The 144179-nt window shown below is 43.1% G+C and overlaps 3 protein-coding genes across 4 annotated transcripts; 2 read left to right on the top strand and 1 right to left on the bottom strand.

Annotated features, from left to right (window-relative positions):
* Nucleotides 1-54964: 54964 nt before the first annotated feature.
* MFAP3 (microfibril associated protein 3) lies at nt 54965-75051 on the bottom strand. The gene is made up of 3 exons (XM_081233308.1): nt 75011-75051; nt 64634-65098; nt 54965-61527 (listed from the first exon to the last, which is right to left on the bottom strand). Exons 2-3 carry the CDS (start codon nt 64932-64934, stop codon nt 60734-60736), a joined length of 1095 nt encoding a protein of 364 aa, XP_081089434.1. The 5' UTR covers nt 64935-65098; nt 75011-75051; the 3' UTR covers nt 54965-60733.
* On the top strand, nt 67718-68374 carry LOC308615913 (large ribosomal subunit protein uL30-like). The gene has a single exon (XM_081231786.1). It carries the CDS (start codon nt 67757-67759, stop codon nt 68357-68359), a length of 603 nt encoding a protein of 200 aa, XP_081087912.1. The 5' UTR covers nt 67718-67756; the 3' UTR covers nt 68360-68374.
* Nucleotides 75052-75097: 46 nt separating the features above from the next.
* On the top strand, nt 75098-118448 carry FAM114A2 (family with sequence similarity 114 member A2). 2 transcript variants are annotated; one of them, XM_081230934.1, is made up of 14 exons: nt 75098-75166; nt 78383-78627; nt 78972-79071; nt 79482-79574; nt 82391-82482; nt 83657-83791; nt 84504-84662; nt 85494-85617; nt 96793-96872; nt 102283-102405; nt 102890-103029; nt 105485-105557; nt 114573-114626; nt 117114-118448. In XM_081230934.1, the coding sequence occupies exons 2-14, from the start codon at nt 78397-78399 to the stop codon at nt 117213-117215; spliced, it is 1506 nt and encodes a 501-aa protein (XP_081087060.1). In that variant the 5' UTR covers nt 75098-75166; nt 78383-78396; the 3' UTR covers nt 117216-118448. The 2 variants fall into 2 exon arrangements, with proteins under 2 accessions (XP_081087060.1, XP_081087061.1); XM_081230935.1 differs by lacking the exon at nt 75098-75166 and adding an exon at nt 75409-75488.
* Nucleotides 118449-144179: the final 25731 nt, after the last annotated feature.

Here is a 144179-nt window from a genome sequence, read left to right as displayed (position 1 = left end):
CTAACGTGTCCTGGTTTGCCTAGGACTCTCCTGGTGTTAGCACTGAAAGTTCCATGTGTCCCAAACCAGGTTGGTTGGTTGCCCTGTCTTTGTATGAGTGTACTGTAATTTATTTAATCAGTCTTCCTTGGATGGATATTTGGGTTGTTTCCAATCTTTCACTGCTACCAGCAGTTCTCAGTGAATAGCCTTGTGTATATATCTTTTCATATTTTGCCAGTGTATATTTGAGTTATATTTTTAGAAATGGGATTGCTGGTTCAAAGGTAAATGTGTAAGTTTTCCAGATATTGTCAAATTCTCCTCCATAGGGATTGTACAATATGCATTTCCACCAGCAAAGCTTGAGATTCTGTTTCTCTAGAGATGCACCAACAGAGAATGTCAAACTTTAATTTTTTCCAGTTGAATATCAGGTGAGAAATTATACCTCAGTATAGTTTTAATTTACATTTCTCTTATGAGCAAATTTGAGCATCTTTCAAAATAAGAGTCACTTGCACTTCTTTCTCTGTGGACCATTGGTACAATTCTCTAGCCTATTTTTCTATAGGCTTATAGGTTTTTTCTTCTCTAATTTTAGAAGTTCTTTTATATATTAGATACATGAACTCTTTGCAATGTAAGTTGCAAATATTATTCCCAGTTTGTTGTTTATCTTTTCACTTTGCATATAACAACTTTTGCCGTGCCCAAAATTTTTTGGAATGTAATCAATTTAGCTATATTTTCCCTATTAAGTCATAGGAATGATTTCCCCATTCCCAGACTACAGAAGAATTCAACAATGTTTTCTTCTAGTGCTTGTATGGTTTGCTTTATTACCTTTACATTTCTGATCCATTTGGGATTTATCCTGATGTGTGACAGGAACGGATGCAATTTTATCTTTTTCTATATGGCTCTCCAATGATCTGAATATAATTTAAAAGTCCATCATTTTTCCTCTGATTTGAGCTGTTGTCTTTATCACATATTAAATTTGCATATGAATGGGTCTTTCTCTGACTTTCCTGTTCTGTTTCATTTTAATTATAGAGGCTTCATAGCATGTTTTAGTATTTAGTAGGGTTAAGCCCCCGCTCTTTGTTCTTCTTTTTCAGGATTTTTCTCACTATTATTTGTGGTTCTTCCAAATGAACTTTATAATCAACTTGCTTAGCTACAGGAAAAATCTGAAGATATTTTTATTGGGACTACCAAGTTTTTATACATTAACTTTAGGGAGAATTGTCATCTTTATGACACAGTCTTCCCAGTCAAAAACACAGTATCAAGTGACATTTCTGATTACATTTCAGATTAGGGAATTGATGAAATTCTCTGTATGATCATGTGGCTGGGGACCACTGGGTTTCACAAGTCTTCCTGAGCCCAGCCCATGTCACCTCTTCCAGGAAGCCTGTCTTCTTTTCTAGGGAAATGATCTCTCCATTCTCTACAGATATCTTGTGATTCACATGAACATTTTCGACTATAGCTCCTACCTTTACATATGTTTACCCCATTTCCCCTTCTGGGCTAAGAGCTCTCTGGGAACTGGGTATGTATTATATATTTAATTATTTATTTGGCTGTGTTGGGTCTTCGTTTCTGTGCGAGGGCTTTCTCTAGTTGCGGCAAGCGGGGGCCACTCTTCATCATGGTGTGTGGGCCTCTCACTATCGCGGCCTCTCTTGTTGCAGAGCACAGGCTCCAGACGCGCAGGCTCAGTAGTTGTGGCTCACGGGCCTAGTTGCTCCATGGCATGTGGGATCTTCCCAGACCAGGGCTTGAACCTGTGTCCCCTGCATCGGCAGGCAGATTCTCAACACTGCACCACCAGGGAAGCCCTGGGTATGTATTATAAATCACAGGTATACTGATAAAAGCTAAGCTAAGCTAATGCAAGAGACTCTGAGCTGGGTGCATCGCATCAGTTACTTCAGAGCCTTTCCCGGGGGTCACCAGCTAGCATCCGGCAAGCCAAATCTAGCCCATGTGTTTGACCTGCATGGAAATTTTTAATATTTTGAATTAGTTGCCAACATTGAAAAATTATAAGATTTCACATAAAAATACAGGTTTTCAGATTTTCTAAAAGTAATGGAAGTTCCTGGCAACAACCAGCTGGAGCTGAGTATCTGCTGTCCCTTTAGACCAGGCAGGCACACCACAGTTTTCCCCCTACCTCTTCATTTCCATTATCTGTCGAGGCCCTGGGAGCATTTGAGTCAATAGTTCGTCTCCTTAAAACCACTGGAAAATGGAAAGAGTGAAATCTCTGTCTGGCCCTGGCACACAGTGGGTGCTCAGCAGATATTTGTGGAATGAATGAATTCCTGTTTGCTGATCAGGTTCTGAGAGTCTCCCTGACTTAGCAAAGGTCACATGACCAGAGGGTGGCCAAGGAAGGGATTTAAAAGGAGGATCTACTTTGCTGCACAGCCCAGCGGTGTCTAATAGCTGTCCAAGTGCTGGCCCACGCGTTCTTTCTCACCTATTAGCTGGTTAATGGCCGCAGACTTGGTCCCAAGCCCTTAACCAACTTGGTTGTTCTCAGATGGAACGTTAGTAACTGCCTCATTAACACAGACAGGAGGGAGGGAGGCCTGAAACCTTAGGGGAGAAATGGGTCCTGGTGACCTTATAGAGTTAGGCTTGAGTCTCTTTCTTTTTCTTTCTCTTTCCACATAACTCCCCTAGGCCTCATCAAATGTGCTGACAGCGAGCACCCTGGGGGAGAGTTGCAGAAAGGCAGGGCGAGGGGGAGCCTGTGTCCTTTGCTCAGGGGTTTCCTTGCTTCTTTAAAGGGAAGAGCAGAGGGCTTCAAGCTGTCCAGGCCTTAGGCCTCCCAACCCCCCAGGACATGAGAGCTTTACCAGTAAATTGCCTTAAAAAAGAACAGCTAATTATTTTTTTTTCCATTCAACAAACAGGTATTGAGCAGTTTTCTGTACCAGCCACTGTGCTAGCAGTAAAGACCTTGGAGAACTCAATAGACATGTTGCTCATTCTAGGAGCAGAAACTGAAAAATAAGCCTTGAGAAAAATGCTTTTTTAAAAAAAAAAACTTTTTATCTTGGGCTTCCCTGGTGGCGCAGTGGTTGGGAGTTCGCCTGCCGATGCAGGGGACACGGGTTCGTGCCCCGGTCCGGGAAGATCCCACGTGCCGCGGAGCGGCTGGGTCCGTGAGCCATGGCCGCTGAGCCCGCGCGTCCGGAGACTGTGCTCCGCGGCGGGAGAAGCCGCGGCAGTGAGAGGCCCGCGTACCGCAAAAAAAAAAAAAAAAAAAAAAATTTATCTTATACTGGAGTATAGTTGATGAACAATGTTGTGATAGTTTCAGGTGTACCACAAAGTATTTCAGTTACACATATACACGTATCTATTCTTTTTCAGATTCTTTTCCCATTTAGGTTGTCACATAATATTGAGCAGAGTTCCCTGTGCTATACGGTAGGTCCTTGTTGGTTATCCATTTTAAATATAGCAGTGTGTACATGTCAATCCCACACTCTCTAACTATCCCTTCTCCCCATCCTTCCCCCTGCGCCCCACCCCCCAACCATAAATTCGTTCTCCGAGTCTGTGAGTCTGTAGTCTGTTTCTGTTCTGTAAGTAAGTTCGTTTGTATCTTTTTAGATTCCTCATATAAGCTCTCTTTCTCTGGAAAAATGCATTCTAACAGGACAGGATGGGTATGGGAATACCTAGTGGGAGGGCCTCATGCAGGGATGGTCAGGAAGGGCTTCCCTGAGGGTGCTACCCTCCAGCTGAGTCCTAAATGACCAGAAGGAGTGAGCTAGGGGAGGAGGGAGAGGGGATGGAATGTGGGAGGACCCAGAGGCAGGTTTGAGGAGCGGGAGGAAGCTCGGTAGACTGGGGCATGTGGACAAGGGGCCCAGGAGAAGGCAGTCAGAGGAGGGTTGAGCGGCTAACACTGGAATTGAGGTGAGCACTTGCTATTTGCTGCAGTAAACACTTCTCCGCCTAACAGGATGATGAGGGAACTTGTCCTTTCCCCTTGAACTGACGCCTAGGGTTCAGAGCAGAGAACCCAGAAGTGCTGCTTTCTCCCTGTTCTGATGAGGACTGCCAGTAGCAGTGTCCAGACTCCTGCCCCCCAGGGCCCACTGGAAGGCAGCAGATTAGTCCAGCCACCCCCCGCCAGCCCCATATTCCCCTTCTGGTTTGTAATTGAAAACCAAGGAGAGAGGCAGAATTGCGGCCTCGTGGGGAGCAGTACTACCCTGAGAGCTCCCCCGGCTCCTCCTCCCTTGTACCACACACCCCAGAGGCCAGTCAAAGGGTGGAGTGTGGGAGGACTCCCAGGGAATCCCTCCTGCAGTATGGGGGCGGTCCTGCAAGAAGGCGAGACTGACAGGTCACTCTGGTGGACAGTTTCACAGGTGGACATTTGCTGAGCGGCAGAGTCTATGCCACCGTGAACATGGTGAGCCAGTGTGGGTGCACTCAGCCTGGGTCCCCGGATTCCGGGGGCGGTCGTGAACGTGGAGACTGGTGCTGAGGAAGGCAGGGAGGACAGCTGGAGTGGCCTGGCCCAACTGAGTGATGAGGGGGGTTCAGGACACCTACCCCCATAGAGAGCACCTTGGCATGCTGAACATTTTAGGCCGAAGGAGTTTGAGAAGACAGCAGAAGCAGGAAGGTCACTCTGACCCCATCCTCCCTCCCCTGAGATGGGTCATAAGGCACTCATATGCGAGCCCTTCTCCTCTCAAGGCGCCCCGAGTCCCTCATCTGCTGGCTGCAGCCCCTCACGGAAGTGCTGCTACAGTTTACAATGGACAAGGTGCTGAATGCTCGTGGCAATTTAGCTGTCTGCCACTGACCTGGCTTCTGCCTGCCTGCACCCTGCGGAAAGGGGCATCCTCATCTCTGAAGACAAAGGATCATGGAGAAGAATCCAAACGCACTGGCCTTGCTAAGTTTCCTCCAGTTTCCTACACTGGCTTCGTACCCCTCCACCTGCCATATTCCTCCACGATGCCCACACTTTATCAAACCTAGCATGAAAAGATGTGGGTTTAATCATTTCCTCAGGCCTTCATTTCCTTTGGAAGGCTTGCGTGTCATGTAAAACTTACTTAAATACATGTGTATGCTTTTCTCCTGTTAATTTGGCTGTCAGTTTAATTTTCAGACCCAGTCAGGGACCCTAAAAGGGTTGAGGAAAATTTTTCCCTCCCCTACAGTGAGTAGGGAGCTGGTGTGTAGTAGATGCCTAAGGACCCAAAGGCCTGGGTCCTGCAGCTCCATGTGAAGGAGCCTGGAGGCTTCCTTCACATGGCAGGGCCTGAAGCTGGCAAGAGAGGAGAAGGGTCATCATGGACTCCTGGCAGCGCTGAGGAAGAGTAGGCTGCTGCTCTCTGGGGGGTCCGCAGAGCTGCCGTTAAGTGAAGTTAAATACCACCCTAAGAAAAGAAGACGCACCACCAAAACAGGGACCACCACATCCGCAGAGACCACCAGCACCTCGTGGAAAGTCGCTGACCCTCTGGGAGGCCAGGGTCACTTCCCCCCACCCCCAGGAGGTCAGATGGGTGACACATCAGCTACCCACCTTGGACACTAGATGTCAGAGGAGGAAGGAAAGACCCAGACTCAGAGAGGGAGGGAGGTGCAGGGAGGAGGGGGCATGAATGAGCAGGCCAAGCCCCTGCCCACTTCTGGTCCTGTTTCTTGAGCCATCGGTCCAACCCACACTAGGAAGAGGGAAGAAATGGGCTTTAAATGACCAGAATGTTTGGCATCTGCTGAAGTGATCATCATCAAGTGGGTAAGATGATGGATCTGACTGGGTACAACTAGAGGCAGAAATAGAAGGAAAAAAAGCCATTTTGTGCTAATGGCCCAATATGTCAGTTACTTGTCCGTTGTATCAAGGAATTTTCCAAACAATTATATAAGGCAGTTACTGTTATTATTGCAGTTTTTGAGGAGAGGGAACCAAGGATCCGGGAGAGGAAGGAACTTAAAACCACACAGCTAACAGGTAGCTGGGCTGGCATTTGAACTCTCACTGTTGGGCTCTGAGCCAATTCTCTAAATAGCACTGTCCCCAGAGGGGAGCCTCAGTCGGCACTCCATGCCAGCGTCTCCACTCCCAGCTGCTCCCGGAGTGAACCCAGTGAGGGGACCTCAGCACCTGCCCAGACATCTTATCGTATTTTCAGATGGCTGTTGAAATAACAACTTAGATTTTTAAAGGTTTTTACGGTTAACACACACTATAGTCATTCCATAAGCATTTATGAGGCTGCTACCACTGTGCTGAGCACCCCCTAACTTCTCTGAGAGGAGGGCTCAGCAGGCAATTCTTTTCAACTGTCTTCTGCATACGAGGGAAGGGGAACACAGAAAGACTATGACTTGCCTAAGGTCACAGAGACCTGGGACCACCACCGCCACCAAGCATTTCCTGAGTGCTCAGTACGTGTCAGGCACTGTGCAAAGTGCTCGACATGGTCCTATGGGGCTTGAGAAGTCCTCCTGTCCAGTACTCTTTTCACTGCCCCAGCTGGCTTCCCCCACTCCCACTCCTGATCCCCGCTTTCCTGCATGGAGCCAATGCTTCTCTGGCCAAAGGACTGATTTCCTGGCTTGGGTAAGGCCCTGTAGCAGGGAGTCTGCGAGTCTTAGAGAAAAGCAGAGAATTTGGCTTCCTTCTTCCCCGGTGCCAGCTCATCACACCAACTGACCTGCTGCTGTAGGAGAAGAGAAGGTGCTGGTAGTTCAAAGCATGGGCCCTTGATTAATTTCTTATCCTCTATAAATAAGTGAATAAAGGCACATTCTGCACGCACTGCTTCGACGCCTCCTATGGGCCTTTTATTGATCTCTACACCTTGTTACTCACTGGCCTTGGGACGGCAGACTTACTTCCAGCCAGACTGTCAAATTCCTTAGCTTGGCAGTTGTGCCCCTTACTCACCCCCTAACCCACCCTAGGTTCCTGCTCACCTGTCTTCTCTCTGGACTCACCAGTTGCCTACACTGCCCTGCTGTTCTGGCAGTCCATCATGACAGAGCAGCTAAGCACGTCGGCTTGTATGGGTTCAAATCCCAACTCTGTCACTTCTTGGCTTTGTGACCATATGGGTAAATTATTTAACTTCTGCAGTCCTCAGTTTCTTGATATATAGAAAAGGGATGATGAAAATAGTGTGTATCCTGGAATTAATGTCCTAGTTGGGAATCAGACACTAAATAGGCAGGCAGTCACACATACAAGAATTTCAGTCAGTGATGAGTAGCGTGATGGAGAGTGAGGCCAAGGAGGGCTTCTCTGAAGAGGTGACCTTTGAGCTAAGACATTACAGATGAGAAAGAGCTGATTCAAAGAGGATCTGAGGGCAGTTGGTTCCAGGCAGAGGAGGAACAGGAAATGTGACTCTGGGCAAGTTCTCTGAGGGCTGGGGAGGGGTTGGCTGGAGGGGTCCCTGGTGCTAGGGGATGGGTGGGAAGGTGGGCCAGGCCTCTCACATGGCACATATTAAGGGGAGATGGGGTCTGAAAGGCTGGGCTAAGTGGCTAAAGCCCAGGGGTGAGAGAAGAGAAAAGAGACATTGGCGGGGGACTCTGATGCCATCACGAGGCCCATACTCAAGTCTCTAGAGGCTGGCTCTTTGAGCGCCTTCCAGCCTCCTGGGCCAATGAGGAGTGGAGAGGAGGTGGCAGGTCCTGCTTTCGTCACCACAGGTCCCCCATCTTCTCTTCCCCTTTCCTAAAGTGAAATACTGTCCATCCAGAGAGGGTCTGGTGTCAGCCATGTACACAGCGGTATGTGGGCTCTCCAAACAAGGCAACACAAAAGGCACTGACTTGTCACTTTGGCCAGTTAGTGGGGGTGTAAATACTCCCACCACGGCTGATTTTTTTTGTGCTTCCAGCATAATGTGTGATTGTGGAGTTGGGAGGTGAGGCACAGGATCGGCTCCCATGTGCAGGTGGGCACTGGCTCCAGCTCACCATTTCATTCACACCCAAGAAACAATGAGCAGAGTTTAGGAAGCACTTATCATGTGTCAGACCCAGTGGTAAGCACTTTATATATACTAACCCACAACAACTCTATGGGGCAGGAGCTGTTAATATTCCCATTACACAGATGAGAAATGCAGTCACAGATGAGCTTGGTAACCTGCCCAAAGTCACACAGGCAACAACGGAGCTGAGATTAAACTGCAGTATAACTTATAGGAAAGTGAGCGAATCCTAAGCACAATGCTCAGTGGATTTTTAGGTATGTATACCATATGTAAGCAGATCATGATAGGGAACATTTCCAGTCCCAGCTGGCTCTTTTTTATCACTCTTGTCTTTGATACTCTCCCTCCAGGGTAACCACCACTTTTTTTTTTTTCCAGTATGCTGGCCTCTCACTGTTGTGGCCTCTCCCGTTGCGGAGCACAGGCTCCAGACGCGCAGGCTCAGCGGCCATGGCTCACGGGCCCAGCCACTCCGCGGCATGTGGGATCTTCCTGGACCGGGGCACGAACCCGTGTCCCCTGCATCGGCAGGCGGACTCTCAACCACTGCGCCTCCAGGGTAACCACCATTTTTGATTTTTAGCGCCTCCAGGGTAACCACCATTTTTGATTTTTATCACCATAGATTTGCTTTGTCTGTGCTTGAATTTTTTTTTTTTTTTGGCTGCGCCATGCAGCATGTGGGATCTTAGTACCCCAATCAGGGACTGAACCCGCACCACCCTGCAGCGGAAGAGCAGGATCCTAACCACTGGACCGTCAGGGAAGTCCCCAGTCTGTGCTTGAATTTTATGCAACTAGAATCATTCAGTACATAATCTTTTTGTGTCTTGGCTTCTTTCTCTCCAATGTCATTGCTTCATCCATGTCGTTGAGTGTTTCAGAAATTTGTTCTTTTGAGCTGTCGTATGCTTTTCTGCAGTGTGTGAGTATGTACGATGTATCTATCCATTCTCCTGAGGATGGTCTTTGGGCTTGTTTCTGCAGAGTGTGCTCATAATCGCTATGACATACAGCCACTCAAGTATGGATGCACTCCCTGACTCTTCCTGTCTCTGGGGGATTTGCAGGATTAGCATGTGGGTTGAGTGGTATCACAGGATGTATTATTTTCTGATTGCAGCTATAACAAATTACCACAAACTTAGTGTCTTAATGCAACACAGAGTTATTACTTTACAGTTCTGAAGGTCAGGAGTCTAAAATAGGCTGGCAGCTATGGTTCTTCTGGAGGCTGTAGGGGGACAATCCCTTTCTTTGCCTTTTCCAACCTCTGGAGGCTGCCTGGGTCCATCTCTGCTTCTGTCATCACATCTCCTCTTACTCTGACCCTCCTGCCTCCCTCTCATAAGGACCCTTGTGATTACATTGGACCTATCCAGATAACCCAGGATAATCTCCCCATCTCAAGATCCTAACTTAATCACATCTGCAAAGTCTTGCCATGTCAGGTAGCATATTCACAGGTTCTGGGGTGAGGACATGGATGTATTTGGGGGGCCATTATTGTGCGTAACACATTGGACTCTCCTGATGTAACGGTAAGACCCTGGTGTGGGAATCAGGAGCCCAGGGTCCTGGTCTGGCCCCTGGGTTGACTTACTGTGGGAAGTAAGTCTGACTTACTGGGCTTTTGGCAGATATATTGAATAAAACGAAGGGCTAGGGCTTCCTTGGTGGCGCAGTGGTTGAGAGTCCGCCTGCCGATGCAGGGGACGCGGGTTCATGCCCCGGTCCGGGAAGATCCCACATGCCGCGGAGCGGCTGGTCCCGTGAGCCATGGCCGCTGAGCCTGCGTGTCTGGAGCCTGTGCTCTGCAACGGGAGAGGCCACGACAATGAGAAACCCATGCACTGCAACGAAGAGTAGCCCCCGCTCGCTGCAACTAGAGAAAGCCTGCATGCAGCAACGAAGACCCAATGCAGCCAAAAATTTAAAAATATAAATAAATAAATAAATTTTAAAAAATAAAAATAAAAAAATAAAACGAAGGGCTAGGATGTGGTCCAGTTCACAGGCGCCTCCCAGCCTCCACGTTCTAGGACTCAATACATAAGCTTTAGGCTTGGGGCTCTATCCAGCCACCCCTTTCATCTGTGTGTGCCGATTTCTTCCCACCCCCAGGGCCAAGGGAGCACACCTTCCGAGAAGACCTGGGAGGCCTGCAGCGGATCCCCCTCTGTCCCTCCCTTCCCCTTCCTTTCTATCATGTGACCCCTGGGCCTTCCATCCAGAATGACTTTGAAAGCCTGCGATTGATTTTGCTGTCACTTCAGGTCATACACTCCCACCCGTCATCTTCATTTAAGTGAAAGTTTGAAAACCCAATTTGGAAAAAAAAAAAAAAAAAAAAAAGATCACCCACGTGATTTCAGGGGCTGGGCTGATGCAGCAGCCCCTCCAGGAGGCTGGGTGTGAAGTGCTTGGAGGAAGTAATAGAGACGCCCTTAAAGACTCCGTTCTGGCATGAGCTGAGCTGTTCCTTCATTTGCAGTTGATGGCTGTTCTAGCCGTGGGCTCCCAGCAGTTACTGAAAAGAGAGAGTGGGAGAGCAAATCATTTTCATGATTGCCAAACAGGAAGCCTACTTTGTTGAAAGTGAACCAGCCGCCTGTTGGGTCTTCATATTTTCTACTAGCCAAGTACTTGATCTTTCCTAGCTGGCACCTTGTGGCTGATCATCTCCTCCACCTCTTCTCTCATTGATACAGTCATTAGTGGGCATCTACATTTTCTACTTTGCATGGTAATTAGGGCATATGCTTTAAAGTCAGATGGTCATTCTTTCAATAAATGTTTACTGGGCGCCTACTTTATGCTGGGCACTTAACCAGGCACTGGGGACAAAATGACAAGCAAAACAGATATGGGGCCTGTCCCCAAGGAGCTTATACTGATGGAGGAGACAGAAGGGAACTGCATAATCCCACAATATATTGGATTATAAAATATGGTAACTGCCATGAACCCAAAGTCAGGGAAGCTATCAGAGCTAATTCCAAGAGGGCATGAACTAGTTTAAGGGTTAGGAGAGGCTGCACTGGGTGGAAAATGGGGGCATAATGGAGACAAAGGAATCTGCTCAGATGAAGCCCTGAGGCAGAAGGAAGCTGGGTAAGTCTAAGGACTTTGGAGGAGTGTAGAGGGCGAAGGGAGAGGGAAGGAGAGCAACACATAATTGGGGAGTTTTGAATTTATTAATGCTGTAATCAAGTCTGTGAACTGGTTGACTTTCAGTGTCCTAATCCATAAACTGTGTATAGAAATACCTTCCTTGCAGAGTGGCTTTGAGGATTCACTGAGATAAAATATGCCATTTTAAGATAAAGTGCTTAGCCCAGAACTTGGTCTATTGCAATCCTGGAATAAATGGCAGCAACTAGTTTTATGACTGGGCAAGGTGCACTGTTGCTGGGAGCTGGGGACAGAAATGAATCAGCTTTGGTCCTTGCCTTCAAGCAGCTTCTAACATCGCTGAGGGGATCAGCAATATCTAGTCTGCAAGTGTACCATAGCTTCTCCGCCGACAGGGCTCAGAGGAGGGAAGGCTGACTCCAGTGGGGAGTAAGGGAAGGCTGCTCGAGGGGGAGGCATCTAGATGCCCAACACATAATTCTGGTCAGGCGGGAAAGCAAAGGAAAGCGAGGACCATCTTCACCTCCCTGGGAGCATCTGGAATGCGGAGAGGGAAACTGCTGTGTTTCCTTCCCTCCTGCCGAAGTGAAGGAATTCAGAGGTGCTGCTTCTCTTATTAATCCAGCTGTGAGCATTTTTTAGACCATCGTGAGCCCCTGAGGAATGAGGTACAGAGCCTCTGAACAACATCATTAAAATGCTTCCCAAGAAGAAACTCAAGCCGAGTAGGTGAGAATCTAACGGCAGAACCAGCACCAAGCGATGTGGCTCGGAATGCGAGGCAGGGAATGGGTCCTGTCTAGCTCTGTGCCAACAGTCTTGGACAAGTCCCCTCACCTATGGGTCTTGGTTTTCTCACCTGTAAAACGAAATGATTGTTGTAGACGATGACATTTGTTCTTCTGACATTCTATGTCTCCAAAAGGCTACATTATTGCTTTGGTAAGATTCTGGGGACGATTTCTATCAAGAGCAAAGGGGGAAATGGAGGCAACTCCCCAGTAATTCTCACTGCCTCTCAACACATTTGTACTGGAAAATCCACACATTTGCAACCTAAGTGAGTTTGGGAGCCTAAAATATATCTGGCAAGCTAAATAATTTCCTCACTTCATTTTCCTAATCTAGTCCTAGCATTGATATTTCTAAGCAATATGTGACCACAAGCAAGTCACTTAACCTTTCCAAGTGTCTGTTTCCCCTTCTTAAAATGCAGACCTCTGACTGAATCATCTCCTTAGGCCCCTTCAGCTCTCATTTTCTCTGTCTTTTTCATTCATGGCTCTGATCCTTGTGCAGGTCAATTATCTCTAGCAACAACTGAGATGTGGAAAAAGCAGCTCAGGTGGGCTACCACCTCCCTGAACCTCAGTGTTGTGATCTGAATAAAGTTAACATGTTTAAGGGTGTCTTTTCTAGACCAGCAGGGTAGCAAAGTAGTTATAAGCATGGGCTTTCAGGCAGGCAGTTTGGAATCAAATCTGGTCTCTATCACTTACTACCTGTGTGGCCTTGAGCAAGTGCCAATCAACATGAAGCATGGATAGTTCTATTTAGGCAGAAAAGCAAGAAGTCTCAGTTTCCTTATCTGTAAAATGGGAGTGAAGATAATGCCTGCTGCTTAGAGTAATTGTGAGGATTAAATACAGTGCGTTCCAAATTTCTATCATACAGTAAGATAAAACATAGTTTCTCTGATAAATGGGCAAATGACGCTTGGTCCTAGGATTAGGGACACATGGAGTAGTGGGGATTGAGGCCAAATAGGTCAGTTTACTGCAGCTGACTGTAACACTGTAGGTCTCAGTGTTGCCAGATCTGATTGTTTTCTTTTTCAAGAGAAACCAGAAATCTGGATTTTTATGTGAGATTGCCTAATCTTAAAATACTGGCTCACATTTATTTTTTTAAACATGCAAATAAGACATGGCTGCTGCCAGGATGTGGCCCACAGTTTTTCAGTCGGTAACCTCAGTTTGTAACCATTAAGTGCTCAGTGAATGATGGGGAAAACCCTGGTCATCTAATTTAGCACTCTCAAGCACTCTCAACCACCCAATTTTACAGATATGAAAACTGAGGCCAAGGCTAAGAAAAGTGAAATGACTTGCCCAATGTTGCATGGCTTGATTATATTAAAGATGGGACTCTAACTCAGGTCTTTTGACACTTAGTTTGGTGCCCTTTTGCCAAGTCACAGGAATCCTTCTAGAAACTCATAGCCTGGATGGTGAGCTGCCCTGGAGCCACAATCCTTGCTTTTCTCACATGTTTTTTCCTGCAGTGCTTACAGATAACTGTGTTTTGAGATGATGCACAGAACCTCTACTTATGTGCCTGCATAACACCCACAGTCCAACAGTGGCTCAAATCGGTGCAGGGGTGATTCCGAGTGGTCACAGCTGTTCCCCTCACTCTATGCCTCCCGTCTCTGCCCACTTTCCCTGAAATCAGCTACAAAATGAGTTTTAGTTGGAATGTATCTTTTTAAAAGGTTACAGGACAAAATAATCCTTGATGCAATATAATTATAAAATATAATCTCATTTGTGGTTAAATCCTTGAGCTTCAGCACATTTTAAGCTAAAAATGGATAGTTTTATTTTTAATAAAAACAAGATTAGCAGATGAAAATCTACTATAATTCTTATTAGAAAGCTCTAAAGCATTGCTGCCTCTGATTGAGCTTCCAGATGCCCTCCCCACCATCCACATCCCCGATGCATCCTCCTCTCTGGGGAGCCTGATAGATGTACCCACATTGCCTTCTGAAACCTCCCTGTTGGGCCCCCGTTCTCAACCTTCATTTTCTTCACTTTAAATTCTAGTGCAAACCAGCTCAGCCCTCCATCAGCATCCCTTGGCTCTGACAGGCTCTCTGCCCATCGGGAAGTCCACTCTGCTCCATTCTAAGAGTCTTGTTAGGGGTGACTGGGATGTGTACCATTGGCAAATCGCTTCTGGAAACGAGTTTCCCACTTTGACAGGAGATGGAGCAGGGACAATCCCGCTGGGGGACTGGCATGGTTTATCAGCCTTCCTCCCAACTCTGTGTTCTTAACTGGGGTTTTCATAATCTCCTTTCCCTCAGTTGCTTCCTCTCAAAGGTATTTGCATTTAAACAAGAGTTTGCTCCCCTGCTGATTATTTTCCTCATCTTTGATTCCATTGCAAAAGCAGCCAGAGTTGCCTGGGGTACTGGTGTCTGGATGGGCTGCATGGTAACAGCTGGGGGTCAAAAGGTGTAAACTTCACCTCTTCCTTTTGCAGGTACCGTTGGTAGAGTAGGCACATTTAGGAGAAATTTCCAGGAAGTGAAAAGGGAACTATTTGTCACCTCTGAGTCTCCTGGGCCTGCTTCAGAAGCCTCTGGTAACACTTCTCAGAGAGAAGGGACCCCTCTACGTAATATTGTAAAGCCAAGAGCACATGATTCTACCCAGGGAGAATGGTGCAAAGAGCAGGAAAAAAGGGTTCCAGGGTCTCCTTGACACTGACCCATGGCATGACCTTGAGCAGACAGGTGATCTCTGGTTAACTTGGGAGCTCTTACACTGTGCTGGGTGGAGGAGAAGCCTCTGAGGCTGAACTCCAGGACCCTCTTCCCTGTGGGGCTTAGCTCACCTTGCATTTAGCAGAGTTCAGCATATTAAACACACAAGCTTTGGTGTCAGACAAAGCTGGGTCCAAAACCCAGATGCATTCCACACATACCTGTGACTTTAGACAAATAGCTTAACTGTTTGAAGCCTCGGCTTCACCATGGGGTAAAGTTGGGCTGTAGTAGATGGGATTGTTGTTCTTGATTCTTCACACCCTGTCTTCCATGTGACCTTGCAGGGCACACATGTGCACAGGAATATATTTTCTTACCTTATGGATGTTGGACTTCGCCATATAACTTGCTTGGGCCAATGGAATGATAAGGATTTGGTGTGAGCAGAGGCCATAAATGTGCTTCCAAGATCTGGCTTGGTTCTTGCATCTATGACCTACCATGGAAAGAACATGAACATTATAGTGTCTTGTCTAAGGAAAATGAGGATACAGGTGGAACAGACTAGAGACCATCATCAGCCTGGAGACTACCTATGGCTTGAAGCTGAGACCCTCCCAAACTGGCCTGTAGACTCAGAAACTAGAACATGAAATGCTCTTTAAAATAAGCCGTTGGGTTTCGAGGGGTAGTTTGTTATGCACAAACTACCATGGGTGTGGCCATAGCTGACTGATACAGAGAAGTTACAACACTGAGGATTAACTGAGAATATGCACGTGTTACCTGGCTGTTGGCATCTCCGTATACGACTGCTTTGTTCAGTCCGCACTACTCCCAAGGGACTCAACTTCAAAGACATGTGTAAGTGTGTACAAATGTATAGATGATATAAAGAGCAAGTCAATATTTTTTCTTACCATCATAGTTTTTCCTCCTCTTAATGCAGTGCCAAGTAGACAGCGAGGTTTCAATAAATGGTGACCATGATGAAAATGATGATAACTCTGGCAAGGGCAATCTCTGTGCACTTTAGTTGGGGTGCACTTGGCATTGTACCCCAGGAATCTTCTTGGTAGACTCTTCTAGCTTGTTTCTTAAACACCCAAACTCATGGATATCTGTTTCATTTGCAGCTCTTGGTCCGACCTTAATAGTAATAATAATCCATAACTTCTAAGGAGCATTTTAGAGCTTATGAAATGAGTTACAATTCATTCATTCAGAATTCATTTATTGAAATTTTATTTTTAAAATGCCCACTATATGCCAGGCATTGCCTAAAGTGCTGGGAAAATAGCAGTGACCAAGACTGGGAAAGCTTGTACCCTCATGGGACTTGTGTTCCAGGCAGGAAGGACCACACAACTTAACAATTAATTAACTTAATCTTCTAAACAAATACTTAAAAGTACATATTTTACAAGCAAATAATTAAATAAGAGCTTAATTAAACAGACTGTGGTAAGTGCAACAGAGAAAATAGAACAGGATTGAGTGACAGGGAAGGATTGGGGGCACTTTTTAGACGGGTTATCAGGGCTAGTGACTGCAAAGAGAATAGGTACCCAGGAGTTCAGGTGTTTAGCTAGAGTATGGAGGTGACATATTTTATCTTGGAATCTGATAACAACCTTGCCAGGTACCTATTCTTATTTCTCTCACCCCTCCTCTCCTTTTTTCCAGTGAGGAACCCATGGCTCAGAGAAATCAGATACCATGCCCCACGTAGCAGGGGAAGGAACTGGGACTTAAAATCAGTTGTTTGGAGGTTACCCAGAAGGCACCGGGCAGCAGAAGACCTCAGATGAGGATGTCAGGAATCCAGGTGACTGCCTCGCCCACCCTAACCCCCAGCTCCCATGTTGGGGATATGACCATCTTTAAGGCAGTGTCATTGATGACCCCCGACCCACCTGCCCAGTGTTACCAGCCAATACACCCAGCAGGAGGAAGGCAATCCCCACCAGTCCTTCCCTAAGAGAGACAGCTGGGTGCCTGGAGCAGCACACACTGCCTGGTCCACTGTGGCAGCCAAAGATGCCAGCTGTCACCTGGCAGCCTTTGGATGATGCAGTGATTCAGGGGAGCGCCATTGCTAACTCAATCACACCTCCCTGCCGCAGGTGGCAGACACAGACCCACAGCATGAGCACTGAGGGAGGGTCTTCACTTCCAGACGCAGAACCAGTGATGCGCGGGGGCACCAGGCAGTCTTGTTCCCACGTGCAGCCTAGCACACATGCTTTTCTCAGTCTTTGGCTTCTGAGCTCAGGATTCCATAGATATAATGTCTCTGAGTTTACCACCACTCGAAATTAATCAGTAGTACCTGCTGTCTAAAATTTTCCTTATGGAAAAATGGAGGCACAGACCAGGCAATGACTTACTCATAGTCATTTGCAATTATGAGTTCTGGCTAGAACCTAGGGACCCTTCTAAGTCTTGGTCTTCAACCAAGTGTTGAGTATCTGCTATGTGCTGGGTGCTGTACTAAATGCTGATGAGCTCACGTCTTCTGAAAAAGAAAGAAAAAGAAACATGAACCGTTATGAGTGTTACCTTAGAAGTGATGTAATAGGAATAGGTGTGGGTGACCTCTGGGGGTCCCCAAAGTAGGGAATCTACACTTCTGCAGTGGTAGAGAGGGGAGGCCGGTGGGTGGGGTCTTGAAGGTCTAATGCAAAGGTCATGCCTGAGCTTTCTCTTGCTCTTTCCAGTAAAAGTTATTCGAATTTTCCATTTGCAAAAACTAATTTTATTAAAAGTAAAAAAATTCACTTATTTATTTTTAGCTTCAGTTTTGTTTAAGTTTGAATATGTAGTTATGAAGAAAGCGTTATCATCAAAGCTGTGTGAATTTTAGCAGATCCTCAAGCCTCTCTGTGCCTCAGCTTCTTCAAAGGGGGCTTGGGAAGACTGAATGAGCTAAAATATACACAATGGTTAGAACAAGGCCCTACACTATATGCTGTGATTCTTGCCTTCCTTCCCAGAGGACACCATTAGGTGGAAATTGGGTATGAATGAGCCACGGCAGCAATCCAGACGCCTGCAGTTTCCGAATCCTGCCCCTGAAAGCTGCAGGAGCCACGTCCAGCCTCAGTGAGCTGGGGTCTGTGGACGCAGCCCATACCATGGTTAATCTGCAGCGCTGCTGTGAGGATTGCTGTGGGATATCGTTTGGGTATAGGAACGTGAGGCTTATTATTTCTCAAAAGACAACCACATGGCCTGTGGATTTGTTTTTGTTGGCCACAGGCCAACATTTATTTCGTTTGCTAAAACACACAAACAAACAAAAAGTCCACACTGCAAAGCACTGAGAGGCGAGACGCATATTTAGGCAAAACAGGAGATAGTAACTATCCATCACAGCCAGTTTCAAAGCCTGCTGCGCTTGTGACTGGGCTTGGGGAGGTTCTGCACAGAAACTCCATGTTTAATTGGGTCTCAGGTCTTTGGTATTTGCTGGCATCACATGGGAGGGGCTGGCAAAGACAGGAACAAGTTAGCTGTGATTGGAAGTTTGGATTTCAGAACGGAGCAGAAGCTGGGAACTTAGAGCTGCAATCTCACTCCCAAGGAGGCTCTAGTGCACTAAAAACCCACTAAGAAACATCTGGGGTGGGAGGATCAACAGCCAGTTGATCCCAAGTATTGGGGGTGGCTGCATACAAGGTGATATGGGAAGCAAGCAGTGTTTGTCTGGCACTCAGGATACAGAGCATCTCCAAGTTCTCACAGCCTGAGGGAGGCAGGAGGAAGCTCACTATCTGGGATATACCAAGGTGAAATGAGCTCAAAACTCGGTTGTGGTGCCCGCTGGAGCACAGTAGACGCTGCAGCTGCTCTGTCTCTGTGCCTTCAAGGATGTCACTGTTCCTCCCCCTTCCCCAGGATTTTGTCTGCCAGAGGAGTCCCCCACCTACAGCTACCCTTCAAAACCCTGCTTTGGACTTGCTAGATGAATCATGTCACTGCTCAAACACCTTCAACAACGGCCCCAAACATACAGAATAGAGTCCAAACCCTAAACTCAGCACCCAAGGCGGCTTACCCTGATATGGCCCATAAGTCCCACTGCTTCTTCTATTCCATGTTTTAACCACAGCATACATGCTCACTGCAAATGAACCCCTATTTTCTATCTCTAGGCCTTTGCTGATGTTATTTCCTCTGCCTGAAGGCCTTCCTTGCTCTTTCCTCATCCTAATCACATCACTTATTAGGCAGGATGGAATTCCTGAAACAATAATGTTCTTTTTCCAGCAGGGTGGCTAAGCCAGGAGAAGGTCAGCCTCGAGGGCTCACACAGCTCCCACAGAAAAGAGAAGGACCAAGAGACGGAGAGTGAGTCCTGCCGACACGGGTCCCTGGATCAGCCTGTGCCTGCAGTTCCATCTCTCCCTGGTTTTTTTTTTTTGTTGTTGTTGTTTTTTTTGGTTACATAAGACAGAAAAAAAAAATCCTCTACTTATGTTTAAGCCAGTATGAGTGGGATCTCTGTCATTTATAGCCCCAAATTTCTGACTGATGCATTCCTCAAATGCTACCTTCTCCAAAAAAACTTTACTTCATCTCCTGGCAAGAACGGAGGTTCCTAAAGATTTTTGCACATAGTCAAGAACACTAACTTCAAGTCGGAGAGACTTGACCTACAGTGACCACAGGGCTTGCATTAGAGACGGGCACGTGACCCATGACAGACCAGTGGGTGTCATTTCTGGGACTTTTACTAGAACTGTTAAGGAAGAGAAGTTCTTTCTCTATTGACATTGCCAGACTAGAAGAATGAAGCCAGGAGTCTGTAGCCTCCATCTTGCAACAAAGAGGAAAATCCTGTCTGGGGTGACGGCAACACAGAGGGAAAGGAAAAGCCAAGGCAGGAGATGGACAGTGTCAACTTTGAGCCCCTCTATCCAGCTGAACTTGAAGACCAACTTACCCATAGACCTTTTAGTTACTTGAGCCAATATCTTCCCTTTTTTATTTAAGCCGGTCACAGTTGGGTTTCTGTCACCGAAGGAGTCCTAAAGAACCTCTCTCAGCCTCAGGTTTGTCCTCGGCTAAATGAGGTTTAACAGTACCTCTCCCACACATGTAAGATGTCTAGCACAGCTCTGGCCCAGAGTGGGAGCTCCACACTGGTAAGGGTCCCCCTTCCTCTGAGCTCTGGGAGTGAGGGTAGTATCCCCCTCTCTCTGCAGGCAGCGGCTTCTCCTCTGTTGGCCAGCTACTGGAAATTGCCCAGAAGGCCAACAGCCTTCTTTCTTTGTTGCAAATGGTATCATTTCATCTGGGTGGATGCAGGAGCTCAGTGGAGTGTATATTTGTCCCTGATCTCTGGTTTCTGATTGCCACCCGGGATGTGCCCAGCAGGCAGCCTGCTGTGTTCTATGTACCACAGCCATATGATAAATCTTTGATTTTTGCTCTTCTCTGCTTCTTGGGAATAATGGGTCCATAATGAATTGCATCCACAAGAATAGCTATAATTGTAACAGTGCCGCAGAGATGGAGCTGGCAAATCAGCCTGTCCCACGAAATGTGCCTACTTTGTTCCAATCACTTTCTTTGAAATGGCTACCAACTTTGTTTTTCCATCTCAAACTTTTAATAAGCAGTGGGCTTTCTGTGGAAAGAGGAGAATGAAAGCTATATATCTGGGACTTTTTATTCTTGGTTTGTTTGTTTTATTCCCCTGTCTGTACAATTTCCCTTAGACTTTGGTCTCCGGGGGGGAAAAAAAACCTTTGGCTCCCAAATATCTTAGCCACGCTGGCATCGTGTCAAAAAATTGACACCTCCCTGATATCTAGAGATGCGGAATCACTTGTACACTATCCGAGGTGTTGATAACTGGTATTATGGAAATCTCAGAGGAGATCTCAAAGATTGCAATGTGCACAGATCTCAATCTCAAAGAGATGGGTGGTTGGGGGGTGGGGTGCAGGCCTGCAAAGACTGGTAAAGAGGGGACGCCCCTGGCTATCCTGGGCTGTTTCCTGACAGCATGTCTTCTTGGAAGTTCACAGCCATCTTGACTCTCTGAGATGCTGGGGTCCAAATGGAACCAAATGATGAGCAGTAAAGAGTCAGGATGGTAAATATGACTTCCTAACGTTCAACTGGAATTGTAGGTAAACATAAGAAGAATCAGTATTAATTACAGTTAGCAGCTATTAGTACTGTATACTTGCTATATGCCAGGCCAAGTAGTCAGTATCAATTTTCTCATTTAATCCTTACAACAACCCAGTAATTTAGGTACTATTATTGCCCCGAGTTTTTAGTCAAGAAATCTGGAACTTGAAAAGAAAAATGACTTGACCCAGGGCAGAGGCTGAGTTTTGACCTCATAACCCACCTTTTAGCTACCATGTTAGGCCTAGTGAACGTGCTCAAGACTGCATTCTAGGGGACTTCCCTGGTGGTCCAGCGGTTAAGACGCGGCACTTCCACTGTAGGGGGCACGGGTTCGATCCCTGGTCACGGGGGAAAAATGACTGCATTCTAGAAGACCCAGGAAGGTCAGCCTCCAGCTCACTGGGTGACTTAGGGCAAGCAAAATTTTTCATCTGGGTTTTGAATTCTCCAGCTAAATTAGTGGATCGGCTCTAAATCCTCCAATGGGCCAGGTAGCCTTGGTTCAGTGGTCAGCCCCCTATCATTGGATGTAAGCTTGAGTCATAGCGAGGGAAGTCCATGGCAACAAAGTCACAGAGGGGATTCAATCACCGGACGGCGAGATGGGTCGCCATGACCTTTACGGTTCTCTCTCCTATGAGAGTCTGATGCCAATATGTTTTTTCATCTATTTTTAAATCTAAGGGGCCAGCATTTGCGTTCCCTGAAGCTCGGTTGTGCCGATTGCAAGGCAGTTCTATTTGCCTGCTGTATTTTGCTCTGGTGGCTCAGCAGGAGGCGGGGAGGAGGTGCCCATCCACTCAGCCATCCTCCTGAAGCCTTTGCTTGGCTGAGCATGGGAGACTGGGTGGGAGGGCACCAAGATAACTGCTCAGAATACGTTTGCTGATGGTGCTCCCGTTGTCTCTGCAGGCACCACATTTCCCCATCCCTAGCAGGGTTCTCACTGGGTTGAACGCTGAATGCCCATTAGGGAAGCTTGTCACTTTCTTATTTGTGGGAAATGTCTGACACAGAAGGGCAGGTACCACTTAAAATGTCAAGGCAGCAGTGCAACTGGCAGGTAAATTTCTGCGTAAAAATCCTCTTTCTGCTTTAGAGCAAGGAGATTATGTAAGATTCTTTGACAGCCGTCAGACAGGAGGAATGCTTTCAGCCAGAGAGGAAGAGGTAAACAATCTCAGGAATCCAGCCAGTTCTTTCACCAGTCGAAGATTCCAGTGAGGGCTGCCTCCATACTCACACTTCCAGTCTTCGTACAAGGCACCCTGTTCCCCTCCCAAAGCTCCTTTCCATGTCCACCATTGATCAACACCTCCACTATCATCACCTCTCTTCCACCTCCACTGCCACGTCCTTTTGGAATAATGTCCTAACTTATCTTCCTCTCTCTAACTTCTCTGTATGACAATCCATTCTGTAGGGAGCTACCATTTGAAGACTACTGAAGGGGAATTCTGAGCAGCATATAAAATTTCCAAGGCTTCTTGAGTGTTTACAGAAAACAAACAACACCTCTACTGCCCAATCTCCAAGCTTAACCCTTTTTGGGTGCTTACTACATGATGCCAGGAACTATACTAGGCACTTCATGCATTAATTGGTCTTTCACAACAGCCCTGTGAGGTGGGTATTAACAGCCTCATATTACAGCTGAGTAAACTGAGGCTGAGAATTAAACAACCTGCCTAAGATTTCCCAGTTTTTAAGTGCCTAACCCAGATCTAAACCGAAGTGGTCTGCATTTCCCCCATCTTTTATTACTACTTTTAATAGACTTTACTTTTTCGAGTAGTTTTAGGCTTATAGAAAAATGGGAGTGCAAAGTATAGAGAGTTCCCATATGCCCCATTATCTTTGTCCCTCCCCCAACAGTTTCACCTATTATTAGCATCTTGCATTGGTGTGGTACATTTGATGAGCCAATATTGATACATGGTTACTAACTATAGTCCATAGTTTACCTCAGGGTTTACTCTTGGTGTTGTACATTCTATGGGTTTTGACAAACATATAATGACATGTATCCACTATTACAGCATCAAAAGGATAGTTTCACTGCCCTAAGAATCCCCTGCACTCCACCCATTTATTCCTCCCCCCCAACTCTTGGCAATTACTGATATTTTTACTGTCTCCAACTGCAGACCCAGCTGCCCAGAGGCCCTCGGTAGTTTCTAGCTTCTTTCACTCCCTGGAATAATAATGCAGGGCGGCATTCAACAAAGCCAGACCCCACCATAGCCACCATTGGTGGGAAGGGCTTCTTCCTCTGATTAGGCCTGGTTCTTATTGGCCTTGTGGGTAAAAACTCAGGATCTGTTTGCCTGTCTCCACAGACTCGGCAGGTGGCTGGGGGTGGAGAGATGGGACTGAGAGTTTCATTAGCGGAGTCAGAGAATTCAGCACGTGGGGCAGGTGATGGAATGTGGCAGCAAAGGGCTGTTGGCTCATGGGCTCACTCATGCTGTGATGGGGTAGCTAATGCTTATTGTACCTGCCTGTGGCAAACATACCTGTAGCCTGTCCTTCAGAAAAGTGCCCCCCCCAACCAATTATGTAGTGCAGCTTTTCTGAATCTTTAGTATGCATGTGGATTTCCTGGGCATCTTGTTAAAATGCAGATTCTAATTCAATAGGTCTGAGGAGAGGCCTGATAGTCTGCATTTCTAGAAAGTTCCCAGGTGATTCTGAGAGTAGCAAGGATGTAGGAAACAGAAAATGAATTTATATTGGGCTCATTGCCTGTTTTGTCATGGGGTTTGATGCCTAATTTCCTAAAAACTCTGATTATTTCTTATGCTTCAGAGAAACACTTGTACCTGGCCGAGTTCGATCCTAAGTTCCACCATTAAATAGGGACATTTTCAACCACAGTGTGCTCAGATGAAGGCACCTGGGATGGATAATGAGGCCAATTATTCAATAACCAATTTAGTCTTTCAGTAAATATCTGTCAAGCTCCTAGAATGTGCTAGACACTGTCCTCTTGGGACTTTGGGCTAGCAGCCAAAGGCACCAAAACTAAGCAAACAATCAAAGTAATTTCAAGTTGTGATAAATTCATGGAAGGACACTAACAAAGGCCTAAGTTGGAAACTAATGAGGGGGAAGGGAGTATTTTAGAATAAGTGGTTGTACAGGTTTCCTATTGCTGATATAACAAATCAACGCAAACTTAGTGGCTGAAAACAACACAAATGTATTCTGTTACAGTTATGGATGTAAAGTTCTAAATCAGTCTCACAGAGCTAAGGTCAAGGTGTCTGGGGGCTGCTTTCCCTCTGGAGGTGCTAGGGGAGAATGTTTCCTTGCCTTACCAGCTTCTAGAGGTTATCCACATTCCTTGGCTCAGGACCCTTTCCTGGAACCAGGCCAACCTCTGTGTGGGCCCACCAAAATAATCCAGGATAATCTCCCCATCTCAAGATCCTTAATCAGGGAATTCCCTGGTGGTCCACTGGTTAGGACCCTGAGCTTTCACTGCCGAGGGCCCAGGTTCAATCCCTGGTTGGGGAACTAAGACCCTGCAAGCCACTCAGCGTGGCCAAAAAAAAAAAAAAAAAAGATCCTTAATCACACCTGCAAAGTCCCTTTTGCCGTGTAAAGTAATGTGTTGACGGGTTCCAGGGATTGAGATGTGGACATCTTGTGTGGGGTGGGGGGAGTAGGCATTATTCTGCCTACCATGGGGTCAAGAAAGCCTCCCTGGGGAAATAACATTCAAGCTAAGGACTCAGCACAAGTCAGAAATGAGAAGAGTAGAAGGAACAGCTTTCTGGATGGAGCAAACATCGAGGGCAAAGACCCTGAGGAGAGAGCTTTTTAAGCCCAAGCACTGGAGAGAGCCCGGCGTGTGGGAGCACAGTGAGTAGACGGGATGAGGGTGTAGCAGACGGCAGGGGCTGGGCCCGTGGGCCTCGCGGGCTATTATGAGGACTTTGGATTTTACTCCAAGTGTGGTCAGGAGCCACTGGAAAGTCGAAGCCTGCTGCTAACGTGATCTGATTCGTGTCCGAAGGGGCGATGGTTTCTCAGCTGCAGCCCACACTTGCCTTGTAGAAATGTGCCACACAGCCCAGCATGTCCAGCTCTTCTGACTTCTCAGGCAAAGCTGGAAATCTGGATACTTTTAATGTCAAACTCCCTATTTTATATTACTGACAATATATTGGAAAATTAAAAAAACACACATACAAGTAAGGTTTGGCTGAGACCTGCCAGGCCACCATCTCTGAAGAAGTTCTGCTACCTACTCACTGCATGACCTGGAGTGAAATATGGAAACTTCGGGGCTTTAGGTTCCCAGTCTGTACAGTGGAGAGAATACTGGTGGCTACTACAGAGGGTTGAATGGATTCAAAGTCTATTAATGAGAGAATCCATATAAAATACTTAGTACCGTGCCTGGAAGCATTCAGTATATACGTACCCACGTATGTATGTTTTTTAATTTGAGGGGATTAGATGAAGGTTTGAAATAGATGACCTTTAAAATTGCTTCTGGCTCTGAGATTCTAGGATGATAAAAGAGTCCTCATTGGGCTTCCCTGGTGCTGCAGTGGTTAAGAATCTGCCTGCCAACGCAGGGGACACGGGTTCGAGCCCTGGTCTGGGAAGATCCCACATGCTGCAGATCAACTAAGCCCGAGCGCTACAACTACTAAGCCTGTGCTCTAGGGCCCGCAAGCCACAGCTACTGAGCCCATGCACCACAACTACTGAAGCCTGCGCACCTAGAGCCTGTGCTCCACAACAAGAGAAGCCCCCGCAATGAGAAACCCGTCGACACAACTAGAGAAAGCCCGCGCGCAGCAACGAAGACCCAACGCAGCCAAAAATAAATAAATTAAATAAATTAAATTAAAAAAAAAAGAGTCCTCATTAATCAGACCATATATTTAATAGCAGGAGACCTGAGTTGCCTTCCTTCACCTGGATTTAATTTCCTTACCCAGTATGCTTCACACAGAATGCATGGTTGATAAGATGACAGCAGGCTCCAGGACAACTATGTTTGATGGCAAAAACCACTGTGGTCAGGAAAAAGGCCCCTGTTGCTGATTATGCACAATACCAAGGAGTAAGAGCCCCAGCAATCAAGTCCCAGTATTAGCTCAATTTTCTCAAGAGTTTTGGAATTAACACTTCCTGAGCTTCTGAAACTCCAAATGTGGTTCCTTTTTTCTTTTTTTAAAAATTGAAGTATAGTTGACTTACACTATTGTGTTAGTTTTAGGTGTACAACATACTGATTCAGTATTTTTCAAATTATAGTCCATTAAAATTTATTACAAGATAATGGGTGTAATTCCCTGTGCTATATAGTGTATCTCTGTTGCTTATCTATTTTATATACAGTAGTTTGTGCCTGTTAATCCCATTCCCTTAATTTGTCCCTTCCTCCTTCTCTCTCCCCTTTGGTAACCACAAGTTTGTTTTCTATATAGGTGAGTCTGTTTCTGTTTTGCATATACATTCATTTGTATTATTTTTTAGATTCCACATGGAAGTGATATCATACAGTATTTGTCTTTGTCTGACTTATTTCACTAAGCATAATATTCTCTAGGTCCATCCATGTGGCTGTAAATGGCAGTATTTCCTTTTCTATGGCTAAGTAACATTCTATTTATATATATATATATATATATATATATATATATATATATATATATATATATATATATATGCCATATCGTCTTAATCCAATTGTCTGTTGATGGGGACCTGGGATGCTGGGTTGCTTCCTTCCTTCTTTCTACTCAGGGGAGTAAAATCTGGGGAGGGTATAGGCGAGTATAGGTCACTGTCTCTAGGCAGGTGAACCTGAAGATTGAAAGCTTTTGCTCAGGAGGGCCTTCTCCCAGGACCACATCAAATATCTCCCCACCCTCAGGACCATACCCAGAAAGGCACAGAGCAGAGTCAGGGTAGAGCTCCAGGGAGGAGCACTGGTCACCAGAGGATGTGGCAGGTTTGAATTTTATCAGTAAGAACGTTTGTAAATGGCAATGACAAATAAATTGCACAGCTTCTTGGAATACTATCCAAGGACACTTCAGCATACATTTACACACTCACACAGAACTTTAATTTCTTTATCAAGTTTCACCAGCAGCATGGAGTTGGGAAGATAAAGAGCCATGCCTGGTCACCAACACATCTCTCTCTAATTGAACTTCCTCAACAGGAGGCTGCGGTCACAGCAGTAGGCTGGGAGGTCTACCTGAATCTCTGAATCACAACTTTTAGTGTCTCTAGGGTGGGTACAATGCTCCAACTGTGCCACTTTAGGGGGACCATGTGAGGGAACTGCCCAGCACTGTACAGATGGAGGGCACGGATTCTGACACTACTCGGGTCCTGGGCTGGAGTTCTTTTGCCTCAGCCTGGTGTTCAAGGCTGTTTGTTAAGGCTCTTCGTTTGCAAGCCCAGACTGACTCAGGCTAACGGCTAACTCAGGCCCAAAGGGGGCCTAATGGAAGACTGTGGGGCTGACAGAATAAAAAACAAAACAAAACAAAACAAAAAAGGGCTGAGACCTTGGACAGGGCCGGCAAAGGCAGCTCTGAGATCCAGGGCAGAAATGAACATGAACTCACTCCCTGGGGACACCATCTGGTGAGTTGGTGCAATGGTTTTCAGCCTCTGTGTCATTCTGCTCATGGATTTAAATCCCTGAGAGATTCTTATGGTGTAGGTCAGCTCTCTCCTGCCCAGTGTGTGTCGGGACTGACAGGCCCACCAGTCTGCATGCTATGGGGAAGCAGGTTTCCCCAAAGAAATATTGATGTACTGCTACCAGAAAAAAAAGGACGAAGGCAGGCAGAGACAGCAGCTGTCTGCACAAAGGCCCTGCATGAAGAGGTTCCAGCCACCCTACTGGCCTACTTCCCAAGACTCCCAGCACATGCTGTCCCCTCTTCTTTACCATATTCCCCATTTCTTCTGGTTTGTGTCCTGCTCACTCTGGGATGCCCTTCCTGCCTACCTCTGTATGTTCCCCAAGCCCATATCCTGGAAAGGGAACCTCTTCCTGGTCTCTGCCTATTGTGCGTTAGGGTTTGGGTTCAACTGGCTGTGGGTTAAGAAATAGGCTTTACTGGGGAAATGGAAAACTTACATAGCTAGTGCTTCCATACCCCACAGAGAGAAGCCATTGAGGGGCCCACAGCTAAGGTGTGATTTCCAGCAGGGAAAAATTGGCCCCTGCTCTTCTCCCATTTACAGGGCAAAAGTGAGAAAACAGCCCTGGTAAAGAAACACACAGGCTACGTTGTGCCATTAGTCCAAACGTGGGGTGCCAACCACTTATAGGAATAGTCTGGGATACTAGCTACCCTGCACTTGACCTTGGGGTCCATAGAAAGTTAGAGTTCTCCTTACCAGATGAAGGAAACCATCAGTTCTGTGGGGAGCTGAGTTTGGGTGCAACCCCTTTGGTTGTGTGAATGGGGAGTGATCCTGGTCCTAATTAGCTTGTTTCTAGGCAACACACATACCCAACTCCAAAGCCGCTCCTTTTATAGTTCTTTCACAGGTCCACACTCTTAACTTCCAAACCCCACAAACTAGACATCTCTCATTCTTCTAAACCCTTTGATGAGGTTGCCTTGAGGATTTGTCCTCTTTTTCCTGTTTCCATCTTTACTCATCCCTGCCCAGGCTCCTTCCCTTGATTTTAAATGTCCATATCCCTGTCTCCTCTACCAAACAGTCATCTCTTCAAGGGCCTCTCCCATATGTCTCTTATCTTTGCATTCCTGTCACTAATTGGAAGCTTGATCCAAATAATCCCTCCATACAAATATAGGGTTGACAAACAAATGGTTTCAACTGCAAGATAGAAAACTACTCAGATAGGAGATGAAGATGGATCATTCAGAGCAGCTCCCTAGAAACACAAGGCAGTGGCATGAGTGACAACACCACCAGGAATGGACTAATGGGGAGAAAGCATTGGGGGGGGCAGGTGGTCGAGCTGGTGTTGGTAAAAACGTTGATTCCTTCAACAACTATTTTTTGAGCATCTACCACACCTCAGGCACCAGGAAAATCTGTGGAATACACCAGTGAATAAGGCATTTAGGGTCCCCACCCTGATAGAGGTAAACGGATATTCTTCAACTTCCTCTAAACCCTGGGAGTGAATGTTCTTTGCTTCGCTAAATTCTTAATACTCCAAGATAAACTGGGCTCTACTTAGATCCAGATTTACTGGTGCATGGCACTGAATCAGAGGGAAAACTGGACCAAAAAGTTCCCTGTATTTGTTAAGAATTTAAAAAAGGAAGAAAAGAAAAGAAAGAAGAACTCCCTCCCCTTCTCTCCCTCTCTCTCTCTCCTTTTATCCCCATATGTTCAAATGGTCACAGGCAAGCTGAGTCAAGATTTGGCCTGCTCAGGCCTATTATTACGCCAGACACAGAGCAGGGGGTGGCATTGTTTTGACAAACTTAAATGGCTTCAAAACACAAATGGCTTCAATGTAAAATGCTGTGTCTGTGAGCTGTCACTCAGAAATTGCTCCAAGCATTGATCTGGGGAGAGTGAGGATGAATCAATGGTTGGGTAGGGAGAGGTCTGCCTTTCAAGCCCATGCTTCTCCTTCTTGCTATCTCTGGCCTTGGAGAGGGATGGGGGAGAGAAGGCACTGGGTTATTTTGAAAACCTTGCCTTAATCACAAGGAATAAACCTTAGAGATTTAAAAGTACAGGACCCTCATTCTACAGACACTATGAGTGGGGAGCCTTATTACTGACTTTCCTGGTCAGTTCCCCACTCACCTCACCTTTTACACTCACTGGGATTAAGGAGCCCAGAACGAGGGGAAGCTCCTTTTCTTCCTGGGTCACTGACATATAGAGGGAAAAACTGAGGGTTATACAAATGTCTGAAACAACTCAATTGGTTAGTTTAGGAATATGGTTCCTATGTGACAGACAAATGCACATCTCAGGGCCTTCCCTGGTGGCGCAGTGGTTGAGAGTCCGCCTGCCGATGCAGGGGACGCGGGTTCGTGCCCCGGTCTGGGAAAATCCCATATGCCGCGGAGCGGCTGGGCCCGTGAGCCATGGCTGCTGAGCCTGTGCGTCTGGAGCCTGTGCTCCGCAACAGGAGAGGCCACAACAGTGAGAGGCCCACATACCACACACAAAAAAATGCACATCTCAGTCACAGCTGTTTGAATGAAGACTAAGAACTGCAGTTGATTGAATGATTATACTGTTTAAAAGCCTAGACTTAGGGACCTCCCTGGTGGTCCAGTTGTTAAGACTTCGCCGGGGGGTGTGGGTTCGATCCCGGGTTGGGGAGCTAAGGTTCCACATGGCTCGGGGCCAAAACACCAAAACATAAAACAGAAGTAATGTTGTAACAAATTCAATAAAGACTTCAAAAATGGACCACATCAAAAAATCTTAAAAAAAAAAAAAAAAGCCTAGACTTAGTCTTCATGTCTCAGGCTCAGGACCAGCTCCTCTAGAATAGCTTTCTGTGCCCCACTCAGCCAGAATTTGGCACTTCGTATATACACCCACCCCACTTATACTTCTGAAAAAGCACTTGCGGAAGCAACTGAGGTTGTTTGGAAGCACTGTCCATTGTTTGTTAGTCTATCTCCTTGTGGACAAAGAGACCATCTTATTCTTTTCTATATCCTTAGCACTTAGTAAGTATTCAGTAAATGTCTCAAAAGTGAAGGAACAAACACCTGATTACACGCACCCCATATTATGGTAGTTATAAGAGAAAGAGATGGAAGGTGGTTGCCTAGTTCTGAGAGTTAGAAGGGAACAGGAAGATTGAAAACAGGAAAAAGAAAAAGGAGAAGATAATAAAAGAGAGGGACAGAAGGTAAGGTTCCAGGAGGGAGACACAAACTTAGAAGGCAGGAGCTCAGTGGCTTTGAGTCAGATTCCAGGAAAACATTGTTCAGATCCTGCTGTTCCCTGGGGCTTATGGCTGAGAGTGGATTCCTGTTATCACTTCTCTCTGAAGTGCTAATTAGAAGATTAGCCATTGTTCAGAGCTCTTTCGCCACTCTTTTTCCCCAGTTGCACTCTGAAGAGGACAGCTTCAGGGGAACTAATTTTCTGTACTGCAGCCTAAAAGCCAGAATACTATGGGAGCTGGATGAAACCAGATTTGAGCTGGCTCACGGGTGGGGGTCTTCTTTGTCTCTCTGGTTGAAAGCAATGTTTTTTGCATCTACTCTGATCATCCACAGAACTGGATTTCATAATCCCTACCCAACCACATCTGTCACACACACACACACACACACACACACACACACACACACACACACACAAAAGAACTGCAGAGAAAGGCAGAGGATGAGAAAGGGAGTTTTGAGGTCCCTATCTCCCATTTATTGAACACTGACTGTGTGCCAGGCACCAGCCTCAGCAAGTTACATGTATCGTCTCACTTAATCCTCACCTTTGGGGTAGGGAATTTTATTATTCCCATTTACAGATGAGGGAATTGAAGCTGAGAATAAATAACTTGCCCAAGATCAGATATCTGGTCCCCATTTAGAGCCCAGATTTGAGACTAGGATGGTCTGACTCCAGAACCCACTCCTTTCACCATGATGTTGCTGAACTCCACCCACCAGGAGGCACACAATCACTGGTGGGTATGGCATGATGGTGGTGGTGGTGGTGATGATGGTGATGACACATGGAAGCTAAGCTGTTATTACTGAGGGTTTATTTTGTGCCCATCATTGTTACTAAGTGATTGTACATACATTGTCCTATTGAAACTTCCTGACAACCCAGTGAGGTAGGTTTTATGATTTATTTGTAGATGAGAAACTTGAAGCCCACAGAGATTTAGACTCACCCACGGTTGCCCAGTGAATTGTGCAGCAGCAGAGCTCAGAATTGAGACCAAGTCTACCTGGCTCTAACGATGATGCTAAGGCTTGGAAGGATTAAACCAGAGGATTTCTTCACTGACTGGACTTCACTCTGACTCACAGAATCTTCCTGGAGAAAGGGATCTTTTAATTCGCCCCTCTGCCTTTGGGTAGATAAACCACTATTTTCTGCTTCTGATAGTTGCAATGGGGTCAGAGACTTTTAAGGGGCTCGTTCAAGGTCACAGCTTGTTTGACATCATCTCAAGTCCCCCACCTCCACCCCACCAAGACCGTTAGGTGATTAAGGATTGTCTGCACCATCTCCCTACATTCTCTTGGCCTCTCTATTTCATTCCCCCACCTGGTGGGGGACAAAAACAGTTTATTTCTTGCATATGCTACATGTCCATTTTGGGTTGGCAGGGGGCTCTGCTATCAGAGAGCCTGTAATCTTGCAGGTACCCAGAATGATGGAGGAGCCACCATCTCACCTTGAAGCTTCAGGGTTCACCTTAGTGACAGAAGAGGGCATGGAGAACGGCACACAAGCTCTTAAATACACTGCTCACATTTCATTGATCCAATGTCCATTTGATGTTCCTGGGGTCCTGGGCACCTTATTACTCCTCTTGCCTTTGCTGCCTTTTTTGAATCCTTTTCTCTCACTAGAATTTATCTCGCTGTGTCCCTCCTGACCCTGCCAGGTGGCTAAAGTCAATTTGATCAAACTCATTTGCACTAAAGCATTAATGGCTTATTATAGCAATCCTTCCGGGTAAGTGCTGCATTTTAAAACACCTCATTTAAATCTTGGACCAATGCTGTACACTGCAGCATAGTGGCAGGCATCTGAGAGATGTTTGGGTAAGGTTTTCTTTCTGGTTAGGCAAATCACTTGACCTGCACACAAAGGCAAGCCTCCCCAGCATTTACCACTTCAGACAGGTCTTTCCTGGCAGAGCTTCAGTTGCCAAAATGGGGATGGGGATTTTTTGCCTGCAAGGAGGCAGTTGGGCCTGTCGCAGCATGAAGATCAGCCTAATTTCAGAAATCTAATCCGGGGAGGCAGAGGCTGTCGGGCAGCCAGCAAAATGAATGAGAAAATTGGAGTAAACACGATGTGTGTCTCGTCGACTTGGGTTAGGAGAAGGTGACTTGGTGCCAGTCTGCAGAGTCAGGCTCTCTGGGGTGTGTATATGTGGTCTACGTGCCTCTTTGGAAGTGCTGTGTTCTCCGAGCTAATGAATTCAAAGGCACGGATAAGGGCTTAGAAAAGAATGCCTATACCTGGATAGCTTCTGGAGAACCTTTCATTTACTTGAATCACAGCTTAGATCTGTCCTCTGTGATCAAATTAATGAGGAGTAGCACACACACAAAGCCTCTCAGTGTCGGATAAAAAAGACATCATGCTCAATAGCAATGGCAAGAGGGAAAAAGCAATAAGTGATTGAAGAGCTTCTGTGATTCTCTGCCTGAGTATAAGCTTCACAAAGTGGGGTTTCTTCTTTTCTCTTCACTGGGAGATGCGAACATCAGGAATGAGAAAAAGTTGCCATTTGATTGAATCCCTTGTAATGGGGTGATTCTTTTATAAAGGACGTACACAGAAAGAGCTGCCATCACCTGACAAACTGTATGCTTTAATCGATCAAATATTTTTATTCCTGGCTCATTCCTTTGAGGGGAAATTTGCTTGGCAGAAAACAGGTACAAGACAGGTAATGGGGACCTAGTCCATGGGTCTGTGCTCATGGGAGGAGAGAGTCAGGGACAGGGGAGCTTAGGGTGAGAGTGGTTCAGATTGTCTTAATGACTCTAGGGTTTTTGGTGACCTGGAAGGTCATGTGTTACACTTTTAATCTTTATTTTAGAGGAACTGTAGCATAGTGCAAGGTTGCAAAAGCAATGCCCACAGGGAGAAAACAGGTAACATAAACAAATAAATTGATTCATGTAGGAAACTCAACAGGCCAAGCCCAAGACAAACAGTACTGACCCTCAATGTCTGGGATATAACAGGTACTGTGTTAAGCTGCAAAGCACTTGGAGACTAGTTGAAAGTACACTCTATTGAATCAGAAAAACCTGTATTAGAATTCCAGTTTTCCCTCTTATTGGTTTTGTGACCTTGGGAAAATTATTTAACCTCATAAATTGAAAATAGGAAGTTAAAAAGCAGCATGAGGGACTTCCCTGGTGGCACAGAGGTTAAGAATCCACCGGCCAGTGCAGGGGACGCTGGTTTGATCCCTGGTCCGGGAAGATCCCACATGCCACGGAGCAACTAAGCCCGTACACCACAAGTACTGAAGCCCGTGCTCTGCAACAAGAGAAGCCACCGCAATGAAAAGCCTGCGCACCGCAACGAAGAGTAGCCTCCGCAACTAGAGAAAACCCGCGTGCAGCAACGAAGACCCAACGCAGCCAAAAAAAAAAAAAAAAAAAAAAAAAGCACGAGAAGGATGAGCTCTATATTGGTCAGTTTAGGCTAAGATACACTGTTGTAACATACATCCACTGTTATGGGTTGAATTGTGTCTCCCTAAAAATCATATGTTAAAGTCCTACCCCTTAGTACTCAGAATGTAACCTTATTAGAAAGCAGGGTCATTACATATATAATTAGTTAAGAAGAGGTCATTATGGTGGGCCCTAATCAAATATAACTGGTATCCTTATTAAAAGGAAGAAATTTGGACACAGATATGTACACTTGCAGGACGCCAGGTGAAGATGAAGGCAGTAATCAGGGAGATGTTTCTATAAGCCAAGGAATGCCCAAGATCAGTAGTAAACCACCAGAATCTAGCAGAGAGGCATGAAACAGATTCTCCTTCACAGCTCTCAGAAGGGACCAGGCCACATCAACAATTTGAACTTGAACCTCTAACCTCCAGAACTATGAGACAGTAAATTCTGGTTTGTGGTACTTTGTTATAGCAGCACTAGCAAACTAATATATCCACTGAGTTCCAATGACCTGAAACAACCGTTTATTTCTTACATATGCTACATGCCCATTTTGGCTTGGCAGGGGGCTTTGCTATCAGAGAGCCTGTAATCTTGCAGGTACCCAGAATGATGGAGGAGCCACCATCTCAACTTGAAGCTTCAGGGTTCACCTAAGTGATGGAAGAGGGCATGGAGAACGGCACACAAGCTCTTGAATACACTGCTCACATTTCATGGACCAAACCAAGTCATATGACCATGCCTAATATCAAGGGGGAAAGGAAGTATAATTGTCCCATGTATTTAGAAGGAGAAGAGAACCAGGTGATGGGCATGAGTAATGTCTATCACAATTATTTAAGAATATCTGCATAGAAAAAAACAATTGGGTAGAAATTTACCAAAAAGCACTGATTGATGTTAGCATGCTTGAATTATAATATTTTTCTAAATTTAAAAATTTTTTTCACAAAGGATATATCTATATTACCTTAATAATCAGGAGAAAAAAACCTTTTACTTTTTAAAATAAAATAAAGGTCATACCACTTACCAATGGTTAATAAATGAATGGACAAGTTAATAAGTGGAGGGATCAAAAAAAACCCCAACTCTAAATTTCTCACTTTTACACCTGAAACTAACACAACATTGTAAATCAACTATACTCCAATAAAATTTTTTTAAAAAAGAATATTTAACTTTAAAAAAAGGAAAGTAAATTTCTCACTTTTCTTTTCTATAAAAGGAATGGGGGGCTTCCCTGGTGGCGCAGTGGTTAAGAGTCCGCCTGCCAATGCAGGACACACGGGTTCGAGCCCTGGCCTGGGAAGATCCCACATGCCACGGAGCAGCTGGCCCTGTGAGCCACAATTACTGAGCCTGAGCGTCTGGAGCCTGTGCTCCGCAACAAGAGAGGCCGCGATAGTGAGAGGCCCGCGCACCGCGATGAGGAGTGGCCCCCACTTGCCACAACTAGAGAAAGCCCTCGCACAGAAACGAAGACCCAACACAGCCATAAATAAAAATAAATAAAAAATTTTTTAAAAAGCAAAAAAAAAAAAAAAAGGAATGGGATGAGGTCACCATTATATGTAGTAAAATGTCCTTATGGAAAAGGCTTTATATATAAGATGGACATGAACAACACCAAGTTGAGTTTATTGTTGCCTAGAAATCTGCTGATAGAGTAGATAACTTTGAACAGTGACATTCCCATTTACCATGTTTACATTCATGAGGCACATTTCCATAAGGGAGACTGATGCAGATGATCATGGGGAGGGAATATTTATTCAAGGGAATATAGTCTGTGGGCCTGGAGGAAAAGAAGGTAGATGAGGGATGAGAGATGGTGTCTTAGGGCAGATGACAGTGTGCTTGCATGTGATTTATTAAGGGAGTGCTCCAAGGAGAAACTGGTGAGGGAGTGTGGGCAGTAAAACATGATGAGGAAGAGGCCAGGCAAAGGTGTGATTTGAGGCTCAATCCGAGCCTGATCCCAGGGGGATCTCTGGAATGTAATTGACACCTTAGAGTTGGCCCTGACTTGCGGCAAGAGAGCTGGGTTTTTAGACTCCTGCCCTAGTTGATCACTGGCTCTCAGGCACTTCTGGCTCTCTGAAAGTGAGGGCAGAGCAAATCCGACAGCCTGAGGCAGGCCTCGGCAGAGAGTAGCAGGTGTGATTCATCAGAAGCAGAGCACACAGAAGCTGGCCGAGGGATCACAGAAATGGTGAAGGGGATCTGAGGACTCCGGGTGGAACACTGACAGTGCCCACTACGGATGGAGACTCCCTGCAGACAGAGGTCCTGGCACTTCAGATAACTTGGGCTTCACAGACTGTGTACGGGGCTTAAGTAATAGCCCGTGGGAAAGAACTTTAGTCAAGACAGACAACATGGCTCTTAACCTGCTCCTTGTTGGCAGGTGGAGGAGGGACTCATGTGGCTTTTGGCCACAGATACCTCTGTCAGCTATCATTGGGAAGGACTGATAGATGGTTTCAAATCTGCATGAGCGGCTGGGGGGAAGTGTGCATTGTATTGACCGTGTAGGAATTTTTTGACATACATGAGGAATGAAAAATGACAGTGTTGTTGGGTGGGGTCGGTGCCCTTATGAAGACGTGACCGGAGGGGGAAACCCCCTTGCCCTCTCTTACTGTCATCTCCGCTGGAATCCAGCCTGCCTGCTTCTTCCTCTCCCTCCTTCTCTCCTGCTAAGGGCTAGAAGGCCATAATTCAAAGCTTCCCGAGGCCTGCATGAGAGGAAGCACAGGGAAAAGACTTGAAGAGAGTCGACCCGGGTTCAAAACCTGACTCTGTCACTTACCCTGAATCTCAAGTTCCTTAAATATAAAATAGGGAGTGATAACACCTATACCTATTAGGACTATACTGAAGTTAGAGGGGATCACAACCTTTCTGAGTCTTAATTTCTTCATCTATACAATATAATGTAATAAAATGAATGATAAACAATGATGATGATGACGACAATGGTGATCATTCTTACCTCTCAGAACTGATGTTGCGGGAGGGAGGAGAGGTGTGTTAAAGTACTAAATGTAGCAGTGTGCTGTAAATAGGTTATTGTCCCTGGCCCATCCTGGGTGCCCCTCCACCCCTAAGTCTCCTTAAAGGGAAGAAGAATGGGTCTTTCCACTCTTGCCACTACTGATCAGGATATTTTTCATATAGACTTGGAGCCCATTTGAAGTGCTGCATCTTGTATTTTCTAATAGAAATCCTACTCTTTTCCTTCCAGCCATTGTGAGCTTGTGACCAGGGCTGTCTCTGGGTAAGGAGACACAGAGCCCTCCAGAGGGTGAGAAAGCCCATCAGGCCAGGCCTGCTGGGCCCAGGTGGAATAACTATGAATGCGGTAATGTCGAGGGCTTTCTCTTTCTCCTGGTAAGTGTCCTGGATGAACCTGGACCTGTTTAATTTCTAGGCCAGAAGCACAAATTGAATTCTGTACCATATGCACTTGTTGTCTCTCCCTTTTCTGCAAGAATCTAGATGGGAATTAATGGGCTCACTCTAAGAGGGAGAGATGTAAGGAGTGCCATCGAGTCCTCTGTGTTTACAGCGCTTGAAAGGATGGGGCTCTAACAAGTCTAATTTAATCTTGGCTCAAGTGAAGGTATGGTGAATTCCAAGCCAGGAAGGATAAACTGGCATGCCATAGAACATTAGAGATAATTTAATTCAACTCCTTCTCTCAGTAGATAAGGAACCTGAGGCTCAGGGGGTGGAGAGGGGGCACTGGTGTGTCCATGGCCACAAACCAAATTACTGCTGGCTGGGACAGGGACCAGCACTCTGGGCGCTGTCATTCATTTCTGTGCCGTTGTCATGATTTTTGTCATATCTACACACCATCTGTACATTTATTAACATTGTTTCTTTAATAATTGAATTGACTCTATTTTTTATTCCTAAATAAATTAATTTTGAAAGGAAACTGGTGCAAAGGGAAAGCAAGGATTGTTTCCCACAAATAAAAGGCAACCATAAAAATAAATGCTATGAAACAAAGCAATACAAATTTTAGCAAGTTACCGCTATATGTGAAGAGACCACTCACTCTTTCTTTTAAAAGGGAGAGCCTCAATGTTAAAGAAAATTTAAAAGGAAATACCTTTTAAATAGGAGAGGACTCTTTTTTTTTTTTTTTTTTTTGGTTGTGCCGCACCGTGGCTTGCAGGATCTTAGTTCCCCGACCAGGGATTAAACCCGGGGCCTTGGCAGTGAAAGCGCAGGGTCCTAACCACTGGACCACCAGGGAAGTCCCAGGAAAGGATGTTTTTTAATGTGCTGTGGACCACTTAAAATCCTCTCTCATATGAAGAGTGACTAAGTTTATCAGGAAAGAAAATGGGCGTGAAAGTTTCTATGGAAGTCTAATACTTTACCTAGGTTAGAATTCCAATTGTCATTTGCCTTGAGCAAGTTACTTAATCTCTTTCTGCCTCAGTTTCCTCACTCATAAAACGGGAATAAAAGTATGTGTGTGCCATGGTATTGTTGTAAGTATTAAATTAGACAGTACATATAAAGCCTTAGAAGAGTACTTGGCACAGAGCAAGCACGTGATAGCAGCAGGTATTACTGTAATTATCATTATTAAAACTTAAGTGGTATTTACTGTCTAGCAGGATTAGAAACTTTATTTGTAAAGGTTTACATACTAAATACTTTGCCTCTACAGTCTGTGTGGTCTCTGTTGCAACCACTCATCTCTGGCACAGCAGAGAAAAAGCAGCCATAGGTAGTACATAAACAAATGGGCATGGCTGTGCTCCAATAGAACTCTATTTACAAAAATAGTCAGCAGGCTATACAGGTTCTGCTAGAGGCTCATAGGTATGGAAAACAAAAACAGGTCAACTTATTCCATGCAAATGGAAATCAAAAGAAAGCTGGAGTAGCAATTCTCATATCAGACAAAATAGACTTTAAAATAAAGACTATTACAAGAGACAAAGAAGGACACTACATAATGATCAAGGGATCGATCCAAGAAGAAGATATAACAATTGTAAATATTTATGCACCCAACATAGGAGCACCTCAATACATAAGGCAAATGCTAAGAGCCATAAAAGGGGAAATTGGCAGTAACACAATCATAGTAGGGGACTTTAACATCCCACTTTTGCCAATGGACAGATCATCCAAAATGAAAATAAATAAGGAAACACAAGCTTTAAATGATACACTAAACAAGATGGACTTAATTGATATTTATAGGACATTCCATCCAAAAACAACAGAATACACTTTCTTCTCAAGTGCTCATGAAACATTCTCCAGGATAGATCATATCTTGGGTCACAAATCTAGCCTTAGTAAATTTAAGAAAATTGAAATCATATCAACTATCTTTTCCGACCACAATGCTATGAGACTAGATATCAATTACAGGAAAAAAATCTGTAAAAAATACAAACACATGGAGGCTAAACAATACACTACTAAATAACTAAGAGATCACTGAAGAAATCAAAGAGGAAATAAAAAAATACCTAGAAGCAGTGGCATGGACATATATACACTACCAAACGTAAAATAGATAGCTAGTGGGAAGCAGCCACATAGCAAAGGGAGATCAGCTCTGTGCTTTGTGACCACCTAGAGGGGTGGGATAGGGAGGGTGGGAGGGAGGGAGATGCAAGAGGGAAGAGATATGGGAACATATGTATATGTATAACTGATTCACTTTGTTATAAAGCAGAAACTAACACACCACTGTAAAGCAATTATACTCCAATAAAGATGTTAAAAACAAAAACAAAAAAACAGGCCAACTGTTTTTGGACGATTTTGAATAAAATATCTACCTACACGAGGTAGCATTCTATCTCATACCATAGCCCAAATCTCAGTTTTTGAAGTCATCCTCACACACCTGAAATGTAGGTTTTTTCTTACTACCTGCCATCATCTTAACTGCTCCCCAAACGGCCAGGGGACTGGACAGTCACTGAACTTGAGCTAGGATCAAAGTTAAAAGCAGAGGTTCCGGAGTCAGAGTGACTTTAGTTTGTCGCTCACCCTGCAAGGGGTGTCATTTTTTTTTTACACAGGAGGAAATTGCAGCTCAGCGTGGTGGAGTTATTTGCCCAATGTCACACAGCCAGCAGATTGACATCTGTTCCACAAACATGAAATTTGGTTCCAATTCAGAAATCCCAGGGTCAGCTGCATGTCATCATGAAGCTTCCATTTCCTGTTTCGAATCTCCATGATAAGGGAGGGGAGAGCTTGTGAAGGACTGATACAGCATTGGAAATGATGCTGATGGCTTAGGCATGATTGTAACCTTGGGAGGAGGGAGAATGTAGTCCTCAGAGACCATAAGATAGAGTGGAAAGTGCATGGGTCCAGACATGCCCCCTCTCTCACTGGGGAACCCTAGTTGTATACGTAGGCAGTTCTTCCTACCTCTCTGTGCCTCACTTCCCCCAAATGTAATAATAAGCAGCAGCATTTATTAGTACACAGGGCACAGTGTTTTCCAATACCTTTATCTCATTTTCTCCTTTCAACAACCCTGAGATTTTTATCCCCATTGCACAGATGAGTAAGGTGAGGCTCAAAAAGTTTGTTTCAATTGCCCAGGGTCACAGAACTAGAAATAGTGCAGCTGGGATTTGAATGCTAGTCTGTCTGGTTGCAAGTTTTTCCAGTGCAAAATATTCCTCACTGGAGTCTACATCCTCTCTGCGGTGAGTCTGCAAATGAGGAGGATGTACATGGATGCTCTATAATTCTCGAATCAGAGCTAACTCAGGTTGCACTCTTAGCATGTGCTCGGCACTGTGCAAAGCCAGTCCTGCCAAACAACCTTACGAACGGGGGTTGTGGTGGGGGCGGGGGGTGGCTAATAACATCCTCTTTCTGCATATTTGGAAACTGAGGTTCATAGACTTTATGAAACTTGTCCAAGGTCACTCATCTACTAAGAGGCAAGGGTAGGCTTTGAATTCAGGTCAAACTCACTCCCAAGCCCATGATCTTAATAGAGTTTATCATTCAACCCAGGACACTTTGGCCCTATTAATAATTACGCCAGGATAGCAGGCAGAAACAGGGATGTGTGGTCATCCCAGCTCCTGGCCACTGGGTTCTCCGCATCCCTCAGGACCACCATGAATCATGATGACATGGAGAGGAAATCTACTACAGCTGGCAGCACCACCATTTTAACCATTACAATTAACACTTATATTGATCTTAGGAAGCATTTTGGGAAAGAGGTCAAGTCCTGTGGAAATAAAGCATTTGGGGTTTGGTGCTTGAGATTTTTGGAAGGGGTGCCTCTAGAGCTGCTACAAGAAGTAGTCAAAGACCAGCTGGCACACTCCCCTGACAGACCCCCGTTTCCCTTCACTCTCTGACTACAGGCACTGTGTGAAAAAGAGAGGTTAAAAGAGTGCTCCAAGGAAATGGAGATGATAAATGACTTTAGCTTTGCTATGATAAGAAGACCAAGGAATTTCTTAGATTCAGAAAAGAGACCAGACCATCATCAGGCTAATGTTTGAAACCACACATACCTCTAACTCAAGGCTAGTATCACATGGGGTCAGTGCTTGTAGCTGTCTCCACTGGACACTTGGAGGCATGCTGGGGAGAATTTTCTGCATCAGAATTCCCAGAATTCTACCCTAAAGGCCTTACCTCTTTGGGTAAACATTTCATTCCTCTAGGAGCCCAGTTTTAAAAATAAACAACCTTAGAACCATTTGAGTTCATTATGGTGGAACTTATTACATATCAGATTTCCTTTTGAATTTGACTGTTGGCTGGGATGTAAGAAAGGTAAATTGTGATAGAGAAATGGGCATAGGGGAAGCTTTAGGACATGGGATTTTGCCAAAGGAGTTTACCTTAGCGTGGGGTCCTGGGCAGCCAGGAGGCAGCAAAAAAGGTTTTGACTAAGTGGTGCTCTGCAGAGCAAGAGTGTTGGGGGAGAAGATGGCACTAGGGGGGTAAAGTCTATCACTGCAGCCTTGACCATGCAAAGCTCCAGGGCAATGAATCCACAGAGAATGGCGAGGTCATGGGAGTCAAAGTGGTAAAAGGCAAAGAGGCCAGGGAACTAGGACCCTGGGTGGCTGGGGAGACCGCAAATGTGAGACGCCAGGCAAGTTAGTCACCCTGTGATGCTTCATCTACCAAGCAGGAAGCTTGGCTGAAAATGAAATCATCTCTGCGGTCTTTCAGCTTTAATACTAAATGCGATTCTAGATGGCGTGACTAAGTGAATCTTGCTGTGCCTAAGTGGGTGGCTTAGAGCTAAGAGGCTCTTGACTGGAGTGCAGGCATGACCCAAACCATGAATCTCTCCCCTCCACGTTATCCCTTCTCCTCATCTTAATTCTCTTGATGACCAAGGGAGCTTTTAACTTCTTGTCCTATTCTTTTCAATCTATGGGGAGAGAGCAGAAAAGAAGGGCCAGCAAGAGGGAAGGGTGGCTGGGCAAAGGCTTCTGATGGGCCGTATCTGCCAGGGTCCCACCTTGGCTAAGAGGGAACTGAGAAAAGTCAAGATCCTTGACTACCAACTGCAGCAAAGAGAAAACCTTATCTGGAGATGGCCCAGGGACTGACCACAAAGTCTGGGAAAACACACTGGAAAATGTCAGCTAAGACATTTAGCTTCTCAGTGCTTTGCTTTTTCATCTTTAATGAGGAGTCAGGGGCGGAGTAATGTTTGATGGACATCTACTCACAGGGACTGGCTGGGTGCTTTACGTGTTATCCCGTTTAATCCTCACAAGGACCCTTCAAGGGAAATATTATCTTCATTTTACAGAGGAAGAAACAGCAGCTTAGAGCAGATAAATCATTTGCCCAAGTTTATACAGCTGAAAAGTAGCAAAGCTGGGATGCACACTGGGTCTAAGGTCCAAGGCTGGTCCACCAGGATGATTTCACTGTCCCTTCAGGTCACCAAACAGGCTCTGGTGTAGGAGGGGGAGGGGGCAGACTGCCTGAGTCCAAATCTCATTTACGAGCCTGTCATTTAGGGCAAGTTACTTAACCTCTCTGAGCCTTAGTTTCCTCATCTATACACTGGAGGATTAGGATAGTTAATACCTCTTAGATTTGTTGTAAGGATTAAATGAGATGAAGTGTGTAATGGGTTTACTGGCCTGAGGCAAATGCTACATACTTTTTAGCTATTATTATTATTAATATTGTCCTTAAATTGTATGCAAACCAACACACAAATAAATCTGTGGCTCACTTGGATTCTACGCTGGGTGGGATCTTCTGATAAATCCCTGCTGGATTCAAGTGCCATTTGTGAAAGCAGCCCCACCCACATGCAAAAAAACCCACAAACATTTTGATGTTTAGATGGTTCACAAGGAGCTTTCACAATATTTCAGCTACTATTTCAGCACAACTAATCCATGAGGTAGGGAACACAGATAAGGTAAGACTTGAGTCACACAGCTGGAGGTGAAACTAAAGCTTCTTTTTTTTTTTAACTCCTAAACCCAGAGCTTTTATATACTATGTCACGGAGAATGCAAACGAATTCTCTTAGAGCCTTCAGGTATATGCATGCATGTACATCTGGATAGATAGATGGCTATATTAATGAGGAAGGAGGAAAGAGTGAGCCCTGGAACATCCCAGATCCAGGAAGGGATACATTCAAGCTAGGCTCACCTCTCCCCTCTGGAATTCTTGAGAATTTGGCTTCTGGATTTACACTTGGAGTGACTACCCCACTCTGTGTAATTCTGCCTCTCGGCTGTGTCTACCTGGACCAGGCCGGGTTCACTCCTTCCCCTCAGCCTTCCCCCAGGACCTGGTATCCATCAAACCCCACTGGGGACTTGTTCAAATGCTTTCACCCTGATATGCCGCCTTCCAAAAGCTTACTGGATATGGACTGCGGCGGATCTCCAGGAGCAGCTTGGCTTGGTGTTGGGCACGAGGCTTTAGGAGGCAATAACAAACATGTTTCCATGTCCCAGCTGGGCCTGCTTGGCCACCCAGGTGCTTCCCTCCCAGGGTCTGTGTTAAGCCTTTGGCTGTAGGAGGCAGAGCCGCAGCGAGCCTTCCTGTCAGTTCTGCGGCGCCACAGCGGCCCCTCGTGGCTATCAACAGAACTAAGGCACTCCTGTCTGGTCTCTGGGTTTTCTGCCTTTTTTTTTCCGTTTAGATGTATTGAGACCTACTGCGTGCCAGCCACGGTTCTAGACACCCTGGACATATCAGTGAACAAAACAAAGTCCTCTCCCTCATAAGGTTTAAGCTTTCTTGTGTGAGTTGGGGGTGGGAGACAGAAAATATACGTGCATATATGTGTAAATGTATGTTGGATGTTCAGAAGAACTATATGAAAAATAAAGCAGGGAGGAGGGTTAGGGAGGGGGAGGAGGATAGCCCTTTTCAATAAGGTACAAAGCCTCACTGATATGGTGACATCTAAGAGGGACTTGAGAGAGATGAGGGAGGGAATCCAGGTACATGCAACATCAAGGATTAAAGGCCTTGAAGTGAGAAAGCACCTGGCCGTTTTAGGAATAACAAGGTGGCCAGTTTGGCTGGAACAGACTGAGTTGGGGAAGAGCAGCAGGAGATGCTGTCTGAGAGGTGTGGGACCAGATCCCACAAGGTACTGGGCCTCCAAGTGTGGCTCCCTCCCCCCTCCCCCCTCCCCCTACCAGCAACATCAGCGTCACCTGGGAACTTTCGAGAAATGCAAATCATAGGCCCCTGCCCCAGACCTACTGAGTCAGAAACTCTGGGAATGGGTTCCAGCGGGGCGGTGTTTGAACAAGCCCTCCGGCTGAGTCAGATGCTGTTGCAGTGTGAGAACCACTGAGGCGAGGCCTCCTGGGCCATCTCAGGAACCCTTCTACTCTGAGATGAGAAGCCGTTAGAAGTTTTGGGGCAGAGGAGTGACATGATCTGACATAAAAGAACAAAACCACACTTGTGCCCTCTGGTCCTACCCCCAGAGGTTCTAATTTGATTAGTGTGATATGGGCTGGGCATTGACAGTTCTGAAACTTTTCCAGGTGATTCTAATGTGCAGCCAAGAGTGAGGTCCCTCTGGCTTCTGGGTCGAGAATAGGCTGCAGGGGGTCAAGGGAAGACGCAGGAAGCTAAGCTGGGAGGCTACTGATGTAATACGGCTGAGTTGGGAGGCTATTGCTGTAATACAGGCGAGGAATGAAGGGGGCTTAGACCAGAGCAGCAGCAGTGGAGGTAATAGATCCAGATTCTGGATCTATTCTGAAGGTAGAACTATCAAGACTCTCTCATAGATTTGATGCAGGGTGTAAGAGAAAGTGAAAAGTCAGGATGACTCTCAGGTTTTTACCCTGAGCAACTGGAAGGACACGGTTTCCATTTGCTGGAAGGACGCGGTTTCCATTTGCTAAGGTGGGGCAGACGATGTGAGGAAGAGGTTTCCCTGTGGAGGGGGATCAGGAATCTGATTTTGAACATGCTGACTTGGAAATGTCTATGTGAGATTCAAATGGAGATGCTGACTCGGTTCAGGGGAGATGTCCGGGCTGGACATCTAAGTGTGTGAGCTGTCGGTGATGGTGTTTAAGGTAAAAAGGCTGGCTGAGATTACTTGGGGAGGGAGCGTAGATGGAAAAGAGAAGTTCAGGGGAGCCCTAGGGGTGCTCCAATGTCAGAAGGAAGTAGGAAGAGAACCAAGAGCCAGTGGTGTCCCAAGAACCCAAGTGGTAAAGTGTTTCAAGAGAAAGGTACTGCTCAACTGTCCCAAACAGCTGACCAGGCAAGTAACGTGAGGATTGAGAACTGACCTCCGGGTTTAGCAGCACTGAGGTCACGGGGGACCACACTGACTGAGAACAGCGTCAGTGGAGGGGTTGGGAGAAGGGCAGAGGCCTGTTTGTGGAATGCGAGGAGAGGAATTGGAGACACAGGACCAACAATTCCTTTATGAAATTTTGCTGTAAAGGGAAGGTGTTGGAGGAAGATACAGTCTAGAAAGGTCTTTTTTTTTTTAATATGAGAGAAGTAACAACATGTTTCTATCTTTGTTGGGAAAGCTCTTCCAGCTCAGGGAAAGATTAGTAGATATTTTAATAGCAACAACATACATTAAGCACATTTTTATGCTCCTGGCACTGTTTAATGTTGCACATGAATTATTCTCCTCACAACATAACATTTTCTCCTCACCACAATCTTATGAGACATTTCTATTATTATCCCCAATTTACAGCCAAGGAGTCTGAGCTCTGAGAAACGAACTAATGTTCCCAAAGACATGCAGCCAGTAAGAGGGGAGAGCAGAGGTTCCATCCTGGAATTGCCTCTAGAGCTAGAGCCCTTGACCCCTGCTCTGCAAGACCCAGCTGTCGGCCTTCCGGCACGTGGGCCACCCTTTTAAATCCCTGCATTTTGGGTGCTCAACTAGAAGGGAAGAAATGACTCAAAATGGTACCAAAGAAACCAACAATTAATTAGAAGTAATCATGCCTACAGCACTGTTATAAAGTCTCCCAGTTATAACTGGGAGGAAAGCTTTCAGTTATCATTCCCTTTACACTGTCATGCCCAATACGATGTTGCTGTTTACTGCCTGGAACATCCTGGGCGCACAAGCTGGCTTTGTTGGTCCTGTTGTACCTGTCTGCAAGGCACAGTCTCACAGGTTCCATTAAACACGTTTCCGTCCTTTGTTGTCAGCCTTGATGCTCAGATGTACTCCCTACCTCTTCCTCATAGAGCACCCCTCTGTACTAGGCTGGGTGACCTCCCAGCTCAGTGTCCGCTGGTGGACACTGCTGTAACAGTCCATACCGTTGGTAGAAGCAAAAGGAAATAGCATCTGTACTGGGTTTAACCGTGTCCCCCGCCAAAGTTTATGTCTACTTGGAACCTTAGGAACGTGAGTTTATTTGGAAATAGAGTCTTTGAAGGTGTAACTAGTTGAGTTCATACTGGATTAGGGTGAGCCCTACTCCACTGACTGTTTTCCTTATAAGAAGAGAAAACAGAGACACAGACCCTCAGGGAGAAGGCCATGTGATGACTGAGGCAGAGATTGCAGTGATGCAGCTACAAGCCCAGGAACACTAAGGATTGCTGGCAACACCAGAAGCTGGGAAGAAGCAAGGAAGGATTCTTCCATAGATCCTTCAGAGAGAGCATAGCCCTGATGAACTTGATTTCAGACTTGAGTTTCCAGAACTGTGAGAGAATAAATTCCTGTTGTCTTAAGCCACCACATTTGTGGTAATTTGTCGTGGCAGCTTGAGGAAACTAATACAGTACCCACTGGTCAAAACTTGGCAGTACTCCTGTGAAGGATTATGTGGTGTCCCCATGTGCTATGCAATTAGTGCAGCACTGCATTGAGATCACCATTAAGAACGCATTAAGGAGAGGCACAGAATGATACATCTGGGAGGATCCTTGGAGACAATGTAGTTCAGCCAGCTTCTTTTAAAGATGTGGAAGATAAAGTCCAAGAAGGGCAAGAGGATTGTCCAAGGTCACATGGCTATTTAATTGCTGGGCCAATATCTGTTTGGTTTACATTGCATCCCCTGTAACCTAGAACCCTGCCTTGTACCTAGCAGGTGCTCAATAAACATTTGTTGAATGAAGGAATGAATGAATGGAACCCAAATGCCTGATCATGTTCTCATGTTCTCAAGATCAACATTACTTTGTTTAAATTGGCAATTCTTTTTCCCCAAATGCTAAGATTAATACCTACCAGCTATGAATTGATTTTTATTGTTGAAAATGTCAAGGCTTCTTGGAGATCCAGCCAGAGAAAATTTCTAAAACTGAAGCATAATGCCTCAAAGGCTTTCCTTTACTACCTAAGAAGGACTTTCCTGTTCCACTGGACATTCATCTTCAATAAATGGCTGTTTCATAAATATAGTGCCACCTAAATTTGCTAATATTATACCAACCCACTGACTCTAGTTATATTTAGCTTCGGGCCTTGGAGATAAATTCCTCACCGGTTGTTCACAAGCATAGAGGCAATATGGCTAAGAGCCACCACTTATAGGTAACTACAGTATGTCAGATATTTGGATATTTGTTAGGCACTCTGCTACATTATCACCTGTCTTCACAGTAAAGATTGATAACATCTTTCAAGGTATTGATTGTACCTGTGTTGTCCAATAAGGCAGCCACCAGCCTTGGAAGGAGCTCTTTTTGGATGTCTGACGTTAACAGAGACAGGCTGATGGCTTGGTGAACACACAGGAGGATGCTCTTCTGGGTTTTAAAACTTACAAGAACTTATCTTACAGATAAAGTTTCTCAAGTGTGCAAAGAAGTATGTCCAGAGATATTTTTTTAGAAAACTGTTTGTGAGACCAAAAGATTGGAAACATCTACAAAGTCCAACAACAGGGGTTGGTTAAAGGGTACATTCTATTAATAGGATGCCAGAAAGCCACTCAAAAGAATGAGGCAGATCTATAGGTATTCCTATGGAAAAATGTCCAAGACCTAAGGTCTGAACAGTACAGTCCCATTTGTGTAATAAATACAATGATAGAGAAAGGAAGGTGGGATGTTATTGTCTTATTTGTGTAAGATACAGATAATTATGTAGAATATATATAGAAAGAGAGGAAGGGAGGGAAAACATTTCTGGAAGAATGTATAAAATACTGTTCCTATATGGGGAGTATAACTAGGGATCAGGGGTGGGAAGCAAAGAAAAGATTTTTTTAACCTAAAACCTTTCTATACTGTTCATATTTTTAAACAATGTGCATATATTAAACTTATTTAAAACCCAGTTTTTTAAAAATAATAAGAAAAATGGAGGGTGTATGACTTGCTATTAATACCCTTGAGGTCTACAAAGAGACCACAAAGAAACCATGCAAGCTTATTTCTGCATGGATGCTCAGAAATTAAGGAAATGTTGGCTCTTAGCAGAATTTATACTGATACATGCAAGCTCAGGTTAATAACATGCTCAGAATAGATAGGCTAGGGACAGTGTCACTGGACACATTCAAAACAGAGTTTGGCCAAGCTGTTAGAGGAAAGATACTCCAGAGCACAAATGTTGGACAGATGGATGGTGCAAGATGCTTCCCAAAATGTTGCTAAGTCTCAAAAGGATACAGAAAAATGAAATATGTGGAATGAGTTCTTAATTCATAAGGGGCCACTTTTTTCCTGAAGGAAACATTCATTTCCAATTTCTTTTTCCTGCTTTAGTGGGCCAATATGTGAGCCAGCAGATATTAAGCTGTAAAATTACAGAGTGATCCTAATATTTCCTGACTGCGTTGTCTGTGCCAGGCGTTTTAGCCCTCACAATCATCTGTGAGGTAGGGCATTCACAAATAGGTAAACCGATATTCAAAGAAGTTAAGTAACCTGTCCAAGGTCACTTGGTGAGTAGGTGATGGAGCCCCGCTTTGAGCTTCCTGCCTGCTAAGCTATGTGCATCTCAGCATTCCAGGTGGAGTGGCTTGCACAGACATCATCCTATTCTGCAGGAGAGGAAGCTAAGGTCCATGGGGGAAGAGACTTGCTGAAGGCCAGGGTCCATCCTGGTAGTGGCCAAGGCAGGCCTGGAACTCGGGCATCTGCTCCCAGTGCATGTTCATCCACTTAGTTCTTGGGTATATGGGGGGTATTTCAGATAATGTCGAACCAAATTAAATCAGGCTCTTACATATACCATATTGTAAGAGGCCTCCAATAATGAGGTTCCTTTCTGAAACCCACACTTTCCCAAACTTGAACATCCTCTTCTCGATTTTTGTTCTGTCCCTATGGCCCTGAGCATCACCTGTCAATTCCATACTTTGTGGAAGGTTGATAACTGTGGCACCACTTATCTTAATTTCATTTAAACCAAAAATATGTGTGAACGCATAGGTTTAGTGGTTATTTTCTTCTAACACATATTTTGAAGGGTAATGCTGATTGTGTTACTCCCCTGTTTAAAAGAAGCACTTAATTTGTTTTTAGAATGAAGTCTCAGATTCCTAGCCTGGGCTTATGGGAGGAGGGGTCTGCAATCTGGTTCCCTGACACTACAGCATCATCAGGAGACTTGCTGGTCTTAATTTTTCTGCTCAAATGCACCTTTGTCTCACCATTCACACCCTCTGAACATGCTTTTCCATCTGCCTGGAACGTTCTTCCCCTGAGCAATTTGTAGGAATCAGCTTAAAAGCCATTGCCTTGGGGAGGTGCTTCCCAAGCCCCAGGGTAGGCCTTTGAGATTCTTGTCACACTTGTACTTCCTTGGTCACTGTAATCTTTCCCAGCAGACTGTGGGCTCCCAGAGGGCAGGAATCACATTTCTCTTGTTTATCACTCTGGGCAGAGTTCTTAGTGGCCAGCCTGCAGGTACTGTGTGTCTTACTTGTTGATTAAATAAATGAGAGAAGAGAAAAAAAAAAAAAAACCTATGCAATATACATAAAAGATCTCAGGAAGTATAAAAGGTCTACACATCTGTGATTTCAGAGTTTATCACTATTTTATACCCAAGTATGTAATGTAAGCTTGTAATGATATTCCAAGTTATTGACAAAAGGCTCTGCTCAGTGTGCTGCCAGAGAAAGTGGCACTGAAATTCATTTGAAAACTATTTCCATTAAAACAGTCAAATTGAAAAAAATTCTTCTTACAATGGGAACATTAACTATCTGAAAAAACAAAACACTTAGCAAAATACCTATTGATGCCAGAAAAACAAAGCATTACTCTACTTTGAATTAACAAAAGCTGTATTTATGAATTTTTATATTACAAATGGGTACATTTCATTTTCCTCCATCTTACTCAGTCCCCAGGAGGTTCACGGGTAATAAAACAAATGAATTGCTTCTCCATTAGCCTGTCATCACCACTTTCAAATGGCTCCTTGCCCATACACTCCAATATTTTTCTCATAATAAGTGGTAAAGCCTTCAGCCTTCTCATTTATCTTAACCACGTCCTTTGTGTTCCAGAAAAGATAAGTAGTATATTACCTTCCATCTACATCAGGGAAGGAGGTAAATTGAGGCAAAGATTCTAAATGATTTCTTTAAGTTTACACAATTAACCAGTATTCACCCATCCATCTATATCAGTGATGCAACAAATATTTAGTGATTGTCAATTTAGCGGTGCCAGGCTCTGTTTAGTTGCTGATAATATAATAGGAAATAAAGTAATGTCCTTATTTTCATGTAGCTGATATTGTAGGTGGGGGAAATAATATAATAAACAAGTAAATAAATAATAAATAACCAATATCTAATAGAGTGATAGACTGAATTTGTGTTCCCCCAAATTCATATGCTGAAATCTAATCCCCAGTGTTACAGTATTAGGGGGTGGGGGTCTTTGGGAGGTGATTAGGTCATGGGGGTGGGCCCTCATGAATGAGATTAGTGCCCTTATAAAAGAGACCCTGGAGAGCTCTCTCACCCTTTTCCACCACGTGAGGACACAGCAAGAAGACAGCCATCTCCAAGCCAGGATGCTGGTTCTCACCATACACCAAATCTGCTGGCACCTCGATCTTGGACTTCCCAGCCTCTTGAACTGTGAGAGAGAAATTTCCGTGTTTTTTTTTTTGAAATTTCCATTTTTTAATCCACCCAGTTGATGGTATTCTGTTATAGTAGCCCCAGTGGACTAAGACAAATAAGTGACAAGTACTATGGTAAAATTAACAGTTATTATTAGAGTTATTTAGCCCTGACTCTAACCCCAACCCTGGGGGCACCTACTGTTGTATGGTCAGGGAGGCCTCTCTGAAATGGTGACAGCTTAGCTGAGATCTGAATGCCAAGAAGAAACTAGTGAAAGGAACATCTTGGGGGAGATATTCTAGGCAGAGGGAAGAACAAGACCGAAGGTTTTGAGGTGGGAGCAAGCTTGGTGTGTTTGAGGAACAGCAAGGAGGTCAGGGTGGCTGGGAGGTAGAGTGAGGTGGGTGGTGGGTGATGAGCGTGGACACAGGAAGGAGCAGCTCATAGGGAGTCTTATAGGCTATGGTGGGGAGTATGGATTTTCTTCTAGAATTTTCTTCTAGTGACAGGAGACACTATAGAACATAAGCAGGAGATGACATGCTTTTGAAAGTTCACTCTGGTTGCACTGCTGAGAATGGATCACCTGGGGCCAATAGTGGGGAACATCAAATAGTACAAGCAAGAGATGATGGTGTCTTGAAACAGGATGACATCAATGGAGGAAGAGAGTAGTGGATGGATTAGATATATGGTTTTTGAAGCAAAACAAGAGAACTTGCCCATCTATTGGACATTGAGAGTAAGGTAAATTGAGTCCAGGATGAAACTGATTTTTGTCTTGAGCAAATGACTAGATGGTGGTGCCATTTACTGAGAGAAGATGGTGGAGGTAGAAACTGATGTATGCTTTTATCAGGTTAGGGAATCAAAAATTCTGTTTCAGATATATTAATTTTGAGATGCCTTTTAGAGGTGCCTGGCCAAACGGTGATGGGAAGTAGGGAGGTGTTAGAGCCACAGGTCTGGAAGAGAGCATTTAGAGCTGGAAATATCAATTTGGAGTCACCAGTGTGAAGATGGTATTTAAAACTTTTTTAAAGTTTTAAATTTAAAAGTCAGTGATGTCTCCAAGGAAGAGAGTGCTGTTGGAAAAGGGGCAGCCACACCTCCCGAGCCCTCACCCCCAAGTCCCACATTAACCAATGTGGTCATATACTCAGCACAACAGTTTTGTCCCCCCTCCCATCCCATTAAATCAACATTTACTGTCTCTTCTATACAAAAGGTGTTACCCTAAGGAATAAGGGGCTACAAATACAGGTGACTAGTACATGATGCCATCTCTCAAGTTGCTCATAAACTTGTAAGGAAGGAGTAACTATAATGTAAAAGGTAGAACGTTACTGTATTTCCAAGAGAGTGGAGGGCTCTTTAAAAGGTAGACTTGGGAAGATAGGCTGGGAGCAGATCATGGAGGGTCAAGAAATAGGATTTTTTTTTTTTTTTTTTTTTTTTACTGCTAAGACAGCAGGGCACCATTGAAGATTTCTGAGTTCCATGACCAGATTAACACCTTTCCTTCCCTGTCCAAGGCTTATTCATCCTCCTGGTCTGGCTCAAATCTCACCCCATCCACAAGGTATTGCCCACCCTCTGCTACCACTCACTTTTCATCTTTAACTCCTTAAGCTTTTATTATCTAGTGCTAATCCATTTAGCACTTGATGCCACACTGTCTCTTTCAGATGGTTTATTTGTAGGAACATCTTACTGTTTATTTGTAGGAACATCTTACTGTTTCAACAGGCCTATACATTCCTTCTAAGCAGCATTCTATTATGCTTCTGTCTCTGGCTCAGGAGAGAAACATAATAAGCCCTCAAGCAATGCCTGCTGCTGCTAGTGTCACTTCTTCAGGGGATTCTTCTCTGACCTCTGATGAGATCGGATTCCTTTGTTCCAAGCTCTCAGAGAATCATTTTCTAGCACACATCTCAGGTTTTTTTGTTTGTTTGTTTTGCGGTACGCAGGCCTCTCACTGTTGCGACCTCTCCCGTTGCGGAGCACAGGCGCCGGACGCGCAGGCTCAGCGGCCATGGCTCACGGGCCCAGCCGCTCCGCGGCATGTGGGATCTTCCCGGACCGGGGCACGAACCCGTGTCCCCTGCATCGGCAGGCGGACTCTCTACCACTGCGCCACCAGGGAAGGCCCACTTCTCAGTTTTTAATTATCTACCCTACATGTGACTTTTTGAATAGGATCTGTCTTCCCATAGGCTGTCAGTTCCCAAAGAGCAGGGACCACCTCTGATTTTGCTCATGATAGTGTCCCTCGTTTATGTGCAACAAACATCTGTTGAAAAATTGAATAGGCATAGCCTTAGGTGTTCAAAGGGTCAAGGGACTTGAGCAGAGTAGACTCAGGCATGGTCCAACTGCCTGTAGTTTCTGAAAGAGCAATGAAATTCACATGGCAAAACTACCCCTCAGAGGGAGTTCCTCCTGATAAACTTCCCTTCTGCTTAGGGACAAACTCTTTCCCAGGGGGTGGCTCTTCTATGGTAAGGAGGCCCCCTTGAAGGCTGATTTATCATCACTTAGGACACTTGAGTCCTCCTTCTCACACTGCTAAGCAGGAGGCAAAGCAGAGTGTTTCCAACTGTCAGGAAGAAGCAGCACGCTGGCAGCAGCCTCGATTATCCAGGCAGATGGAGCAACATATGTATATTTACATATATATTTCCTAATCAATAGGTTCCAGTGAAAAGATGAAAACTCAAGGACATGATTGGAATTTAAGGGGCTCTGAAGGAGTTTGATTCCTTAAAGAAAATTAGGACTATCGAGTTTTGTTTTGTTTTTTTAGCTGCAGATGATTTCAGGACAAAACGAATAGTACCACTGAATGATCAAACTTCCCTCCCTAAATTGGTAAATCTCCTCTTCCAAATTAGGCACTGCTAGCATTTCTTCTAAGAAACACATTTCTGGGGACAGCCAAAAAGAGCTTTGAAATCTTTTAACCTTATTCCCGGCCCCTGCCTGCTTCTCTCAGATTCTCCCCTCACAGCCACACAGGTTTATTTCTTCTCTTTCTCCAACAGGCCAACCTTGTTGTTCCCTAGGAACTTTGTTACTGCTTGCTCATAGCAGGTGGCCAGTACATATCTGATAATGAATAAATAGGTTAAGATAAGCCAATTATGCCCCAGCAGAATCCCATAACTTGTCTGTCTGCTGTTTGAGCCACGTGTATTGGAGACTACATAAGTGATGGCTTGAAGATTTAACCTAAGATTTAATGCTTCTGATTCTTGCTTTGTTCATGCATGTGTGGACTGAAAAAAATGCACAACCTAAAAGTTGAGAATTATGTTTTATTCAGTGGACATACTGAGGAACTAAGCCTGGGAGGCGGCCTTTCAGATAGTTCTGAGGGACTGTTCTGAAGAGGTAAGGGAGTAGCCAGGATATACATGAATTTTTGCAACAAAAAACAGGTAGTCAGAACAGCAAAAGATTACTGTTAATTAAAGAAAAACCAGACATCTCAAGTTAATGAACTTACTACTTCTCTATGTATGGGAAGATGTAAGAGTCTGGGCTCATCGAAACCATTCCTTTGATGTGCTCCTTAACTATCTAGGCCGGTATCCTGTTTTTCTCCATCCTGAATCCCCTCAGGGTGCACAGTCAGGGCGGCTGTAGTGGCTGATGGCTTGATGGCTGCAACATCCTTTTTTAACTGATATGGTACGCAACATTCTTCATCCGTACATGTATCTTCAAGGAACATGGTTTGCAACTATATCCACCACACAACCACATTTTGCTCCTGTAATTCAAGTGAAGTTGACCTTGTTGCACATTACCAGTTGCCTACAACTTCCATTCTTCACTTTCTTAATAATAAAACACTTTGCTGCAATAGGTCCAGTGAAAAAATATACAATTTCATCTTCCCAAGCTTTCTTACAGTTACTGCAGGTAGTCATGTAACCTAGTTCTGGAAGCTGTATAGTGGAAGTCAGGTGAGGCTTCTGGAAAGCCGTCGCCTTCTTGATAAAAAGGTACAGACTTTGACTACCTGTCTCCCTGCCTGGAAGGTAGACATGCTGCTGAAGGGGAAGCAGCTGTCCTGTGTAGCAGGTGCCATCAGTGCTCTGCCCATAATCCCTTGACACTCACCATTGCTATATTCATCACAGGCTTCCTACTGAAAGCTCCTGTAACTCTAGCAGAGGGCTTCTGCTGGCTACAGGATCATGCTTAGCCTGTGTGTATGTATGTGGCAGTCAGAAGTGACAGAGAGTTAGTGACCCTGGAAGCAGCCCTCAATGACAGATGGAAGTTGGTGCATAAACATCTGTGCTCCTTGGCCTTCAGGTGGGACAACTTTGAGGCATGAGCTACAGACACTGAGGGCAGATAGAGTGCCCTGAGGTCCCCACAGGGACTGAACCCCAGCTGCCCACAGCAATAACCCACTCCTTAATGCACCCTGTATTGGCTTTCTTTTCCATCTCACTTCCCTACTCTCCTACCCTCCTGGGTTCACCTTACAAATAAACTGCTTGCACATGAATTCTTGTCTCAGGGACTCCTGGGGGAACCGAATCTAAGACATCTTGCGACTCTGCAGATGAAGGCCACATGCTAAGGGCAGAAAGGAATCTAGAAGTCCTTTGATGAAAAAGACTTGAATGGAGCCCCTGATGCCAAACTTGGGCCCCTGCATCAGCCTCAGACTGACTTTCTCTGGACTTCTTGTTATTTGAGAAAAATAAACCTCTTATTTGGGTAGGCCACCACAATGAGGTTTCCATGGCATGCAACCAAATGCAGTTGTAACTGGGAGAGATCTGGAGGAAGTTTTAGTTGAGTCCAAATGCAACCAGTCCTCAGCTGGACATGGCTGCTAACAAAGCCAACACCATGGCTACGTGATTACCAGCCCCTCACACTATATTGCACGTTACAGCTTGCACAGTGTTCGCGTACATGTCACTACATTTAATGCTCACATTTTGTGAGGTAGGTGTTATCAACTCCACTTTACTTAAGTCCAGAGAGGCTGAGTTCCAACGTTACACGGCTAGTTGGTAGAGTCAGGATTCCAAGTCCAGTGATCTTTTGCCACAGGGAGACAGGGGTTGGTGTTCATTCTAAGGAGTTTGTGGCAATTAAGTAATGAGTTGCACCTCTACTTGTTCTCTTTGTCTGTCTCCTGAGATCCTGTGCTTTTCCATGCCTGCTTTCACTCCCATGGGACTGCAGACATTTGCTTCTACCACTGCTATTCCTCCCAATGCCACACCTCATCACAAACTTTACAAGCTAATCAGATTCCCTAAAACATGTGCTAAGTCTTCCTATCTCTAGGCTTTGCTCAAGCTCTGCCTTTCCTAGGAATACTTTACCTCAGAAGTGGGAAACTGCTGTTATTTAGGCCTAGTGAGGATGGTCTGGTAACTGCATTCTCAGGGTAAACTGTGGGCAGGACACCCATCTCAGTATGGCTTATAGCACCAAAAACATATAGATGCTTAGTAAATATTTGTAAAATTCAAATGGGTAGCCATAGTAGAAACCAAATAGACTTCAAATTTTCTCCTGCTAAAAATCATTAACATCAAATTCCATGACACATAAAAATGAATGTATCTCTATAGAAGACTTCAGACAAATGAAATATACTCTATTGAACATTTAATACATTACATTCAAGTACTTTTTTTTAAAAAAAGGACAAAATTATAATGTAAGTATTCATTAACATGGTAACCATTTAAACATCATCTGAACCATATTAAACAACTCATTTACTTTTATGAAATGTGTTGAGAACCTAGGAGTTTATGCATAAGGCTTAGCACTTTTAATATTGCTGGCCTAGGTGACAAAAGACTGTGTTCTCTTCATGGTGATTTAGGAAATCTGATATACTTTTGTTACCGTAGCTGGTGTGCGGAGGCCAGGCTAGCACCCATGACTGGCCGGGCCCTGGAAAACAAGCATTCACGCTCCCATGCTGCTCTGTGACACAGAATACAAAGTCTGATTTACACTGAAACTACATGCAGGGCATGGAGAGGACTGTGCCAAGGGGTTTACTGTGGCTGGAGGACAAAAGGGAAGCTGGGTATTTCGACTTTAAAATATGTGGTAAGTGAGGTGAAGAAGCCGGGAGCCTTCTCACAACCATTCCAGGTCAGCAACTCTCAAGATATTTATATCAAGGTAGTTGGTAGGAAATATAAATGCTCACTGGGCCAGACTCAAGAACTAAACTATCAGAACAGATGCGACTTTGAGGACAGGCTTATCAAACTGCCTATAAACTAGTTGCGGTGCCAGCTCAAAAGATGCCTGTCTGTCTGATTTCAGCAGGTAAGGAATCTCTAAAAATGTGCACATGTCTATTTTTGGTAAATTCATTTCACAAAGCCACCATTTCATAAGGACAGTAAGGTTCACTAAATCACAATACAAGACGAAATTTGTAAATGAGATGACAGAACTAGTTCAAGTACAGTTTGTTGAGTAAAGGCATTTTCACTAACCATAAAATTTAGCAAGACAGAAGGATAATTACACTACCACTATTGTCTAAAGACTGTTAGACTGGAATTTAAGTTCAAAAGGTTAGGGATTTTACAAAAAGATAACATGAGTATTAATAATATATGAAGAGTATTTGATTAGCTACAGAAAATGTTAGTGAGTATGGTTTTCTTCCTCTGAGCAACTAGATTCAGAAAGTAATACCAGCTCCACTTAAATTTTGACCTACTTTAATTCCTTATCAGTGGCACCTTAACCTGGAATACTCAAAGTAATCCAGTTACTTTGGCCACCAAATTAAGTCACCATTACATTTCTAAAGTGATTTATCTAGGATACACTGGAGTAGCCTATACTTGTTATATAGTATTGTGCAAACTTATTTTTTTCCCAATATTTCTTGTATTTTTCCAAAGCCCTGTTTCTCAGGACTTTGATCATTAAATATGTCTACATTAAGGTCCCAAACACCCATGTCTGTTATGAGAACATGTGGGGTAAATCCATTCTCTTTAATGTGACAAGCTACATTCTAAAAATGACCCCAAACCTGCTATATTGGGACAGGTTTCAAGGTGCTATCTAAAGATCTGAGGGACATTCAGGGGACAGACCTCAGACAAGGGATATTAAAATTTTTTACATTTTCAAGAGAAACATTCTGGGAAGGGAAGAAGTGTTCTACAATCTAGGGCATGTTCAAGAGCCCTTGCTCTCATAGCCAAATGTATGAAAACAGTGTTCTTTAAAGAAATACAGGTCTATGAGCCAAGACAAGCTTTGGCTAAATGACGGGTAGCTTTTGTTTGGCTCTGGAAGTTTCCATGGAAACAGCCTGAGAGACAGAAAAGGCAGCATTATCATTATCTGTAATGCCATCTGATAAAACTGCACATCGATTCATTCATGCTATCCAGAGCAGATGTATTACTTCTGATAAGCCTTCACAAAGGAGAAAGGAGTTCTATCTGGTCACACTTTGAATTTCCTGCCTTCCTCCATTTGAAACCTTAAATTAAAATCCTGATAAAAACATTTCCCTCAGGAACCTCTGTTCAAGTAATGCTTCAGTAATCAGAAGCCAAATGAAGAAACGTGAAGCACATGGAGCTCCACTGCCAAGTTCTTAAAATTATATGATGCCAAGCTTACTGCAGCTGAAGAAATTATTCTGAAGAGTATGTACAATTCCATTATGTCAGATTTCAGCCAGGCAAGAAATACTGTCCTAAGTGTTTATTATACACAGTTGAATCAGGTGGCATCCCTCATAATTTTTCTCCCTCTTTATGTCTAGATCATCTGTATGTGTGTATATATATCCATCTGTATTAGTATCTATATATTTAATATAGTAACACACACCACACACCATTATCTAATCTTATTTCAGGTTAGTGCTTCTCGGAAAGACCACAAAAGCAGCCCTAGCTAAAAATTCTACACCTGAAGTACACAAAAATAAAAACCTCAATAATAAAATATAAACAAGATGAACGAGATAAGGAGGCATGCAACCTTTAGCACCATATTTAAGACCACAGAGGACAAGAGTGTTGTTGACAGAGGTCTAAAGAGGAATTCAGCTGTGGGTTTTCTCCTGGAATGGGATCCCAAACACAGAACTATCTCATAGAGTCCAGTACTTTTAAACAGGGAAAGCCTGAGAAATTCTATGAACAGAAACGTCAAAATCCGTTAATTTACCAGACACAGATGATTTGACATTGCTTCTTATTCTAAAAACAATGAAGACATTATTCTTTAGGAACTAACTGTTCACTTTTGGAGAACAGTTGGGAAATCACTGCCGGCTCAATGAGCTAAATGATGTCTCAGTAAGTTAAAAAGACATAATACACTCCCACAAGTTCCAATTTACTCATGGAAAGTAGCTTACTAAAGAGCAGTTAGCTCCCCGGTATCTGTATAACGATATAGACATGGGCTACACTGGAGATATTCAACCTAGCATATACAACTGTATGTTCCACCAGCAAGACATCTGAAAAACACCCACACCTCTATGCATAGCATTGGTGTGGGAATCCAAATCACAGAAAAAAGTTTCAGCTTGGTCCTTTCCATAAAAAGGGACTCAAAGTCTAGGGAAGTGTTTATTCAGAAATGGGCTGAAGATCTTGGTTTAAAGGTGGCAGGTAAGAAGTTAGAGGGCCAGAAATGACTTTAGATATCATCCAGTGCGAATCCCTCATCTTGTTAGTGGGAAAACTGAGGCCTAAAGATAAGTGTCAGCCCTAACAATGGAAGAACCATGACCAGAAGAGAAGCCATGTAATTCTGGGTGTGGTACTTTCCCCATTACGCTGATGTTTCAGACCCCTTTAAATCTCAACATGTGTCATTTAATCAAGCTCATGGTAAATGACTGAGAAAGATCAGAGAGGGAAAACACTGAATTTTTAGAAAGATTTTGGTAACAATTCATGTTCTGATGTGCTTAATATTAGCAAGGGGAAAGTCCTACTTATCTTTTGGTAAAAATGTTATTTCCTGCATGAAACAGGTTCCTTTTCTGAGAGGCATTTTTGTAGGTACTGTGGTAGCTCACAGCTGGCAGTTTTCATATGCCCCATCTTTGTAGTTAGAGTTCAATTCAGCAGATCCTGTATCATCAGGCGGGCTGAAATGACTGCTGTCTTGAGAATCTGTATCAATACTTTTGGTCTCTGACTGAAGGTGGACAGAAACCTGAACTGCTATCTCCTGGCCTTGTTCACTCAGGGAACCATCATCCGAATCTCCTCCTGGTGAATTACTCCGGCCCATCTCTGGGTTAATGACAAAGATGCCATCTTGAGCATTCAAGGCAGGTCTCTCTTTAATTCTTTCTCCCATGTCATCAGGGTCATCCACTCGCACAGCCTCAAACATCTCCTCTACAAAGGCCCGACAGTTTAGAATAAGCGGTGGCAGAGGGACACTTCTTGCCAGTTCTTCAATATAACGAGCAAACTCCATGGTTTTAAACTGTGTGACTTTGGCGAGCTCCAGAGTCTTGGCTGAGGTGATGATGGGGATGCGTTTTGCGATCTCAAAGGCCTTCTGAAGTTTCTCTGCCCCTTCAGTTCGGAAGAATTCATTGATGGCTTTCTCGGTTTTACGAAGATGGCTGCTCATCATGCATAGCCGTGTGACATTCAAGATGAGAGTGATTGTAAAGGCAATCAGGCAAACAACCATGTAGTAGACACTCATGTCTCCCGAGGTGAAGATAACACGCAGGGTGACCGAGTAGGAGGCACGGATTGGAGAGGTGACAGAACATGTATAGAGCCCACGGTCAGCAAAGGCTACGTTGGTGATATTCAGGAAGTTATCAGAAACCAACCATTTTCCACCTGATAACCCAACAGAAATAAAAAATTACAACATAAAGAATACTCTTACTAAATATGCCAACTGCCTTATCAATATTCCACCTTTTCACGAGAGTACTTTAAATCAACTCTTCTATTAGGTTCTGCTATTTCCTTAAAAGATGTAAGAAAGGGCAGACTTTCTATGTTCAGAGTCAGAATTTAAACAGCCTGGAACTTAAAAAAGGGAATCAAGATCTTCCTGACACTAATGATTATCATAACTACCTTTTCACTGCTAGATGTAAGAAGCCTTTCAGGGAGACAGGTGTGTCGACATAATGCTAAATGACTAAACTTAAAAAGAAATATTTATATGTGTGTGTGTGTCTATATCACAGTCTCTACTTAGACTTTCTCATAAACTAGAAGGATGTGCCTCGGAAATATAAAACAATGGTTATTTATAATGGGTTATGAGTAATTTTTACTTCCTTTTAAACTGTTTACTTTGAATAATGAACTTATTTATTTAAGACAAAAACTATTTTTAAAAAACCCTACCAACTTAATGCATTTGTTCAATTACTAACTGGCTAATCTGGCATGCCTTGCACATGTTAATTTGTCTTGTTAGAAAGGTTGGTTGATGATAATATCTTGTTTTTCTGGCAAGAGTAAATGAAGCACAAGCCAAAAGATATGTTTCACAAGCGAGGCTAAGTGACCAGCTTGGGAGAGAGAAAAAAGTTGCCCTTAAGATGCCTAGGCTTGTTTTCAACCTAAAACATGCTGCCTCTCTTCCATACATGAAGGTATCTTCATTCAGGGAACGCGTATACAAAAGCACATGAGTATGAAAAACAAAGCACACTGACCACCCACCGTGATTCAACATCCTTTAATAACTTGGAAAAAAAAAAACAACTTGGCTCTGCCTGCACAATTCTCACCTTTGTGGTAAGTTCTCAGTGTACTCTGTGCTTTAACTATGAAAGCCATTCAAAGATGGGATAGATGGGCTAATGTGCGGTATAGGTATGAGTCCCAATGCCTAGAGGTGGTGTCCCAGAGGAGGCTGGGTGACTGCTTGTTAAGCACCATTTCAATGTCTATTCTTCCAGATCTCTTTCATCCCTGAGATTCTATGGTTTGGGATTATTTGGGCGGCACATCAATTAGTAAGTACTTTGGATTGTGCCCATTCTTTTTTTTTTTTTTTTTTTTTTGCAGTACGTGGGCCTCTCACTGTCGTGGCCTCTCCTGTTGCGGAGCACAGGCTCCGGACGCGCAGGCTCAGCGGCCATGGCTCACGGGCCCAGCTGCTCCGTGGCATGTGGGATCCTCCCAGACCAGGGCACAAACCCGTGTCCCCTGCATCAGCAGGCGGACTCTCAACCACTGCACCACCAGGGAAGCCCTGTGCCCATTCTTATCATCATCAAAATTTATCTAAATTCTATAGTTATATTTTTACTAAAGTAAAAAGAGGAAAACGTAGCTATGAATATAGTCATTATTTTATAAACTTCTGTTCTATAAACTTGGAGCTATGAAAAGGATACCCTGTGAATCCATGGTATGATGAACTACATAGACTCCATTCATCAACCACTATAACCACAATCTAAACTCTCTAGCTCACTTGCTGATAATAGCTCAAGATTTATGAACCTTATACTAGACTAATATGCTCTTTAAACTCTTCTCACTTGAGATTCATAAAATTTAATTGTCCAGAGCTGCTGCTGAAAGCATCAATGACAGATGTTAGTGGTTTTCAAAGTAAGGGCAAAATAGGAAAATAAAACTGCCATTCCACTTGGCTGGTCTCATCCTAACCTAAGTTTTGTCTATACAGTCAGTCTGTAATAATCACATTAATTAATTCACACCTTAGATGGGTTTGTTAGGACCCTAGAGCCAAACGAGATAAGAGTCTAGTTCAGTGGATCCAAACAGGGAACCCCAAATCATGTTCAAAATACTTGTTCTGGGTGCCACTCTAGAGATTCTGATTTAATAGGTCTATATTCTTAAGAAGCTGTGTTCTTTCTAACATTCAAAATCTTCAATCCCTTGGCGGCCAGTTACTCAGTTTGTAGAAGGTTAAAATGTTTAGCGTATACTTTAGAAGGAAGCACCATCTGTCTCCTTTTCTGTTTTCCACTCTAATACGAATAGCCAAATATCCTTATATTCCAAGAGATTAGACTAACTTTCTAGCAAAAAATATAAAGGGGCCTTTTCTGAAAAGTGTAGCTTGTGAGGATCCCAGAATTTAATCTTTATCCCATTGATATTTCATGGAGATTTCTTCCTAAGGTGTTTTAACACAAGTAGTCTTAAAAAAAAATCTTTCTAACAGAACACTAATTAAAGGAAACTATTCTGATTAAGATGTATTTATGGGTTAATAAACAGCATAATCAAATAAAAACCTGTCAAAAAAGTAGAGCTTGGTCACATTATTATGATGTTTGTGTGATTTTTTAAGACTGACAGACAAAAAAAATACAAGAGAAACTCTCCTGTTTTCAAGTAAATTAAGGTATAGAATAGAAAGGGCTTACAGAGTTCCTCCTCGGTGCCCTTCTGATTCTGAGGGACTTAAAGTTTTATGCACAGATCTTTATAACTATTTTAAAAAACATCCTGGATTTCCTCCAACATTTTTAGTAACTCATTTTGAGCAAAATATTTTTATTTATGACTCTAAGTCTAACCCAAATCCTTCTTGCTGTATTCACACAGGGCCAGCACACTGTACTACTCACATTACAGTCTAGGTGAATGGTGCCCCTGGAGTTGTGCAGCACGTAGCCTGCACAGCTGTACGCAGCAACCCTGATGGAGTCTACCTTGAATAAAGAAGGAAACCAGCTCACCAAGAGGAGAGAAAATAGCTCACCATCATTATGTGAACACCTTTTAATTTATAACTATTCTCTATTTATTTTCTTCTGGTTAACTAATTACCATTATTTTGCTTTTTCTGATAGGTATAATACTCCAGGCCTTCCAAAGTTTTAACTATTTACTGTAGTACCTCCTCTTAGAGATTTCTTGTTGAATATGCCTTAAAACCAAGAAGAAAGAAGTAATAGGAAATGAGTAACCTTGATTAATTATACTCTGGCATAGTTACCTCTGCCTCTGTTATCCAGCTGCTGTCCTTTTGAGTTGTACCAATAGACACCTTCACCTTCATAGTGGTCGACTGTGAGAAGACACTCAATTGAAACACTAGTTCCCTCTCTGGCTATGATGACATCATCACCTGAGTGGGAATCTGCTGAGAGTTCAAAACTTGGGAGAAATGATGCATTGGAAGAACTATGATTTGCTCCCAGCGGGGTCATTTGGTTGAAGCCTACATCTTCCAAAGCAAAAGCAGCTGGCACAGTAACACTCACCACTAAAGTGAATAAACAACAATGTGGCTTCATGGGAAAATGGGAGAAAATCTTGTTTAGAGTTGGAGAACTGAAAAGCTTCTATAACACGAGCACGGTGGGTCATTGATTGCTTGGTATCGGAGTTTTCAAAAAAAGTGGTAGATCCAGGTAGGTTTTGAAGTCTTCAAGATTAAAAGAGATGAGTGGAGACCAACCTAAAAGAAAGCCAGATATAAAGTTTAACCAAGAAAGACTCATAATGGGGTGAAACTCTATGTCCTAAAAATAAACAGATGTGAAACTGATTAGAATAATTGGCATCAACATTAGGGAGTGAAATAGAACACCACCTAAAAATCCCAACAGAATCGGTAGAAAGAGCACTGAATTGGGAAACGGCACACCTAGATTCTGGTACTAGCTTTGCTACTAACTAGCTGTAGGTCCTTGGCAAGTAGCTGGGCTTGTTCTCTCGTGTGTCAAATGAGGGGCTGGATGAGACAATCCCTAAGGGCCCTTCTAGTTCTGAAATGCTGTGATTCTATTTCACTCTGACAAACTCCAAGCAACAGGGAGCCAATGAAGGTTAAAATATTTAGCTTAATGATCTTTTATTCCAACCTGCACCATTACTAAATGCTGTTATATCAATAATTTAAATCAACTGGTACATTATAATCATAACCATGGAGCTCAAAATTTGAGTAATTCAAGTACACAGACATATAAGATATAAATAATACAGGGCTACCTGAAGTAGTTTTTTTGTTTTAACATTAGAAAGAAAACTGCACTACTACATGTACATAAATAGTTACTGACTTCTGAGGCTATAGAACCTCCCTCTTGGGCAAGAATGTAAGACAAAAGAATTTTCCTTTAATAATTTCTTCAATATCAAGAAACAAAATTCAGTATATTTAAGTTTGTAAGAATACCAGATCTCTAGCTCAAAGTCTATAAAATTATCTAAGGGAGGAACTGACACTTTAAATGTCTAGTTGGTAGAAATACAGATGTAAACTACAGGGAAAGATTGTCAGACACATTTAAAAGAAGAGTAAAATACCATAAATAAAAGCAAAATGATATCCCAGTCTAAGAATCTGTGTGATTATGATGAACTTCCTGGTAATTTAATTCCTCTTTTAAAATCAGACTCTTTAAAAAATTTTATTTATTTTATTTATTTATTTTTGGTTGTGTTGGGTCTTTGTTGCTGCACACGGGCTTTCTCTAGTTGCGGTGAGCGGGGGCTACTCTCCGTTGCGGTGCATGGGCTTCAGTAGTTGTGGCATGTGGGCTCAGCAGTTGTGTCTCGTGGGCTCCAGAGCACAGTCTCAGTAGTTGTGGCGCACAGGCTTAGTTGCCCTGCGGCATGTGGGATCTCCCCAGACCAGGGCTCGAACCTATGTCCCCTACATTGGCAGGCGGATTCTTAACCACTGTGCCACCAGGGAAGCCCCTAAAATCACTGACTCTTAAAGAAATATTTCAAATTCTATTTCTATAAAACATGGGATGAAACACCTAGCTTTATTTCTTATAAGGGCCCGAAATAATTAGTTTTGGAAATGACATTTACTCCCCTGTATACTCACATGAAAGCTGCTTGATTATACAACATAAAAATCAACTGGGGGCTTCCCTGGTGGCGCAGTGGTTGAGAGTCTGCCTGCAGATGCGGGGGACGTGGGTTTGTGCCCCAGTCCAGGAAGATCCCACATGCCACAGAGCGGCTGGGCCCGTGAGCCATGGCCGCTGAGCCTGTGCATCCGGAGCCTGTGCTCCGCAACGGGAGAGGCCACAACAGTGAGAGGCCCGCGTACCGCAAAAAAAAAAAAAAATCAACTGATCATTGTATTTTGCCATTAAACTACTCAAAGTCTAAATTACATTAAGTTGTAAATATTATTTAATCTTCATTAGACCTTGAAAGGATGGTTGGATGATGACAATAATTTTCTCTTTCAAATTTAAGTATGGACTATTTAGAGTAAAACAAAGAACTTCAGAGTTTGCTATACATAAATAGATAAACACATGTGCTTGTTTCCATTTCTTTCCAAAACCCCACTAAAATGACACTAAAGGAAACAAAGCACTTAGGCATTGGAGGGGGTAATAGAAGTGATCTGATCTAACCTCTTCACTGTGACGTGCTCTTTAACAGCATACTATAAGTTAGCAGGAGAATCCTGGTCTCTATTAGGAGGGAGTGGAGGGTGGAAACAATGGAAATAACATTTATTAAATGACTGAAGTAAGCCAGGTACTGTGCTAGGGCTTGATATATGTAAGCTCCCAACTTTTTCACTACAATTGGCAGATGTGATTTTTGTCCTTTATTCTAGACTCGTGGTTCTCAACAGTGACAGGAAATGAGTGAGCTGAAAAAGCGCTCCAAGTTTTCCCCAGGACTTCCATAACGAGTACCTGTGGCTTCATCCAAGTTGGCATTTCCCAAATTTCATTCATTTCTTCTACCGTTATGATTTTTTTTTTGCTATATCCATGAACCAAATTATTATTATTTGTTTTTCTTTAAAAACTCATTTTTCTTTCATACATTTATGTTAAAAGCAAAGTCTGTATCACATCTGTAGATAAAAGTAACTGTACACATAAGCACAATGCAAACAAAGTCATGTTATTAACTTCTAGAGGTACTGCCATCTGTTGAAGGCTCTGAGCTGGAGGCCTGTTCTCTTTGTGGAGAAAACAAAAACAAAACAAAACAGCTCTTTCCTGATTGGAACCATGGAGAGTGCAGAAGAGAAGAAAAAGAAGGTTCCTGCTGTGCCAGAAACCCTTAAGAAAAAGTGAAAGAATTTCGCAGAGCTTAAGATCTGAGGAAGAAATTTCCCCAAAAGATGCTTCGAAAGGCAAGGAGGAAGCTTATCTATGAAAAAGCTAAGCACTATCACAGGGAATACCGGCAGATGTACAGAACTGAAATTCGAATGGCTGGGATGGCCAGAAAAGCTGGCAACTTCCACGTATCCGCGGAACCCAAATTGGCATTTGTCATCAGGATCAGAGGTATCAATGGTGTGAGCCCAAAGGTTCGAAAGGTGTTGCAGCTTCTTCGCCTCTGTCAGATTTTCAATGGCACCTTTGTGAAGCACGACAAGGCTTCAATTAACATGCTGCGAACTGTGGTTTACCTGAAGTCAGTAAATGAACTGATCTACAAGTGTGGTTATGGCAAAATCAACAAGAAGCAAATTGCCCTGACGGATAACGTGTTGATTGCTCGATCTCTTGGCAAATACGGTATTATCTGCACGGAGGATCTGATTCATGAGATCTATACTGTTGGAAAACGTTTCAAAGAAGCAAACAACTTCCTGTGGCCCTTCAAATTGTCTTCTCCACGAGGTGGAATGAAGAAAAAGACCACCCATTTTGTGGAAGGTGGAGATGCTGGCAACAGGGAAGACCAGATCAACAGGCTTATTAGAAGGATGAATTAAGGTATCTACCACGATTATTTTTGTAATCTCGTCAGTTAATAAACAGTGACTGATTTCAAACTGAAAAAAACAAAACAAACCTCCCAGAACTCCACTTTACTCTAATACCACCTCATTTCTTATTCTGCCATTCCTTTGCTCCCCACCGCTTCCTACTACAGAGTTTAGAACCTACTATTTTAGACCAGAGGTATACATTTTAATCTATTCAACTGTGTCTACTGAGCACCTACTTTGTGCCAACCTACTCTACCACAGACACTGTCTCTGCCTTCATGGAGCTCAGTCGGGTAGAGGACATAGACACTAAGTACATACAAAACACACTAAATGCTACCCAAGGGAAAGTACAGGATGCTACAGGAGCACCCAACATGGAGAGCTAACCATGTTGCAGAAAGCCTCCCTGAGAAAGTAAGGTGTGCAATAGGACCTGAGGATAAATGGGAATCGAGAACGCAAGAGAGCCATCTAGGTAAAGGGACAGGGGGCAGGGAAAAAGCAGAGGGGTCACCAGTTAGAAGGTGTTCAGGAAAAAGAGCTACAGGTTGTGGCCAGAGAGTAATGGGTGATTCCTGATTCTGGAGGGGAGCAGTTTTGACCAACAGCAAAACTGGAGGTAGACTTTGGGAACTGGAGTGGCAGGTTGAAGTGAGTGAAAGAGATAATTGTCCAAGGTGAAGCAGTCAAAGAACTGAGAGGCTCAAAAGTGGGGTACATCACGTAAGGGGTGCTGATGTCCCCCCAGGATCAAGGCAGCTAAGGTAGAAGACACTGGAAATAGAAGAAATGGACTCACTCTCCCTGCTCTGAGATCAGGAGCTTCAGGGGAATGAACAGCCTCCACGTGACAGTCTCCATGTGACAGGGCTGTGGGGCAATAGTGTCCTGGCATGTTACTGCTGTGTGGAATCCTTCTTCATGCAGCTTCCCTGAGCCTCCTCTCAAGGCCTGGCTCTTCCGCCCACATGGATCCAGAGTATACCTGGATGCAGGATGGCTATTCCCTGACCCCTGTAGCCCTCACCATTACACTACTCACCTGGGGGTGGTATATGCTGCTCTGTACTACCAGGCAGTCTACACCATCTCACCTATGAGCCCTTTAAGCACAGGGACTGTATTTTTTTGATGCTATGTTTCGTAACTCGCACATGTTCAATAAATACTTACTGATAGAGAATAGTTTGAATATAATCAAGTATGTTATGGATCTTTGTAAATTGAAGAATGTTATACGACAGGGATCATAATTATTCAGGCCCACATGCATTTACTAGCACTTGTTATATTCTCTGAGACAAAAAGAACCAATGTTGTAATCTTGAAAGATCATGAAGGCATAATGCCTAAATGCATTCCTTGAACCAACCACTAACCCTCAAAGTCTTCATTTACCATCTAGTCCTAGGAGATAATGGTGGGAATAAAAGGTTACCAAGTCCAGAGTTTCCAAACCAGGCTGAATATCACAATCACCTAGAGAACTTGTCAAAAATATAGATTACTGGGTTCCACCCCAGACCTACTGACCTGGTGAATAAGAACCTCTGGGTTTGGACCTTGGAATTCATGGTTTTTAATTAGCTCCCTGGGTGATTCTGAGGCAGAGGGTCCATGGACTAAACCACTAATATACTTCCTCATTTCCTCTACAACAGCCCTGCTCCAGACTGTCTGAACACTTCCAATACGAGAGAACTATTACTCACATTACATTCTGGATTGTTTACCCTGGAACATCATACTTGCTGGCCTCTGATAAAGGCAGGGTAGCAGAGAAGTTCAGAGTACCCACTCTGGAACCAGGTTTCCTGGGCTCGAATCCTGGCTCTGACTCTAACCAGCCTTATGACTTTTGTTAATGATTTAATCTCTCTGTGCCTCAGTCCCCCCATCTTTAAAACAGCGAAAATAATAGCATCTATGTTCACAGGACTATTGCAAGGTCTGAATGAGACAGTATATAAAAAACACAGAGTCTGGTAATAGTAATCACTGAATAAGCTCTAGATATTATTATTGTTGATTGGCCTTTCAGGTGCTAAAATCTACACCTTCCAGCAAAGCCATTATTTAAGATAAATAAAACACTTTTACTTGGAATACCATGCAACCATTTAAAAATCATGGAGGGGGGAGGGGAAACACCACTTGGTAATTTCAGTCTTTAAATTTCACACTACTCTTTTTCTCATTGCAAATAAATATTTTACAATGATATGGATCAAACAGGAATTGTAAACTGACCTCGGAGCCCAACCATTACATTACATTGTTTTTAATGTGCCCTGAGCTTGTGGTAGAGAGCTTTTGTTGTGATCTACCTAGACTGTGTTTCCCTTTTTGGAGCCCTGCCTTCTTGGGCCCAGGAGGAAGTCAACCCACTGGCTAAGAAGAATCTTGTTCTTGGAATTTGGATTGAGACACTGTGGGTTAGGGCCATCTGAGGAAGAGAAGCATTATAGGGAGCTGAGGCAATCAGGTTAGAGAAAGGACAACAGGGGTGGAGAAGGGAAAGAGAGAGGAGACAGGAGATAGGGGCTGCTGGTGGTGGGAAGAGCTGCAGAGGGGAAGAGAAAGAGGGACTCACACATGCTGCTCCGGCTCCTGACAGAGTTCTACTTCCTGGCTTCAATATGACTTTTTTTTTTTTTTTGAGAAATAAACATCTTGGAGATATGGGGATATATGTATATGTATAGTTGATTCATTTTGTTATACAGAAGAAACTAACACACTATTGTAAAGCAATTATACTCCAATAACGATGTTAAAAAAAGAAATAAGCATCTTTATCTAATTTTATTCAAAATTAAAACCACAAAAATGAAGGCTGACTGTGCAAACAATGAAAGAAATGGAGAAACGGTCAGGCGGGAGAAAATAGACTGAGTTCAGCAAAACCTGGAAGGCAGGGGCAGAGACAGCTAACTATATACAAGAGAAGTACTGAAGAGAAGTGTAATTGTGCTATGAAAACAAAAGAGAAAGGAGGACTTCATGAATTTTAGAAATGCAACTCACTTAAAAGTTTGGGGCTTTGCATAATATCATGCCTGCTATTCTCAATGGAGCAGGTGACATTTGGAGGCTAAGAAGAAACAGTTTAAAAAGGAAAATCAAAGTGCCACCTTCCTGTAAACAGTTAAAAAGGGCTATGCTATGCTTGTGGATGAAGTTACTTGGTAGAATGTTTTATTACCTTTCTTCAGCATGAATAGGATAACTGAAAGTGTGATATTTAAGTTTAATCTAACTCCTTTTTCATCTTTCAGATACAGTAAAATGTTAGCTTTTCTAGGATCATGAATAATCAGAAATGTAGATGATTTTACCCTCCAGAATCATTCTGGATATTGGCTATATCATTAAAAAAGAAAAAGAAAGAAAGAAAAGAAAAGCGCGTAAGCTATCATCCCTAACAGATTGCCTTGTTGCTGTTCCTGCCAAATTCTGAGAGAAGAAATATTTTCATTCTCTTCCAATTCTCAACAGAAGTAAATAAGGAAGTAATGTGGCTACCTTCCATTCTCGTGGCTCAATATTAAGTTGGCCGAGGAAACAGCTGTTTGCAGAAATAGTTCTGGGATAATTCAAAGGAAGGAAAAACACTGATGCCCAGATGGTATTGGTTTTTGCTCCAAGTATACTGGGATATTAACGGTTCATTCTCCACAGTTAACTGCGTTCTAGCCTGTATTTACAGCTTATCCACTCTCCTCAGCCTGCACTGTTACACTTGAAAAATGGAGAAGCTCCCTACACGAGGCACACATGGTCAGAGTGGCATTCTGACTTGGCAAAGGGGAGAAAAAGGAAATGAAGAGCAGACTGTTACCACTCCTCTATCCTTTCAGAGAACAAATGTAAAGCTGTTGTGCTTATACTCGACCACTATAGATAATATAAAAAGGTTAGTAATATGCAAACAGAAATCATCATTTTGAGGGCCATTTTCCAAAAAGTTTCTGAATAGCCCTTATGCTCCCAACAGTATCTTAGAGCCATCACACACCTCATCACTGGCCTTTGGGCACTTGGCTCAAATGTCAGCATATTTTCTGGCACACTGAGGAACACCTTCTGTATTTGCTGAAGCTGTGCTTCAAACCATGGTTATTTGTTATGCCCTTGACTTTGATCATTTTTGCCATAAGCATTTGCTTATGAAGCTACACAAAGACATTGATATGACAAGCTTAGACTTATGATCTCCTTGCCCATTTTTTTCTCTATAGTCTGAACCTCACCCTGCCCCCCTACCCTCCCAGTATCTCAAACTCAGTCTAACTAAAAAAGAACTCCTCACTCTCACGCTCAGATCTACCTGTCCAGTATATACATAGTTTGAATAATAGCCACACAATACAATTCTTCCAGTTTTGCAAGATCAAAGTTACAGTATCATCATGGCTATGTGGTCAGGAGCATGGACTCTGGCGTTAGAGTGCCTGATGTGGGACTTCCCTGGTGGTGCAGTGGTTAAGAATCCGCCTGCCAATGCAGGGGACACTGGTTCGAGCCCTGGTCCGGGAGGATCTCACGTGCCTCGGAGCAACTAAGCCCGTGCACCACAACTACTGAGCGCTACTGAGCACTCCAGAGCCTGCGAGCCACAACTACTGAAGCCTGCACGCCTAGAGCCTGTGCTCTGCAACAAGAGAAGCCACCACAGTGAGAAGCCCGCACACTGCAACGAAGAGTAGCCCCGCTAACTGCAACTACAGAAAGCCTGCGTGCAGCAATGAAGACCCAACACAGCCAAAAATAAATAAATAAAATAAATTTATTTAAAAAAATAAAAATGCAGATTTCTTGGGCATCTGCATCTTTGCTGTGCATGTAGTTTTAATGACTTACAAATCAAGCCCATGTATCTTTTGATTTTCAAAACCTTACTGTAAATCAGCGATTCTCAAAGTGTGGTGCAGGGGCCTCTGGGGGTCCGAGACTTTTTCAAAATGATTTTCATATTAATACTAGAAAATTATTTGCTCTTTTCATTCTCATTCTCACACAATATGGTGCAGTTTTCCAGAGGCTACATAATGAATGCTATCACAAGAGAGCGAATGCAGGAGATATGAGAATCTAGTTGTCTTCTATTAAGCCAGATACTAAAAAAAAAAAAAAAAACTTGTAACAATATAAAACAATGTCATTCTTTTCAATAATTTTTTTTGGAAAATATTCTTCATAGAAATGCTATTTATGTTAACATGTAATGAATGTATCATTTTAAATAAATTAACAATTTTTGAAAAGCTGTTTTGATATATAAAATGGCATACTGAGGAACTCTGGGAGAGGGAGGGTGTCAGGGAGTGCTGGGTGAAGGTGGGTAGGAGGGAACTCTGGGCGAGGGAAGGGGTGAGGGGGAAAATGGCATATTGATAGATATAAGCACACAAACAAAAACTCTTTGACGTTCTCAATAAGTTTTAAAAGTGTCAAGGGATACTAAGACCAAAAAGTTTGAACACTTTCTATTATAATTATTATCAGCAGTATTTTAAGGATAAGACAGTTAAGTGGCTTACCAAGATTCTATTCTTAAACCTCCAATTTTATGCATTTCCATTACAACAGAAAATCAGAGGAAAACACCTATTTTATACTTAAAGTGTTCTTGTTTTTTTGGGAATAGGCGTTTTTAACATGCTCCCAGGTGATACTGATGCCCCTAAATTTAGAGAAGCACCATCAAAGCAAAGGAAACCATCTGAAGAGTTTTAGGAAGTGACAATTATTATGTATAGACATTAAAATGATCATTCTGAAAGCATTAAATGGGGTTGGAAAACGTGGGTTCTTAAAAGGCCAGGTGCCTTCACCTCTCCGGAACTTAGTTTTTCACATCTCTACAGGGAGGGTGTCTCTAATGCTTTTCTGGCTGTCAGTTTGGGTTTCATGCATTCCACTGTCCAAGGGCAACTGAAGAGGTGCATCTTTCTGATGAAGGGTCAGGAGTAACCTAAAGTCATAAATCACAGCATGTCACTCTTGGGCACAGAAGCCTTCAGTGCTTTTCCATTGCTTTCCAAATAAAAGTCAAAATCCTTGTCCTGGCTCACAGCCCCTACAAGGGTTGGCCAGTTTAAGTCTCTGGTCTCATCTTCCTCTTTTTGCTCCACGCACAGTAGCCTTTTTCCTCTTCCTTGTTCTGGCTCGGTTTGTTCCCACAATAAGGCGTTTGCACTTGCTATTCCTTCTGCTTCTAATACTCTTCACCAGATCTTCAAAAGGTTTACTCCCTCGCTTCGTTCCGTCACTTTATTCTGTTTAATTTTCTTTAAAGCACTCACTACCGTCTTAGATAATCGTGTTTGTTTGTTGACCTGTTTATAGTCGGTCTCCTCCACCAGGCTGTCAACTACTTGTGAGCAAAGCCACAGTCGCTCGTAAACCAGTGTGTCCCAAACGCCCAGAGGAGCGCCTGGCAGGTATGTGGAGCTCCGTAAATATATGACTGCAGCCCACGGCAGGCTTGCAAAAGGGCAGCGGATACCCCACCCTCCTTCACGTCGTACCCCAACCCACCGTTCAAACCCACGCCTCGGCATCGCTAGTAACCCACCCCCACCCCACTCCACCCCACTCCACCCCACCCCAGCCCTCCACAACGACCGCGAACTAGCCCTCACTCACCAGACCCTGGCCGAGCTCCTTCCGGCTGGACCGGCTGCTTGACCCGGAAGTTCTCTCAGGTAGGCAAGGCCTTCTCCGTCCTGAAGGAGGACTTCCGGGGCAGTAGGGAGCGGCTTCTCTGCGGCTGTGGTGGCGGTGAGGGTGGCGGCGGGCTGGGTACGGGGCTTCCTGGGAGGAGGCGGGCCGGGTGCGGTGTCTCGGGGTCGCCGCTGAAGGGGAGGAAGCGGCCTGGGCTGGGCGGCGGGCGCCTCGCGGTGGACGCTGAGGTTGCGGAAGTGCTCTGGTTATTGAAGCGCTCCGCTTGGGTGAGGAATTGTCGTTGTCAGCGTCGGAGAACTTAGGAGCGCAGCTTTACACCAGAACTCCGGTTTGGCACCTGTTCTTGTAATTAGGAAGAAGGGAGAGCGGATTTTGTACGTCTCGAGACAAATCGTTATATTAGTAAAAAATAGTAATGCTCCCTCCAGACAACCACCAGGTACTAACAGCAGCTTTTACCCGTGAAGGGGTTACGTGCCAGGCTCCGTTCCGAACCCCTCACATCCACCGGGTCATTTCGTCTTTCTAGGAATCCTGGCAAGTAGGTAATAGTCTCCTCCTTTTACAGATGAAGAAACGGAGACGCAGATAGGTGAACTGACTTCTCGTAGTGACTCAAGTACAGAGTTGGAAGAGTGTCAGCCTAACTACATATTATATATAGTATATAATGTGTATGTTACATGCATATTACTGTGTGTTGTAGCTTGGAGAGAGCATAAGGAGAGCAAAAAGATATTCCATTAACGTTTCAGCTATACGAAACACTGATGGAACTTTGTGCAAGAACTGCGTAGCCTTTCCTATTAGGCCCCTGGAGTAAGTAGGGCAGAAATTGTGTTAAATTAGTTCTCAGTCTCCAGAGCTTGGCATGCAACAGATAGTCAAAAAAAAAAAATGTTTGCAAGTAAATGAATGAGTGTTTCACAGTTGGTTTTTATGTCTATGGATAGTTGTATCTAGATTGTTTTTTTCTATGTGTTTCGGAAACGTATGTATATCATATACCATATGGTCTAGGATCCAAGATGTTACATAAATCTACCTGTCTAGCCTTACGCCTCCCCATCATTCTCTTTGCCATATTAACTACTTCTGGTATCTGTATTCCACGCTGTCATACCTCAGACCTTTGAGATTTCCCCTGTGTTGTTTACACACCCTTGAATTCTCTCATTGGCATCTTCATCTGTCAGAATCCTAAGTACCCTTTAAGGCAGGTATTACAAGTTCAGATGCCTACAGGGGCTAATCTGGTAACATAAACGAGTCAAGTGAATTTGGGTGGAGATTACGGGGAACTAGAGAGCACTACTCTACCCTGTCTAAAAGATATCCAGCAAATATTTGGCATGAGCTAGTTATTAACAAGTAGAATGTGGGCCCAGTGTCCCCAGATCTTTCAGTTTTACAAGGGAAGTTGGAAATTTCTATTTGTAAATGAACTCTGATTTTTAAATGTTACCAATTAGTATAGAAAAAAGTTTAAGCACCGTGCAGGCCAAACAAAAAAATCTGTAGCCTGGATTTGGGACTCAAAATCCCAGTTTGTGATCACTATACTATGCTTTTTTCAAATATTCAAAGTTCATGAGTGTTATTTCCTGATCCTAGCATACTTTTCCTTGCTCTCTGTTCTTTTAACATTTTGTGTGTACCTCAGTTATAGTGCTACTTGCAGGCTGCCTTAGTTGTTAGTATGTCTCTCTTTTTTAGTATGTTAGAAATGTTTTGATGGCATTGATGGATTGGGTCTAATTTTGTGGTTAGTTATATTGATAAAAACATGTGCTTATACATACCGAGGTCTGGGTGTGTGTGTGTGTGTGTGTATGTATGTGTGAGATACATTTATTTCTCCCCTGGTAATACTTGGTTATCCTGGAAACCAGCATCTCCTCCTTGTAAAAACACCATTAATATCTTGACTTTAATTGTCAAAGAGCCGTACTTCAGGAAGGAATTGAATTTGTTAACATTGCTATTCAAAAGCTGGTCTGATGTAAATCTTATTCTGGTAGCTTAAATTTCATAATCTTCTCTCTGAAAAAGTGGAATGATTAATGAGTAATAAGATTTTTTTTAAATGTCAAAAAAGGAAAAGTTGATAAATTGAAATTAAAAACTTTTGCTCTGTGAAAAGCTCTATGAAGAGGATGAAAAGATAAGCTACAAACTGGGATAAAATGTTTACAAACCACATATCTGACAAAGGACTTGAATCTAGAATATAAAAAGAGCTCTCAAAACTTAACAGTAAAAAAAAATCCAATTAAAAAATGAGCAAAAGATAAAAATAGCTGTTTCACTGAAGAGGATATACAGATGGCAAATAAACACATGAAAAGATGTTGAATATCATTAGCCATTAGAGAAATGCAACTTAAAGCTTAAAGCCATATTAAGCTGTCATAGTGCACCTATATCAGAATGGTTCACATAAAAAATAACACTGCCAAATGCTGGTGAGAATTAAGAGAAACTTGATTACTCATACACTGCTGGTGGGAATGTAAAATGGTACGGCTACTTTGGAAAGGAGTATGGCAGCTTCTTATAAAATTAAGCAAGTACTATCGATTGCACTCTGGTCATTTATTCCAGGGGAATGAAAGCTTATACTCCCGTAAAAACCTGTATATAAATGTTCATAGCCATTTTATTTGTAATAGCCCTAAACTGGAAACAGCCCAGACATCCTTCAACAGGTAAATGGTGAAACAACTGAGATACATCCATACCAAAGAACACTACTCAGCAATAAAAAGGGAGAAACTAGTGGTACAACAACTTGGATGAATCTTGAGGGACTTACACTGAGTGAAAAAAGTAAATCTCAATAGGTTACATACTGTGTGATTGCATTTATATAACATCTTGAAATGACAAAATTATAGAGATGGAGAATATCAGTGGTTGCTGTGGGTTAGGAGGAGGGTGGGACGTGGCTAAAAATAGATAACACAGGGGATCCTTGTAATTGAATTATTCTGTATCCTGACTGTGGTAATCCTATTCTGTATCACATGAATCTGTGCATGTGATAAAATTTCATAGAACTAATTACACATACACAAATGAGTGCATGTGAAACTGGTGAAATCTGAGTAATGTTGGGGGATTGTATCTGTCAGTATCCTGGTTGTGATATGCTATAGTTACACAAATTGTTCCCTTGGGGGAAGCTGGGTGAAGGGTATATTAGATCTCTCTGTATTATTTCTTACACCTGCATGTGACTTGATAATCTCAAAAAGTTTATTCAAGTAACTTTTACCAAAAACAAGCTTATATAATTAATTTTGGGCGGTTGGGGGGCTTTTATTTTACCAGGCAATGATCTAATCATGTCGGATAAAGATGATATTGAGACTGAAGTGATAACTGAAGCAACCTCCATCCTTGAAGATGAGAACTGTGAGCCAGCCAAGAATTTTGAGTCAGTTGACCAAAGTGCCAAGTCAGAAAGTAAATCAGAACCTGTAGCTTCTACTCGGAAAAGACCAGAGTCCAAACCTTCCAGTGACCTTGAGACTTCAGACGTTCTCCCTGTTCAGACATCACAGGCTGCAGGCAAAGTAGAGTATCTATTAAAACATTGAGATTAAAAAGTATTAGGGTTAAAAGGAATATGGAATCAATACCAAATTGGGATTGCACCTATTTCTTTCCTTTTATAACCATAAAACAATTTTCTCAGTTCTATAAATGCTTTTATGAGTAGTTGCCTTTACTATGTGATGCTTACATTGCAGGTAACATACATCTGTCAGTCAAGCAATACACTTCTTGAGCCAAATAATATGTATCTGTTCACCCATACTTTTGGCCAATAATTAGCTACCTTGTATATACACTCTTATTTTCCTCTAATTTTTCCATTTTTCTTTGCCTTTGTTTTTCTGGCTACTGGGAAAAATAGGAGACTGTTTCCAAAGATGTACCCCAGACCGGATGGGGCTATTGGGGAAGTTGGGGCAAGTCCTTGCTCTCCTCAGCCTCAGCTACAGTAGCCACAGTAGGTAAGGTTATCAGTCATTTTATTAATTTTTGTGTGCATTTTGCTACAGATGTGTGTTAAAAACGACTTTGTTAATCATTCTTCTTCCATGATTACTCAAAGGCTTTATAGTTTGAAGATACATTAGTAATGATGGGCTGATTTATACTGCCACTAGAATTGGTAACATTTTTCATTAGAAGGTTGACATTTAGGAATTAATATAAAACTATTCTTTGGTGATAATGAATCAATTTTTTTTCCTTTGGTAAGGATACACTCCCAAAGATTAGTTATATATGGTCAAAATAACATGTCTTGTGGTTGTAATGAATTTGAAAATCTGTGGTTTTACTTTTCAGCTTGTTTCTTCAGTTTTGGTGACTAGTAGCAAATAAATTCAAATATAAAAATGTTATTTTTTCTCATTAGGACAAGGTATTTCAAATGTCATTGAGAAGGCAGAGACTTCCCTTGGAATCCCTAGTCCCAGTGAAATTTCATCTGAAGTCCAGTATGCAACAGGTCAGTATATGGAAACATTAAGGCCTAGAATTATAAACTGAAATGGAATAGTTAAGCTCATTTATTTCAGTAGATGTTTTTTGACTGTCTGATATTCGGGGCATCATGGGGCTGATGAGAAATGGGATTTGGAATCTTTGGCTTTAACCACTCAGGTGTCTCTACTTTCCTCATCTATGAAATTGGATGATATTTTATATTGCAGAGGACTGTTACAAACATTAAATAAGTAAAGCCATGAATGTAGGTTGTAAAAATTGCCTAGCTTTGTGCTTGGCACAATTGAGTAAGAGCCCAGTAAGAGTTAGCTGAATTTGAATCTACTGTGGCATGAAAAAATGTTTTAATGTGTTAGTTTTGGTGCTGTTCCATAGTTCATTTTTTTAAGCCTTTTTTCTCTGTGCTTCGGTTTGGATAGTTTTTGTTGTGGCTTCAGGTTTACTGATCTTTTCTTCTGCTATGTCTAATGCTGTTAAGTCCATTCAGTGACTTTTAAATTTTAGATATATTTTTCAACTCTAGAAATTCCATTTGTTTTTTTTTTTGTCTTCCATTTCTCACCTCCTTATGTATATATTTCAGTGTCCCTGACTGTCGTCTCTGTCATTTGAATCTGTTTCTATTGACCAATTTTTTTTCTTGCTTAGAGATAACATTTTCATTTTATTGATTGGATGCTGGACATTAGAAATGTTACCTGCTGAGTGGATTTTGTAGTCCTTTAAAGGGTGTGAGTTTTGTTTGGAAGGCAGTTAAGATATTTGTAGCTTAGATTGACCTTTTGGTCTCGATTTTAAACTTCTTGAGGGTGATTTCTAGAGTAGCCGTTATTGTTAAGTGCTAGTTTAGCTCAACTACTAAGTCTCTGACCCTTCTGAGGTCTCTACCTAGTTTCCAGGTGTTTAACTAGGTCTCTCTACTTGATTGGTTGGAAGTCAAATGTCTCTCAGCCTAGCATGAGCTTTGGGCATTGTTTAGTTTACAGCTCCATGGCAGTTCTTTGCCCAGTATTGTGAAGTTTTCCAGTGCAGGAACAGCTTAGTATTCAGCCAAAGACTCAAGGGCACTCCTGCGTAGATAGTTGGAACTCTTTACCTCTGTATCTCCCTCCTCTCCAGTACAGGCATACCTTGGAGATATTGTAGATTCAGTTTCAGACCACTGCAGTAAAGTGAATATCGCAAAAAACGAGTCTCACAAATTCTTTTTTGGGTTTTCCAGTGCATATAAAAATTTATACTATATTGTAGGCTATTAAGTGTGCAGTAGCATTATGTCAAAAAGAATAATGTACATACCTTAATTAAAAAATATCTCATTGCTGGGGCTTCCCTGGTGGCGCAGTGGTTGAGAGTCCGCCTGCTGATGCTGGGGACACAGGTTCGTGCCCCGGTCTGGGAGGATCCCACATGCCACGGAGCGGCTGGACCCGTGAGCCATGGCCGCTGGGCCTGCACATCTGGAGCCTGTGCTCGGCAACAGGAGAGGCCACAGCAGTGAGAGGCCCGCGTACAGCAAAAAAAAAACAAAAAACTCATTGCTGAAAAATACTAACCATTATCTGACAGTGGAGGGTTGCACAAACCTTCACTTTGTAAAAAAAAAAAAAAACAATATCTGCAGAGCACAGTAAAGTGCAATAGAATGAGGTATGCTTGTACTCTGACCTGCAAATTCCAGGTGCTTCAGCTTTCCTAGATTCCAGTCTCTGTCTCTTCTACTTAATAAGACTGCCATGCTCTGCTTGGGTTTCCCCTCCCTGTGCTGTTGTCTGGAAAGCAAGCCAATCATAGAGTTCTCATCATTTGTTTCTCTTCTGTCCTGAACCATAGTACAGTACGGTCTGTAGTCCAATGTCTGGAGATAATTGTTTCTTATATTTTGTCCAGTTTTCTAGATGCTATGGTAGAAGGGCAAGTCTGATACCAGATAATCCATCATAGTTGGAAGCAGAAGTCCTCCCTACAATAGATTATTTGTTGATCTCTTGTAAGAGATTTTAGTATTAATAAAATATAACAGATTAAAAAAAAATCTTTGTAATGCATGTCTGAATCCTGTGGAGAAGCATAATTTTCCAGGATAAAGTTTAAAGTAGACCGGATTTTTAAAAAGTCACATTTATTGAGTTATAATTTACGTGAAGTTCACTCTTTTTAGATACAATCATCCCTTTATATCCATGGGGGGATTGGTTCCCGGAGCCCCCCATGGATACCAAAATCCTCAGATGCTCAAGTTCTTTATATAAAATGAGTATTCACAGGTTCAGCATCCATAGAACAGAGGGCCAACTGTATATAGTTTTACGTATTTTAACAAACATACCGTCCTGTTTATGCTATGTAATCACAGTCCATTGTGACTATACAGATATAGAATATTTCTTATATTTGTATAGACAAGACTCGAGAATATTTTCATTCCTCCCCCCCTCCCCAAAAAAATACCCTCATGCCCCTTTGTTGTCACTCCCCTCCACCTATTCTTAGCTCTTGGCAACCACTGATCTGTTTTCTGACCCTGTGGTTTTACCTGTGCAGAAGATCATATGATTGGAATCACACAGTATATAGTCTGTTATATATGTCAGTAGGTTGTTCAAAAGACTGGATTTTGTTTTTGAAATGAAAATGAAAAACTGCCTTAACTTTTATTTTAAAATAGGCAAATGGTTTAAAATAATAAAACAAAAAGTACTAAGGCCTTGTGTGTTGGAAATAAGGTCTAATTTTTAAAAATTCGTATAGATGCTAATAAAGCAAAACTATTTATGGACTGCCTCTTCATATTTACACATCCCTTCCCCACTATAGGAGAGACAAATGCCAAAGAGAATGAAAACTCCTCTCCAATGAGTGGGCCATTTGGGGTATTCTCTACCATCTCTACTGCTGTTCAGAGCACAGTGAGTAAAAATTGCAAGGTGGCCTGCTTCCTTCCATGATTATAATGGGTTTTTGCCTCTTTCTCTTTCTTTCCCTTGAAAAGTCATGGGGACTGATTCCTCTTATGGGAGTTCAAATTGCTGAAGATCATTCACTTTGATCTTAGGGTGGGTAGAGTGAGAGCTAACTTGAAAACTTAAAAGAAGTAAAAGAAGGAGCAGGAAATGAAGAGTAATAGAGAGGCAATGTACATAATATTTTATGGACTAAGAATTCTTAGTTTGGTGGCCCTAGAGAAACATCTCTGCTTTACAAAAATACTTTTGTCATAATTATATCTTTTAGGCAAAGGGAAAATGAGATGTTTATGATAAATACTTAATAAAACTATAGATGATTAGAAACATTTTTGAAAGGATTATATAGGAAGCGTAATATCTTTCCTACATGAGGATAGATAGCTAGTACTTTTTAATTTTAACTTTTTATTGAAGTATAATCTGTATACAGACAAGTGAAATCGTAAGTGTTCAGTTTTAATTTTCACGACATGAACACATTCAGACTAAGAAACAGCAGGGTGGTATATCAGATGTTTCCCCTGTGCCGTCTCCCAGTCTTCTGTGCCTCCCCCTCTTGCCATCTAAGATAACCACAATCCAGTCTTCTGCCGTCATAGATTAATTTTCCCTGCTATATGAACAGAATCATACAGAATGTACTCTAGTGTATCTAGTTTCTTTCACTCATTATTACGTTTGTATAATTTATTCACGGTATAGTTTGTGTGGCGTATTCCATTTTCTTTGTTGTATTCATCGAGTGACTGTGTAACATTTACTCATTCCAGAGCTGGTAAGTATTGGGGTAGTTTCCAGCTTTTAGGTTTTATAATAGTACTGCTGTGAGTGTTCTTGTATGTCTTTTGATGAACTTCTACACATTTTTTGAGTATTTAACCATGCGTGGAGTTGCTGGGTCATAGGATATTCACATGTTCAGCTATAGTAGATACTGACAAATAATATTCCAAAGTGGGTATACTGCTTTACATTCCCACAAGCACTGTATGATCGTTTTAGTTGCTCCTTGTTCTAGCCAGTGGTTGCTATTGTTAGCCACTATTTTATGAAATGAAAACATGCAGGTGTCTTTTTTCAGCATTATTGTAATGAGGTTGCATGTGTCTCCTAGGGAAAGAGTGTTATCAGTGGGGGTTTGGATGCCTTAGAATTCATTGGGAAAAAGACAATGGATGTAATAGCAGAAGGGGATCCTGGATTTAAAAGAACCAAGGGTCTGATGAACCGGACTTCCACACTGTCTCAGGTACTGTTTGCATTCCTGTCTGTATTTTGATCTGTATTTTTGCCTTTGGTAATTTGGGACCTTGTTATTATTTCCTTTTGAGGACTTTTCAGTGTTTTTTGTTTTGTTTTGTTTTGTTTTGTTTTTGGTAAGGGGATGCACAGCTCTAATGCTTAGAAAAATGCCCAGTTCTTTTTTTATTCCTCCTCTTTCCTTTCTGCAGGAAACTCTTGTCAGTGCAGTATAAGATGCCAAGCCCTTTCAGGGTTGTTATTAGAGTAATGGTAAAACCACAGTCAGAGAAACACCTGGTTCCTGGGGTGTTATTTACCCTGTCTAGGAGCAAATTATGTGATCATATTTTCCCTGCAGCTCCTGAGCCTATCCGATTTGAATCACAATTCCAAGAATGAAAGGGCAGTGTTACCCATCTCAGTTTGCTTCCCTCGACTTTCAAAACTCACCCTTGGGGCTTCCCTGGTGGCGCAGTGGTTGGGAGTCCACCTGCCAATGCAGGGGACGCGGGTTCGCGCTCCTGTCTGGGAAGATCCCACATGCCGCGGAGCGGCTGGGCCCGTGGGCCATGGCCGCTGGGCCTTCACGTCCGGAGCCTGTGCTCCGCAACGGGAGAGGCCACAGCAGTGAGAGGCCCGCATACCGCAAAAAAAAAAAAAAAAAAACCTCACCCTTAAGCTCTTGTTACTTGTTGCAGTGTAATGCCTCGATCTTTCAGGTTTTACGAGAGGCCAAGGAGAAAGAAGAGCTATGGAACGCCAATGAGGTTACCATGGAAACGGACAAGAAAACTCATTATGGGCTACTCTTTGATGAATTTCAAGGCCTTTCACATCTAGAAGCTCTGGAGATGCTCTCCCGAGAAAGTGAAATAAAGGTAATTCCAAACCAAAAATTTCTACTGGAGTGTCTTTAAGCAGAAGCACACTGCATAGTTTCTTTTCCTTTTGTGCAGTTGGAGGATGAAATGTATGTCAGGTAGAGGCTTGAGACTTTCTGAAAATACTATACCAAAATTAACAAAAAAACTAATTTTTGAACTAATTGCTAGAAATAGAATGAATCAAGTGTTGTTTCTCTAAATGTAAACAAAAATGGACAGATTGGGCTTCCCTGGTGGCGCAGTGGTTGGGAGTCCGCCTGCCGATGCAGGGGACACAGGTTCGTGCCCCGGTCCGGGAAGATCCCACATGCCGCGGAGCGGCTGGGCCCATGAGCCATGGCCACTGAGCCTGTGCGTCCAGAGCCTGTGCTCTGCAACGGGAGAGACCACAACAGTGAAGAGGCCCGCGTACCGTGCAAAAAAAAAAAAAAAAGGAAAGATTACCAAAGAGGTCTTAATAGCACATCTGTTATTTTTCCTTGATCTTGTTCTTTTTTTTTCTTTTTATAAGTTTTTTTGGCTTAAGCTGCCAATTTGGATACAGTTACCTGTTAGCATTTAATTGATTCAAGACTATTTCATTTCCTCCTAATTTCTAAGCTGTTGTTAAGCACTAATAATTTCCAGACATTTCTGGCTTATATTATTTTTGGAAGCACAATTCTCCGTACCTTTCTGTGATGACCTGCCTCTTGTGTTAAGGTTCTTGAGGTAGAGCTTGTGAACTCATAGTTTTAATTTTAATATGATCCATAGCCTCTTCTCCATTTGAGAATGTTTTTCTTTTTCTCTCATACTCCCACTTACTATTTTATATCAATTCAGGTGAAATCTATTCTTAATTCTCTAAGTGGAGAAGAATTAGAGACTCTAAAATTTGAATTGGAGCAACTCAAAGAAGCATTTTCCCTAGCAGAGTTCTGTGAGGAAGAGGAGGAAGAGAAGAAAGGTAATATGGAAATCCAGCATCTGAGTGGGAGGGATGTAGTGTGTTTATATGCAGTGATTGTCCTTGAAATAAATCTCTCCAATTACTTTAACTCTTTTTTAAAAATTAAAGTGTAGTTGATTCACAGTATTGTGTTAGTTTCAGGTGTATAGCAAAGTAATTCAATTATATACATATATTTTTCAGATTGTTTTCCATTATAGGTTATTACAAGATATTGAATATAATTCCCTGTGCTATACAGTAATTGCTTATCTGTTTTATGTATAGTAGTTTGTATCTGTTAATCCCATACTCCTAATTTATCCCCCCTTCCCCTTTCCCTTTTGGTAACTGTAAGTTTGTTTTCTGTGTCTGTGAGTCTGTTTCTGTTTTGTATATAGATTCATTTGTACTATTCTTTTTAAGATTCCACATAAAAGTGATATCATACAGTATTTGTGTTTGTCTCTCTGACTTCACTTAGTATGATAATCTCTAGGTCCATCCATGTTGGTGCAAATGGCAATATTTCATTCTTTTTATGTCTGAGTAGTAGTCCCTTCTGTGTATATATACCACATCTTCTTAAACCAATTGTCTGGTTATGTAATATCTTGCTAGATGGTATCTTACTCTGTGTAAAAGAGTCCTGATATGAAATGGTCCTTGAATATGAGTTTTTAAAGCTGTCTTGAGGTATTGAGAAGGCAATAAGCATGGTGGATAAAAGGATGGGTTTTGGAGTTAGACCTGGGTTCTAAATCAAGATCTGCCATTTATTAAGCCATGCAACTTTGTGAAATTACTTAACCCTGAGTGTCTGGTTCCTCAACTGTAAGTAGAGGTAGCTAATTCCTCTCAGTTTGTTATAAGGACTAAATGAAATATTATGTTTAATGTGTGGCTCATAGTAAACACTCAACAATGGTGGCTATTATTTTCATTATTAGGATGGCATAAGTAAATAAATAAAGATGTGCATTTCCAAAGTCTCACTTAGCAGGAAACCCATAAATTAATTTTGATTTGCTTAAGTTGCTCCATTGTTCTTAACTAAGCCCTGGTGTGACAATCCCTGGTTATTTATGAATTTAATTAAGGTTATTTGTACATAGTGCCATTAACAGGATTTGTTTAATTTAGTCTGACATCTGGCTTCACATAGTGATCAGAAATCCTGATCTTTAAATACCATTCAGAGGACTCTAAGGGAATTTCTAAACAGATGGATTTGTGTCTATAGTATTTTTATTCCCTGTTTGCCTGAGATCAGGATTCTGCAAAGATAGCACTGGAGTGCTGCATGCCACCCTTCCCAATGGCCCTCCGCAGTGATTTTGGTTGAGAATGCAGCACTGACCTTGGTATTTAATTACATCTTAATGAAGTTTTTTTTTAAAAAAGTGGTAGCAGAGGGGAGAGAAAACCACAGAACCTAGTTCTGGCGATGTTGATCATCTTCAGTTTCCATCAGCATCCTTAGCCCTTGTCCCTCTATCTTATATACTCAATGCCTTCACTTTTTTAGGAGACTTCCTGCTTGAGGTGCCACCCTCTCTCCTGAGTCCCTCCAAAGCACTAACCCTGTCTCCCTTCCATCCTTACATGCTTTATTCTAATGCAACAACTGCTTTTTATGCTCAAGTCTGTGGGGAGTACACAACAAGGATCTCCATTTTTTCCCCCTGTATTTTATTTTACCTTATTATTTTTTAAAATACTAATTTGTTTTATTTTTTAGATTCCACATATAAGTGATAACATAGTTTTTGTCTTTCTCTATCTGACTTATTTCTCTAAGCATAATACCCTCCAGGTCTATACATGTTGCAAATGCAAACATGTTTTTTTTTTTTTTTTTTTTTTTAAAGTTTATTTATTTATTTTTTTAATTAGTTTCTGCTTTATAACAAAGTGAATCAGTCATACATATACATCTGTTCCCACATCCCTTCCCTCATGCATCTCCCTCCCTCCCACCCTCCCCATCCCACCCCTCCAGGCGGTCACAAAGCACCGAGCTGATCTCCCTGTGCTCTGCGGCTGCTTCCCACTATCTATCTACCTTACGTTTGGTAGTGTATACACGTCCATGCCTCTCTTTCGCCTTGTCACAGCCCACCCTTCCCCCTCCCCATATCCTCAAGTCCATTCTCAAGTAGGTCTGCGTCTTCATTCCCGTTTTGCCCCTAGGTTCTTCATGACATTTTTTTTTAAAATTCCGTATATATGTGTTAGCATACGGTATTTGTCTTTCTCTTTCTGACTAACTTCACTCTGTATGACAGACTCTAGGTCTATCCACCTCATTACAAATAGCTCAGTTTCGTTTCTTTTTATGGCTGAGTAATATTCCATTGTATATATGTGCCACATCTTCTTTATCCATTCATCCGATGATGGACACTTAGGTTGTTTCCAGCTCCGGGCTATTGTGAATAGAGCTGCAATGAACATTTTGGTACATGTCTCTTTTGGATTTATGGTTTTCTCAGGGTATATGCCCAGTAGTGGGATTGCTGGGTCATATGGTAGTTCTATTTGTAGTTTTTTAAGGAACCTCCATACCGTTCTCCATAGTGGCTGTACCAATTCACATTCCCACCAGCAGTGCAAGAGTGTTCCCTTTTCTCCACACCCTCTCCAGCATTTATTGTTTCTAGATTTCTTGATGATGGCCATTCTGACTGGTGTGAGATGATATCTCATTGTAGTTTTGATTTGCATTTCTCTAATGATTAATGATGTTGAGCATTCTTTCAAGTGTTTGTTGGCAGTCTGTATATCTTCTTTGGAGAAATGCCTATTTAAGTCTTCTGCCCATTTTTGGATTGGGTTGTCTGTTTTTTTGCTATTGAGCTGCATGAGCTGTTTATAAATTTTGGAGATTAATCCTTTGTCAGTTGCTTCATTTGCAAATATTTTCTCCCATTCTGAGGGTTGTCTTTTGGTCTTCTTTATGGTTTCCTTTGCTGTGCAAAAGCTTTGAAGTTTCATTAGGTCCCATTTGTTTATCTTTGTTTTGATTTCCATTTCTCTAGGAGGTGGGTCCAAAAGGATCTTGCTGTGATTTATGTCATAGAGTGTTCTACCTATGTTTTCCTCTAAGAGTTTGATAGTTTCTGGCCTTACATTTAAGTCTTTAATCCATTTTGAGCTTATTTTTGTGTATGGTGCTAGGGAATGATCTAATCTCAAACTTTTACATGTCCCTGTCCAGTTTTCCCAGCACCACTTATTGAAGAGGCTGTCCTTTCTCCACTGTACATTCCTGCCTCCTTTATCAAAGATAAGTTGGCCATATGTGCGTGGGTTTATCTCTGGGCTTTCTATCCTGATCCACTGATCTATCTTTCTGTTTTTATGCCAGTACCAGACTGTCTTAATTACTGTAGCTTTGTAGTATAGTCTGAAGTCAGGGAGCCTGATTCCTCCAGCTCCGTTTTTCGTTCTCAAGATTGCTTTAGCTATTCGGGGCCTTTTGTTTTTCCAAACAAATTTTGAAATTTTTTGTTCTAGTTCTGTGAAAAATGCCATTGGTAGTTTGATAGGGATTGCATTGAATCTGTAGATTGCTTTCGGTAGTAGAGACATTTTCACAATATTGATTCTTCCAATCCAGGAGCATGGTATATCTCTCCATCTATTTGTATCATCTTTAATTTCTTTCATCAGTGTCTTATAGTTTTCTGCATACAGGTCTTTTGTCTCCTTAGGTAGGTTTATTCCTAGATATTTTATTCTTTTTGTTGCGATGGTAAATGGGAGTGTTTTCTTGATTTCATTTTCAGATTTTTCATCATTAGTGTACAGGAATGCCAGAGATTTCTGTACATTAATTTTATATCCTGCTACTTTACCAAATTCATTGATTAGCTCTAGTAGTTTTTCAGTAGCATCTTTAGGATTCTCTATGTATAGTATCATGTCATCTGCAAACAGTGACAGCTTTACTTCTTCTTTTCCAATTTGGATTCCTTTTATTTCCTTTTCTTCTCTGATTGCTGTGGCTAAAACTTCCAAAACTATGTTGAATAAGAGTGGTGAGAGTGGGCAGCCTTGTCTTGTTCCTGATCTTAGTGGAAATGGTTTCAGTTTTTCACCATTGAGGACAATGTTGGCTGTGGGTTTGTCATATATGGCCTTTATTATGTTGAGGAAAGATCCCTCTATACCTACTTTCTGCAGGGTTTTTATCATAAATGGGTGTTGAATTTTGTCGAAAGCTTTCTCTGCATCTATTGAGATGATCATATGGTTTTTCTCCTTCAACTTGTTAATATGGTGTATTACATTGATTGATTTGCGTATATTGAAGAATCCTTGCATTCCTGGGATAAACCCCACTTGATCATGGTGTATGATCCTTTTAATGTGCTCTTGGATTCTGTTTGCTAGTATTTTGTTGAGGATTTTTGCATCTATGTTCATCAGTGATATTGGCCTGTAGTTTTCTTTCTTTGTGACATCCTTGCCTGGTTTTGGTATCAAGGTGATGTCGGCCTCGTAGAATGAGTTTGGGAGTGTTCCTCCCTCTGCTATATTTTGGAAGAGTTTGAGAAGGATAGGTGTTAGCTCTTCTCTAAATGTTTGATAGAATTCACCTGTGAAGCCATCTGGTCCTGGGCTTTTGTTTGATGGAAGATTTTTAATCACAGTTTCAATTTCAGTGCTTGTGATTGGTCTATTCATATTTTCTATTTCTTCCTGAGTCAGTCTTGGCAGGTTGTGCATTTCTAAGAATGTGTCCATTTCTTCCAGGTTGTCCATTTTATTGGAATAGAGTTGCTTATAGTAATCTCTCATAATCTTTTGTATTTCTGCAGTGTCAGTTGTTACTTCTCCTTTTTCATTTCTAATTCTATTGATTTGAGTCTTCTCCCTTTTTTTCTTGATGAGTCTGGCTAATGGTTTGTCAATTTTGTTTATCTTCTCAAAGAACCAGCTTTTAGTTTGGTTGATCTTTGCTATCGTTTCCTTCATTTCTTTTTCATTTATTTCTGATCTGATCTTTATGATTTCTTTCCTTCTGCTAGCTTTGGGGTATTTTTGTTCTTCTTTCTCTAATTGCTTTAGGTGCAGGGTCAGGTTGTTTACTCGAAATGCTTCCTGTTTCTTAAGGTGGGATTGTATTGCTATAAACTTCCCCCTTAGAACTGCTTTTGCTGCGTCCCATAGGTTTTGGGTCGTCGTGTCTCCATTGTCATTTGTTTCTAGGTATTTTTTAATTTCCTCTTTGATTTCTTCAGTGATCACTTCGTTATTGAGTAGTGTATTGTTTAGCCTCCATGTGTTTGTATTTTTTACACATCTTTTCCTGTAATTGATGTCTAGTCTCATAGCATTGTGGTCGGAGAAGATACTTGATACAATTTCAATTTTCTTAAAATTACCGAGGCTTGATTTGTGACCCAAGATATGATCTATCCTGGAGAATGTTCCATGAGCACTTGAGAAAAATGTGTATTCTGTTGTTTTTGGATGGAATGTCCTATAAATATCAACTAAGTCCATCTCGTTTAATGTATCATTTAAAGCTTGTGTTTCCTTATTTATTTTCATTTTGGATGATCTGTCCATTGGTGAAAGTGGGGTGTTAAAGTCCCCTACTATGATTGTGTTACTGTCGATTTCCCCTTTTATGGCTGTTAGTATTTGCCTTATGTATTGAGGTGCTCCTATGTTGGGTGCATAAATATTTACAATTGTTATATCTTCTTCTTGGATCGATCCCTTTATCGTTATGTAGTGTCCTTCCTTGTCTCTTCTAATAGTCTTTATTTTAAAGTCTATTTTGTCTGATATAAGAATTGCTACTCCAGCTTTCTTTTGATTTCCATTTGCATGGAATATCTTTTTCCATCCCTTTACTTTCAATCTGTATGTGTCTCTAGGTCTGAAGTGGGTCTCTTGTAGACAGCATATATATGGGTCTTGTTTTTGTATCCATTCAGCCACTCTGTGTCTTTTGGTGGGAGCATTTAGTCCATTTACATTTAAGGTAATTATTGATATGTATGTTCCTATTCCCATTTCCTTAATTGCTTTGGGTTCGTTATTGTAGGTATATTCCTTCTGTTGTGTTTCTTGCCTAGAGAAGTTCCTTTAGCATTTGTTGTAAAGCTGGTTTGGTGGTGCTGAACTCTCTCAGCTTTTGCTTGTCTGTAAAGGTTTTAATTTCTCCATCAAATCTGAATGAGATCCTTGCTGGGTAGAGTAATCTAGGTTGCAGGTTTCTCTCCTTCATCACTTTAATTATGTCCTGCCACTCCCTTCTGGCTTGTAGGGTTTCTGCTGAGAGATCAGCTGTTAACCTTATGGGGATTCCCTTGTGTGTTATTTGTTGTTTTTGCCTTGCTGCTTTTAATATGATTTCTTTGTGTTTAATTTTTGACAGTTTGATTAATATGTGTCTTGGTGTATTTCTCCTTGGATTTATTCTGTATGGGACTCTCTGTGCCTCCTGGACTTGATTAACTATTTCCTTTCCCAAATTAGGGAAGTTTTCAACTATAATCTCTTCAAATATTTTCTCAGTCCCTTTCTTTTTCTCTTCTTCTTCTGGAACCCCTATAATTCGAATGTTGGTGCGTTTAATGTTGTCCCAGAGATCTCTGAGTCTCTCCTCTGTTCTTTTCATTCTTTTTTCTTTATTTTGCTCTGCATCAGTTATTTCCACTATTTTATCTTCCACCTCACTTATCCGTTCTTCTGCCTCAGTTATTCTGCTATTGATCCCATCTAGAGTATTTTTCATTTCATTTATTGTGTTTTTAATCAATGCTTGATTCATCTTTAGTTCTTCTAGGTCCTTGTTAACTGTTTCTTGCATGTTGTCTATTCTATTTCCAAGATTATGGATCATGGAAATAGAATCTTGGATCAGCTTTACTATCATTATTCTGAATTCTTTTTCAGGTAGACTGCCTATTACCTCTTCATTTGTTAGGTCTGGTAGGTGTTTATCTTGCTCCTTCACCTGCTGTGTGTTTTTCTGCCTTCTCATTTTGCTTATGTTACTGTGTTTGGGGTCTCCTTTTTGCCGGCTGCAGATTCGTAGTTCCCGTTGTTTTTGGTGTCTGACCCCAGTGGCTAAGGTTGTTTCAGTAGGTTGTGTAGGCTTCCTGGTGGGGGGGACTAATTCCTGTGCTCTGGTGGTTGAGGCTCGATCTTGTCTTTCTGGTGGACAGGTCCACGTCTGGTGGTGTGTTTTGGGGTGCCTATGGCCTTATTATGTTTTTAGGTAGCCTCTCTGCTAATGGGTGGGGTTGTGTTCCTGCCTTGCTAGTTGCTTGGCATAGGGTGACCTGCACTGTAGCTTGCTGGTCGTTGACTGAAGCTGGGTGCTGGTGTTGGGATGGAGATCTCTGGGAGATTTTCGCTGCTTGATATTATGTGGAGCTGGGAGGTCTCTTGTGGACCCGTGTCCTGAAGTTGGCTCTCCCACTTCAGAGGCACAGCACTGGCTCCTGGCTGCAGCACCAAGAGCCTTTCATCCACCCGGCTCAGAGTAACAGGGAGAAAAAGTAGAAAGAAAGAATTAGTAGAAGAAAGAAAGAGAGAGGGAAAGAAAGGAAGAAGGGAAGAAAGGAAGGAAGGAAGGAAGAAAGAAAGGAGGGAGGGAGGGAGGAAGGATGGAAAGAAAGAAGGAAAGAAAGGAGGGAGGGAGGGAGGAAGGAAAGGAAGAAAGACAGGAGGGAGGGAGGAAGGAAAGAAAAAGAAAGTGGAAAGAAGAAGGGTGGGAGGGAGGAAAGAAAAAGAAAGAAGGAAAGGAGGAGCGGAGGGAGGGAGGGAGGAAGGGAGAGTAGGAAAAAAAGAAAGAGCAGGTAAAGTAAAATAGAATAAAGTATGAAATATAGTAGCGTTATTAAAATTAGAAAGTAATTATTGAAAAAAAAAAAAAAAAAAAAACCGGACCGATAGAACCCTGAGACATATGGTGGAAGCAAAGCTATACAGAGAGAATCTTACACAGAAGATTACACATACACATTCACAAAAAGAGAGCAGGGGGAAAAATCAAAAATCTTGCTCTCCAAGTCCACCTCCTCAATTTGGGATAATTCGTTGTAAAAAGAGGAAAAGGGCGAGAAGTCTGAAATCTTGCTCTCTAAGTCCACCTCCTTAATTTGGAATAATTCGTTGTAAAAAGAGGAAAAGGGGGGAAAGTCTTAAATCTTGTCCTCAAAGTCCACTTCCTCAATTTGGGATGATTCGCTGTCCATTCATGCACTCCACAGACGCAGGGCACATCAAATGGACCGTGGAGCTTTAATCCGCTGCCTCCGAGGCTGCACAGAGAGATTTCCCTGCCTCTGCTCTCACAGCTCCCGGGTCTCAGCCTTGGACCTGGCCCCGCCTCTGCGCGTAGGTCGCCGGAGGGCGTCCGTTCTTCGCTCAGACAGGACGGGTTTAAAGGAGCCGCTGATTCGGGGGCTCTGGCTCACTCAGGCAGAGGGGAGGGAGGGGCGCGCAGTGTGGGGCGGGCCTGCGGCGGCAGAGGCCGGCGTGACGTTGCAGCAGCCCGTGGCGCTCCGTGCGCTTTCCCGGGAAAGCCGTCCCCGGGTCTCGGGGACCCCGGCAGTGGCGGGGTGCACAGGCCCCCCGGAAGGCGGGGCGGACAGTGACCCGCGCTCGCACACAGGCCCCGCGGCGGCGGCGGCAGCGGCGGCGGGCCGCGGCGGGCCGCGGTGGCGGCGGCGGCGGGCCGCGGCGGCGGGCGGCGGCTGCGGCGGCGGCTGCGGCGGCGGCGGCGGCCCACGCCCGTCTCCGAGGTCCGTGCCTTACCCGCGGCTCGTGCCTGTCTCCGGCGCTTCCGCAAGCAGCCCTCTTAATGCCCTCTCCTCGCGCACCAGGAAACAAAAGGGAAAAAAGTCTCTTGCCTCTTCAGCAGCTCCAGACCCTTTCCCCGGACTCCCTCCGGGCTAGCCGTGGTGCACTAACCCCTTCAGGCTCTCTTCCTGCCGCCAGCCCCAGTCCTCTCCCTGCGCTCCGACTGAAAGCCGATACCCGAGCCTCAGCTCCCAGCCCCGCCCGCCACGGCGGCCGAGCAGACAAGCCTCTCGGGCTGGTGTGTGCCTGAGGGCACCGGTCCTCTGTGCCAGAATCTCTCCGCTTTGCCCTCCGCACCCCTGTTGCTGTGCTCTCCTCCGCTACTCCGAAGCTTTCCCCCTCCGCCACCTACAGTCTCCGCCCGCGAAGGGGCTTGTAGTGTGTAGAAACCTTCCCCCCTTCACGGCTCCCTCCCACTGGTGCAGGTCCCGTCCCTATCCTATTGTCTCTGTTTATTCTTTTTTTCTTTTGCCCTACCCAGGTATGTGGGGAGCTTCTTGCCTTTTTGGGGGTCTGAGGTCTTCTGTCAGCGTTCAGTAGGTGTTCTGTAGGAGTTGTTCCACGTGTAGATGAATTTCTGATGTATCTGTGGGGAGGAAGGTGATCTCCGCGTCTTACTCTTCCGCCATCTTCCTCCGGGGTGCAAACATGTTTTGATTATCCCTTAGCAGTAAAAGGTTTTTGAGCACTTAGACCCAATATGTGTATATTTGAATGTGTATAAATTATTCACACATACTACCATAGTAATTTATTATTTACATTCTAAAGTACATCCTAAAAAAGTACTTCTTGAAGAATGAGATAAATGACTACACGTAAAAGTTGCATTTTTTTCCTCCTGCACTCTGTTTTTTTGTGAACCCTTTGAGGTGCTTGCATCCCACTTGGATTCAGATCCATCCCTTGTCTCACAAAATTTAAAGCTTAGCTGGGAAAGCAAAATGCCTTCCTGAGAGTCAGGTTTTTAGTAGAATATGATTTAGGAGTTGTTTACATGAGTTATATAGGTCACAGTTGTATCATTTAGTGAGATCAGCTTTTCCCAAACTATGTTATACCTGGGATCACTAAACCCTTTGAATTCTCTGCCTTGAATGCCAGGAGAGGACAGAAGAGCAGATGGAGAGAGAAGAACTGAGACAGATTTTTTTCCTAAGGATTCTGGGGAGAAAGCATGTATGAAGCAGTAGTAATTTGCCCTGGTAACCATGAACTGGTGACTACGAAATATTCATATAGATTATAAGTGCTAAGAGATTTCTGTGTACAGGATTTCTCTCTGTAGTCTTTGGTGGAGAGAAAACTTGGGCTGGGCTTCAAAGAGGAGATTGGATAGGATTTAGATGAATAGAGAGGAAAAGAGCCATTTCCTGTCGTTTGTTTGGATGTGTTGATTGTTTTTGATCTTGACTCACCTGTTTGTTTTCATGTTTCTCAGGTATTAAGTATTCCATGTTCCACATCATTGCTCATCAAGCTTATTCCAACAGCTTCATTACTATCCTTCCAACATTCTGGAATCCTCTTCCTTTCTTATTATCTACCCTTATTCTTATCTGGATCCTGGAATATCGCCTCAGGCTTCCTGCTTCCCTTCGAGTTTCTCTTTTTATTTCTTTCCCACCCAGGAGCTAAAGTGATCTTTCTAAAATTTTAATTGGACTTACCTGTCTCTGTATAAAACCATTCAGCAACTCCTCATTCTCTTAATAAAAGTTTGAATTCTTCACCATGGTTTATGATGCCCTTTATTACCTGGATCCTGCTTACTTTCCTACTTCATTCTACCCCTCTTCTCTCTCTTCCATTAGGACACTCCCAACTATGTTAAACTTCTTGCCACGCTTTCTTTCACCTCTGGATCTTTGTACTTGTTTTCTCTGCCTGAAGCTCTTCCATTCTCCTGGCTAACTTGTACTTGTTTTTTATGTCCCAGCTTAAATTCCATTTCTTTGGAAGCACATGCCTCTTACCCGCTTAGTACTCTGCTTTCATCACTTTTCCATTCATACTTCTAGGATGTAATACAAAGAGCATAGGCTGTGGACTGGGGGTGGGAAGCCCAAGGTTTGACTCCTAATTTGTTACGAGATTTGGGGATATAAATTAACCTCTTCAAGCCCTGGTTTCTTCATCTCTAAAATGGGATAATGATGCACTTTTTTTTAGAAGCCTATTGGAAGAATTCATCAGTAAAATATACATAAAAGGATTCTGTAAGCACTAAAGCACCTTGCTCATATAATTTGCTTCTGCTGTTGCTACTGCTACAGCTGCTTCTGTCATTCCTCTTCTCTCCCCCTGCAATGATCCTCACCAGTCTTTCTGCAGTGTTTTATGTGGGACTTGTTTTTCTAGGGTATGAAGACTTTACCAAAGAGATAACAGAGCTATTTTCCCAGCTGCATGTCTCCTCCAAATCGGAGAAACTTACTAGGGTAAGTTTTCCTTCTTGCTGATTTTCAATTTTTTACATATATATATTTAGTGGATAAAGAATGTAAGGTGGTAAATTCCTGGCAAGGATGTCACCAAAACCGAGGGTATATTCTGAGTTCCATACCTCCTGTCTCCCTCTTGGTCTCGCAGGTTAGTGTGCTAAGCTCACACTGCACCCCCTTACCCCCAGCCCCCCAACACATCTGCCATCCTCACCTGTTTCCATTTGGAATGCTTTGCTTGTCTGAAAGCTTAAATTAGGCCATAGCATTGGTCATTTAAAGTTGGCAGCACTCACCAGCCATCATGATACCAATGGGCTAGTTCTCTATAGAGGGCTCACTGTTCTCAGGGCTCTGAGTGATTCCGAGATGATGGGATGTGGCCCCTGCCTTTAGGTAGCTGGAGTTTGCCATTTCCCAGAGCCCAGTAACTCAGATAATGACCACTTAGCATGTGGAAATGAGAGAGTCCATGGCCTGAGCCTTGGTCTTTGGTAGTGATGCCTGAGCTGTCTTCACACATCTGGAGCATAGAGGGACTTCAGTCAAAGCTCAGAGTGGGTCGGGAGATAACTGTTTCCAGGGTAATACCCGCCTAGCATATATGCCAGTGCCAGCTCTTGGGACAGTATTCTCTGGATCTTGGGCTGCTTGCTGCCTCTTCACCCTCTTCTCGAGAAATATCTTAAGATCGGTTAGCAGCAGCACACACTGCTTCCTGGCCAGGGAGAGCTGATAGCCATTGTATAGTCATCACAGTCACCTCTTGCGTACCCCACGGTAAGGAATAGGATGCTTAAGGGAAGTTACCCTGCTCTCCCATGCCCACTAAAAACACTGCATTCTCCAAGAAAGCTTTTCAGAACCTTGCCTCAGCAGCTCCTCTCCCTTGTCTTGTTTGTAGCACTTTATGGCACTTTCTAGCTTGTGTCATAGTGTTTTTTGTTTTGGAAGTAATAGCAAAGTTAGAAAAAAGTTGCAAGAAAAGTACAAACAACATTCATATAGCTTTTATGCACATACACCTATTAACATTTCACTGCATTTGCTTCATCATTTGTGCTTGCAAATGTGTTCTCTCTTTCCCTCTTCCTATCCCTTCCTCTCCACCTCCCCCATAGACACACACACGTTATTACTATTATTGGGACTTTTTTTTTGGCCATACCGTGCGGCATGCAGGATCTTTAGTTCCCCAACCAGGAGTAGAACCCATGCACCACACCCCCACCCACCCACCCACCCCCCGCCGCCAGCACTGGAAGTATGGTGTCTTAACCACTGGACCACCAGGGAAGTCCCTGGGACTATTTTTTTTTTTTTTTTGGCGGTACGCGGGCCTCTCACTGTTGTGGCCTCTCCCGTTGCGGAGCACAGGCTCCAGACGCGCAGGCTCAGCGGCCATGGCTCACGGGCCCAGCCGCTCCACGGCATGTGGGATCTTCCCGGACTGGGGCACGAACCCGTGTCCCCTGCATCGGCAGGCAGACTCTCAACCACTGCGCCACCAGGGAAGCCCCCTTTTAGATATTAAACTTTCTTGTTTTCCAGCATATCCTTCCTGTGTTTCTTTTTTAGATAGCAGATATATTTTAAAGACAAGCAGATATATTTTCTTATATCCTTCTTATGTAAAAGTTAACATACTATTGATATATGTATTCTTTAGCACTTTATTCACTTAACTGTGTGCAAATGTATTTTCATAAAATTATCGGGCTTCCCTGGTGGCGCAGTGGTTGAGAGTCCGCCTGCCAATGCAGGGGGCACGGGTTCATGCCCCGGTCCAGGAAGATCCCACATGCCGCGGAGCAGCTAGGCCCGTGAGCCATGGCTGCTGAGCCTGCGCGTCTGGAGCCTGTGCTCCACAACGGGAGAGGCCACAACAGTGAGAGGCCCGCGTACCGCAAAAAAAAAAAAGTAACCCCTTACCTATCTGGTAGTCCTAGTCATTCTCTAAAAGCAATCTTTGTATTGCTTATATTTTGGGTGTTGAGACTTAAGATGTAGAATGATTAAGGATCAGGACCTGATTATTTCCAGGAGTTTATATGAGAGTCTGTATGATGCAAGGGAAAAGCAATGAAGCAAAAGTCTGAGAACACAGTTCTGATTCTTATTCTGACTCTCACATGTGATGTAGGCAAATCCCATTCGTTCTCCAGGCCTCATTTTTTTCAGGTCGAAAAAAAAATAAGTTGTTGGAGAAGCTAAGCTCAAAGGTGCCTTTTAATTCCGAAGTCTCTAGATCTCATCAGTGGGACGTTCCAGACTGAATTCTGGGTGTGGAGGGTGGCTAGCATTGGTTTGTTTGTTTTTTTAGTTTATTTAACTTATTTATTTTTGGCTGTGTTGGGTCTTTGTCACTGTGTGCAGGTTTTCTCTAGTTAAGGCGAGCCAGGGCTCCTCTTCGTTGCAGTGTGTGGGCTTCTCATTGCAGTGGCTTCTCTTGTTACGGAGCACAGGCTCTAGATGCGTGGGCTTCAGTAGTTGTGGCACGCAGGCTCAGTAGTTGTGGCTCGGGGGCTGTGGAGCGCAAGCTCAGTAGTTGTGGCGCATGGGCTTAGTTGCTCTGCGTCATGTGTGATCTTCCCAGACCAGGGATCGAACCTGTGTCCCCTGCATTGGCAGGCAGATTCTTAACCATTGCACCACTAGGGAAGTCCCAAGCATTGATATTTTTTGAAAGGGATGATAAATTACATTGAGTTGGCACAATAGATTATAATAACTTAATGTATTTATTAGAGAGGTTATTTTGAGTATGTATTATGCCTACTAAAATACCTCCAAGTAAGTTAAATTTATAGTATCAGATTTCTTTTTGTTTTATGTGGCCTTATATCTCTCTATTTTTCTTCTATTTTCCATCTCACATAAATCAATGTCTGTTTTTTGTCTGGGTTCATAGGTTCTGCTCTAGCTCATTCTTGTTGTACCCTTGGGTGTAGCCCCACTTATTGATCCTTAGAGGCTCAGCCCCAGTACTATGTATGTAATAAAGCCTGTGATTCCCTCAGTTTTCAGAATGACTCTCAACGTCTTCTCTGGATTCCTATTGCCTGGTTACAGCTCTGAACACATTCTGTGTATATAAAGTTACTCAAGTGGATGACTTAATTTAATGACAGTAAACATTTCATTAGAAACCAGCACTCTTCTCAGTTGCAAATGACAGAAACTCAAGTCAGACTGGCTTAAGAAAAAGGCACATTTATTAGCTCACGAAACTAGAAAACTAAGGGGCAACACTGGCTTCAGGCATGGCTCTCCACCCAGAAACTTGTCCCCTCTCCATCTCTTGACTCTGCTTTCTTCTGTTCATTCTTAGGGATGCTTTTCCACATGATGGTAAGATGATTACTGGCAGCTTCAGGAGACTTTTTCCAGTTGAGTAACTCCAACAGAAAGAGGGCTTCCCTTTCCCAGTAATTTTATGAGATGTCCTGAGACTGATGCCCATTGACCTAGCTTGGGTCACTTTTCCATCCATGAGCTAATTACTGTATAGACAGGGGGATTAATTTCTTGGTAGCTAAACCTGAATCATTTGCCAACCCTTGGAGTCAGAGGATGAAAGTAACCCCATCCAAACCACATGAACTGAGAAAAATCTAGGACTTACTACCAAAAGAAAGGAGATACACATGCCAGCTAGGTAAAAACAGTAGATATCTCTCAACACTATAGGGAACATCTGGGTGCACTAATCCAAATAAGATACCACCACTGTTCCGTAATAATGTATTTTATTTACGAGATAACACGTAGTTAATTCCAGTGTATTTTGGTAAGTACTAAGTTGAAGGTGTACTTAGGGGACTGTGGACGTACAGAAAAGGGTTGTTGAGGTGCCCAATCTCCTTGGATGCCTTTGAAAGTTACTTGGAGCAGACAGTGTTTGGGTGGAGGATTGAAAGAAAATTGAGTTTCCTTGATTTAGGGGAAAAAAAAATGGAAATGACACTTTGGACTAAGGGAATACAATGAACAAAGAACAGGCATATTACAGGTCATTATTATCAGATCATAAAGCGGGAAGTGATAAGAGATGAAACTAGAGAAGTAGGTAGAGTAGGTCATGGGCACTTTTTAGATCATGTCAAAGAGCATGATCTAGTGGATGGAGAGCCATTGAAGAAAAGCAGAGGGATCAGCTATGGGCTTAGATAGATCACTGGTACCATTAGGGAAGATGGATTTAAGAGGAGCCATATCAGAAGCAGGGAGACCAGTCAGAGTGCTCTTGCCATAGAGTAGATTTGAACTTAAGTGGTGGTAATAGAGAGGAAGAGCAAAGTGGAGAAATGTGTACAGTAAAATCAGACTATCTTGGTGATTGGAAAGGAAAAATCTAGGATGGCTCGTGTATTTTGGCTTGTATGACTGGTATATGATGGTTCTTCTAAAGCTCAGGGGAATAAGAGAGGATGAAAAATTTAGGGATAGGGAGAGAAAGATGATGAATTTAAATTTTGCACATGTTATATGTGAGACAGATGCCTAAAGGATATTCTGATGCGTATGTCCAGAAGGGAGTTGGAATATGTTGTTTTCAGAAGTTAGTGCTGGAAATAAGGATTCAGGAGTCAGCAGCAGGTAGGGAATAGTTAAAATTACTGAAATAGGATCGATGGAGAGGGAAGGGAGTAGGGTGAGATAAGTAGAGAGCCAAGGCTGCTATTCGGGACTAAGAAGGGGTATGGGGGACTTCCTAGAGTGATGGGAAAGTTCTGTATCCTGATCTGGGTCACAGTTATGCAGGCATATACACATGTAACCTGTCATGCTCTGAAGATTTGCACACTTTACTGTGTGTAAGGTACACCTCAGTTTAAAAAAAGCCAAAGGATTAGAGGGAATGTGTGGTCACAAATGTTAAGTGTTGTAAGGAGATCTAGTAAGTTAAGTACTGAAAAGCTAGATGGTATGTTTGTTTGGGTGAGAACAAGAACACTGACTTCCATGATGCTAAAATGTTCCTGGTGGGTGCACAGTAATCTTGGTGAGCTGAATCGAATTGCTGATGGACTGTACAGTCATCCCTTGATATCCTCAGAGGTATCCTGGTTCCAGGGCCCCCTGTTGATACCAAAATTGAGGGATGCTCAAGTCCCTGATATAAAATGGTGTGGTATTTGCATATAACCTACATACATCCTCTGGTATATGTTAAATCACTTCTTGATTGCTTATAATACCTAATACAGTATAAATGCTGTGCAAATAGTTGTACATACAATGTAAATGCTATTTAAGTTGCCAGCACTTGGCAAATTTAGGTTTTGCTTTTTGGAACTTTCTGGATTTTTTTTTTTTCCAAATATTTTCAGTCCGTGGTTGGTTGAATCTGAAGATGTGGAACCTGTGAAGATGGAGGGCCAACTATAATCTTTTTCTTATTTAGGCAAGAAATACAGCCTGTGAATGGATCAGGACATCTCTGGCCAAACCATTAGAGGAGAAGGAAGAAGGAAAAAAACAGTTGGAAGCAGAAAAAATTGAGCAAATCAATAACAATTCAATAGAGGTAATGAAAACAACTAAGGCTTTTTTTTTTTTTCAATGTGGTATCACAGTTAGGGATGTAAGCACCTGTTTTGTTGTACTGCTATCCATAATTTCTACCTTGTGATCCAAGATTGCAACATCTTAGTTCTAGACTGTAGGATGCAAGGAGTGAAGAAACAGAGACAAAGGGTACATGTATGTGGCGTCATGAGTTTCCCAGAAGCTGCACATGACACTTTTTATTCAGATCTTTTGGCTAAAACTTAGTCCCATGGTCACACCTGACTTCAGGGGAGCCTCTGTTTTTATAGCTATATGAACCCAGTTATAAAATTATATAACTACTATGGAAGAAGAGGAGGTTTATTGAAGGGCAGCTGTTAGTCTCTGTTGCTTTCAAGGTATTGTATACTTCAGTATGGGAGAAGCAGGGTGGTGTCATTTCCTCTTGTATTAAAAAAAACAATGCTCTGTTTTGTTATGCTTTCTTTTGTTTTTCCCAGGATATCCATGCATTTGCAATCAGGAGCCTAGCAGAACTGACTGCCTGCTCAATTGAACTGTTTCACAAAACAGCGGCTCTGGTTCTGCATGGCAGGAAGCAGGAGGTAACAGCCATAGACAGGAGCAGAGCCCTTTCCCAGTAAGTGTAATGAGTATCCCTCTAAATGATACAGTTTGCTGAAAGGGTTTTCTCAGTGTCTTTCCAAAGGTTTAGAAACTTTCCTCTCAATACGTTGCTGTTCACATTGCACCATTCACATCTTAGAGGTTTGTTCATTTTGGGTTTTAGTTAATAAGTAGCCCAGGGTGTTGTTTATTTTCATTGAGCCATAAATCTATATTATAAATCTGCCCTTTTTTATTAACCAACTCATACTTGGAAAACTAGTTTTTTTTTTTTTTCAGATCACTGACCTTAATTGAAGTAGAATTTTGCATAAGTGAAAACAGAAAATAGTTCTAATAACCTCAGTTCTTACTAACAGTTGTTGGTTATTGAGTGCTAATTATATGCCAGGTCCCATGCTAAGGGATTTATGTGTATCATTTCTAATCTTTAAAAGCAACCCTCAAGATAAATGATCAGTCCAACTTTAAAAATGAGGAAACACAAACATAAGAGAAGTTAAGTAAATTATGCCCAGGTTGTTCAGACTGGGATTTAAACCCAGGTCTATCTAAGTTTCAAACCCTTTTTTTTCCAGTATATTGCTGGTTTTGAACAAACCTTTGAAAAATGATAGAATGTAGGTAGTCACAGGAGGAAAAAAACCCCTACTGTTTTCTAAATAAATCTCCTAATTAAATAATGAGAATTTTCATTGGAGAAAAAAACATGAGTGAGAGTGTCTAGTGTGTTAGGATTGAAAGGGACCCTTGATGTTCTCTGGGCCATTTCTTCACCTACGGTTTCACTGCCTCTCTACAATATCCTGTAAGGAGGGGCCTAGTTTTGTCTTAAACATCCTTAGGATGAGGGATTCACAATCCCAAAGCAGACTATTCTTTGGAAAACTAGCTATTTCCACTGCATGGAATGCTCTTCCAGTCATGGCTCTTTCCTTCACTGAATTTCCTTTACTTCTTAGAGGGTCCTTTTTTCACCACCCTATCTAATACTATCTTCTACCATTTTCTCATTCTTTTTTTCTTTTCTTTAACTCTAATTCACTATTACATTGATCAGTTTAACCTCCTCAAGGGTAGGATTTTTATTTTGTTTTATTTTTTAATTTATTTTTTAATAAAAAAAGTCTTATAAAATTTTTGAAGGTTACCTTCCATTCACAGTTATTACAAAATATTGGTTATATTCCCCATGTTGTTATTACAAAATATTGGCTATATTCCCCATCCTTGAGCTTGTCTTACACCCAGTAGTTTGTACCTCCCACTTCCCCACCCCTATATTGCCCCTCCCTCTCTCTCCCCACTGGTAACCACTAGTTTGTTCTCCATATCTATGAGTCTGCTTCTTTTTTGGTATACTCACTAGTTTGTTGTATTTTTTAGATTCCTCATATAAGTGATTTCATACAGTATTTGTCTTTCTCTGTCTGACTTATTTCACTTAGCATAAGTGCCCTCCAAGTCCATCCATGTTGCTGCAGATGGCAAACTTTCATTCTCTTTTATGGCTGAGAACACAATACTTTCCATTGTGTATATATACCACATCTTCTTTATCCATTCATCTGTTGATGGACACTTAGGTTACTTCCATGGAAGTAACATAGGTTACTTCCATGGCGATTGTGAATAATGCTGCTGTGAACATTGGAGCGCATGTATCTTTTCGAATTAGTGTTTTTGTTTTTTTGACATATACCCAGGAGTGGAATTCCTGCGTCATATGGTAGTTCTATTTTTAGTTTTTTGAGAAACCTCCATACTGCTTTTCGCAGTGGCTGCACCAATTTACATTCCCACCAACAGTGTACAAGGGTCCCCTTTATTCCATATCCTCACCAACATTTGTTATTTGTGTTCTTTTTGTTGATAGCCATTCTGACAGGTGTGAGATGATATCTCATTGTGTGTTTTTTTGTTTGTTTTTTAAATTTTTATTGGTGTATAGTTGATTTACAATGTTGTGCTAGTTTCAGGTGTGCAGCGAAGTAAACCAGTTTTACATATACATACATCCACCATATACAAACATCCATCTCTTTCTATATTTATAGTATCCCTGTCAATCAGCAAGTAAGTTAGTATTCATGAAAACTGGTGCTTTGCTTGTTTACTAATATATCCCCAGTGCTCAGAAGTACCTGGTACATAGGAGCCTTTCAGTAAGTATTTGTCAAATGAATGAATAAATATTTAATTTAACTATATTTCTAAATGGAATGTAGGATCTTTTAAGTACGACCTTGTCTCCTTAAAATGTATCTTAGTTATTTCCTTTGATTTAATTTGAAAGCATAGTATTTTCTAGAGAATTTTGTAGAAAAGTATTTCTCTAAAGACTGAACCTTCTCTTCCTATAACATGGGTCCCCATATATGTAGTTGAACATATATGGGGACCTAGGACCTGTTTGAACATATATGGGGACCTAGGACCTGTTTCTCCTTTTTTCCCTTGTTTCCTAGGATGACAGTTGTGTTGTGTAAAGAGTTGTCCTCTCTGTCTAAAGAGTTCACCACCTGCTTAACAACTGCTGGGGTAAGAATTCATGATTTTTATTGGGCTAATGTTTGTTTTGTTTTGTTTTTAGAACAGCTTTATTAAGATATAGTTTACATATCATAAAATTTTTCCCATTTAAGTGTACGTTTCAATGGTTTTTAATATATTTACAGAGCCATGCAACAGTCACCAAAATCTAATTTTAGATCATTTTCATCATCTCCCAGAAAACCTCATACCATTGGCAGTCACTTACCATTCCCTTCCCCTCCACATTCTTCTAGCCTTAAGCAACACTAACCTACTTTCTGTCTATAGATTTGCCTATTCTGGACATCTAATATAAATGGGATCATACAATATTATGGTATTTTGTGTCTGGTTTCTTTCACTTAGCATAATGTTTTTGACGTTCATCCACATTGTATCAGTATTTCCTTTTATTACCTAATAACATTCTATCATATGGATATATACCACATTTATCTATTCATCAGTTGATAGACATTTGGATTGTTCACTCTTTTTGGTTGTAATGAATAACGTTACTATGAGCATGCATGTATGTTTTTATTTCTCTTGGGTGGATAGCTAGGAGTGGAATTTCTGGGTCATATGGGTAATACGGACCATTAAGGAACTGTCAGACTGTTTTCCAAAGTAGTTGCACCATTTTACATCCCTGCCAGCAATGTATGAGAGTTCCAGTTTCTCCACATCCTTGTTGACACTTGCTATTGTCTGTTTTTGTGTTTTTGTTTTTGTTTTTTAAAATTTTACCAGACCTAGTAGGTATGAAGTGTTATCTCATTATGGGTTTTATTTGTATTTCCCTGATGGCTGATGATGTTGAGCATCTTTTCATGTGCCTGTTAGCCATTTGTATGTCTTCTTTAGAGAAATGTCTCTTCTAGTCTTTTGCCTATTTTTAAATTGGGTTGTCTTTTTATTATTATTTTATAAATTGGGTTGTTTATTTTATTATTTATTCTGATTTTAATTATTTGTCTTTTTATTATTTACTATTTATTATTGAGTTATAGAAGTTCTTTATTTTCTCTGGATACAAGTTCCTTACCAGATATATGATATGCACATATTTTCTCCCAGTCCATGGGCGGTCCTTTCACTTTCTTGATAGTGAATAGTGATACAGTCCAACTTGTCAATATTCTCTTTTATCACTTGTTCTTTTGGTATTGTATCTAAAGAATCATTGCCTCACCCAAGATCATGAGGATTTACTCATGTTTTTTTCTAAGAGTTTTATGTTGCAGTTCTTATGTTTACATCTATTATATATTTTGAGTTAATTTTTGTGTATGGTATGAGGTAGGGGCCCAACATTTCTTTTTTGCATGTGGATATCCAGTTGTCCCAGCACCATTTGTTGAAAAGTTTCCCCTTGTTGAATTGTCTTGGCCCTTTTTGTCTAAAATCAATTGACCATAGTCATAGGGGTTTGTTTCTGGGCTCTTATTTCAGTTTCATTGATCTGTGGTATCCTATGCCAGTGCCATACTGTCTTGATTTCTGTAGCTTTGTAGTAAGTTTTGAAATCAAGAAGTGTACGTCTTCCAACTTTGTTCTTCTTTTTCAAGATTTTTTTGTCTATTTGGGGCCCTATGCATTTCCATATGAATTTTAGGATCATTTTGTCTATGTCTAACTGAATTTTGCAACTTGTTGTTTTTTTTTTATACAGTCTTCAGTATATTTTGTGCTGCTCTCTCTCGAGACCTGTACTGAGAATGTAGACCTTGATAAGATAAAAGTCCCAAAGTTGGATCCTAGTTTTAAGGGGCAGTGCCTTACTTAGACTATGGCAACTCTCATATTTTGTAGTTGCCAGCCAGTAGGAGAGTTGTAATTAAAGCAAAAGTTTTTTTGTCTTGTTTTAAGGAATTGTAAAAATTTACTGAAGGTGTGTGAACTATGGAAGACGATTCAGACATCAGTAATCATGAATTGGCATAAAATCAAGGGCATTTTAAATGGACAGATAAAAATCACTTTGTAGTACACCAAACTCATACATACAGAGAACAGATAAGTGGTTGCCAGAGGCAAAGGGTGGGGGCTGGGTGAAATGGGTGAAGGGGATCAAAAGGTACAAACTTCCAGTTATAAAATAAATAATGTACAGCATGTACAGCATTGGGGATGTCATGTACGGCATGATACCTATAGTTAATAATACTGTATTGCATATTTGAAAGTTGCTAAGAGAGTAGATCTTAAAAGTTGTCATCATGAGAAAAAAAATTATTTCACTATAGTGATGGATGTTGACTGGTCTTATCATCATTTTAGCATGTATGCAGATAGCAAATCATTAGGTTGTACATATGCAATTAGTATAGTGTTGTATGTCAATTATACCTCAATTAAAAAACATCAGCTTGTAGTTAAGGGTGTAAGGGTCAGTGTGGCAGCAAAGTTATTCTGGGCCCTTAAATTTATTTTAGTTAAGAGCATGGCCCAAATTAATTCTTCTCACTTTGAGTTTAGATTTTTCCTATAAGGGATAATTCTGTGACATAGCTTCTCTTTTCCTCTTAGTATTTTCTTTAAAAGAGCTTCTGGGTTTCCTGAAGTTAATCTTCTGAGGCTAAAGTTTTCCATGTGTTTCATAAAGAAACTTTAACCCAGCAAGTCAACTCTAAGGTGCTAACACATGCAAGTATTAAATTTGCATTATTTGTTTCCACATTTTCCAAACAGCCCATCTTAAAAACAAGTTGAATATTTTGAGCACATGTTTCATATCTGTATATTTTGTTTTTAAATTTCTCTAAAGTTTTTGTGGTCAAATATACCATTTCTATCTCCCTTCCAAAATACTCTTTAAAGTTAGTAAAAACTACAAAGGCATACACTCTCAATTTGGATAGAAGGAAATAAAGAAGGAAATTTAAAACCCTTCCTGAGTCTGATCCAGACTTTGTCTATGCTTATATTTATATTTGGGTATGTGTCGGTGTATTTCAAAGTGGGATCATACTTTATTTATTTCTGAATTTTTGAATTCTATTTAACTTATTTTTTTATACAGCAGGTTCTTATTAGTTACCCATTTTATACATATTAGTGTATATATGTCAATCCCAATCTCCCAGTTCATCACACCACCCCCCACCCTCCACCCCCCACCCCCCACCTCTTTCCCCCCTTGGTGTCCATACGTTTGTTCTCTACATCTGTGTCTCAATTTCTGCCCTACAAACCGGTTCATCTGTACCATTTTTCTAGGTTCCACATATATGCGTTAATATACGGTATTTGTTTTACTCTTTCTGACTTACTTCACTCTGTATGACAGTCTCTAGATTCATCCACATCTCTACAAATGACCCAATTTCGTTCCTTTTTATGGTTGAGTATTATTCCATTGTATATATATATATACCACATCTTCTTTATCCATTCATCTGTCGATGGGCATTTAGGTTGCTTCCATGACCTGGCTATTGTAAATAGTGCTGCAGTGAACATTGGGGTGCATGACTCTTTTTGAATTATGGTTTTCCTGGGTATATGCCCAGTAGTGGGATTGCTGGGTCATATGGTAATTCTATTTTTAGTTTTTTAAGGAACCTCCATCCTGTTCTGCATAGTGGCTGTATCAATTTACATTCCCACCAACAGGGCAAGAGGGTTCCCTTTTCTCCACACCCTCTAGCATTTGTTGTTTGTAGATTTTCTGATGATGCCCATTCTAACTGGTATGAGGTGATACCTCATTGTAGTTTTGATTTGCATTTCTCTAATAATCAGTGATATTGAGCAGCTTTTCATGTGCTTCTTCGCTATCTGTATGTCTTCTTTGGAGAAATGTCTATTTAGGTCTTCTGTCCATTTTTGGATTGGGTTTTTTTTTTTAATATTGACCTACATGAGCTGTTTATATATTTGGGAGATTAATCCTTTGTCCATTGATTCATTTGCAAATATTTTCTCCCATTCTGAGGGCTGTCTTTTCTTCTTGTTTGTAGTTTTCTTTGCAAAAGCTTTTAAGTTTCATTAGGTCCCATTTGTTTATTTTTGTTTTTATTTCCATTACTCTAGGAGGTGGATCAAAAAAGATCTTGCTGTGATTTATGTCAAAGAGTGTACTTCCTATGTTTTCCTCTAAGTTTTATAGTGTCCGGTCTTACATTTAGGTCTCTAATCCATTTTGAGTTTGTTTTTGTGTATGGTGTTTAAGGAGTGTTCTAATTTCATTCTTTTACATGTAGCTGTCCAGTTTTCCCAGCACCACTTATTGAAGAGACTGTCTTTTCTCGATTGTATATCCTTGCCTCCTTTGTCATAGATTAGTTGACCATAGGTGCATGGGTTTATCTCTGGGCTTTCTATCCTGTTCCATTGATCTATATTTCTGTTTTTGTGCCAGTACCATATAGTCTTGATTCCTGTAGCTTTGTAGTATAGTCTGAAGTCAGGGAGTCTGATACCCCCAGCTCTGATTTTTTTCCCTCAAGACTGCTTTGGCTATTTGGGGTCTTTTGTGTCTCCATACAAATTTTAAGATTTTTTGTTCTACTTCTGTAAAAAATGCCATTGCTAATTTGATAGGGATTGCATTGAATCTGTAGATTGTTTTGGGTGGTATAGGCATTTTCACAATATTGATTCTTCCAGTCCAAGAACATGGTATACCTCTCCATCTGTTTGTATCATCTTTAATTTCTTTCATCAGTGTCCTATACTTTTCTGCATACAGGTCTTTTGTGTTTTCTGCATACAGGTCTTTTGTCTCCCTAGGTAGGTTTATTCCTAGGTATTTTATTCTTTTTGTTGCAGTGGTAAATGGGAGTGTTTCCTTAATTTTCTTTCAGATTTTTCATCATTAGTGTATAGAAATGCAAGAGATTTCTGTGCATTAATTTTGTATCCTGCAACTTTACCAAATTCATTGATTAGCTCTAGTAGTTTTCTGGTGGCATCTTTAGGATTCTCTATAGATTCTCTATACTATAGACCATAGTATCACATCATCTGCAAACAGTGACAGTTTTACTTCTTCTTTTCCAATTTATATTCCTTTTATTTCTTTTTCTTCTCTGATTGCCGTGGCTAGGACTTCCAAAACTATGTTGAGTAAGAGTGGTGAGAGTGGACATCCTTGTCTTGTTCCTGATCTTAGAGGAAATGCTTTCAGTTTTTCACCATTGAGAATGATGTTTGCTGTTGGTTTGTCATATATGACCTTTATTATGTTGAAGTAGGTTTCCTCTATGCTCGCTTTCTGGAGATTTTTTGTCATAAATGGGTGTTGAATTTTGTGAAAAGCTTTTTCTGCATCTATTGAGGTGATCATATGGTTTTTATTCTTCAGTTTGTTAATATAGTGTATTGCATTGATTGATTTACATTTATTGAAGAATCCTTGCATCCCTGGGATAAATCCCACTTGATCATGGTGTATGATCTTTTTAATGTGCTGTTGGATTCTGTTTGCTAGTATTTTGTTGAGGATTTTTGCATCTATATTCATCAGTGATATTGGTCTATAATTTTCTTTTTTTGTAGTATCTTTGTCTGGTTTTGGTATCAGGGTGATGGTGGCCTCATAGAATGAGTTTGGGAGTGTTCCTTCCTCTGCAATTTTTTGGAAGAGTTTGAGAAGGATGGGTGTTAGCTCTTCTCTAAATGTTTGATAGAATTCACCTGTGAAGCCATCTGGTTCTGGACTTCTGTTTGTTGGAAGATTTTTAATCACAGTTTCAATTTCATTACTTGTGATTGGTCTGTTCATATTTTCTATTTCCTCCTAGTTCAGTCTTGGAAGGTTATACCTTTCTAAGAATTTGTCCATTTCTTCCAGGTTGTCCGTTTTATTGGCATAGAGTTGCTTGTAGTCTCTTAGGGTGTTTTGTATTTCTGTGCTGTCTGTTGTAACTTCTCCTTTTTCATTTCTAAGTTTATTGGTTTGAGTCCTCTCCCTCTTTATCTTGATGAGTCTGGCTAATGTTTATCAATTTTGTTTATCTTCTCAAAGAAACAGCTTTTAGTTTTATTGATCTTTGCTCTTGTTTTCTTTGTTTCTATTTCATTTATTTCTGCTCTGACCTTTATGATTTCTTCCCTTCTGCTAACTTTGGCTTTTGTTTGTTCTTCTTTCTCTAATTCCTTTAGGTGTAAGTTTAGATTATTTACTTGAGATTTTTCTTGTTTCTTGAGGTAGGCTTGTATTGCTGTAAACGCCCCTCTTAGAACTGCTTTTGCTGCATCCCATAGGTTTTGGATTGTCATGTTTTCATTGTCATTTGTCTCTAGGTATTTTTTGATTTCCTCTTTGATTTCTCCAGTGATCTCTTCGTTATTTAGTAACGTATTATTCAGGCTCCATGTGTTTGTGTTTTTTATGTTTTTTTTCCCTGTAATTGATTTCTAATCTCATAGCATTGTGGTCAGAAAAGATGCTTGATATGATTTCAATTTTCTTAAATTTACTGAGGCTTGATTTCTGACCCAAGATGTGATCTATCCTGGAGAGTGTTCCATTCGCACTTAAGAAGAAAGTGTAATCTGCTGTTTTAGGAATGAATGTCCTATAAATATCAATTAAATCTATTTGGTCTCTTGTATCATTTAAAGCTGTGTTTCTTTATTAATTTTCTGTTTGGATGATCTGTCCATTGGTGTAAGTGAGGTGTTAAAAGTCCCCCACTATTACTGTGTCACTGTTGATTTCCTCTTTTATAGCTGTTAGCAGTTGCCTTATGTATTGAGGTGCTCCTGTGTTGGGTGCATATATATTTATAATTGTTATATCTTCTTCTTGGATTGATCCCTTGATCATTATGTAGTGTCCTTCCTTGTCTCTTGTAACATTCTTTATTTTAAAGTCTATTTTATCTGATATGAGTATTGCTACTCCAGCTTTCTTTTGATTTCCATTTGCATGGAATATCTTTTTCCATCCCCTCACTTTCAGTCTGTATGTGTCCCTAGGTCTGAAGTGGGTCTCTTGTAGACAGCATATAGATGGGTCTTGTTTTTTTATCCATTCAACGAGCCTGTGTCTTTTGGTTGGAGCATTTAATCCATCCACACATTTAAGGTAATTATCGCTATGTATGTTCCTATTACCATTTTCTTAATTGTTTTGGGTTTGTTTTTGTAAGTCCTTTTCTTCTCTTGTGTTTCCCACTTAGAGAAGTTCCTTTAGCATTTGTTGTAGAGCTGGTTTGGTGGTGCTGAATTCTCTTAGCTTTTGCTTGTCTGTAAAGCTTTTGATTTCTCCACCAAATCTGAGTGAGATCTTTGCCGGGTAGAGTAATCTTGGTTGTAGGTTCTTCCCTTTCATCACTTTAAATATATCATGCCACTCCCTTCTGGCTTATAGAGTTTCTGCTGAGAAATCAGCTGTTAACCTTATGGGAGTTCCCTTGTTTGTTATTTGTTGTTTTTCTCTTGCTGCTTTCAATAATTTTTCTTTGTCTTTATTTTTTGCCCATTTGATTATTATGTGTCTCGGCGTGTTTCTCCTTGGATTTAACCTGTATGGGACTCTCTGCGCTTCCTGGACTTGGGTGGCTATTTCCTTTCCCGTGTTAGGGAAGTTTTCAACTATAATCTCTTAAAATATTTTCTTGGATCCTTTCTCTCTCTCTTCTCCTTCTGGGACCCCTATAATGTGAGTGTTGTTGCTTTTAATGTTGTCCCAGAGGTCTCTTAGGCTGTCTTCATTCCTTTTCATTGTTTTTTCTTTATTCTGTTCCGCAGCAGTGAATTCCACCATTCTGTCTTCCTGGTCACTTATCCGTTTTTCTGCCTCAGTTATTCTGCTATTGATTCCTTCTAGTTTATTTTTCATTTCAGTTATTATATTGTTCACCTCTGTTTGTTTGTTCTTTAATTCTTCTAGGTCTCTGTTAAACATTTCTTACATCTTCTGTATCTTTGCCTCCATTCTTTTTCCGAGGTCCTGGATTATCTTCACTATCATTATTCTGAATTCTTTTTCTGGAAGGGTGCCTATCTCCACTTCATTTAGTTGTTCTTCTGGCGTTTTATCTTTTTCCTTCATCTGGTACATAGCCCTCTGACTTTTCATCTTGTCTATCTTTCTGTGAATGTGGTTTTTGTTCCACAGGCTGCAGGATAGTAGTTCTTCTTGCTTCTGCTGTCTGCCCTCTGGTGGATGAGGCTATCTAAGAGGCTTGTGCAAGTTTCTTGATTGGAGGGACTGGTGGTGGGTAGAGCTGGCTGTTACTCTGGTGGGAAGAGAAGAGCTCAGTAAAACTTTCATCCACTTGTCTGCTGATGGGTGGGGCTGGGTTCCCTCCCTGTTGGTTGTTTGGCCTGAGGCGACCCAACACTGGAGCCTGCCCGGGCTCTTTGGTGGGGCTAATGGCGGGCTCTGGGAGGGCTCACACCAAGGAGTACTTCCCAGAACTTCTGCTGCCAGTGTCTTTGTCCTCACAGTGAGACACAGCCACCCCCTTCTCTGCAGGAGACCCTCCCAACACTAGCAGGTAGGTCTGGTTCAGTCTCCTATGGGGTCACTGCTCCTTCCCCTGGGTCCTGATGTGCACACTACTTTGTGTCTGCCCTCCAGGAGTGCAGTCTCTATTTCCCCCAGTCCTGTCGGAGTCCTGCAATCAAATCCCGCTAGCCTTCAAAGTGTGATTCTCTAGGAATTTCTCTTCCCGTTGCTGGACTACCAGGTTGGGAAGCCTGACGTGAGGCTCAGAACCTTCACTCCAGTGGGTGGACTTCTGTGGTTACATGTTCTCTGGTTTGTGAGTCACCCACCCAGCAGTTATGGGATTTGATTTTATTGTGATTGTGCCCCTCCTGCTGTCTCATTGTGGCTTCTCCTTTGTCTTTGGATGTGGGGTGTCTTTTTTGGTGAGTTCCAGTGTCTTCCTGTCTTCCTGTCTTCCTGATGATTATTCAGCAGTTAGTTGTGATTCGGTGCTCTCGCAAGAGGGAGTGAGAGCATGGCCTTCTACTCCGCCATCTTGAACCAATCATCGTATTTTACCTATTGTTTTTTTAATATGCTATGCTCGATTAACACATTATCCTTTGTTCTAGGTCAAGGAAAAGGCAGATGTCCTTAATCCGTTAATCACTGCAGTATTTCTAGAGGTTAGTAGTACTAATTGTTTTTTAAGTCTCTAATTTCTAGGGCATTATGTATTAATAACTCTTTAAGTTTTTATTTTTTGTTTTTTTCACTAGTTTAGCCGTGTTGATGCAGATATGACCAAAATGGTGTATATTTTATCATATTTTCTGTTCATTAATTACAAACCATAAAGATGCAGGTGCCAGGTAAAGTGCAGTGGAAGAAGTGGTAGGCTGTCATTACTTAGTACTACCCCTTTGTAATTAATGGACAATTCTCATTAATGAAACATCTTCTGGAGACTAGCTAGTAAACATGATGTGCTGAAAATTACAAATAGGCTAGCACTGCTCCTTAAAGGGCTAAGGTTTATGCAGAGGAGATTAGTTACAAAACAAAACAAAAGAAAACAAAACACTTTGTCATTTTCTTGCCCAGAAATTTGCTTTATTATGTCAAAAAGCTACCTGTGTTTACATAATCTGTGTCAGTTCATTAGATTTAAGAAGGTAGGTGGTTTAAGTCCATGGATGGATTATATTGCTGCCATGTATGATGCTTTCTGGATTCCATGATTTAAGAACTCTATCTTGGGACTTCCTTGGTGGTACAGTGGTTAAGAATCCACCTGCCAATGCAGGGGACACAGGGCTTCCCTGGTGGCGCAGTGGTTGAGAGTCCGCCTGCCGATGCAGGGGACACGGGTTCGTGCCCCGGTCCGGGAAGATCCCACATGCTGCGGAGGGGCTGGGCCCGTGAGCCATGGCCGCTGAGCCTGCACATCCAGAGCCTGTGCTCCGCAACGGGAGAGGCCACAGCAGTGAGAGGCCCGTGTACCGCAAAAAAAAAAAAAAAAAAAAAAAAAATGCAAGCAATGCAGGGGACACAGGTCTGATCCCTGGTCTAATGCAGGGGACATGGGTTTGAGCCCTGGTCCGGGAAGCAGAGCAAATAATAAGCCCGTGTGCCACAATTACTGAGCTGAGCTCTAGAGTCCGCGAGCCACAACTACTGAGCCTGTGTGCCGCAGCTACTGAAACCTGCATGCCTAGAGCCCATGTTCCACAACAAGAAAAGCCACCGCAATGAGAAGCCTGCACACCGTAATGAAGAGTAGCCCCTGCTCACCGCAACTAGAGAAAGCCCGCGCACAGCAATGAAGACCCAACACAGCTAAAAATAAATAAATAAATTTATATTAATAAAAAGAGAAAACCACAGAATGCAGAAAAAGTGAAAGATAAAAAGAACTCTATCTTGTAAATTAATTGTGCAAAAATTCAGATGTTTGATGATTTGTTTAAAACATATTTATCTAAGTCTGAGGGGAGAAAATATATTTGATAATCAGTTAGGTTTTAAATATGAATCAAAAAAAATATTTTTGCCACTGGAGTGTTACTTCTTTAGTTTTAGATTCTTTTAAAATTACCAATGAAGAAATGCCTTTCATTCCTTAACTGCATAGTTTTCCTTTAGTAGTCAGGCAAATTATTCTGATCACTTAAGCAATTAAAAAAAATATGTTTATGATTTAGTAGATGGCAGAGTTGTAGAGATGAAAGAAGTTTGCAAACCAGGAGCCCAGTCCTGTCCTAGGTCTCCCCTGATTTGCACTATGACCATGGACCAGGCGTTTACCTTTTTGGCAATCTTGTTATCTTTATGTACAAAATAAGAGATTTAACCAGATGTGCTGTGAGGTCTCTTTTGGCTGCCAAATTTGGTATCAAACGTCACACTGAAGTTTAAATAGGGGTTCTTGCCATTGATAAATCAAAAAAAGGTAAACTCACTTGATATGGATACCCTTTTGTTTTTCTGAGTTGGTTGGTCTTGCTTACAGATTTGAAACACTCTTGTCCTTGAAATTATACATTTTTTTTAATGTAATGAACTCTTATTCTTCTGGAAAGTCAGAACTTGTCAGATATAAATGAAGTCTGGGAAACTCTGAGCATAATGATTCCAAGTTTTTCATATGTCTCTTGTAGTAGACAGAAACATATCTGTACTTTATCATCTTTAAAAGCAGTATTCCTTCTTTATCTTTGTGAGCACCTGTCACATGTTCACTGATTATTTTGAGTCCATGGAAGAAGAACAATCACAATAGACTAGAAATCCTATTGATGTAGGATTCATAGCCTTCTGAAATCCTCTGAGTAATTGACTAAAATGCTGTGACAGGATCTACCCATTCAATCAAGGAATAAATAAGCTTTGAATGCCGAATTTGAGCAAGATGCCAAAGAATGGCTATCATTCTAATGGGCAAGCTGGACAAAAATGGTGACATTCTTTATTGGTGCTCTCATATCGTTTTAAGAGCTAGGTCATTCTTTCCCCTATAAGTTTAGTGAAATGGTTAAATATGTATTCTTATTTGCCAGGCTACAGATTCAGTTAGATTGTAAAAATTAATTTATTTTTTGTTGTCTTATATTTTCTCTTTTAAGTGACTGCAATATTTTCTTTTTCTTATTTTTCAATCCTTATCGTTACAGGCATCAAACAGTGCTTCCTACATTCAGGATGCCTTTCAGCTACTTTTACCTGTGCTGGAGATCTCTCTTATTGAGAACAAGACTGAATTACCAGAGGCATGAGCTACAGGTCCAGAGGCCTTTGTCAGGACACTGAAGAACAGAGAAGATTCTACCTGAGACTTGTGTTGGCCAAGAAATGCCACTCTTTTCTGGGTACCCCTGGAGAAGTGAGGGAGAAAGGTTATTTTAGTATATAAAATCCAGGCAGGAGAGCAGGTTTAAGGAAGTTTGTTGCCTTCAGTGCTTGGCTGAAGTATTCAGGTCCTCACACTGCTCTTCCCAGTTGTTATAATTAATAAATTATTTGAAAAGAAATTTTATAGAAAGTTAAAAAATAATAGCTCATAAGGTTAAGGGGACACTCAGGCAAAAATATTGGTCTTTCTTTAACAAGATGCAAAACACTAAAAATTTTGCAGTGGCTGTAATTTTGCAGTCCATGGATGTAATTGGTTGTTAAGCAAGAGGAAAAGGAATTCAATATTCTGTAATTCATGTGCTTGATCTATTAATGCCATTTTCTTTCTCCTCTCTATAATAAAATCTATGGCTTTAAGGAAACCGAGTATATATAAACTCTTTAATGATTACCCTTTATTATGTGAATTCTTGGAATTGGTTAGAAAGTTTCATCTCTTCTTTAATTCTCAGTAGATATTTGGCATTGAGGGGAAGCTTATAGAATATACTTAGAGCCACATGAATGAACTATAGCAAAGTGCCCTTTGGCTTCAAATTGCTTTCCCACCGCAAGATGACAAGCTTCAAGTTGTAATTGACCCCTCTTTACGGGATTCACAACCAATAAATGCAATTTAGAGAAACAGTTTCATGTTTGCTGATATTCTGAGTTTCCAGGATGTTTTTCATGCATACCTTATATGCAGGATAAATTCTGTAATAGCCAACTCCAAAGGAGTGTTGAAGCTCTTTCAATGATGGGGATTTTGTTGTTTGAATATTGTTGAAGTGGACTGTAGAGTCCCATAGAAATGATGTTCATGTATAACAGGATTAAGACAGTTTATTTTTCCTCATTCTTTTTTGTTTCTTTTAATGTATTCTTTAGCATGTTTATAAATACAACTTTTATCTTTCATATCTTAAGCCTTCTTTTGCTTTCTTCAACAATCTAAAAGACTTATAGGTTATCTTCTTCCTGAAAGCTATTTTGGTATCCACTCTTTTAAAAAAAAGTTCTCCAACTTTGTGGTTTTTAATGATTCAGGTAACTTTTGTGAGCTCTGCCCCTTATCTTTTAAAACCTTTAAATAAAATATAATAATCGTGTCAGTTGATCCTTTTATTTACTTTTGCAAGTGTAGAGCCCTGATATCTTCTCAGACCACAGAAATAGCAAAACGAACCTATAACAGGTTGATATCAAGACTATTTCTATGTGATCACCTTATTTGGGGTAGGGGGCAGTTTGTTAGCAAGGAGGAAAATAAGTAGATTTGGTCTAAAAAGATACACTAACATCACTAAAATGTTACTCTGCTTATATTCTGTTCTAACATGATGAGAAAAGTTTTTGAATATTTCTTTTTATAGAAACATTTAACCCTTCCCGAAGTGAGTAATTCTGTAATTGCAGAAAAACGGTTGTGGTAAGTAAAGCGGGTGTCCCCAGCCCTAATTTGTGCCTCAGGCCCAGTTGCTGTGTCTGAACCTGGATCCCTGAGGGTGGTATTTCTTGAGCAAGGTTTAGAAACTGGCCACACTACCTACTACCTGTTCAGATTCTTATATAAGGGCAGTTTGCAGTTTTTACTCTTTTATCTGGAAACACATCTAAGGTTTTTCTTTTAAGAAGAGGGGTATAGATGTGGGGGATAGAACAGTGACTTTTTATGCCTGTCCAGATTGCAGCCCTCAGTTTCACCTGTTTTAGATTAGACCTTAGAAAAGGCCATTGTGAGTCACTGCCTCTTCTTTCTCATCCCTCTCATCAGCTTTGCCCACCCACTCACATGTGTTTTAGTGGATTTAGGAGACCACCAATGAAATGATGAAAGGACCAATGAATTCTGAGTAACAGTTGCCTACCGTTCACCTAGAATATAATGAAAAGGAATGAAAGTCCTTTGATTCAGTAGAGTTAGGGGAATAAGAGCATAAACATTCATTGATAGGTGGAATAGGTAGATTCAGGGGACTCATTGGAACCTGTTGGATTATGGTGATGGTTTTTGGATGGTGCATACTTCATTATTCCATTTGGGGTGAGTACATGATGTAGTTTCTTGATGATACCTACTCTTTTGGTGCTACTTCCTTTAAATTTTTTGGTACTTAAGATTTACTGCTGTGTCATAGTATGTGCTACCTCCCCTTCCCAATTCACTTAACACCTTGATAGGTTAAATGTTCAGTTATTACTGGATTAAGTGTTTCTCTTCCTACTATTGGGATCTTTAAAGGCTGTGATTAAAAGAGACTTTATTAATTTGATCTAAAAGAAATAGAAATTTCCATGAACTAATTCTTGTTCCTTTTTCCTTTATACAGTACCTTGGAAACATGTTAAGGACAAGCTATTTTTTCCTTACTTGATTTTGATAGGTTGTTCTTTTTTTTTTTTTTTTTTTTTTTTAAGGTATAGACGCCTAGATTGACAGGTCTCTGAAATGTGAATTTGTAATTCATATCGGTGGCATTACCACAAATCTGAAATCAGGGCTGATGCGCACATGTAAATTTTCCAGTCCTACAATCAGGAAACAAGATTTTGTGGGTTCCTCTGCTTGAATGAGGACCCTCTCTTTTGAATTTGTTTTTATATAAAGACCTATTTCAGGGAGTAGATGTTTTATAAGTAGTTGCTATTGATGTCATCAGTTGAGAAATAGACATTTTTCTACACTTTTAGATGTTTTCTGAATTTAAAGGCGAGTATACTCTTCAGGTTGGAAAAACCCAGATAAAATTGTACCCACAGTGGGCTCTCAATAAGCATGATATTTCTTCATAAACGTCAAAGGTTGAAATTGTTTATTATGTCTTTATAATTTGAAGCTCATTTTCATAAATGATTTAGAATGAAGCATTTGAGAAATTAGGAAATTCTAAAAATAACAAACCTCTTAATTAATGTGTTATCAAGTTCTCTGGCTAATACATGAGGAGAATTTTGAAAACTTGCCCTTAGTGTCACTTTTCAACTGCAACCTGTTCCTCACGCACCAACCAGTCACTCGTTCCTCCCTGTTTTACTTGTGACCCTTGTTATTACATCCTTTCTTGTCATTACATCATCTGGCCAAATCCCAAAGTCCCTTCATGTCTATCACTTCCCCAATCAACTCTTCAGGGAAATTTTTTTATAAATCAGAATATTGTCTGAACTAACATGTCCTTTAGGCTAAAGGTAAAGAAAGGCTGCAGTGACTGATCACTTCACCCTCACACATGAATGTTGAATTTTCTAGACATCTAAGTTTCTGACTGGCTTTCTCTTGTAAGGGGCAGATACAGAGACTACGAATAGAATTGAATCATCATCTGTGTCTTCTTGTCAGCCCCACATTTTTTTCCTTCTGTGCACACGGGCCATTGCTACGCTCTTAAGCTAGTTCTAAAGAGGAAGTCATTTTCCCCATCACAATTGTGCATGCACTAGTATGCTTAATTTTTTAAAACATGTTTTTAAAGTTGGAGTAGTTTTTCACAGTTTCTACCAGCCAGTCTCAGTTGGGTAACTGGTGCACTGACTGGGCAATTTCAGCCAAACCTGTTTAAGCCTGAATTGTCTACATAGTAATTGTAGCTGTTTACGTCAGAACTGAAGGCCTTCTCTTAAGTGTTTAGGAAGTGATAAAGGAAGTGTTTAGGAAGTGATCTTCCTTTATTTCTTCCAGACATATCATTGAGAGTAATGAGAACTGCATGTTTAGCACGTATGTCGAAGCAAAAGTTTCAAAGTAAGAATTGAATATTCTTAGGCATTTAGTGCATTCAGTAAATCAGCAAATATTAAGTACCTTTTTTCTGTATTTGTCTTGCTCACTATTGAGTTCCCAGCTTTGGGCACTGGGTCTGGCACGTGGCAGGAAATATTTGTTGTCTGACTGAAAGAAAGAAGGAAGAAAAAGGAGGGGAGTGGGAGGGAAAAAGAAAGAAAAGTAAAAGAGGAAAGGTTGCTTAGTGCTTTGCTGCTAGTCGAGGATATGGAGCTGGAAGGGATTTTGAGCATGTAAGGTGAAAATCCCTCATTTCACAGCTGGGGACATTGAGGCCTCATAGGAAAAAGTGACCCCCAAAGTCACATGGCTGATAGCAAGCTCAGGGTAGACCTGAATCTGGGTCTTTGAATCCTGGCCTAGTCTCTCCATTGCACCAGAGCCTCCCTGAGAGGTTATCCCAGACACTGGGTTAAGGGCTGGGGGAACAGACTGCAGAATGTGTGGCCTCTGTCCTGTAGGAGCTCACGTGGGTGTCACTGTCTGAGCAATCTCTGCATGGTAGCTGCAAAGCCCTCCGAGAAAGGAAGTGAGGCAGCTGCTCTCTTGTAATGGATTGTGGCTGAGCTGGATGGACTCGTCCCAAATCTGATTGTGATTGTTGGGCAGGTCACATTGCAAATGTTTGCATATCTCAATGATATGTCTGGAAGAAATAAAGGAAGATCAGGTTGTACTAAACACTTAAGAGAAGGCCTTCAGTTCTGACATAAACAGCTACAATTACTATGTAGACAATTCAGGCTTAAACAGGTTTGGCTGAAATTGCCCAGTCAGTGCACCAGTTACCCTCAAAACCCTCAAATTGCTACTTCTGTTTTGGTGCTTTGTGTCTTGAGAGGCCAATTTCTGCTGTGTATAGAACTATAGAATGATCTGTTGTTCATCAGCTACTAGTAGTTACAAGAGGGCACTAACACACGTGGAGCCCATTGACTACCAGGCACCACGGAAGACACATAACTTTGTAAATCCTCATAACTGCTCTGCCAGGCAGGGCACTGCCATCCCCAGTTCATGGGCCTGCAGGATAGTGTAGAAGTGAGAAGCAAAGATAGACTCAAAATTGAATCTCACTTCCCTCATTTTCCAGACCTGTGATCATGAGCAAGTGACTTAATCCCTTAAATTGTAGTTTGGTAATCTGTAAAATTGATCTCATAATAGCACTTGTATATTATAAAGTCATTGATAGGATTAAGTAAAATGATCTGTGTAAAGTGCTTAGAATAGTGCCTGCCACATAGCAATGGGAACTAATGCTTAGTAAATACTATGTGCCAGGTGCTGTTCTGAACATTTTGTGTGTATTCATTTAATCCTCACAAGATAGGAACTATTAGTATGCCTATCTACAGATGGAAAAACTGAGGCACAGGAAGGTCACAAATAACTTGCCTGAGGTCACATACCCAACAAGTGGTAGAGTCAGGATTCAAACCCAGGCAGCTTGGTACCAGACTTCCTGTTTTTAAACGTTACATTACACTGCCACCACAGGTTGTTGATAAAGAAACCTTAACTATCAGCTGTTTTATTATGATTATGAAACAGATTCAGAGTTAAGTAACTCGCATGAGACTTCACCACTGTAAAAGGCAGAGCCCCTGCAGTGTGAGCTCACGTTGTCTGGCTCCCAAACTCACGTTTGTTCTATTTTATTTCTTTTAGGAGAAAGGCTTGAAGGTGCCTGTCTAGTGATAAGTGTCTGTAGGGGAGCATCTGGGCAGATTATCCAAAGCTACTAGGAGTTGGCATAGAAAGGATGATGTGGTGACAAGTCATGTTTGCAGCAGGAGGAGCAAAGATCTTGGTGAATCTGCATCAATTAGTGATCAAAGAGGAAAGAGGAGTATATGAATGTTCACAGCAGCTTTATTTGTAACATCCCAAAACTGGAAACTACGCAGATGTCCTTCAGTGGGTGAATGCATCCACACCATGGGTTACTACTCAGCAATTAAAAGGAACAAACTGTTGATACATGTAAGAACTTGGATGAATTTCAAAGGAATTATGCTGAGTGAAAAAATCCAATCCCCCAAAACTGCATAAGGTATATAATTCCATTTATATAACATGGAAATTACAAAATTACAGAAATGGAGAACAGATGAATAGTTGCCAGGGGTTAGGAATGGGGATGGGGGAGGAGGTAGGTGGGTGTGGTTTTTTTTAAGCTTTTATTATTATTATTATTTTAAAATTATTTTTGGCTGCATGGGGTCTTCTTTGCTGCACTCAGGCTTTCTCTCGTTGTGGCGAGCCAGGGCTACTCTTCGTTGCAGTGTGCAGGCTTCTCATTGCAGTGGCTTCTCTTGTTGCGGAGCACAGACTCTAGGCGTGTGGGTTGTGGCGCATAGACTCAGTAGTTGTGGCATGTGGGCCCTAGAGCGCATGGGCCCTAGAGTGCATGGGCCTCAGTAGTTGTGGCATGTGAGCTCAGTAGTTGCAGCATGCAGGCTCTAGGGTGCATGGGCTTTCAGTAGTTGTGGTGCGTGGGCTCAGCAGTTGTGGCTCGAGGGCTCTAGGGCACAGGTTCAGTAGTTGTGGCACATGGGCTTAGTTGCTCTGCGGCATGTGGGATCTTCCCGGAACAGGGATCCAACCCGTGTCCCCTGCATTGGCAGGCGTATTCTTAACCACTGAGCCACCAGGGATGTCTGGTAGGTGTAGTTCTAAAAGAACAACACATCATCCTTGTGGTGATGGAGTAACTTGGCTGTGCTGGTGGCCACAAAGACCTACTCATGTGATAAAGTGTATAGAACTAAATGCACACACACACACACACACACACACACAATGAGTACAAGGAAAACTGAGGACTCTGAATGACAGGTGGATTGTATCAGTGTCAATATCCTTGTTGTGAAATTTTATTTTAGTTTTGTAAGATGTTACCATTGGGGGAAATTGGGTAAAGTGAACACAGAATCTCTGTTTCTTATAATTGCGTGTGAATCTATAATTATCTCAATACCTATTTAAATTTAAAAAAAAAAAGGAAGGAGGAGGGCTTTGGGCCAAGGGAGCCAAAGAGTCAAGAAATGTTGCCCACTTCCTGGGTTTAACAAAGGCCTAGGGGGCCTCTCTTTCAGGTGACCGTCCCTATCACAGGTGTTCGGAAGCAGGAATGGTGGCAAGTGCAGCTCCGTCTGGTCCTCTTCATAAGCAGGTACTTGGGGAGCAGGTTCCAAAGTGGAAGGGGTTTGAGAAATTTTCCTGGGTGATTCTAATCCATTGTTGTTCACTGAAATCCACCAACTCAATGGAAAAGATGTTTATGGAATTCTGTCTCCAGCATCATTAAAGCCAAATTCTGCATCAAACAGGTGAAAGAAGCATTATAAATTAAATAAAAGCCATCTATAAATAAAGGTTTTGACAGGACCTACCCAGGATAACTGGGTTCTAATGCTGGTTTAGTCTCTAACTCACAGGATTTATATGGAGACGCTTTCAATGCATTAATCTTGCTAATGATAATAGCTAATGTTAACTGAGTGGTTACTGTGTGCCAGGCCAGTGCGCCGAAGGTTTTAAGTACATCATCCCATTTATTTTCACAACAGCCTAACAAAGCTGGAACTGTTCGGATGGCCTGCAGAGGTTAAGACATTAGCCTGAGGTCACACCTTGTTTGGCGGGAGAGCAGACTCACCACCACCCTCTGCCTGCCTTCATAGCCACTGCACTGACTGCTGCTTGGTTCTCAGCTGTGGAAAGAGGAGATTGGACCATTGGGTCTGGATTCTCCATGGCTCCAGTGGATGCTGAGCCAATTAGCTAATTCTAACCTGAACTTATCAGGGGGCAGTAAAGACATAATTTTAAGAAGTGCCAATCTTGCCTTACAGGGAAGAAGATAAGCCTGGGCAGGTTGAGGGACAGAGAGGGTAACAGAAGGATTTTTCACCCTTCAGAGGGGTGAGACTTACTTAGGACTTCCTGTTATATCCCAATTGAATGTGAAAAATAAGCCCTTTCTCTCCAATAGACTTAGGGTCTCTAAAGAGTCCTGATGGTTGAATGCATATTATAGCCTGTCTCCTGTGCTTACCTAAAAGACTGGCAATGGGAAGATAAAATATCTGTGTGCTGGCTCATTCAAGTTCACATTACGCCCTCCCAGAAAAGCAACTGCTGCTGTTAATACACTGTAGGAAGGGAAACAGGACAGGATGCCTGTCGGCCAAGGTGAAAGAGAGATACCAAGATCCAATGGGAGAGGAGAGACAATACACAATAGCGCAAACAAGCTGAGGGGTTTTTTCTGCATCTTGAAGTTCCTTGGGGTTTAAGGAGACCACCTTTGGGTGGTTTTTGGTTCTCCTATATCTTCAGGGTTGGCATGGCTTAAAAAGGGGGCCACTCAAATGGAATTGGGGTGAGAGAACACTGCTACCTAGAGTGGGCGGACCCATCAGCTGTCAGCGGCCATTTAAAATCCACTTTGGCTTGCAGTCCTTACCCTGCTCACTTCCCCTGCGGAGGCAGAACGGCAAGATATTTAAGAGCAAGGGTGAGCTCTGGAACCAGACAGCCAGAAAATGTGCTCCCTGTGGGGTTTTTCTGGGCCCACTCAGCTTCCCCAGGAGAGAGGAGAATCTCACACAGCCAGATGAGATCAGGCCAGACTATCTCAGCTGATGAAGATTATTTTGAGGTGTGAAGCCTTTCCTAATCCTCTCACAGCCCCCAGGTGGGCTCTGCCTTCTCCATCCAGGTGAAGACGCTGCCCCTGGTGTGAATCGTGACAGCCTTGATTGTGGTTGGAGGGCATCAGGGGCTACTGCTCTGGAGGGGCTCCCCACCAGTGCAGTCACCTGACTGCCTGCAGTGCAGCAGTTAGACTACAGGCTCTGGGCTCAAATTGACCCGGGTTCAAATTCTGTCTAAGCTACTTCCAGCTATGTTTCCTTAGGCATCATAAACTAACCACAACTTCCTTGCCTGTGAAATGAAATAAAAGGAGCACATTCCTTACGTTTAGATTTGCCCAGGGTAACTTAATTTGTGGGCTCCAGTGCAAAATGAAAATGCAGGGTTCCTTGTTCAAAAAGCAAGAATGAGCTTTTTACCTTCTTCCGTGGTTCCTCTGTCCGCTTGCCATGGAGTTTGTTATTTGCTATTGAATGTTGTGCTCTCTCAGGCACAAGGATACTTGGCGGGCTAGCGCAGACCCTCACAGGAGCCCGGGGCCCGACCCTGAGACAAAGTGAGCTGGGCCATGCGTCGGCCGAGGCTCCAAGCCCCCAGCACATGTTCCACTGTCTATCTAACTTTGCTAACAAGAGCTAAATTCAAATATAAAATTATTAAGCATTTCACAATGGTAACCCCAGAGCATTAAACCCCCAAGCATAGGCCTTTGTGAGTGTAGGCCTTGTGTGATTGCACTGGTCACACACCCGTGAAGCTGGCCCTCTATGTGCTTTAGCCTGGTCTCTGGTCTTTAGTAAGGCCTCAGTAAGTGGTTGGGAGTGAGAGCCCAGCTTTGCCCACAGCTCACCTTAGGAATCCCTGAACTTAAGCCCTCACTTGAGCTTTGCATTTCCTGGTTCATGGGAGAGTCAGGGAAGGTGTTATTACCACCTTTGTACAAATGGGGAAACTGAGGCCCAGAGAAAGGATAGGCCTTGGCCATATTCACCATGCAGGTGGTAACAGAATCAGAAGTGAACGGTGATCTCCAAATTGTCAGTCAGTGTTGAGCCTCTCAGGTTCAGCTCCCCCTCTGGCCTCGTTACCTGGGATTGTGAGTGGCAACAGCTCATGCAGCTTCCATCAGGAGCACAACCCCTGCCCCTACTAGCTTTCTGAACAAACCCTAGCTCAATGCCAGCCCACTCCAGAAAGACTTCCCTGCCAAGGACCTAACCATGGTATGTTTTTTTTTCCTATGCACATTCACCCCAAATTCAGTTATATGTAGTTTTATTTCCTGTGCTTTTTATATTACCAAACATGAGCATATTTGTGGCTTATTAAATATTTTAACCTTATTTATAATAGCTTCATAATATTCTATTTTAGGGAAACTCCATAATTTATTTGACAAATCCCCTATTGTTAGACACTCAGATTGTTTCAAATTATTTTTCAATTACTGAGGGGATGTACAAGTTCTAAACTGAGGATAATCACAGTACTGGTTCATGGTTCATTGTGCTGATTAAATAAATTAATATAGGAATAGCATTTAGGAAATGAAACAAATAAGTATTGTATATGTGTTAGCTAAGGTTATTCTGTTGGGTCTATTATTTTGATAATACTGTAGTTGCTACCATTTTATACATATCTTTAAACACATAAGTGACTATTCCCTGGGTCAGAGGGGAGAGAATTGTGAAGGCTGGCATAAAATATGTCCACAATTTATGGAGGGTGTGCCTTGCCACTGACAAGGGAGATCAAAGGGGGCAAGAGGTGGGGTGGGATTGAGCCCCAGGCTTTGGCTGGAAACATGTGTCATGATCTGACTGTGATGCTTTAGGATGTTTGGACGAGTTTGTTCACCTCAGGGCTGAAAAGAGGAAGCATAGAAAGTGTGAAGACTTTTGAGAAGCTCCAGGAAGTATCTGTTAGCCCTGCCCAGAGACCAGTTTGCCCTCCAGCTCCAGATTGGTAAGTGGATATTTCCTCTGTTCTCTTGGCTCCAGCTATGTCTGGTGAATTTGGGCCTTGGATACCAAGGCGTTGAGATAAAATTGGGTGGGACCATTGAGTCTTAGATACTAGCCAAAGATCTGCAATATTAGGCTGTCACTTCAGGTCAGCACTGGGTAGAGGAGCAGGGAATTAACAGCTGCCTTTGTGGTTGGCCTGCCCCCATGCACCTCCTCTGCCTGCTGTCTTCCATCATGGAGCTGTGACTTTGTAACTTAAAAACAATTTGCCTTTAGGATGTCCCTTATACAACACAAATGACCAGGGGAGTTATGTATTTCATAGAAGGATAGAATCAGAATTTCAGAGGTGAAAGGGAGCAAATTCCATCTGGTATTCTTCTAGAGCAGGAATTCTCAAACATTCAGTTGTCAGAATCCTACCTCAGAATTACCTGGGAGCTTGTTAAAAAGGTAGATTCCTGGGCCCACACTCAGAGTCTGATTCAGTGGGTGTTGAGTGGGTCCCAGGAATTTGCCCCTTTAAGAATAACCCCAGATAATTCATGCTGATACAGGTGGGCTACACTCTGAGGAGCTCTATTCTATAATATCCCTAGCAGGTTGGTTGCCTCTGGTGTTGGAGAGCTCACCACCTCAGAAGACAGACTATTCCATTTTAGAACAGTTCTGACCATAGAAAGTTCTGTCTTATGTGGAGTTGGAATCTGCCTCTGTGTAAATTCCACACACTGGTCCTAATTCTATCCATTAGGGCCATGCAGAGAAACTCCAATTCCTCCAGGCTTCTGTGGGCAGGGGGACTTGAGAAATATGCACCCATAACAGTTTGTGAGTCAAAGGTGCATTGTAAGGGAGCCCCTAGGTCTCTAAGCTGGCTGGGCTTTGAGAAACTCATTTCCCCTTCTCACCGGGGTGGATGTCTCCTTCCAAACCCAGGTGGAAGTGTCCCCAAATCAGAGGGCGGACTCCCTGGGGAGGAGGAAAGGAGACCTTGGGCAGCTCAAGGGGCTGTGAAAATCAGTTCCTGTCATCTCAGGGGATGGTGGAGGTGGGGCGCATGCCTGGCCAGGTGCGCTTGTGGGGAGTTCCACGACCTGGGTTCCAGCCCAGCTCTTCCTCTAAGCCCCCAACAGATTCTCAGCAAGTCCCTGCCCCCTTGGGCCTCAGTTTTCACATCTACACAACCATCCTTTCCAGTCCTCTGCAGTCTGAAATCCCATCTTTAAAGCCCAGCACTCTCTGATCTGGCCTTGTCTTTGCTACTCTGGCAGGTTGTCTGGTGAGGGTGGCAGGAGGGGAGGTGCCAGTGTTCTCAGGAGAGAATCTCGAGACCAAGTCTGAGAAGGGGCACAGTCACCATCCAGAAGAGTGGCTCTCGTGGGTGCAGGGTGGGAATAAGTCATGAAAAACGGAGGGGTGGACCTTAGTGGCCATTGTCTCTGGAGCCTGTGCTCCCAGGGCTGGAGGCCCCCTCCCTGTGGGGCTCTGTCTGAGGAGGGGAGCCCTCCAGGCTTCTGGGCTGCTGGAGGCTGGCTCGGGGAGACAGAGAATAGGAAAACAAGGAGGGTCAAAGGGTCCTTATTCTACATCCCACCCTACCTCTCCGCCTGACCCACCTCCTTTTGTTGGGAGATAATCTGAGGTTTTAGGCAAAGAGAACTCTGTGGGAGCACTGACTCTCCGTGGGTTCTTGGGAAGTTCCTCTCACCTCCCTGGGCCTCTGTTTCCTCATCTGTCCAATGGGCTAGCAGTGCTGACCTCATAGGGCTGCCCGTCATAGAAGACAACATCCATAAACCCCCTCTGTAAACTGGTACATGCCAGGAAGATGCCAGCTGCTGTCAGTCCATTTGTTCTCAGCTTGGTGTGCACAAAAGCAAGAAATCTCACTTAAGATGGATTTTGTCCTGCTCACCCGGGATTTTTTTCTCTGTATCCTGGGCATGACCTTCTGGGGAGCTGGCGGGAGAAGGGGCCATCTCAGCAGGAAACTCTCCCCAGAGTTGCCGAGGTCTGACTAGGATTTAGAGAAAAACAATGGCTATCAAGAAATCTGGAGCCCCAGACCAACAACTCTGGGGTGAGAGGCCATGGCAGCCATGAGCAGAAACGGCCGCTGGGGAACATGCATGTGTAGGTTGTTAAAGTGTGGATGGCCGAGCTCGGGCGTGCTACGTGCACACATATCATCTGTGGACACTCACTTGTCATTACATACACCAGGTGCCTAGCATCCCTTCCCACAGCCCACACAGACCCAAAGGCTGACCCCAAAGGGTCCCCCAAAGGCAGAGGCTGCAGGTCATTCCTGGGAAGGCACTTAACTAGGGCCACCAGTCAATGCTGATGGGGGGAGCTGGGCTGTTTCCCTCAACTGTCTTGTTCTACTTGGTCGGGGAAGAACCCCTGGACCGGGAGGGAGAAATCCGAGATTCTAGTTCCCCCATGGCACCAATTTCCTTACATGTTTTTAGAGATGCCACTTACCTTCTCTGGATCTCAGTTAACTTCTCTGTGAAATGGGTCCACAATCCCTTCCTTACCCACTTGTGAAAATGGCAGTAGGGCTCAAATGGAATATTCAGTATGAAAATGCTTTGAGAAAGCTGAAAAACCTGCACACAGGGCTTCCCTGGTGGCGCAGTGGTTGAGAGTCCGCCTGCCGATGCAGGGGACACGGGTTCGTGCCCTGGTCCGGGAAGATCCCACATGCCGCAGAGCGGCTAGGCCCGTGAGCCATGGCCGCTGAGCCTGCGCATCTGGAGCTTGTGCTCCGCAACGGGAGAGGCCACAGCAGTGAGAGGCCCGCAAAAACAAGCAAGCAAACAAACAAAAAACCTGCACACATGCAAGGAGGAAGGGAAGGGGAGAGGTGGGCAAGGGAGGAACAGACCCTGATGATTTCAGGTCACACCCTCAAGCCAGCCTCACTCACCTGAGCATGTTTTCTCTTCACCACCCCCTCCAGGGTTTGGCAGAGATGATGACAAAGAGCCTTAAGGAGCAGCAGAAAGAGAAGGGGAAGCTGAAGCATACCCTCTGTGAGGAGCGGCAGAAGAAGGCTGAGCAGGCGGTGAGGCTCCTTTGCCCTCTCTGTGCCAGAACAGTCAGGAAATGAGACTTGCCAGGGTCACAGCTCAGGTGGAGACCCTCTGGGGTGACTGTGCTGTCCCAGTTTGAGCTGCTCCTGGCAGGCAGATATCCTGGGATGAGGGAGGCTGGTTCTGCTCAGGCATAGAAGACCCAGGAAGGAAGCTGTTGGCCAACTGGAAAGTGACTTCAGCACTTGGTGAATGGACCAATCAATGTCACATGGCCGTCAACATGGATTCAAAGACCTCATACAAATTACTGAGTAGGGCTGAGAGGCTGGGGAAAAGGGGCTGTGGGCTTCATAGGGCATACTTAGAGGACGCTGTCGCTGTGCCTAGACTGAGGAACTCTGCTCCTGATTCCTCTCCAGCCTCACCTTAGCTGGTCAGGGGAATGGTCCCAGCTCCATCTAAGGGTCATTTGTCTAAGTCCTGTGTCCAAGGAACAGCATTCCCAAATAACATTCTCCTTCTCCTCTGGCAACTTACCTTCCGAACAAACTTCTCTTTGAAGCCTGTGTAGAAGCACATTAATGGAGGCAGCTGCCTTCTGCCTTGGGCAGCTCTTGGAAAAGTTTTAAAGTAGGAACAGTTTGATGCTGCTCCATCATTTTTCTCTGGCTGCTTCTTCCTCCTCTTTCCTCCCTGTGAAGCCTCTCAGTGCTGGGGTGGTGGTGGTGGTAGGGGTGGGAGTGGAGGTTCTCCTTCCTTACACCTTTACCATACTCTCTGGAAAGAATCTGATAGCAGCCATTCATAGTTTAAGGTCAGAGACTTTGAGAAGCTAGTGTCAGAATTTGGACTAAAATCTATATCTCTCTGTTGTGTGTACCCTCCCCTGGTCTTTACTGCCCCAGGCTGTCTTTTTTCACCTACTATGCCACGGGCATGGTGCTCAGAGATGTTCTCAATTATTTAATGTCATCCTCCAAACAATGCAGTAGGTCTGTAGTATCATTCTAAATTACAGATGAGAAAACAGGTTTAAGGAGCTCAAGAGACTTGCCCAAAGTTAACACAGCTGTGGAGCGGGTGGGTGTGGGGAGGAGAGCTTCACATATGACTGTGTTTGACCATATTGCCTATCCACACATGAAACATGAAAGCCCGACCCCGTCCACTTAAAGGTTCACTGTCTCTCCCTCAGGATCTCCCCAGTCCCATCAAACTAACACAAATGATCTACAATTAAGTCACGGCATCTTGGAATGATCTTGGCTGGACCAGAATCCTGTGGCATAAGCAGAGAGGAGGGGAGGGTAGAAGGATCCTTGCTGGCCCCAGGGGCAGGAGAGAGGGGCTTTGTTTCCAGCCCTGCCACTGAGCAGGTGGGGTACCTTGAGTACATCTCTTACTGTGTTTATGGTTTAGTTTCTGCACCTGTAGCTCTAGAAATAAAAACTCACCAGGAAGTAAAACTTAGGTTTCCAGGATATTTTGCTCCATCTTCTGGTCAGTACCAATCACTGCAACTTTTGCAGTGTGGTCATCCACTGTGGACATCAGGTAATGTTGAGTCTTCTAGGAAACTTCTGGTCACTGTGGGGATTAGGGGTGCCTGGGGCAGAACCAGAGCTGACCTGAAAGTCCAGGGGATTTCTGTGGCCTCTGGGTCACACTGGCCCTCTGCTGCTAGGGGCTGGACAGAAATTCAGGGAGGGAGAAGCCCCAATGCCAGAGTAGGAGGGACACTGTAGGCCACGGAGTCTAGCCCCACCAAAGGACAGGCAGGGACACTGAGGCCTGGGGAGAAGTAGGGCCTCACTCCAGGCTACACACATAGGTCTCCTGACACCCAAATCCACTAGCCTGCTGTCTGCCTAGCTCCCTAGCAGCCCCCTTCTCCAAGGATTCCATCCCAGCTGGTCACTTCTTCTCATCCTCCTGAGACAGGACCATCTGCTTAATAAGTGTGCTGCTCCATCCACTTGCTCCCACGACAGCCCACCCTCTCCTGGTCCCAGCTCCAGCCCTGACTGGGTGGGGCATCCTTCCACCTCTCCAAGCCAGGGCTTTCCTGGAGGAGTTGGGGGCATGGAAGGAAGAGGGCGGCAGAGACCTGCCTCTCCTCCAGCTCTGCCTCTCCTCCACTTCCAGCCCAGCCTCTCTCAACCTCAGTTTCCCCGTCTGACACACAACCAACCAGTACACCAGATTCCTGAGAAGATTAAGTGGATCGTTGGTGTGAAGGCCTCTAAGAACGTATTACATTTCCAGATCTATCTGTGTCCTCCCTAAGCCACACAGGACCCCAGATGCTAATTGGAACCCAATTAGCCCACAGGCTATGGGACCCTCCTCAGAGGAGGGAAATGAGCCGTTCTTCTAATCTCATGGCTTCAGGATCTGGGGCTTCCTTGCAGAGTCTAGGGTTGAACTCCCTCCTCCCACCCAGATTCTGCTTATTTCTGGAAGATGAGTGAGTCCCAGTCTAAGAGAGTTTCTTAGAGGCACTCCCACTGACCCAGTAGCTAGCCTTTGAAAGCCCAGGAGCTGTAACGGGAGAGGCAGAGGAGGATCAGTTTGCCCGGTGTCTTCCCTTCCCTTGTCTGGACATAAGGTCCATGGCCTCTAGTTTAGATGAGTGAGGGCCAGAGAAGCAGCTGAGGAAGAGGGGAAACCTTTCCCCGCTTGAGTCTTGAGCTCCCACTGCAGTCTTGATTTCGTTTGAACTTCAGAGTAATGGAGAAACTGGAGGCAAGAAGGGATGGTTGAGGTCATCCAGAGCAGCCCTGCCTTTCTTGCATACTCCCAAAGGTGGGGGGATCACTACCTTTCCTAGGAAGCCCAGTTCCTCCTAAGGCAGCTCTAACCCGCTCCATGATGCTAGAGGGAAGTTCTGAGACCACTTGTACCACAGTCACCTGGAGTGACTTGCTGAATTAAACCATCTGGGACAGGCCTGGAATCTGCATCTGTGAGCGCCAGGAGCCATTGGTCCACCTCTGTTGCCCCAGGAATGACAGCCCCCACTCTCAGCGCTTGCCCTGGACACAGTTCTACCAGCCCTTTCTGACAGGACATGGTTTTCTCTTTTCTCAGCATCCTGCTCTGTCACTTCTTAGGTTCTTCTCTCTTTTTCCTGATCTCCATGCCTGTTTTGTGAATAGAACATCATAGAATTGGGGGGCTAGAAGTGTTCTTAACAGAACCCCTTACCCAACTCCTCATTCTATAGATGGGGTATTTGAGACCCAGAGAGGGCAGAGTCTTGCCCCAGGTCACACAGCTGTTCCATGGGAGCTAATAGGAGATCCAATCCCATGACTCCTAGTGAGTGCCCTTCCTACTGTGCAATTCTGTCCTGCTGTAAAAGCTGCATTGTAGGGCGATGCCCATCCCAGACTCCTTCTTAGATGAAGCCATTGTGGTGTCATCACAGGACTCTCCCTGGCCAACACTGACTGGACCAGGAGTGGTCATCTGAACTCTGAGCTGGGCCAGTCAGATTTTCTCTTGAAAGACAGTTGTTGCTGAGGGTCACAGATGCTATTGAGCCCTGGGGCTCAGAGGCCAAGCAGAATCCAGTGCTGGGGGCTGGGATCCAATTTGTGTGCCATGCATGCTAAGGAGCAGGTCGAGAAAGAGGGCCTGCGGAGAGAGACCCACCAGAGATGGGAGATGGTGTGATGCGAGAGAGAGGGAGAGGGAGAGGAAGGCCCTTAGAGGGCCAAAGAGATTGCAATAAACATCAGAGAGAGACAGAGACACACGTACACACACACATACAGATGGAGAGAGACAGAGAGATAAAAACAGAGAGACAAAGAGGGAGAGACTGGAATAGAGATGTGTGTGTGTGTGTGTGAGAGAGAGAGAGAGAGGGAGGGAGGGAGGGAGAGAGAGGGGGAGATATTGACTTAGAGAGACAGAGATAATGAAAGAGAAAAAGTCAAAGAGACAAAGACAGAGCCCTTGGCACTCGGTATTTTTCTGTTTTTTTCCCAAGGTCCAGCTGCCCCCTGCCCTTGCTTGCCTTCCACGAGATGCGCCGGAATCTCTCTCCAACCACCTTTACACTTGAGCGAGCTTCAGTGGGTTTCTGCCTCTGGCCATGATGCGACTCCCAACCAACCGGGCCCTGGAGGGGTTTCTGGGGAGGGGTGGGGCTCACCGGAAGCAAAGGCTACATTCTGCTCATCAGACCAGCTGTCATTTCTCGTCACCTCCAGGACCTGGGCATGACTCTACTCCTCAGCAGATGCAGCAGAGCCACCGGCACCCATGGCGGGCTGGTCTCCCGTCAGCAGCAGTCTTCCTGGGAGCAGACTCCCTGCCTGTCCACAGCCGAGTTAACGCGGCCCACGCTGTGCTCGTTGTCACCTCCAGGCCCATGTTCACTTGGCATCCTTCCCTTCCCAGGACTGTCCTCTCAGTCCAGGCCACGCCCCACTCACCTTTCCACTCCTCCAGGAAGCCTTCCTAACAGCCCATCTTGTGGCACACACGAATCCTTCCCTTTCTAAATGTTCACTGTACCTCTTCTCTCTCTTTTGTCCTTTAGTGCGTATCACTCCAAAATTATGTCACATAAAGTGCTATTACGCTAAGTTATAAGCCCATCAAACTTACCACGTGAGTGGAAAAGGAAATCATTGAATTTGTATGTTTGGGACAATAAGAGCTCTTCATAATATAGAAGGTTATTTGGATGCTGTGAATCTTCTAGCACTTGTTACTGAGTAACTCATTTGATCCTCACGACTGTTGACAAAACAGGAACTGGGGGCACAGAAAAGTCACTTGTTAAAAGGTCATGTCTATAGTCAAGGACAGAGGGCAAAGGAGATTTCATGACAGATTCCTCCCCTTTCCCACTTGGCTGGCCGCCACCTACAGTCCACCACTGGGATTTTGTCCTTTTGTTTTAAAGCTGTAATGCCTGTCAAATACAGATTTTTTTTTTTTTTTTTAAACAGAGGAAGAAAACATTTCCAGACCATCAAAAATTGCCTCCTTGAGAGACAGACATCTGAATAACCAACACCCTCCCGTTTTCTGAGTGTGTCCTATGCAATGCTAGTTCTTTGGGAGGTTAAGTAGGTTTTACTAAAAAAAGAAAAAAAAAAAAGACAAAGGCAATTCAGTGTGGGAAGCACCAGATTAAACTTCTGTCTTTGCAGCACGACTGCTCAGTGCCTTAGTGTGCTGGGCGGGGGGGTTGCACTGCAGGTCTGTAAGAAGGGGAGAAATGTACTGCATTCACTAAACAAATTTGACTGCGACCTCTGTTCTTACAGATCACCTCTCAAATTAAGCTTCTATGGACCCTTTTTGTAGAAATGCTGCCTGAACTCACTGGATAACCCAGTCACCACTGACCACAGTTTCTAGTTTTTTAATACTTCCTGTGGACACATACCTGGCTGCCCTTCGTTTGCATTTGGTGGTGCTGCCTGCCAGGTGGCTTCTCAGGTAGACAAGGTTAACCCAAACTACTTGCATTCTTCTGCCTGGATTCCCTGTCATCAATCAGCTTCCTTCACAGGGTCAGGACTGTGGAACAGCTGGCCCCTTCTATTCTTGCCTGACCGCATGTGCTCACTTACTCTTTTAGAAAATGGTTTTAGCACCTCCAAGACCCTGGACAGGTCCCTGAGGGGATCAGAGCCTGCTCCTGGCCTGGGCTCTGTTTGGGTGGATCAGATGGATACACAGGGAAGGGGGAGGGACACAGGATGGAGGGAGAACTCACTTCCAGCTGGGGGGTGGGGTGGGGAAGCTGGGATTCTGGGAAGTTACCCAGGGAAGGTCCCCTCAGAGCTGGGCCTGGAAGGGCGACAAGAGGTAGAGTTTGTGGCCAAGAGCGGGCAGAACTCTTGGGGTATCTTGACAGGTACCTTGACCCCTCCCCCTCTCTGGCTGTGGAGAGTGATAGAGTCCACAGTAGCTGCTAAGAAGGGGCTCCAGGAGGGTGGGACCACCAGGGTCCCCGGGTAGGAGGTGCCCGCCTATGCTCTCCTCTTCCATGGCTAACTTGAGAAGGAGGAAGCTTCTGTGTCTGGGACTCCGGGGGCCATGGCCAGGTTTGTCTTGTTCTCACTGTACCCCCAACACCAGCAGAGGGACCCTCAGACCTTGCTGGGTGAATGGACGCCCACCCTTTCTCCAGTCCTTTTCTCCCTGTGGTGCTTTCTGTTTGTCCAGGGACTTGTTCTGGCACGGGGCCATGAATCTACTGAGGAGCGAGCCCCTCCAGAAACTCTCTCCTTTTCATGAAGACTTGAAGGTTCACAAGTGCATTTACACAGGATCAAGTGTGCTGGAGCGTCAGAGTCGACTGAGCGTCAGAGTCGACTGATCATCAGGAAGGTGTCTGGGTACCCAGGATGGCATCAGGTCAGGACTGTGGCCATGAGCCAGCCCATCAGCAGAGGGGCCTTCTACGTAAATATTTCTGAGTAACTTTGTAAATAATATATCAGTCGTGGACAGCAGCCCCCCCCCCTTATCCTCAGTTTCGCTTTTAGCAGTTTCCGTTACCCGTGGTCAACTGAGCTCCAAAAATATTAAAAGGAAAATTCCAGAAGTAAATAACTCATAAGTTTTAAATTGCACGCTGTTCTGAGCAGTGTGGTGAAATCTTGTGTTGCCCCGCTTCGCCCCACCCAGGACATGAATCATCCCTCTGTCTAGCTATACTGTCCATTAGTCACTTAGTAGCCAACTTCATTATCAGATCACGTGTCGAGGTATCACAGTGCTTGTGTTCAAGTCACCCTTATTTTACTCACTAATGGCTGGAGCAGTGATGCCAGCAATTCGGATATGCCAAAGTGAAGCTGTAAAATGCTTCATTTAAGGGAAAAGGGGAAAGTTCTCAACTTATTAAGAAAAGATGAAATTGTATGCTGAGGTTGCTAAGATCTATGGTAAGGATGAATCTTCTATCTGTGAAATGGTAAAGAAGGAAAAAGAAATTCATGCTAGTTTTGCTGTGCACCTCAAATTCCAAAGTTATGACCACAGTGCATAATAAGTGCTCAGCTAAAATGGAAAAGTCACTAAAGCTGTCCAATAAGATATTTTGAAAGAGTGAGGCCACATTCACATAACTTTTATTACAGTATATTGTTATAATAATTGTTGTATTTTATTTTTAGTTTTTGTTGTTAATCTCTTACTGTGCCTAATTTATAAGTTAAACTTTATCATAGGTATGTATGTGTAGGAAAAAACAGTATATACAGGGTTCGGTACCATCCGTGGTTTCAGGCATCCACGGGGGTTCTTGGAATAGACCCCACAGGGATAAGGAGGGACCCCTGTATCAGAAAGCACACAGATTCTGGAATCCAGCTTGCTTCAAGTCCCAGGCCCCCTATGGCCAGGGTGAACCTGCTTATCCAGCCTTGAACTCCTTCTACGTAGAATGAGGAGATTGTCTTTCTAAAAAGATGATTGTACTGAGTGAGACCAGGCTTGACCAAGTCCTGTGCTAGTTAACCAGCTGCTGTCACCCAAGGAAAATGACCACCCTAAGGCCTTTCTGGACCCTGGGCCCTGTGACCACAGGTCCTCATGGGGTTTTAGTTCCACATTCTTTTTATGTTGCTCTGAAACCTGTTTCCCTGTAACACTCTCCCCTCTTCACACCGGGTTTTAATATTTCCCCCGAGCCTTTCTCTGCAGGATGACAGCTTCTCAAATAACCTCAAGTGCATCGTGTCAGCAACTTGAGGCTTGGTTCCCACATCTGTAAGATGGCCATATTGTCAGTTCTTGGCCCATAGGGAGCTTTCGGGGATAAGTGAAGGAATGTGTATACAAGCGTATGATACACATGGACACCATATGTATAATACAGGTACATGCATTTCTGAGCACAGGGCCTGGCTCATGTGCTCATTAATTGAATGGCTGGCATTTCTGATCCCATTGCCCTGGTCCACGCCAAATTGATATTATTCCTCACCAGGGGGATTAGAGGAAGCTTCTTGGAGCAGGTGGGACTTGAGCTGGGCTTTGAAGGACCGGAGAATTTCCAAAAATATGCAAGAGTGGGCATGAGATTGGATGGGGTGGAGGGAGGTTTGGAATAGAGAAAAACAAGTGGAAAGTTTTGAGGTTTGCTCAGAGGACAGAGAGGAGGCCTGAGTTGTTGGTTTGTTGAGAGAACTAGAGGGAGATAAACCTGAAAGAACAGGGTATAGCCCTGGGATCATAAAAGGTAGAACTGGAGGAGGCCTGGAGGTCACCTGGCCCAGTGTCTTACCTGCAGTGGGAATACAAACAGGTGACTTGGTAGTAAGAAGAGGGCCTGGTCTGAGGCTCAGCTCTGCTGTGGGTTCTTGGATAAATTACATATCTGCGTCTCTGATCTGGACTTCTCCTCTTTGTGATGGAAATATCAATACTAATCCTTGCCCTGCCTACTCTGTAATTGTCAGGAGGATTTAGTGAGCCTTGGGCTAAGGATTTACTAAGAGATGCTGGGCAAGTGGCGCTCATCTCCTCTGTGGGCCTTGATTTTACTGTTTGCAAGATGAAGACCCCGTCTGCTTCCAGGGTGCCGGAAGGCTGTGGGTCCAGCCAGGAGATCAGCACCCCAGAGGGGAGAGGAAGGTGACCTGGGAGGGCACGGGGGAGTGGAGGGGCTGCTGCTCTAGAAATAACCCGGGTTCTTCCCCCTCTTCCCACCCTCTTCTCAGAAAGGACCAGCCTATTTTGGTGGCTGCTGTGGGTCCCAAAGCTGGAATTCTGTCTCCTCCAGGTGGCATGGGTTACATAGCCTGCAGGTGACGAGCTCTGTGAGGGTTGAGAATCAGGCTCATCTGCCCTGCACACCTAGCCCCTGGGCATCCTGGCCCTTCCCGGAAGGAGGGGCCGGGGAGCCGTGCCTGTTCCTCCTCTCCCCCATCACCTCTCCATACCCTGCTGTTCTGACCACCCCTACTTATTCTGTTATCACTGGCACCACAGTTTCCAAGGTGCATCCTCCCTGCCACCCCACTGTGAGGCACACCGGCCAGGACTCTTGGCCACATTTCATGGGCAGGGACACAGAAACTGAGCAAGGCCAAAAGACATGCCCTTCTGGTAGAACTAGAACCCCTACCTTGGTGTTCTTTGCACTGTGCTGGTGACTATAAAAGTTGGAGTATAAGAATCACATAAGGGCTTCCCTGGTGGCGCAGTGGTTGAGAGTCCGCCTGCCGATGTAGGGGACATGGGTTCGTGCCCCGGTCCGGGAAGATCCCACATGCTGCGGAGTGGCTGGGCCCGCGTACCACACACACACAAAAAAGAATCACATGGGACTTAGCTAAAATGCAGACTCCTAGGCCATCATCCCTGGAGAGCAGATCGGGAGCAACTTCAGTGGTGCCTGAGGATCTGTATATTTTTTTTCTTTATTGAAGTAGAGTTGATTTACAATGTTGTGTTAATTACTGTTGTATAAAAAAGTGATTCAGTTATGCATACATATACGTTCTTTTTTTTTTGCGGTACGAGGGCCTCTCACTATTGTGGCCTCTCCCGTCACGGAGCACAGGCTCCAGATGCACAGGCTCAGCAGCCATAGCTCACGGGCCCAGCTGCTCCGCAGCATGTGGGATCTTCCCGGACCAGGGCACGAACCTGTGTCCCCTGCATTGGCAGGCGGACTCTCAGCCACTGCACCACCAGGGAAGCCCATGTTCTTTTGTTTTTAATATTCTTTTCCATTATGATTTATCACAGAATACTGAGTATAGTTCACTGTGCTATACAGTAGGACCTTGTTGTTTATCCGTTCTATGTATAAAAGCTTACATCTGCTAATCCCAACCTCCCACTCCATCCCTCCCCCAAGCCCCTCCCCCTTGGCAACCACCAGTCTGTTCTCTATGTCCATGATTCTGTTTCTCTTTCACAGATAGGTTCATTTGTATCATATTTTAGATTCCACATTTAAGGATGTCATATGGTATTTGTCTTTCTCCTTCTGACTTACTTCACTTAGTATGATCATCTCTAGTTTCATCCATGTTGCTGCAAATGGCATTATTTCATTCTTTTTTATGGCTGAGTGTAAGTACTCCATTGTGTATATGTGCCACATCTTCTTTATCCATTCATCTGTCAATGGACATTTAGGTTTTTTCCATGTCTTGGCTATTGTGAATAGTGCTGTTATGAACATAGGGGTGCACATATCTTTTTGAATTATAGCTTTGTCTGGATATATGCTCAGGAGTGGGATTGCTGGATCATATGGTAGTTCTATTTTTAGTTTTCTGAGGAACCTCCACACTGTTTTCTACAGTGACTGCACCAACTTACATTCCTACCAACAGTGTGGCAGGGTTCCTTTTTCTCACACCCTCTCCAGCATTTGTTATTTGTAGACTTTTTAATAATGGCCATTCTGACTGGCCATTCTTTTTAATGATGGCCACTGTAGTTTTGATTTGCATTTCTCTGATGATTAGCACAGCATCTTTCTTTTTGACAAGCACTCAGGGATGATGATACACCCCAGAACTTGACCCCTGCACTGTACCTCACCTTCTAAACCCTAGAGGTGCAGTGTGGTGAGAGGAGAGGTCCAGAGGGAAAAACCCTTTATTGAGTTCTCACCGTGTCAGGTACTTTACATGTATTATCCTCCTAGAAGGAGACCTTGTAATTCCCATTTCACAGATGAGAAAATTTAGGCGTGGGGAGGTTAAATAGTTTACCCAAAGTCTCACAGCTGATAAATAGAAAATCCACGCTTTGGACTTGAGTCTTATAGCTCCAGAGCTCAAATCTCTTCCACCCAAAACTTTCCAATGGAATTAGCTGCATGCCGCCCCACCCCATCTCTAGTGTTCCCACTCCATCTTTTCCAGCTGGGATTAAAGGTACCCAGCCAGTGGGAAAGGTGTCTTTTCCTGCAAAGCTCCAGCAGGTGGCAGTGCTGGACTGAGTATGTGGGTAAGGGGCTAGAGAAGCTAATTGGAGGAGTATTCTCTATTGTCTTCTTCAAGTGGTTTTGCAGCCTCTTTCCCTCCCACATTCTAGGCTGTCGGGTTTGCATTTGCTGAGCTGGTGTTGTTCGTTACCTCAGGTCTGATCTTCGTGGCTGGGCTGCCCCAGGAATTCCGAATCTCCCCAAGCCGGTGGAAGCCAAGCTGCAGCTGTGGTTTACATTTGCCCAGTATACATTTGGCGCCCTTTCTATGCATTACCTTGTTTAATACTCGCTACCCCCCTAACCCTCTCGAGTTAGGTGCTAGCACGTCACCCATTTATTTGTTCAGAGGAGGAAACTGGAGCTCCGAGGAGCTAAGCCACCTGGTGGAGGTAAAGATGCTGGTTCAGTGACAGAGCCAGGCTTGGACCTGCAAGTTTCTGTCTTCGGAGCTGTGCCCATAATCTTATGCTCTCATTTGTACTGATGGGGGAACCGACGCGTGGAGAAGGAAGAGACCTGTTCCTGGGAATTAGTGACAGTGCTGGCACGAGAGTCTGGGCCATCTCATAATACTGGGCCTCCTCTTACTCTTGCACTCCCATAGCTGTGGGTGAGGGCCTGGACAGCGGGGACTCCCCACCCCTACCCTCTTCAGGCACAGGATGCTTGGCTGGTGCTGTGTTCAGAGCCAGGCTGGGGTGGCCGCGAGCATGGCATGGTGGGGCAGCAACTTTGTCAGTCCTGTCACCATGTGTCCCCAGCTCCTAGCATGGTCTGGCATACAGTCAGTGCTCAATTAATATTTATGGAGGGAATGGACATTCTCCCTCTTTGTCTTCTCAGACCATCTTCCCTGGCTGCTCAGCTCTCGGCCCGCAGGTGTTCCTCCTCCACGGGGTCCTCTAGCCCCGCTGGGGGTGTGCATTTGGTTTCTTAGCACAGACTGTCTCCTTGTTCTTCAACTTTCCAGATAAGTCCTTTATCTGTCCTGCCTCCACTCCAGATGGAAAGACCCTAAGGAACAGTCTCTCATATTCCTGTGTGTATGCTTCGCAGTGTCTAGCCCAAGGTTGAATATAAAATTAGCTGTATATGAAAACAACAGTCTCTGTTTTATCCAAGCAGTGCATATTCACTGTTGCCAAAGAGAAAATAAGCCAAAGGAAGAAAATTAAAATCACCCGCATGATAAACAGAGTCCTTCTTTTCAATGATATTTTAGTGGAACTGTTTTTCTCTTTCTATTTTTATTACACAAGAAATACATATTTATTGTACAAACATAAAAAATACAGATAAGCAGAAATAATTTTTTTTTTTTTTTTTCGGTACGCGGGCCTCTCACTGTTGCGGCCTCTCCCGTTGCGGAGCACAGGCTCCGGACGCGCAGGCTCAGTGGCCAGGGCTCACGGGCCTAGCCGCTCCGCAGCATGTGGGATCCTTCCGGACCGGGGCACAAACCTGTGCCCCCTGCATCGGCAGGTGGACTCTCAACCACTGAGCCACCAGGGAAGCCCAGAAATAAATATTTTAATTCACTCGAAATACCACTTCATAAGCCTGTCAACAATTCTATTAACAATCATAATGGCAATAACCACCTCTATATGCTGAGGGTCTGCTGTGTACTAGCCACTTCATATCATTTTTTAAGAACTTTATTGAGGTATGATTTATATAAAATCATAAAATCCACCCATTTTAATTAATGAGTCATTTTAATGCAGAGACTTTTAAGTAAATTTTGCAGAGTTGTGCAACCATCAGCATAGTCCAGTTTTAGAATACTTTCATTGCCCCAGTAAAATCCCTCAGGCCTGGTTACAGTTAATCCCCATTCCCAACCCTCAGCCCCAGGCAACCACTAATCTATTTGCTGGTTCCATAGTTTTGCCTTTTCTGGGCATTTCATATAAATGGAACAATGCACTGGGTGGTCTTTTGTGTTTCATCCATATGTGGATGATGTTAGATGCAGCCTTTCATTTACAGATGAGGAAACTGAGGTCTGGAGAGGGTAAGTGACTTGCTGGAAGTCACCACTGGAGGAGAGAGTGGAGTAGCCAGGACTTAGCTGAGGTCGGTCTGGCCCACCGTCTTCCAACACCTTGTCATTGGGACATGACTTCACGTTCTAGCCTGTGCAACTGCATGTTCATATATATTTATTTCTCCCAAAGAGTTGATCTCTATGTATTGTTTTCCCACTTTGTTTTTCACTTAATAATAGGTTGTGAGCATGTTTCCATGTGAATAAGCATACATTTACAAGTGCCCCAGTAGATTCTTGACAAGTACAGGGCAGCGTTAAGGCTTTGGAGCCTCCAGTGGCTGGGGTTCAATACCAATTCTGCCACTTATTAGCCATATGACTTTGGGAAAGTTACTTAAAAGCTTTGTGCCTCAGTTTCCTAGTTTGTAAAAGGAGATGGTAGTGTCGGCTGATTTCA

This window comes from Mesoplodon bidens, assembly GCF_964165515.1.
Source record: "Mesoplodon bidens genome assembly, chromosome: 4".
Taxonomy (NCBI): domain Eukaryota; kingdom Metazoa; phylum Chordata; class Mammalia; order Artiodactyla; family Ziphiidae; genus Mesoplodon; species Mesoplodon bidens.
This window is presented reverse-complemented; position numbering and strand designations above follow the sequence as displayed.

Coding starts and splice junctions, on each gene's coding strand:
- MFAP3 (XM_081233308.1), bottom strand. CDS start 64,934: ATGAAGCCACATTGTTGTTTATTCACTTTAGTGGTGAGTGTTACTGTG. Junction 61,528..64,633: donor GCTGGATAACAGAGGCAGAG/GTAACTATGCCA, acceptor TTGGGTTATCAG/GTGGAAAATGGTTGGTTTCT.
- FAM114A2 (XM_081230934.1), top strand. CDS start 78,397: ATGTCGGATAAAGATGATATTGAGACTGAAGTGATAACTGAAGCAACC. Junction 78,628..78,971: donor CATCACAGGCTGCAGGCAAA/GTAGAGTATCTA, acceptor TGGGAAAAATAG/GAGACTGTTTCCAAAGATGT. Junction 103,030..105,484: donor AGGAGCAGAGCCCTTTCCCA/GTAAGTGTAATG, acceptor CTTGTTTCCTAG/GATGACAGTTGTGTTGTGTA.
- LOC308615913 (XM_081231786.1), top strand. CDS start 67,757: ATGCTTCGAAAGGCAAGGAGGAAGCTTATCTATGAAAAAGCTAAGCAC.